We start from the raw sequence: 127158 nt of genomic DNA on the forward strand, positions 1-127158 counted from the left end.
CATAGAAATCTATACTCTTAAACACAAATAATTGTCCTGAAACATTAAAAAATGCTTGTTTTTGGCCCCTTTTGGCCCTTAATTACTAAACAGCTACGACAATAACCCCCAAAATAAATCCCATCCATACACTTATACTAAAGTTATTGTCTGTGAACCAATTTATTTTCTATGAACCAGTAAAACTGACCTTTTTTGGCCCCTAATTACAAAACCGCTAGGACAATAGCCCCAAAAACAATCCCAATGATCCTTTAGTGGTATGGAACGTTGCGCTAAAATTTCATAGAGGTCCATGCTCTTATTCTCAATTTATTCTCTGCTAACCAAAATGTCTTCAGACTCGGATGCAAACAACACCCTAACATAATACGAACGCAAATAAATTTGCGGTCGTTTTAAAACCTGTCAACTATTGTTCCATCTCAGCTTCTAGAAAGTGTTCTTTAACTAATCTTCCAATCAATGGAGTGACAAAATATTGACGGCTGTTAAATAATTAAAATCAAATTATTTTTTGTTGCTGTCCATGAAAAGTATAAAAATTGGCAGTATTTCAGAGCTCAAATTTGCATGTTAAACATCAGAAGTCTCATGTAACTAGAATATTGGTGAAACTGGTCAGATACGGAAATGTTGGGTTATTTTGAGCTCGCAAGGACAATGGAGATCAATTTAATATTCTTTGTATCTACACGTACAAAATGAAATTATATTCCATATATTTTATTCAATACAATTACTAAGGCAGTTAGAGAAACTACACAGATTTATAATTTGACAATTTTTTAATCAGGCATGTGGTAGTTATACATATTTGTACACAAAAATAGCTAAAACAACACATTTTAGTGACCAAATGAACCTCTCTACACAGTCAGATGTACTACACATTAGCTCTTTCTATCGCATTGTCTAATTTACTGTTGTCATAGTTAATAAGCAGAGTTTTCATCTAATAATTTTTAACAAATTTAAACATTGCCATTACTTCGAGAAATTCATCTCATCAATTAATCTTTAAAAAAATCTTGCAAGTTCATCACAATGACTTTGTTTTATGACTTTAATTTCTTAAAACATAAAATGTTGACAAATACAGGGCTAAAGGAAAATAAATTACCTTTGATTTTGTTAAGTAATGTTCCCCTTCATTTACATAGATTTATAAACTTATGCATAGTATAGTGTAAAACAAATTTTCGTTATACTTTCCTCAATTTTACTGAAATGGCTATGGCTCTCAATATTCTGTTAAATAATCAAAAGATTTTAAAACAATATGCCTTTTTTTCTAGAGATAAAGTTAGTTAAGGTCATGTGGTCAAAATGTTTTAATACTGATCAAAATAAACCAAGATATACATGCTGTTTGTTTTTTTTTTCTTCATATGTTGCCTTATTTGTATATCTTATCTGAAAATAAATATACAAGAACACTGGTCACTGTGTAATGTCCATTCAGAAATAAATTAATGACTAAAAAATCTTACACTAGTATAAAAACAACTTTATATACAAAGGTTATGACAGAAACAAAGGATTAATTAATTTCAAATCTTTGTAAAATTTACAAGCTCTTTTGTGATTTATATCTGTATCACAAATATATATATACAATAAAAAGAGAAGTCAAACTTTGGGGATCTCATAATAGCAAAAAAAAAATCAATTTAAATTATTCCCCATGGTTTATAAACAAATAAATCATGTTACCACCTTTATATGCAAAAGATGGCAACAGTGACTACATGTAATTTTTTGTTCAAAATGTTAGTTGTACACTTGTTAATTAAAAAAAAAAATCTTGCAATTCCAATGTTTGCATCTGTGCTAGGATTTTCATAGTTAGCTTTCATGACTTACAACCAAAATTGTACATATATTAAACCTTTTTAATTGCTCAATTGGTTGATTCAATTGATTATGCATCTAGAGCTATTTACAAAATTACCAAGTATTGAAATAAATAATACTTTGTGACAGATATTGTGATTTTTCCACTGAATGTGATCTTAGTTCTAACTTTACAAATGGGTTTTTATGAAAACCTGATATCAAATCAAAGATCTTGATAGAATTATAACAGTATTTGTCACTTTTAAGAAACTTTGGTTACCACATGTATGGTTTTGGGAGTAAGTTTAATACAGATACAGAAGGAGGTCTCATTGGGGGGTTCTGATCTCGGATCCCGCTTACTGATTTGTCAGATTCCCGTATCCCGCTTACACTATGTACGTAAGCAATTCTCATTTTTTTGTAAATTCCCGTGTTCCACTAGACTTCATTTCCCGTTTTCACGGCACAATAATTTAACTTTCACGTGTCACGCTTACAAAAAAATCGGCAATCCCCTGTCACACCTAAAGACCCCAATGAGACCCTCACAGAAGGAATAACACTACAAAGTACAACATGAAATTTGGCCCCTAAAATAAAGGTACAAAATTTTCTATCAAAAATTATTGCATTTTGTTCTATGATTGCATATACATGTAACACACTCTGTACGCTAGTATCTATAATTGGTTCAGTGTGTAGAATAATATTCTACATATCCCAAAAGGTCATTTGAAAAGAAAATAAATTTTCCTGAAAATATCCTAGTCTCGAATGGTCAATTGATAAAATATAGCAATGAAAGTACCTTAATTTAAACTTTTCAATATTATTTTGATTATGTTTGACAGAAAATAGAAACTTTCAAAATAATTCAACTAATACTTTAATTCTCTTTGCATTAGTATGATATCAATTGAATTAAAAGTCACATAAATTTTTAAAAATATTTTTTATCTTTGTATTTTTTTTAGACCTAGAGGAGTAGATTCGATGTGGCCCTAATATGGCCCCTTTTTCTAGCTAAATTTTCAAATTAGGATTTGATGATAGAATATAAGTCTATTTATGAAAATAAATGTATCAGTGATTTTTTATGAAGTCACTTAATTTCAATTTTCTACCAAATTCAATGAATACAGGCCATTTCTGTTGGTTTTCAGAAATGGGAATTTAATGGATTGCCTTGACAAAAAAAGATATTGTAACATTAAGTTGTCGTGAAACACTTTTCATAATGAAATAGTTAACCTGATATTTGGGACAAATTAAGACCTTAAATGTATGCACAGACTTTTAGCTGACATTCATTTTGAGCTTTTACTCTTTTAGTTCAAAAAGTTTTAAAAGTTTTGGCTTAATAACTCTTTTTTTTCCCCATAACATTTCAAAAATCAGTGACAAAACTTTGAGGAAATAAAAAATTCCAATATATCTCCAAGTGCACTCCACATCTATAAAAAAAATTACACACAATAAGATGCATCTATTTTTAAAAATATGTGTACATAATTCTGGCAACATTTATTCAAAGACCAGCTTTTCATCTTTTAACAATTATTTGGACATTTGGGTATATTGGACTATAAATAACATTAAAAAATGTCTCTCAACAATGTACTAAAATGGGCTCTTGTTTAGCATAAATAAACAGGTATAAAATGTGCATGGTCAATAAGTGTACTTTGCATAATAACAACAAATTATTTCTAAGTCATCTTGCATTTAATTCTGCATATCAACAATTTACATATGTAAAAAGGTGTTCCAGAACTAATTTATATGAATGGTGGAAGGCTAAAAGTGGGATTACACGATGCGATTTTCCATCTGTTTTTTTCTTACCTATAATGTTGTGTGGACAAAAATCACACCGTGTGAACATTAAATTCAGATGTCGTTTGGTTAATCGAATGGAAAATTGTATTGTGTGAACAGAACACTGTATGATTTAACTAGGCGACTGTATCAAATCGGATGGTTAATCGTACAGTGTAAAGGCATCTTTATGGATAAAGATGTCTATACTCTTTTGATATTTTTTATCGTTTAAAATGTCTATCTAACCAATCCATATAATTATTTCTGTAACAGACCTGGTCATTTGTAGCGTAGCACTATTTTACATTGTAAATTAGATAATAAGTCAACTAGACATCTATAAAATGATGCAAATTCATAACTGATTTAAAACATATTCTATTTGTTCAATATAAAAAAGAATCATATTTATTATACTTAAAGGTCCTCATACTTTTCTACATAGTAGTTATATTCATAAAGCATACTTTCAATATTTTTCAGTTATGGATATGTGCTGAATGATTTAGTTTCCTATCATGTAAAACAATTTCTGGAGTTCTGAGCAAATAGCAATATTTCTTTATGAAAACTGCCTATTAAATAATTGTTTCACAACTTTAGAGTTCTGAGCGAATAGAAAAATTTCTATATGAAAACTGCCTATTAATTAATTGTTTCACAACTTCTGGAGTTCTGAGCAAATAGAAAAATTTCTTTTTAAAAACTGGCTTATTTACAGGAACTGGCTACAGTACAATAAACATAATGTGGATAGTTTCAAAATGGGGAAAAAAGTGTATAAGTTCAAACTGCACATAGCTTTTATTTTTTTCAACTATATGAGAAACACATTGCATAATTGTAAACAAGGAGAAAGACATTGCTTTACAGTTTAATAACAGTATGAAAATACACTACCAGTACATGTACTGTAAATTCAGAAAATTATTGCTATGTTTTTGTGAATCAGTATCAGGTTCTCAATAATAAAAAAAAAACATTCATATTTTCAGTAGAGATTTTCCTTGACACAAGTTTTGCAATCACATTAATTACATCTCACATTTTTAACAGTATTGAATCAGTGATTCGAAATTAAATTTACAGTATATATCTTTGCAGTATGAAATACACAGTTATTTAAAGTTTGACAGTTCGAAAAGACACCTTAAATTTTTTCAGTATGAAAAACACATTGTAAAACTTTTATAGTATAATGATACACATTGCATGACAGAATTACAAACCACATATATTGTATAAATTTGTTTCATAGTTCCTCATATTCTTGAATGAACACAAGATCATAGTTCGATACAGTATGAGATACACGCTTGAATGAACACAATCATAGTTCACCATAAAGTATAAGATACACGTTTGAACGAACACATGATCATTGTTCGATACAGTATGAGATACACGCTTGAATGAACATAAGAAATATGTGATTTATGATAAATAAGAAATACACATTACTGGTTCTATATGTCTACTGAACACATCAAATTTACTTCTCAGACCAGCTGGAAGTTTTTGTCTTCAAATAAATATATAAAGCTATATATACATGCCTATCGTAACCTTGATCTTTCATCTCTTGGTAATGGCAAAACATGCCTGTCTGACCTCTTGACCTTACATCACTTTATAATGGCAAAATATTCTGATACATCAACATGTCTAATTTTCAAACAAAAAATGTGTTTGAAAAATTAGTACAAAATACTTTTTTGGGAGATTTCAAGGAAAGAATGACATTGTGAGTTATACAAGAACTATTTTTTTTCAATGTATCACATTATCTAGAATAATTGGTAATGAGCGAATAGTTGAATCAGTATTTCTAAAAATGTAATTTAATTTATTACCGTTGTTATCTCTTTTGTATTGTAATAAACGAATAAAACTCTATACTTTGCGTTGTGTTACTTTTATGATCAAAATCTATATTTACCATTGTTCATGGGATTATGATTTATTAATAATCTTGTTTACTGACATGTCATTATAAGTTATACAATGCCTTGTAAAAAATAATTAGTTTTTTTTTTTCAATGTATACCAGTTCATTTTATTGGTAAATAGACTTGTTAAATAAGTATATATATAGATATATAATACATTTGTTTATGGTCTTGTGGTTCATAAATGTTATAGGACATACTGTTTTTCATTGTTATTACTTTCATAACCAGTGGAGATGATTTAGACTCATATCCAGGGAGGGGATTATTTAGATACACATGTAGTGTGAATCGAACTAAAATGCAGGTCAAATTCAAATATACTGAAATGGGTTGTGTTAAAACACCAATCAAACTGCTTGGAGTTGTAAACCAAAGGACACAATTTCCACACACTCTGTTATGAGCATTATAAAAATGCAACATAGATTAGTGTCAGAACAATTTACTATTTGTTTTGACTTTTAAGTAATTTTAGTTGCCATGTCCCCTTTTAATACCCAAAACCTGAATTGTCACTACAAAAATTACATAATGATATAAATAAGCAGATATGGTATGAGTGCCAATGAGACAACTCTCCATCTAAGTCACAATGTATAAAAAGTAAACAATTATAGGTCAAAGTACAGCCTTCAACACAGAGCCTTGGCTCAAGCCGAACAGCAAGATATAAAGGGCCCCAAAATGACTAGAGTAAAACAATTCAAACCAGAAAACCAATGGTCTAATCTATATAAAAAACGAGAAACACTTATGAACCACACCAATAAACGCCAACCATTGAACAACAGGCTCCTGACTTAAGACAGGTGCATAAAAATGCAGCGGGTTTAAATGTTTTAACAGGTGCGGTCACTTTTCTTTTTACCATAAAGATGCATTTCTTTTTCTGAAAAATCATCTCGCTTTAACATGCCATAATTAACTGCTGATATACATACAATACAAAATTACTGTATAAATAAATAATACATAACAATGGTGAAAGTTAGTCCTGCATATCACAATTTACACCCAGATCACACAAATTACAGAGTCTCAATAACTCTTGTAATACATGTTATCTATAGCACCTTCTGAAAAACATTTGAGACATGGATCATTCTTCTCTTTTGCTCTTGGATTGAGCCATCATGTTTTTTTAACCCAGGATTTTTTTGTGATTCTAACATTAAGTGATCAAGATTCTGGTTTGAATTCTTTTTTCTTCCCTCTTGGTTTTATTTTTTCAGAAATTTGCCATAAACTTTCTTCCGAGAGACAGTCATCAAAGTTATTGAATACTGATAATATCCTTTCACTCTTTTTCATCTCATATTTGCTGAAAACAACAAAGAACTTATGAATAAGTATATATCAGTATTATATAAATAATAAAATCTTTATTGACTATAGACAAGAAGAGATAAAAGAAAAATCTGTAATACATGTACATTAATGTTTGTTAAATATCCAGTAACAAATATTTCATGCATTATCTGTACAAGGAACAAACTAACAATAAAATAAATAAAATAAAGATTAAAGAACTATGATTGTAATTTATACAATTTACTTTTGGTTTGCTATAACCAAGAAATGAAACACTTAAATGTCTGTTGATTTTCTCTATGAAACCACCAATAACTAACCAAAAAAAAAACCCTAAAATAGTCTTGTTTTGATTAGCTGAACACAAAGCTTGTAAAACAATTAATAACATTTCAATTCATTATCTTCTGACTTATCTGAGGTTTCAATGTAAGAAATTTAACAAACCTTAAAACAATAGTGTTCAAACTAAAAACTATATGCCCAGACATTTGACAAATGTAAGAATATCATTACAAAATAAATTTTGGATTCTGTGGGCAATTTCCATCCCCAATATTCAATTTTAAATCACATTTTATATTTTTCTTCACAATATAGAATAAATAGCAAAATACTTACTCCTTTTTAAATCTTCTCATACTATCCAGTATATGGAATTGTTGCCATCGCTTGGCAAAATTAATATTGCCATCTGGCAGGAAATCTTGATTTCCAATATTGATAAATGTTAAGTCTTGTAAAATTAAACCACTGAAAACAAAAAAGTAAAATGTTACTGACATATCTGAATACTAGTATCTGGTACCCCAAAGCTCCCAACACTTGCAAAACAAGAATGTGTCCATAGTACACAGATTCCCCACTCGCAATATCATTTTCTATATTCAGTGGACCGTGAAATTGGGGTCAAAACTCTCATTTGGCATTAAAATTAGAAAGATCATATCAAAGGGAACATGTGTACTAGTACTAAGTTTCAAGTTGATTGGACTTCAACTTCATTAAAAACAACCTTATCGAAAAACTTTAGCCTGAAGATGGACGGACGAACGAACAGACACACAGACCGAAAAACATAATGCCCATAAATGGGGCATAAAACACAACTCTGAATACCTTCAACCCAAAGCCCCCAACCTTACAAAAAATAAACTGTTGACACAGAGGTATGTCCAACCTCTATGTCATTTGATAGTACAATGTATAATGCAAGTTTTGAAATTAAAATGGTAACACTTTAACATGTCAACCATGAGTACAGTGCCTAACATTCTCCATGGAATTGAGAATTGTAAATTCTTACTAGTTATAAGTTTGTTTCTTTTTTCAAACTAGTAATAACACATGTTTATTTCTCATTGTATATTCGTGTAAATGTTTAAGCTTCAACAAATAGATTGAAATCATTACAACAATCTTTAATTAACAAATTTTAAATACAATGTGCTGTTGATTTACTTTGTACCCTCCAAATTAAAATTGAACTATGTATTTTTAAATTAATTTAAAACCACATGCTAATTTTTAATTTTCAATTCTATTGAATTCATATTTTCCCCTACCATATACTGTAAATGTGTTTTTTGTTTCCTCTGGAATTGTAATACATAAACTTTTCATGCATGAATCATATCAGTAGTGTAGCTTTCTACAAACCATGAGCCCTGGAGATATTTTCATGCATGAATCATATCAGTAGTGTAGCTTTCTACAAACCATGAGCCCTGGAGATATTTTCATGCATGGATCATATCAGTAGTGTAGCTTTCTACAAACCATGAGCCCTGGAGATATTTTCATGCATGGATCATATCAGTAGTGTAGCTTTCTACAAACCATGAGCCCTGGGGATATTTTCCTTTCATGAATCATATCAGTAGTACAGCCTTCTACAAACCATGAGCCCTGGAGATATTTTCATGCATGGATCATATCAGTAGTGTAGCTTTCTACAAACCATGAGCCCTGGAGATATTTTCATGCATGGATCATATCAGTAGTACAGCTTTCTACAAACCATGAGCCCTGGAGATATTTTCATGCATGGATCATATCAGTAGTGGAGCTTTCTACAAACCATGAGCCCTGGAGATATTTTCCTGCATGGATCATATCAGTAGTACAGCTTTCTACAAACCATGAGCCCTGGAGATATTTTCAGGCATTTTATGTAATAGTAAAATAAGTACAAATAACCCCATCATGTTTCAATGTTAACTGTATCATGTTTCGACAGACTTTCTTGTTAAATTTGCAAAACTGCTTTCCAGGGTTTCATAAATCTTAAATTTATCACCACAAGTAAAAAACAAACTTACATGTAAGGAATACAGGGTGGTTCTGTTTCTGCTAACGCATGTCTGTAGGCTCTGAATGAACCAGAACTATCAATTAACTGACAAAACTCTTTTAGAACCTGAAAAATAATCACATTATATTAATACACACTTCTTGTATGTTAGAAAGACAATACTCCTCAAAAAGAATATACATACCAATTTCAAGACAAGGTGAAACAAGGAATTTGGTTCACTGAAGATAAATTACTACAAAAAATTCAATGTATATCCTGATAAATTAGGTCAGTTCACACAGATTTCCACTTTATAGAGGGTTCAGTTTATTTTGGACAGGTTCCACTTTATTGTTTTTATTTCATGCCAAATGACAGAGCAAACAAAAAAACATAACTGTCTCAATGGTTGAGCACCTATTTTTACTTCCTTTCTAGGCAAGGATCCGGAAATTTTCCCAAGTCATTTCGGTAATTTTTTTTTGTGATGTAATAATATCGTGATGCACAATAATGCATTTTTCTGAGGGTGACAAGTCTTGCACATGGACAAGTAAAGTCCTTTTTTGTGAAGTATTGGGTCAAACAAGTGTAACTGTACCCTGATCTAACAGTAACAGTGATGTCTCTGAGTTAGAAACTACACGAGGAGACGTTTTGTTGTTGTGTATTGCATCACTGAGGTCGTATGCATAACCCTTTAAATTTGCATAAATTAAAAGAGGAATAATTACGGCATGTTTCATCATTTTGAAATAAAGTTATGTAAACCAATTAATAAACTGTATTGAGTTTCTTATTGCATGTACAAGATATCGTTTGTATTGTTCAAATTGCTGCTGTTTGGATGAGTGTAAGTGATTACCTAATACACAACAAGATAATGTGTATTCACCTGGTTTACGATAAGAGGATCAAAAAGGGGAAACTATGATTCAACTTTTCTTTGAATAAATAACTCAAGTCTGGTATAGTGATAACAATTGAATTTAATAATAAAATTCATGATTTTAAATAAATAAATAATTTATCTGAACAGAAGTTTGTACACAATTACAACAGTTCAATGAAAAACAATTGCATTGTAATACAGTCCAGAGAGAATGTATGGCTTCACTTGGGAAAAAATCGGAAGTTTAGCCAGGAAAACAAAAGAAAGGATAACGCCCATTACATTCTGTGAGTAAGATGGTTTCAAAAAATCGGAAGTGCAAAAAAAACAAAAAGAAATCGAGATTGTTCATTCGCTGAGTATATTCCCAGAGACATTGTATTATATGTCTCTGATATTTCTAAAATAGGCTGTATGGCTTCAAATCTAAATTACGTTATTTAGTTTTAATTCCTTTTTTAAACATTTTTTTTTAATTCTGCATTCCTATAAATTATACGCTTTACCACTTTTGTAAATCTATTAATATCTTTATCTGCCATTTCCTACCGAAAAGTTAACAGTAAAATCGATCTTTCAAATAAGATCATCAATTAACCCATGTTGATCCCCATTTTCCATGCGCAATCTCAGTAAACATAAATCTATATTTAACAAACGTTGACCAAATCAGCTGATCGATTATAAATGGATTATATGTTTTATTTGGATAAAAATGGACAGATTCTCGAGTCAACAGTGTTATTTGACTTCTTTAATGAATAAAATAATATCTTTTTGGGAAAATCTAGGTCAGAATGGTTAAAACGTTAAATTTGATGCACAGCAAATCGCCATATTGTTTTTATTGCTTAACAGGTGTTTACAGGTGAGATTTGTGTACATGGCCTTTATGGCTTTAATCAAGACAATAACGACACCCAAGCCGAATTCAAACTTCCTGGACATTGATTACTATCCTCAAGTGGTGATAATTACTATGTAAACAAACCTAGTGGCTTGAACCCAGACTTACCCCACGGTGTGACTCGACAGAGTCCTGTACATTGTTTTCACTTACATTATAGAATAAACAACAGACTAATGATAAATATTATTAAATCACTAACACAAATCAATAAAATTTGTATTTTGTCTCAAACAAATCTATTTTTCTTGATGACCTGAAAACAAAAATAAGTTCAAAATGGCGACCGATAAAACCCTGATCTCAATGAAATGACCGAAATTATTTCTGTAAAAAAAAAAAAAAAGACCTAAATCCCAATAAATCATTTCGGTCTTTTCAGTTTCCAAATCGGTCATGTCTGGCATATATGACCGTTTCCGGACCCTTGTTTCTAGGCATACTTTTCATGGATTGAGGAACAATTGTATTTTGTAAACATTTGCATTTACGGTTAACATATTTCCACAGACATTGATATCTCACGAATAATTATGAATCCACAATAACTGAATACAAAGATGAAAACAATTATTTTGGAGTATCAACACAGCAACTTCATGCTTCCTTATAATTTTCTTTCATCTTATGTATCCTGCAATCAGTCAACTATTGTACAAATAACAGGGTCTCCTGTTACTCCGCTTCCATATTAAGCAAAAGGTAATGTAAATATTTCTTTTCGTGTGACAGTTCATTTTAGGGCTTCTTCTCGGTCTACATCTAAACAATGTCAAAATCTTTGAAAAATCAGAGACAATGATTTGGATTTAAACAACTCAGCCTTAAAGTGCAGGGTGTAAATTGCAGAATAAAAACTTTTCGCTTTGCAATCTGTTTGTAAAGCTTGTACGAATAAATTTTATATTTTCCCACAATGTACATATATTGTATATGTATGTATTGTATATGTCTGTTACCGGACAGTCTTACCTCTAAATTTGGACTCTGCCATTTGTATATGTATGTATTGTATATGTCTGTTACCAGACAGTCTTACCTCTAAATTTGGTCTCTGCCATTCTAGTCTTCTGATTGGTGCAGAATCAACAGCAGATAAAATAGCCAGGTAGGAATTGAAATTATTTAACTTTCTGAGGTGCTGAAAAAGAAAGGTATATATATATGGTACTGGATGTAAAACCACTCGTGAAATCTGTTATAGAAGATAAGTAGGTAATCCATAAACATGATATAATTACCATAATCTTACTTAATTCACCATCAAAACAAGTAAAAATTAATTTAAAACAACTCAATATTTTATGCAAATCAGGGGAAATAACTCTGGAGAAATATATACTAAATACTGAAGTCAATATAAAAACTAATAGTTTAATTTCAAATTGAGGAATAACAGCACTGTGTTTGAGAGAGTTGGTACAGTCGATTGAATATATGATGGACAAAAATGCAGTTTTACTATTGACACAGTTATCAATGACTGTCTTTTCCCAAATTGACTGTGGCAATTCTTCAAACACTGAACTGTTATTTCTAATCTAATGCAGTTCTCTTCAAAGATTGAAAATTATTTAATTCATGTTGAATACTTACTCTCATTACTTTAATAAATTTCATGAAATATTTTTCTCTGTCCTTTGCTTCTTCCTGGGTTAAAATTCTGGTCCGTACCCTTAAATAATAATGTATATTTATATACTAATCTATTCTACATAGTTTTTAAGCATTTGATGACATGAAAAAATAAACTGCTTCGCTGAGAGCAGCTGGATAAGCCTGCAGAGGTCCAACCCTGAACAGTTGGGGCAAAAATGGACACAATATTCAAGCTTGATACAGGTCTGAATTTGGATTGTATCAAATATTTGACATATTATAGGTTTCTGAATAAATGTAGTCAAAGAACTTGAAATTGGTTATATGAATTGAATTTATATTCAATTAAAGATTTCTTGCTGTTGCGCAATACTAAGTAAATCTGTTGTCAGACTATAAACAATTAAAGTTCAATTAATTCTCAATGTCATATTAGAAATTTATGAAAATGTAAAGGGAGCTTACATCAATAGATATAAACAATTCACCAAAGTTTCATGAGAATTGCTGACAGCATTTTTGAGTTATTGTCCGAAAAACTGGAAAACCCCCCCCAACTCAGAAATGTAAAATGTAAAATTTATAAAATTCTAAACGGAGCTTACATCAATAGATATAAACAATTTAACAAAGTTCCATAAGAACTGCTGAAAGCATTTTTGATTTTTTGTCCGAAAACTGGAAAATCCTCCTTTTTTTTTGAACTCAGAAACGTAAAATCTAATATATATAAAAATATAAAGGGAGCTCATGTCAATAGATATAAACAATTCACCACAATTTCTTGCAAGTTGGTGAAAGCATTCTTGAGTTATTGTCCGAAAACTGGAAAATCCCCCTTTTTTTAATGAATAAAACCCCATAACTCGGAAACGTAAAATCTAAAATTTATAAGCTCACATCAATAGATATAAACAATTCACCAAAGTTTTATGCAAATTGGTTAAAGCGTTTTTGAGTTAATATCTGACATGTTGACGACGGACTGCCAGACGGACAACGGTAAACCATAATACGTCCGGTAAACGGGCGTATAACAATGTAAAGAAATAAATTATTGGCAACCAAATAAATTTCAATGACAAGATTCACTTTTCACAAAGGTGAAGGTATATAAGATAATTACTTTAACATGCTCAATTAATTATTAAAAAATAGTTTAAACATAAATATATCAATGGGACCCCCTCCCCCCCCCCAAAAAAAACCACACAAAACAAACAAAGATAAAACGAAAAAAACAAAAAACCAAAAATTTAAGAAGGATGTGTCCATGGGACTCAGATTTGATCTGTGTTTGGTGATTACAAGCATTGTATATATAAGTTTCATAACATTTGGTTGAGGCAAACTAAAGTTAAGAGTGCAGAAATGGCAAATTCAGCCATTTTTCCTTTAAAAAGAGACATATTGGCAAGAGGTATAGGGGGAGGGTTGAGATCTCACAAAACATGTTTAACCCTGCCACATCTTTGGTTTGGTTGGGTTGATGTCTCTTTGACAAATTCCCCCGTTTCAATTCTCAATTCTATAACTCAAGAAAGGTGAAAGTAAAATTAAAAGAAAGGAAACAAATTTCAATATGTACAGACAAGGGTAAAACTTAAAAGTCCCCATCGTCTAGCGGCAGGAGCATATAACACCAAAACCATATGATACTGATTTCTATGTGTTTGAACAATTTTTTATTAAATTTTTTTTACCACTTAAACAACAGAATTAGCAACAAATTATGTATCTGTTTTGATTAAATACCAGAATGACATTTCATTTAGGGGTTCTGAAAATAACTATACATATTGGTATGACATTTTAATGAATCATTTTGAAACAAATATATATAGAGTACATACCAGTAGGACATTTTATTGAAGTGTTCTGTAAATGTTGTAAGATTAGGACTTTGTTCTTCTGACTGTTCTTTGGCCCATAATAATACCTCTGGAATCTATATAAAGCAAAGCATTCATTTTAATCAGCAAATTCTCCATTATCATCACTATTTTTTCAAAATTATCAAAATGCTCAGCATTATTGTAATTGTTCAAATATAATTTTCTGTCACTTCAGAAAAATACAAATATAATTGTTTCATGTAATGTAATGATAAGAAAACTCTGCCTACAGTTATATAACATTGCCAATTAGAAGTGAACATTTTTATTCATAAAACATTTTAATAAAAATAACAGAATATATACATGTACATATAGTGAGCCCTCGATTGTAATTTGCTGAACATCTACTGACAAAAAAAATTCCTGCATTTTCAATACATGAATATATGAAAATTGTAAAAAAAATATAAATTAAGATCCAAATGGAGAAAAACTACTAAATATAGCTGGATAAGATTGATTGATTGGTGTTAAACGCCACTTTCAACACTATTGTGCTATTTCGTGGCGGTCAGTTTTTATTGGTGGAGGAAGCCAGATTGCCCGGAGAGAACCACAGACCTTCCGTAGGAAAACTGACAATCTTAGTCAATTAAGATTGGAGTCGAGTGCATCTGCCCCATGCGGGATTCGAACTCACAACCTCAGTGTTGACTGGCTAGTGATACAGTAGTTTGACTTCTTAGACCACTAGCTGGATAAGAACATCAAATATAACCTTTTGTAGAAGCAGCAATGAGCCTACTCTTTTTCAGCATCTACACAATGGTGGTTTATCCTGAAGATGGTCAATTATACTCCTCATCCTAGGTATGACGTAACAAATGTTGAAATTCTGTTACATAGGATGTGTAGCTCTGTTGGTTGAGTTGGGAATTATCTGAAGTACTCAAGACAACTTACCTCAATTTTTTGGAACAATTCAGCATCTAACAATGTCATTTGTTCAGCAATGTCATGTGACTTCACATGTAACATATCTGAGGGACTGTAAAAAATTAAAAGAACAGACTAAAATAAATTGAATATTTTGACAATGAAATAAAAATAAATGAGTTTCAAAATAGTTGAACTCTGCCACATCATCATCTGTCAGTCAAAATTCAGAAGCCTTCGATAGTGGTTCTTTTTATTTATAGAAGTGATACCTTAAAGGTGTTTTGTCATATGAGAAATTCAGTATTGATAGCAGATCTCTGATAGACTATTAAATTTATTTACAACTTTGCTGGATTCTTTCAGGTTAACAGCTTGGCATATTGTATAGACACTTGTCTATTTTTGAATATTGTATGTTGACTGATGTATTTTGGTTTTTTGTTTTGTTTTGTTTTGTCTCATTGTCATATGCCATTATTTCCGTTTAATCAAATTGTTTTTTTTATGAAATGATGAAAAACAGAAGAAAATACTATGTATAATAGGTCCTCCTAGCAGTAACAATTCTAGCTAATTTGACATAAAATCCAAAGAATTATCAATAACGTCAGTGACTGTAAGATAAAACCCTCTTGAAAGAAATAATAGATAAATTCCTAATTTAAAATATCTCACCTAGTTTGTAATGATATAGACGACATAATTGTCATGGAAGGAAAAATATCAGCAGTTGTCTGTTTACTTTCACACTTTTCTATTATCTTTTTACGTAGAATTTTTGCCAACATCAAGTCACCTTGACATAACAGTTCAAAAACTAAATCCATTATCTTTTTGGTTGTGTTTTCAGCTAATTCATTGGCCCTGAATAAGAAAAATCAACATTTATCAATCTTTATGTGTGAAGAAGATCTGTACTATTTCACCTGCATGGTAAGGATGGATCATTTTAATGTGTCTGATTCAAGATTTTTGTTTTTTTTATATACATTCCAATGAAAAAATTTGTGTCAAGAAAATGTTTTTTAAAGAATAAAGATAAAAATGTGCAATACATGAAGATGCATTTGCCTAAAACTTTCACAACCATATGTGGTTGGCTAACTAACTAGTGAGAAGTCTTTACTTCAGACAAAGATTTTAAGCAAGGTAAGACCATTTATGTATGTTAAGGATTTTCTCCTATAGAAAATACAGTTGGTAGGTAGAATTTCATTTCTTTTTAACTATTTTATTTACATTGACTTTAGCAGTATGGGGATTCCTGCAATTTTGTCATGATTAATACCTAAAAATTGGCAATAAAAACTTTTGGCATTTTCAGGCATGAACATTACAGCCAGAAGGAGAACTCTAGACAAGTATTTTTTGTTCATTCAGTCTGATTTTTTGCAATGGTAGCTAAGACTATGAAATACTGCTGAATGCAGAATTCACAATTTCTAGAGTAAAACCGGTGATATTTTTTAGCAATTTTCCTGACCATGAATGTAGATCAAATTTAAGTGAGGGGATATTTTCAATATCTTATCATCAGGACGATTTCAAGCTTGACTTATTACATATAGACACCTGTCTGTTGTTGAAAACTGTATGTTGACTTCTTAATGCCTTTTGGTTGCTTGTGATGTTGGGTTCCTGTCTCATTTAAGTATATCCCAATCTCCTTTTATTCAAATAAGGCATTGACAGAACATTAGGTGACTGATGAAATTATCAATTTAAAGTAGACATAAAATGAAATCATCTGCCTTATTTGGTAACAGTATATACCTGACTTCATCAATGATCCGTATCAACAAGGCAAAGCCATTACCCGCCACTTTCTTCTTTTTATCTGGAGCATGATGGAACTTCTGAAATCTGTATAGTAACTTGTCCATTAACTCGGTAGGAGTGATGAATGTTCTGTACGTTGTCAGAAACGCTTCTTGAAATAGGAAATCTGTAGAGAAAATAGTTTTTTTTAGGATAACTTATATATGCTTATGGTATATATATAAAACACTTCTTTTGATGAATATAACTATTATGTAGCAATTTAATGTATTTTCAAAAGATATACAAAATATTTTTACCAAAAAAAAAAGTAACTGAGTTAAGGAGGATTGATGAAAAAAATTGACAGTAAAGTATTTGAACAATTTCATGACATGATTTGTATCTTTTATTTTCCTCAATGTTTATGAAAATAAATGATAAGATAAAAGGAAACTCAATAGAATATCATTTCTTTATAATTGAGCTTTTGCTAAACAATACCAGCTGACTATCTACTCCATGCAAACACCTAATACCCTTCAATCAATACATATACGTATACATCTATAATGATAAATATTGCATGCAAAAAAATATTATCCCTTTATTTTAAATACTTCATTTCAAATTATGGCTGTATTTTAAGAGTTTTTCCCCTTAGACAAGAAGCAAACTAGAGCTGTTTCTCTTATAAAGAGAAAGTAGACAACCCGATGCAAATTCTATAGGTATTACATGAATTATGTATATAAGTCACAAATAATCATTTTTCTATAGATTATATGTAAATTATGTACACATGTATTCTCCACAGAGCTAGAAACAGTGTTATAAAAAGGAAAATAACTCCTAAATCATAACTAAATTATGTCACAAATGTGAAAATAGCCTATATTATTTATTGTTTAGGAAATGTATTCAATGTTTGGGGGTCATTTCATTACCTTCAGATCTTAGAACCTTTTCTCAGAAGACAACATTTTTTTTTATCAACCATACTTTTTTTTCAGCATTTCTAATTAGCAGTAACTAAAGGTAAGGAAAGACAAGAAATATCCTACTTTCGTGGGATAATGCTTTTCACTTTGTAAAATTTGACAGACTGCTAAAAACAGACATGAAAATCGTAATTTTAGAGAAATCAGACTATACTAACAAGCATTTGAGAATTTTTTTCAGTTTTATTATTAAAGCTTTAAAAAAATCAAAATATATCAATGCTTATATCAATGCAGCATCATTTAACAGTAAATGCGCTTTGTAATATCTAAATAGCATTGCTGCTTTGGCTTAATTCTGCACATCTGTGAGACTCTGTAGAAATACTACATGATATCAGCTGAGGCCAGTCAGAGAACTGATATCAACTTTTTGTATCAGTGTAAATTGAGAGATTCTAGGATGCTAGAAGAATTTATCATTCATTTAATGAAATAAATCAAAAGTTCAAGGTACAGAATTATAAATACCACAGAAATAAAAGAATGGCCTTTTGCCCATGGATCTAATAACAAAGTGGTCCTAAAATTCTGTAATCTTCAAATTGAGGATTTTTAAAGACAATAAGTGAACAAACTTGTGACTTGTTTGTCGGAAGAAAATCAGTACTTTTGTTTTAGTATGTGACAAATGATGTTTATATACATACAGGAGAACACAGTAACATTTCACTGAGGGTTTTGCTAATGCTGGTTCACAGTTAATAAATCGATATAAATGGTACAGAAAACATAAGTCTTATACTAGCATGCACTAAACATTGAAATGGCTCAGCAATACTGTTTGTTCTTAGGCAAACTTAGGAGGAAGGACTGCAGGAATAAATAGGCAAGCAATTCAGCAAAGCTTAAGCAAATTGTATTTGATAGAAAATGGAGAATTGGTTACAGGACAATTTTGGACAGCATGACAGTCATTTTATAATAAGTAATGTGAGCCATTTCAGACAACAGTCACAACAGAGACACAGTCATAGTGACTGTTTTGTTTCACAACAATAATACTCATCTGTGATTGGTCATTGAAAAAGGTCACTCTAAAGGTTAACTTACCCTCTTGATTAACAGATTCACTTTCAGACCCTTTTTAAAAATTCAAAGATGTTGTAATTGTAAGATCATAAATATATTACTTGCAGTAAAATATGGCTAGCAGAAAAATCATTAAATCAATTGATGGGTTTTTGACAATGAAAAATCAATATAACTTAGGCCTTACATACACATTAAATGTATGAGGTCTGAAAGAAGTCTTTGTATACTTTAGTGAAAATTTATGCCTTTGCATTAATCAACAGTGCAAATGTGCAAATTTTAAAACTTTCAATCATTTACATTTTTTAATGAATAGCCTTTGCAGGAATTTATGACTTATATTGTTCAAATTCACATATTTATTTTATCAATCTTTTCTGAAATATACAATACAAAAAAAAAATGAGATGTGGTATAAATACCAATAAGACAAATATTCACTTAACGCATAAGAAAGTGAATATATACCCTTCTAAAGGTCACCAAAATGCTTCTAGCAATTACAAAAAAACACAGACTTGAAAAAGGAGAATGAAAGATAAACTATAAAAGGATCTCTGTAAAGAACATGTTAAGAACTCTGAAGTGTATTCTAGCATTTAGATATTCCATTAAATTTTATATAAATTTATGGGGTCAACAGTTCAATTATTTAAGGTCAAGAAGTAAGGAAGGAAGGTAAAAACAGGGTTGATTCCATGCCGGAATCAAAATACACCAAGAAAATTAATATACACCAAAGAAAAACCTTTAAAAAAAATAGGGGTCTTTTCTAGAAATGAATGGCACTCTGCACTAAAAATGGTGACTAGCAAAGGAAGGCAAACTTATGCGTACAGAGGATGAAACACTACCCACACCACTAATATCTCCAGGTAAAATGTGGCAGGATCAACATAAACAGAAAAATATATCTGACTTTTCTAAGGTTCATTACAAAAGGACATTATATGATATCTACACATATACATTGGGTATGTAATTCATTCCAACATTATCATATATATATAATTGAAAACATTCAAAACCTCCACCAATATTTACAATTTTTCATTTTTCTACTTAATATTTACTAATATAATATGAACTTGAACATTCAAGCATTTGCAAACCTCCAAAATCACAAGCTCATAACAAGTATTCATATTATACACCTTCTTTAGAAACTGCAGAGACGTTCACATATATTTATATTTTGATTTCTCATTTTATGTCATTTCAATACATAAATTTCGAGTTTGTCCCCATTGCAGGATATAAAAAACCTTTTCCTGTTGATTTTTTTCGTCACAACAAAAAACACATTTTGAAATTAGGGTCAAAACTCAAAATTGTTTTATACATATAGAATTTTCTGAAAATCCCTGCTTGTAAGTAAACGCGGGATTATTCTCCAAAAGATAAACATACCATTTCTATTTACTGCAGAGGCATGTACGATCATAGCATCGACTGAACCACCTCTTATCTCTGGTCCGTCTTCAGACTATAATAGATAGACACATATTTGACTTTAATACGAAGGCATAGAAAAATGAACAAGAGCACAGGAGAAAAGACTTTAGGTTTTACTTCAGTTAGACATTTATTCACTACTAATCATACTAACTTTAGCTTTACATCATTACAACTGGTATCATTAAAATAGACTTGAAATTCCTTTCAATGAAATAAATTTATACAAAAACATTTTAATACGATAATGTTCTTCCCATCAATTTCATAAGACATCATTGTAAACTAGAAATTTTTGAAATATGTATATTTTTTTTTAGGAAATTCTAGCTTACATCCATAAAAAGATCTATAATTAAAGAACCTTTGTGAGCATGCTCACATACCCCACGCCCCCATATTGACACTGAGCAAACAAAATCTCACGAGATGCCTAAGTGTCACAGACTCATAATTCCTACAAAAGTCAATTGATAAAAATTTCTTGTGGATATGCACATTTATATATTAAGTCCTTATTATCTACAAAGTTTCATGAAATTCTGTTGTGTGGTTTCAGAGGAGTTGCGATGACAAGAACAGGACTGATGGACTGTAGTATATAGAGGCCAATAAGTTCAAAGGGGCATAACTCCTAGAAAAAAAATTGAATCATAATTTCCTGTCGATATGCACATCTACATAGTACGTCCTTATTATGTACAAAGTTTTTTTTCATTATTTCGTGGGTATAGAGAAACTCTGAATTTAAAAGTTCAACAAAGTATAAATTTCTATAGACTTGTAAACAAACTACTCCAAAATCCCGAAATCAAATATCCATTTAAAATACAATTTTTCCTCAATCCACAAAAATTGGTACCAACGAATATAAATTAATTCACAGTAAGTTAAATCTATTTCATTACATCTTTTTTCCTAACGAGCTGGTCAGAGACATCTATATCATCTAAAGGATTTATCTCAGCAAAGTCAGAGTCTGCATCTCTCGGCATTTCTGGTTTATGTAAACTACTTAATGTTGCCTCCATTTTGTCCTTCAAATGACCTGGTGGACATGATGACCTTTTCAACTCTCTAAAAAACAGAATTGGTCATTAAAAGACTATTAAATTTTCATATTTGTGTTCATTGCTACAGTAAAAAGTTTGGTGAAAAATTTCTATGGCAGTTTTTTATGTCTCCTTCATCTTATATATAATCCATTACTGATACTTTAAATGTAACATTAGATTATATCAATATTAACCACTCTTTCATGTATCCCTAATCAGTATTAGACACTTGTTGACGACTTAATAATGAGCTCCAAGCCTCTTTTATCAAATTATGGTTTGTGTAATATTTGGTAGCTGTTTCATTGACATCTCTCCTCTCATTAATAATATGATACCACCTCTACCCTATCACCTTGATCAATATCCTATATTTATCACCCCTGTTTTTTTTATTTCACTCCAGATTTTTGGTGGGTCTCAGTCTTTTTGTTTTTTATTTCACTCCAGATTTTTGGTGGGTCTCAGTCTTTTTGTTTTTTATTTCACTCCAGATTTTTGGTGGGTCTCAGTCTTTTTGTTTTTTATTTCACTCCAGATGTTTTGGTGGGTCTCAGTCTTTTTGTTTTTTATTTCACTCCAGATTTTTGGTGGGTCTCAGTCTTTTTGTTTTTTATTTCACTCCAGATGTTTTGGTGTTGCTCAGTCTTTTTGTTTTTTATGTAGTGTTTTGTAAACTGTTGTTTGTCTTTTCACCATTTTTCTATTTTTGTCAGGATTTTCTCTTCAATTTCTGAGTTTTGATTCTCCCTCTACCTCTGGTCTCTTTTTTTTAAAACATCAGACTGCTCGACAAAAACAAATGTACTCAATATAACACCAGAAGATCTTCATATTTGCTCTAATTCAATAAATTACCCAAATCTTGTCACTCAATTTTGTATTTTTGTCTACTTACTATATAACGTCTATTAGAACCAAATGCTGTCCTCTCCTCCCTAAACATATTCCCCCTATTTGTACCTTATACTTACATGTCACCAGTAGCTCCCTGTGTTGGTCCCTCTACCATACTTGCTGCCTTTTCTCTTGGATATTCTAAAGATGTATCAGACTGAATGGAAGACATTGAATCTCTATTTTCACTATACTGGAAAGGCAGAGAAATTAAAAAAAATATATAAAAGAATGTTTTCTTCAACATCTGGTTGATAAATTATTGAATTTTAACAAACATTAAGGTCATTTGAAGATTGTTTTCGTCAGAAAAACTTATATAAATGTTTTATATTTGTGCATATATGTGGCAGATATTTTTTATCACATAAATTCAGCAGAACAAGTTAGACATTTGAAAAATATAAAAATCTCTACCATACTTCAATACCAATAAAAAGGTTTAGGATTGTGCCTGATATTCATATGATGAAGACATAATCTTTCAATCAGTTTAATTGAAGTCTGGAGCTGGCATGTCAGTTAACTGCTAGTAGTCTGTTGTTATTTATGTATTATTGTCATTTTGTTTATTTTCTTTGGTTACATCTTCTGACATCAGACTCGGACTTCTCTTGAACTGAATTTTAATGTGCGTATTGTTATGCGTTTACTTTTCTACATTGGCTAGAGGTATAGGGGGAGGGTTGAGATCTCATAAACATGTTTAACACCGCCGCATTTTTGCGCCTGTCCCAAGTCAGGAGCCTCTAGCCTTTGTTAGTCTTGTATTATTTTTAATTTTAGTTTCTTGTGTATAATTTGGAGTTTAGTATGGCGTTCATTATCACTAGTATATATATTTGTTTAGGGGCCAGCTGAAGGACGCCTCCGGGTGCGGGAATTTCTCGCTGCATTGAAGACCTGTTGGTGACCTTCTGCTGTTGTCTGTTCTTTGGTCGGGTTGTTGTCTCTTTGACACATTCCCCATTTCCATTCTCAATTTTATTATGTATCAAAGTATCATATACATTCTACTATATGCCTTTCCCAAAACTGTTTTAGGAACTATGAATGTGACTCTTATGTAATTTCTTGGAGTTATTTCCCTTGCTATAAGAACTGCTGGTTTAATGTTGGGAATACTGCTTTGGAGCAATGAAGATCTATTAAAGCTAGAGCTGCTTTTTATCCCTGTTTATTATCATGAAGTATTGGTTCATATAAATTATAGACCCACTTCATACTACCCTTTTGTTTAAAATAAATAGGGTAAAAAAAAAATCTTCATTCTAGCAAGCAATGTATTTTGTCTTATTGATTTATTATAAACAATTTAGTCATGTTTTGGAATAATGTTTCCACCGTTAAATAAGAAATAGGGGATAAAAGTTTTTTTATCTCTCTTAATTTATGTTGATCAAATAAATGAAACATTTGAAAAATAGTTTAAATATGATACTATTCCATTACAACAGAAACACACCATATCATAATTACCTTTCTTTTAGTTGGAAGTGGAGGTATTGCTAAACCGCTACCGGAAATGGATGAATCAGAACTTAAATCGGATAACAAACTTATTGTATTTGACCGTGGGTAGGGACTTTGTATCTCTATCTGTGTTTCATGCCATTGTGACTCGTAAAAGTTCATAGAATGCCTTGAATATATACAATCTGATATTGTTGCTGACGGTTGGGAGTAAGATCCAAATGTCCTCATGTATTCTTGTACTGAAATAGACAAAGATATGATTACCATAGCAACAGCATCAGCATATCCCTTGTGTAAGATCTCCTACAGCAAAACAGTGTTGTGCAATTTAAAGATAGGTGTAAATCAATGCACTTAATTTTTGCGATTTCCTGATGTGCACAAGAATCTACACAAATTGTAGAGTTTAAATAGAAAATGTAAATGTACAGGTGTACTCTGACATGTGGATTTTGCTCAATCATGAACGAATGAACAAATCAATAAATGTTGTATTCTTATTTTTTTTCTTTAAAGGACAACACATAAAGATAAACACAAATGTCATGAATGTATGTCGTCCCAATAATAAGAGATGACTAAACAACACATTCATTAAAAAAAAAAATTTACCACAAAGGTTCAGTTTTATATTTCAACTCAGATTTTAATATTAGTTTGTCTGGTCAAATCTTTTGAAAAGTAACAAAGATGTCACTCATGTTTTCTGATGTCCTCAGCAGAATAATATAGATGAAAAGAAATATAATAAATCACAACGAATTTCTGAAAATAACTTTACAGTTTAAGCGTGTTGAAGACTGTTCATTGAGCTGAAGATGTAAAGATATTCATTATAACATTTGGGGTCTTTGGTAGATAGCTTTCTTGGTCATTCATATCATATTACTTTTATTCCTTATGCCAAACTAGGACAAATATATTAACAGAGAAGAATAAATCTATATCCCCAGCCACATTCATGTACAGCAGAAATCATTTGGAATTAAATACTGTTATAATTCTAAAGATGATAATGAGAGCTTTTCATGAAATCAATACAAAAACTAAATAACCAAAACATCTATACTGTCAGAAAACAACTTACTGTGTTTTTTCTTTGGAGGAAGAGGTGGAGGCTTTGGCAGGCTGTCTATACTTGAATGACTTGTACTAGAGAATGCCTCAGAGCTAGAACATGTCTCTTGAGAACTTGTCCTATGTGAGTATGACACAGAAGTTGTCTTTTGAGAAATAGAAAAGCCAGAAAATGACTGTGAACTGCTTGTTGATGATGATGACATCCTTGCTTCCATGCGACTCAAATTAATTCCACTATCTGTCACGTTATCGTACATAGATGCCTGTCTCTGTGGTTTCGATCGTTTCACCGGTAATGGTGGCAGATTATTTTCACCATTCTGATTGGTCAATTTAGCAATTCCTTTAGTCAATTCATCGATTTTTAACGTCAACTCGTTAACCTGACCAATTGTTCCGTCAGATTGTGAAGCACTTTTGGTCAGGGATGTGGTTAATTTCTTCATAAGACCTATTCCTGATTCTGAATGAACCCTAGAAAAACTGTCTGTTCGAACTCTTAAATTAGCACTATCTAACAAATCTTCGGAAGAGCGATTAAGCCCAGAGCTCATACTACTATTTGGCGATCGGCTTAGTGGTGATACACTTAAGGGTGAACTTGAACAATCCATAAGACTGTTAAATGAATCATTTTGTATTATCAAACTGTTATGTGGAGACTGGTTTGACGGTGTGGAATAACCTGACAAAGACAGGCTTGATTTTGCATTAGGTGTACTTGTAAAAAAGTCCTGACTATTAACAAGTGATGGACGTTTTTCTTTCTCAGGTAAAGGAGGTGGCTCATTTCCATTTTCCAAATCATCTGAGGCAGATTTAGATCTTGTTTTTACAATCCTGTAGGCAAAAAACACATGATGTCATTAGTTGAGTGTATATGTTGGGCACAAATTGTTATGGTGTACAAATTATGATTGGTGTACAAATTATGATTTGTACAGAATTTTTGAGCAAGTTATCAGAATTTTGTGAACCTCTTAACATAACTGGACAAAACAAGAACACTGTCTATGGTTTAGCCTATCACAGTCATATTTCCATGACTACATGCTGCAGTCTTGAATATAGCACTAATACAAAGTTTGTATAAGAACATTAAAAATATATTACGTGGACATAGAATCTGGTATAAGTATAAACAAGAGGCTATCAGAGAGACAGCAAACCGGATTTTCCTGCAGAAGTCGAACCCTGAACAGTTGAGCAAGTATGGACACAACATTTAAGCTTAAAACAGCTCTGAATTTGGATTGTGATTGAATATTTGATACAGCATAGGTTCGTGACACAAAATAAATGTGGTCAAAGAACATTGCAGTTTGGCATAATTAATCATTCGACAAATAGCTTCATATATTTTTTCTGTGTGCAATTATAAAAACAGAGACAACAAAAAACTGAACAAACCTATGAACTGCAGCAGTATCACTTGGAAGAGGTGGTTTAGGTGGGGGAGGTAACTCTCCTGTGGGATCTCTACTGTGGTGCATTATACTGTCAGACGACTGAGATCCATGCAGGTGGGCATTGTCATAAAGTCCCATTCCACTTGTGTCGTCTAAGATCTTTTTTTCCCGTGGAGTTAGTGGAATGTCAGGTAGTGATGCTCTTTTTTGTCTGAAATTATTTTATGAAGTTTCATCACATTTCTATTAATTATGATTTTGGATTACATCAACAATATATTTTTATCTGCAAATTCAAAATAATAAAGAAAAGGAGGTTTAACTTTCTAAAACTTGTCTTGTTACCATGTGTGAGCATTCAAATCACTGATCATGAAGACCTTCCATCAGCTGTAAAGAAGCCCTTTTTTGATTGGTTACTTAATAAGATTTCCCCTCATTGTTATCAAGCCAGTATCCAAAATGATGTCAGTCAGGTATAATTCAATGTAAACTGATTCTACAACAGAATTCTTGTTGATCTTTTGATGTCTTTAGGTTACTAGTTTTTGAATCGTTGGGTTGATGTCTCATTAATGTAAACACCAAATCTCTTTTATTTACCTACTAAAGGTCAAACTGCATTCTTTTGAGACATGTATACTAACCATTACATCATCATGAAAGTCTTTAAGATGAACAATTTTCTTAGAAAAATTCTGACGAAATTAAAATCTACATGCACTACATGAAGGAAAATCAACCTTACAATTATACATATACCTGAACATTCATGTTGACATGTTCTGCCCAATATATATCCTTACATCATTTATATGGTTTCAATTTTTTTTCAAAAATAAATATCAAGATTTCAGGTAAAACAATGTCAGTATCTGTGGTTGTTCATTCCCAATGTTGGGGAGTATATGACCTCGAACTTTTAATTTTATAATATTTACCCATCATTCCTTTGTAATGGATCAGGAGATTTGGGCGGGGACACATTATTTTTTCTATCTTCTAATTTGTCTATACTGGTCTGTTTCAGCTCCTGTAATATAAAGTTAAGGTAGTATTGAAATGAAAAATCCAACTTACAAACTGCTAAGAGTTGAAACATGTGACGGTACCAGACTTAGAGACCTTTAAAAGTTGAGATACAACCTTTCTTGTTTGTCAATGGTAATCTTTTGTTGTATTGCTAATATATGTAAAATGTTCCATGAGTTTTGATAAGAGTTCCAGAAAATACCAAAGTTAAAAAGTCCTGAATTCAAAACTAAAGGAAGATAATGTACTTTAAAAGTCAATGATTAAAAATTTTGATCGTTATACAAATGTTACATGTATATGGAAAAGATACCAGTGCATATTTTCCTAAATATAATCGTTGCTGTCATTAATACAGAAGTTTTTATTTTACATGAAAATTTGAATTTAATTTCGTAATGCCAAACGCATAAAATTTACTAAATCAATTTCTATAAATATCAATTTGCATACCTAATTTAGTTACTTCAAAGGAGCATTATTAGTGACACATCATTATAACTCAAGTGTATGATTATACTGTTCAAAGCTGTGCTGTTCACTGATTTAGATAATACATGTACATGGATGTTAAGCCCTACAGTTAATTTTATAAACCAAGAAGATATTTTACTAACAAGAGCTGAAAAAAGGTTATCTTAAACTTATATATGTTGCTGAACCATATGATTGAATGAGATAAGATCTGCACCTCAGTGAAATCAAATTAATTTCCCTAAATGTGCAAACCTTTGAGTTACAAAAAATCTGATGAAAGAAATAAAATTTGAACATTGTATCACTTCATACTCCACATTCTTATAATTCGGGATTGAAAAAAATGATAATGAGATGGCATATATGAAATAAAGAATGATAGTGATATAAATCGGAAGGAGAGAGCAAAAGAATACTGTAAGTTCAAAAATGATTGCGTGCATTTATGATAGCAATTTCGAGATGACAGACCAAAATGTGAGAATAATTATTGCCATTTCAGGAAAAGCTACATACAAATATAGGTCAGATTTCAGAATGCGAGTTTTTGTTATTGCGATGCTAACCCAGTGGAATTATTCGCAATAATAAAAACCTGGCAATAGTATCAGAATTTACAGAACCTGTACATAATAAATATGATTTTACCTCCACACCGTCAGTCAGAGCTTTGATAACTTCATGAGCTTCACCCTTATTGAGAAGCTCCCCACCATTTAACAGGATTTTGTCTGCCCATCTGATGAACAAAGCCAGACACTGACATACCTTCTTATGAATGGAAGGTAATGTGTTCCTGAGGAGAGAAAAGTAAAATATCAATAAAGACAACAATATGATTCAGACAAATTATCTATGTAAGGCAGAAAAAAAATATGCATGTGTGTTTATAAGTTTCTGTCCTAAGCATTCTGAGTTGGTAGGTATTTATTTTTCTAGTCAAAATCTGAAAAATATTGTGTTTTCACTGAGTCCTGTTTCCAGTATTATTCCTAACGGCTACCAGAACTCTGCTATTTGCAATTTATCAATGAACAAAGTAACAATGTTTACAATCTGTCACATATAATGATGCAATAAGTAAGCAGTAACCAAATTTTAAATGTTGATGAAAAGTTTTAGAAGAAATCTTCATAAAAACATTAACATTGGCGCTCAAAATAAGGGTCTGTCTGGAAATTCTAAACACCTATTTCTTAATTTTTGGCCTGAGAAAAGAATAAATATGCAATAAATGTATGCCAGTAAGTAATTTTCAGGTGTCTGCAATCAATTATATTGAATTTATGCTAACAAGGGATCGTCTGAACATTTCAAAGGGTGGATACATAATAACCTAAAATTAGAGATTGAACTACATATATTACTTATTACTATTATATTTAGTATATACAGACAATTTTTTTTATTGCCATGTCTTTTAAATATCATGTTTTTCTTTTCAAATATTATAAAAATGTAATTGTAATGCATTGTGAAATGGCATCTCTTTTAATTATATATTTCCGATTTATATTAAGCTTATGTGTCCTTTGTCATGAAGAAATGACTGTCCAATTTATATTAAGCTTACGTGTCCTTTGTCATGAAGAAATGACTGTCCAATTTATATTAAGCTTACATGTCCTTTGTCATGAAGAAATGACTGTCCAATTTATATTAAGCTTACGTGTCCTTTGTCATGAAGAAATGACTGTCCAATTTATATTAAGCTTACGTGTCCTTTGTCATGAAGAAATGACTGTCCAATTTATATTAAGCTTACGTGTCCTTTGTCATGAAGAAATGACTGTCCAATTTATATTAAGCTTACGTGTCCTTTGTCATGAAGAAATGACTGAGCAGATTGAAAACATCCATGACTGTTTCCAAGACAACAGTGGCAGTTGTAGGGATGACTTGTAACTTCTCATTGTCAACAACAGCCTTGATGTAATTCAATGATCGGTATACTTTGTTCACTTCTTCCTGGAGTTTGTCCACATCCTGGAATCAGAAAAGTATGTAAAATCAGGAAAAAGGATAAACTGTATTAACAGCTCCCATATCAAATTCTGTACTAAACAGTGCATGCAATTTCAGTTTTGTTTGAAACCTGGTAATAAACTGGGATTGTGCAAACATAATGTAAAAAGCTGAAATGATAATAAAAATTAAAAGAAAACATTATACAAATGTACATGTATGTATGTATGTATGTAAATCCAACCTAACGATAGCCGAAATCAACTTAAAAGTGGAAAAGAATCGTCACTGCATGGAGAGAATGACTAGGAATTAAACGAAGCTTTACTATGTCCAGTTTCTGGAAGGGTGGTGTATTGGATTGGTCATCAGACATCGTAAAAATCAACATTTAAGGAAGGATTTCTTTTAACAAACAAAACAGAAACCTGAAATAGACAAGTTTCCATTTTCCTTTTTTATAAATTAAACTACCCCAGTTGACCATGGGTCATTTGAGGAAAACATGTCATGGGTCATTGTGACATATAAAATATTTGCTTTGTGATATCAAATTTTCTGGGTTAAATGTACTAATCAGAAGATCTTGTATTTATACCCTTAATTCCTTCATCACTGCTCTTTTCTTTTTGATAGTGCTACTTTGAAGGTGTGATCATAAAAAAATACAATACTATGTGAAACAAAAAGACCTGTGTAACACAATGACTCAAAGTAAGACAAAACATTGGCATAAGACCAATAAAGGTCAAAGTTCACACTTGATGTCAATGAAAGTTACTTATTATTATAACTTATTGTTAGTGTCAGAGGCAAGATTAACAAAAATAATGGGAATTTTCATGTGTGGTAATTATTGGGAAATTATGAGTCTATATCCTGGTACATCTATTGACCTTTGATAATGATACAGCATATAGCTACATAAAAATCATGGCAATGTTGATTGTGATATTTACAGCTCATTTACCATAATAATAGAAAGTGAATGTTTTTAAGTTTAGCCTGTATATATGTAATCCACATAAGACAGTTAGATAAAAAAGACTCCCTCAAATCCCCGTTAGACCTTTCAGATAAAAAAGATTTCCCAGGACCCCATACGACCCTCTCCATGAAGGTGCCAGTAAACATTAATGAGGATGTTAAGATAAACATCAACACAGATGATAGGACCTTATCATCACATTACAAACATATCTTAAGTGGGTCAAATCTTCTCCATTAGATTTCTTCCTTATCATTTGAGAAAATCACACTTACAGAAAAAGACCACTCATCTTTTATTTAATTTTCTTGAAAGAAGTCAAGTTTTTAACAGATTGTAAGCTGTTGAAATAACAAATGAATTCATCTTATATTTATAAAAGTTCTATCTGAGCAGTTTTCTCTCTCTTTTTGTTTTTTTTTAGAATAAATATTTTACTAATATACCTGAAGTAAACACACAAGTGTGCCTTGCTCATTATTGAAGGCCATATGGTGACCTGAAGGTGTTTACATCCTTTTTCCTTTGGTCTTTGGTGGGTAATTGTCTGATTGGCAATTAAACCACATATTCTTATCTTTATTTTGCAATGAATCAATGTCAAAATTTCTTACAATCTAGTTTAACCTGGATTTCACCAACAATATTTAACAATGCAAGGTTCTTTTATGATGTCTTTACATCTAATCTGTTAGCTGTGTACTGGTTGAAATTTTAGTCTGGGAAAACATGGTTTATTTATGAGTTGAAAATGGCTTTGAACTAGCTATCATTGAGTTCAAAATTCTTAGATCTGTACAAAAGTGTTTTTTTGTCTATTTGTTGTGCTTAGTGCCTATCTGAAGAGTCAAGCCCTTATCAACTTAATTTTGCTGTTCACTCTTATGTTGTGTCCTTCCATCCCTGTCCCAGGTTGGGTGTTCACAATGTCTTTAAAGCCATCAATTCTTTATATACCTGTCACAAGTCAGGATCATGTTATACAATGATAGTTGTTTGTAACCATCTACTATATTTGTTTTTCGTTTATTGTATGTAGCATAAATCATGCTGTTGGTTTTCTCTTTTGAATTGTTTTATAATTTGTTTTGCCCCCTGGTGTCAGCTGCCTTTAGGAAACCATAATGCTTTCCTATTTGCTGCTGACACAGGATGAGTCATGGACATGCTTAATTTCTACTTTCTTTTTGGCTAATTATTATGTTTAATTGATCCAACTTTTTGTGTACTATACATATATGGATATCTATTTTTCTTTTTTTCTTTTTGGGCTGCTTGTTTGTTATCTATATCAACCACACTTGCAATAAAATGCATTAGTATTAAAAAAAAAAACATACTATAGATTCTTTATCTACGTATTCTTTAAGAACTTAAATAGTTCTCGTTTAACTTTTTTTTTTTTTATCTCATTGTTTGTATTGTATTATGATAAATTATTGATGTTGTAATGTTTATGCCCTTTGGGGCCCATAATTGGAAATAAAATATCTTATCTTATCTGTTCTACTAAGGCATTTTATAGGTTACTCCACTGTATGGGTTTTGCTCATTGTTGAAGACCTATAGTTGTCTACATCCTCATACCTTGGTCTATGATGGATAGTTATCTCATTGACAATCATACCAAATCACCTTTTTATATATAGTACGGAGTAGCAACTTTTGGTAAATGACTTTTCAAGAAACTATATAACTGGCTACCTATATCTAGACTGATCCTTAAAAAAATACCCAAATGACATAGAAATGAATATAGTTCACCGTATAGCCTTCAACAATAAGCAAAACCCATTCCACTTAGTAAGCTATAAAAGGCCCAGAAATGACAAACGTTGCTAAAGCAGAGTTCATTCAAGAGGTCAGATATGGTAACTGAATTGAGCTAAAAGTGTGTTATCTGTAAAAAAAAAAGTGATCCTGCCTACTTAAAGCGTTATATTTGTCAACGTACTACTGATAGTGCAGAAAAACATACTCTTGTGTGCAATTTCCACATAAAAAGTGCACAGTATTTACATTAAGAAAAACAAAAATCTTCCTGAATATGCATGAAATATTTGTAACTGGACATTAAGCAAAAAACAACAAATTAATACAGATAAGAAATAAAAAGTATTGAATAAAAAATGTAGTTGTTTTTCAAACTCTCAGTAAATCAATCCTAAAAAAAAAACGATACACAATGATTTAATTACAACAGTATAAATATATCCTTTATCATTAAGTAAACAGGAAGAACCAGTAAGGATAAAACAATTAAACAATAATACAAGTAAAAGCTAGCCAGATGGCTGGAAATGAAACTTTTTTTGTACCTTTTCACCCTCAGTAAGGAAAATGCAATGTCCTGAAGTTAAATATATTTTACTAGACGTATATAGGTAATTATACAAAATTCTACTTGTGTAGTTCTTAAGATATCTTCCTTGTTGAATGTAAATGTATATTACAGCAAATCTTGAATAAGATCTCTTAAATATAACTTAAACAATTTCATTTAAATGCTTCTGTTAGAAGTACTTAAAAAAACGGATTTTCTTATTATAATATATATATGCAAAACATACTACATGTATATGAAACAGCATGACAGTCAGAAACCCCTTATTGATCCGTTTCATGGATTAAACAATGCATAAACATGATTAAATGTTGAATACTGATGCCAGAATGGCTTTTAAAGGAAAACAAAAGAAGCTCTACCACAACAACTTGATATAAAACTCAATTCATAGAATCAATACCATGTATATTTCATATCAAAATGTCCATTTCTGACAAAGAACACAAATAAAATACTGATATTGATCTCCAAGTCATTTTACTGCCGACTAAGCAAATACGAAACATGTACTCAATTTCTCCATTTCAAACATTTATCAAGATGCCGTAACAGCGATTGTTCGTTTAACGATTTTCCCACTGAATCCAACAAAATTTGCATTTTAGTATTCTGCAAGAGAGCTATTTTGTCTGTTTTCGCTAGATCAATTCTTAATTTAACTACAGTACTTGAAATCCTTTATCACTATAAAAATGTGCACATAAAGTGATTTTGAACAAGAAAGCTTACTGGTACATTGCATAATTAAGATTATCTGTCATTTAATCTCACTATATTTCTTAAGGTACAAGTATAAAATGTTATAGCTATAATCTGAGGGTGTATCTACAGAAAGAATATACTGACTATATATAGATATTCATACATAAATACATCTAAATAGTTTGTGATATTGCCCTTTTTTTACTCGAATTTGCCTGGTAAGAAAGAGTATTATTATTTGATAGAGGGAAGGGATTATTTTCAGCATTCATACTTTTATTTAAAAGACCGGTTATATCACAATTCATACTTTCATTTCTAAATAATCTAGTCGTAACAGAACATAACAACAAAATGATATCCATGTCAATTGATACATTCAAGTCTCTTTGCAGAAGCAATTGAAACATTACATATAATCAACATAGGAATTTACCTCAAAGCAAACAGACAAAAATGCTGCATAAGGAACAGCTCTAGTGAATTTAGGTAGACACTGTAAAGTTTGCTCTCATTCAAAACAGCTTATTACTTGGACAAAAATATGTGAAGCAAAACTAAAGAAATTCTGGTAGCTCTGACAAACTATGGCTAAGAGAGGCCTGCAGTTCAGAAAAGCAAGGTTGGAGAATAGCTTTTTATTGTTGTTATTTCTTGAAACGCAGTTTTTAAACTACTGTGTGTCATTGGAAAAGGATATGAAGGTACCTTATATTCTATACATGACATAACATGAACTTGTAAATTATTGCCACCAGGTGTAGTTCAAACTCTCCTTGTATCTTCTGACAAGCAATATTTGGATAGATTTGGAATTTGACAGGTGTTACATATGCATACAGATAAGAGTTTATCTTTGCCAGATACATTATACCTGTATTATACATTAAAAATTTTGGTTGAAATTGGTAATAAATTCTTACGTTGATTTATTATATTATATGTTTACAACTCTGTGCATTCTATGCAAATATAGGGCTATTTCACACAAACATAATGTGAAAGAAGTTTCAGAAGACTTAAAAAAACCTAATGTGGATGCAGGATTTTGAAAAAAAATGGAAGGTGTGTGCCCTCCAAAGCAACGTTAGGAGTGAGATTTGTAAAAAGCCTATGCATTAACCATATATGGAGCTCTAAAAGGGCAAAGGTTGGGGTGGGGAAAGGGGAGGGGGGGGGGGGGGGGGGGGGGGGCGAGCATCTGAAATATCTAGCATAACACAAGTGTAGAAAGGTGTTGAATACACTCAAGTAGGAGGATAAGTTGTGTATATATATATATATATACATAAATGGTATAATAATAAGTCTTTCTAGATTTATATATATATATAATTAAGATATCTATGTAATTAAGTAAATCTGGAACCTGCTATTCTGGACTGAATGACAACATAATCCATCAAGTATACCATTCCTAAGCCATCACAAAATATTTCTACTGTCTAAGGACAGATATATTCTTTTTCCATTACCTTAATTCAAAAATGCCATCAAGGTAATCTAAGCTGACAAACCTTGATGAATTGTTAGCCACTAAAAGAGAGAAGCAGTATACAGCAGTTATATGTGAGTGAGTGACCTACCTTTACAAATACTGATTGTCTATCAGGTTTAATTTGCTTAAGTGGGGAGGAGAGTCGTGAAGATCCCTGAAATATAACTCCAAATATTGATACTACTTTATATTAATTATGCATTTTGAAATCTTCATACCTCGTTCTTCACATTAGTGTGGTCTTTGTTTCGGAAAATTGAAGCATCATGTGATTTGAGGAATAAATTTTTTCAGAATATTTCTGATATTCTAACATCTTTCAATAATCTTTCAGACATTGAAAAATTCTATTTCATATTTCGAAGTAATGATTATGATGTCAGTAAATGTTGCATTAAAGGTATTAATGAGATGTACACGTTCAGACGTTCACTACCTTAAGTTATTTTATGTTTATATTATATAAATTGTATTACTAGTATCTTAAACTGTACCTCCTCTGAGTCAAATAGATAGAAGGGAAAAATAAAAATACTCATTATATATATATATATATATATATATATATATATATATATATATACCTCTTTTTTCTTTTCTTTTTTTATGTTCTGTATTGTTATATAATTGATTGTAATGATTAATGTTTGTTCTTTGTTTGTGTGTTGATGACAATCCATATTTTGGATTTTATATCAATAAAATCTTTGTAACCAAGAAATTTGTTTAATATTAACAACCAATCACAACAATGTTATAAAAGCATGAAATCTATGAATGAATCCTGATTTTTTTAATCTACATATTGTAGCTATATATAGGTCATAATTCCTATACATTTCTTGGAATGAACATTTCACAGAAGTTTGAGTATGTCCTTGGCACCATATACATCCTACATTTTTGAAAACTTTTCTCATTATTCACTGGATTTGGTGTTGATGGGCTTTACAGACTTGACTACACATATCAACAGCACAAGGTCAGGGGTGGACTATTTCTTTTAAAATAAATTTTCCACAAAAAAAACTGACTTTACTGACACATTATTACATTAATTGACAACATATATATAGTTTCCTTGGGAATTACAAATCTTTTGACTGAAAACTAAATTAAATTCATATAAAGAACTAATTCTGTACTTAGTGTCTTTTTGTTGTTTGGATGTACAAGTACCCGGCCACGTCCACTTGTATTTGTAGTATTTGTATTTGTATCCATCTGATGAGTAAAGCCTTTTTCAACTGATTTTTATAGTTCGTTCTTATGTTATGTTGTACTGTTACACCGCTGTCCCAGGTTAGGGGGAGGGTTGGGATCCCGCTAACATATTTAACCCTGCCACATTCTCTATGTATGTGCCTGTCCAAAGTCAGGAGCCTGTAATTCAGTGATTGACATTTGTTTATGTGTTACATATTTGTTTTTCGTTCATTTTTTGTACATAAATTAGGTCGTTAGTTTTCTCGTTTGAATTGTTTTACATTGTCATTTCGGGGCCTTTTATAGCTGACTGTGCTGTATGGGCTTTGCTCATTGTTGAAGGCCGTACAGTGACCTATAGTTGTTAATTTCGGTGTCATTTGGTCTCTTGTGGAGAGTTGTCTCATTGGCAAACATACCACATCTTCTTTTTATAATTACTCTTTCACATTTTTTCCTGCATCATCTCTGGTCCTAGATTGTACTGACCTCAGAGGACTGTTATGGGACGGATCAAAGCAATCTGTGATTACATCCTTTTCAGAATAAATTTTATGAAATAATAATATTGTATAAAAAATGTTTCCTTCTTGTATATCGTTTAAGATATTTATACTTATAATATTTGATAGACATGCATAAACTACATATGGTCTTCAGGAAATATTGTTTATATAAAGGAAAATCACACTATGACTTGATAGCCTGAAAAAGAATTTGTAGTGAGATAGAGAGGTGAGCTTTTGTTCTATCTTGAAAGCCTCTGTGATCTTTAGCTGATGCACAACAATAAACAGCAAAGTACCTTGACCTTTTTACAGTGTCTGAACATGAATCAATAAACCATATCCCTTCTTTTCATTTAAGAGTGAATGAATATAAATTACCCCCCCCCCCCCCACCCACCCTTGCAAAGTTAAGAATATGTGACTCCGTCATACATGGATTTTTTGGGGCATCTGTTAAATTCTGTACAATTCCCCTATGCACTCAAAGTTTTCTTGAATAATAGAGAGAAAGAAGAAAAATGTAAATAAAAGCTTTCTAGAATTTTACTCATAGTTTTCTTGAATAATAGAGAGAATGAAGAAAAATGTAAATAAAAGCTTTCTAGAATTTTACTCATAGTTTTCTTGAATAATAGAGAGAAAGAAGAAGAATGTAAACAAAAGCTTTCTATATAATCATATAATTGTTTTCTTCACAAACACAGAACTACAGAAACTGGCAAAGAATGTTTGAAACCAAAATTTTACGGCAATTTGATGGATTGAACAGGATACATGTAACATGCAAAATACATGTAGTATCAGACAAATTAAGATATTCTGAGGAAAGAATTATTCACTTCACTCAGTTTTCTCCTATATTTTGGATAATGACCAGATGAAGCAGAGTTTATACATTTTGGCCTACCTTTATAAAGATTGAATGTCTAGTATATTTTACTGGGGAGGAATGTCGTGAAGTAACCTGAAACATATATATATTGTAGCAGTGATGACAACTTTTTCTTTCATATCACAATTTTAATCAAAAATTTTCATCAAATTGATACATTCCTGCATCTACATTGCAGTGAGTCAACAATTATTCAGACTGCAATTTTTCAACTGCTTTATTAACAATGATTAAGGAAATATGAATTGACAATGACAGCTTAAATTACAATGGAGTATTAAACAGCCACACACTAAAGGTCCTGAATCACCAGTTGATTACAATTAGTTTACGTCAGGAGGAAGTCAATTGATGTTTTAATCTTGATATGTGTCCATGAACAAGGATTTAGTTGTTAATTTTATACAGAAAAAGTTAGGGGAAAATTTTTCATATGTTTTATTATACTTGTAATTCAGGACTTGTGTGGCTGTTAATATCCGCGTATTTATACGAAATACGTTCGGTTATCAGTCAAAAGCGCAAGAAATTTCTGCAGCAACATAACACCAGTATGACCTATCAAGGTCACATCCGATGTAAAAATTAACAGAATTTTTTCAATGATGTAACCTTAAGCAGACATTTTCTTTGGGCCTAGTACAAACTGCCTGAAAAATGAAATATTGGAAAAGAAAAAGAGTTTTGTTGTCAGACTTCATCTTTATTGCCAAAACCCATAACTCATGTACATTTAAGACCAATCTTTGTTTTAACTAAAGTGTAAAACAAAATTACATCAGATTTGAAGTCACATCTTATTCACAACTGACCTCAATAAATTCAAAAAAAAAATCAATTCATCTAAAAAGAGAAAACTATTCTGAATATTCAAAACAGTATGGTAACTGTGAAGACAAAAACATTGTACAATATTTCTCATGAAAAAAATGACCTAAATTAAAAAATTTCATTTTATATATTACAGAATTAAAACTAAAAAAAGATTTCATTTTTTAATATCTGTCATTATTTTGAACGTTTATCAATCATGTAGCTTTTTCTCAATTATAACATGTTTATATGTTCAAGTTTTCAAGATCCTTATGTGGAAGTGCTTCATTCTAAAAATGTGTGCACTATCAACACTTTTACAACCCTATAAAATTACTAAAAGAAACATTCATTTCTTATAATTACATTTTTATGCTAAGACCGTGTAAAAAAGTTTTATCAAGTTTTTTCTTTTATTTACTTGTGCATTTTTTTGTGGAAGCACGTGTCATCACGAATGTAACATTTCATTTTGAAGGTTAATTTTTTAATGATGCGCGATTGTTGTAAGCGAATCAAACTAATGGACTCTGGATTCTCATGAAACATACATGCAATGTAATTATTAAGGTTCAAAATGAATAGTGCATAAAAATGAATGCCATGAATCCAACCTAACTGCCAAAAAAAAAAAAAGTGAAACCATCTAAATGTAAGCTAATTGTATAAATTGCTAAGAAAGAGCAAGCTTTTTTGAAAAGCTATTACTCATATTCAATTTTCCTTCTGAATCCCCTGAAACATCATTAAACAAAATCAGTCCCCTTTGTGAGCCTCTGAGACATAAAACAATTTGACATGCTAATCAAATTCTTGTCAGATCTGACTCAGCATTTCCATTGTTTACAGCTGCTAGTGACATAATGATAATCTCCTGCAGATGAACAAATTTCCATCTTTATAGATAATAATTTAAGGTTGATCAAACTTTATTATTAATACTTTTTTTTTAATTTTTTTTACACTGCTGGACATAAGGAAGGAAGGAAAAAAAAATATACTCAAGAGTACTTTTAATGTATTTTTGTTATTAATACTATTTTCATTGTCTATTATAATATCTGTCACGTTATATACTGTACAATGTCTCATGTTTGTTGCTTCTACTATCATAATTGTTAATTGTAAATGCCCCCTGTGGGACCATGATTGGAATAATAAATATTTGATTTGATTTGATTTGATTTTGATAATCTGTGGTATCTACAAGCATAATATCCCTTTCTTAATGTGATCAGCAACATCATTATAACACTTAAAACATCTCTGATAACAAATTAGACCTCCCCTTAACCTTACCAACACATGAAATTTATTTAATTTTCTTATTTAAAACAATGAAATAAATTCATATTAAGCTTTACTTAAAATGAGGCAAGAGGTAATAGAAATAAGGAGAGGGATCCGTAATACTTTCACCTTTTAAAATTTAAAAGGATAATTGGTAATCTCATTATTTATACACCAAAATTGATTGAAAATCCATTGTTTACATCATTTTTCAACCATTCATGTTTTGAAGAATGCATTACCCAGAATGCATTTAGATTCTGAAATATCAAATTCCTTAATGCAAATCTTCAAGACAGATAAAAATAATTAAGTTCCGAAATTCCTTTTTTTTTATACTCTTTTCCATACAAATTAAAAACCAACATAACATTGCATTCCTCCTGATAAAAATCTTTGGTTAACCAAAACCATGCTGGGATACATTTGAGACAAAACTACTATCAATATGACCATGATGACTGAATTACTTAGTACCAGGCATACCATGGTACAACTTTTACAAGTGGTCCATTAACCAGTAATTTTTTACTATGACATGTATATTGCTGGACAGAATTTGTCATACTTTTTCTCTCTTCCCAATGGCAAAATATTTAGAATTATTTATGCAAGTTAACCAGGATCTTAAAAAGTAAACATCTTCCCAACTTTGATTAATCATTCTTTCAATGCTATAGTTTTGGTCAAGCTTCAGCTATATGAAACAAATTAGTTCGGTGTTGTCAAAGTATAGATGAAACACAATTTCTAGTGATTAACAGTATACAAGTTAACTTTAGGCTTGTATGACAAAACAACAAAACCAAATATCCAAAACTACATGCCACAAAAAATAAAATGAATCCACCAAGTTTTATCATAATGGACCATTACCAGATTGACATGAAATTCTATCATAACAAGGATCAAATTCACAACTAGTTTGGTCCCTCTTATTCTTTTCACAAAATAATCCTACGAAAAAATAACTTTCATTCATTAACATTCAGTATAATTAATACCATCAATTTTAATCGTGAGATTTTTGTAAAAAGAGTCTCTGGTCTGTTATTTACCTTGACAAAAAACACTTTTATCTCCCTATTTGTTTATTTATATATCTTAAACTGCTAAAAATAGCATATCTTAACTTCATGCTCCCTTGTTTTGTTTATCTTTATTGATATGCACTAAATCACTCAACAAAGATCTTCATCCTCTTAAGAGATGAAACTGTTAATTCATTCAAAGTGAAAAACTCTATTTCATCTTTACAAACCACACCCCCTTTTAGACTTACTACCATAGCCTCAGGATTCTCCAAACTGTTTCACTGATAAGATCAAGAGAGTTATCAAAATCCTACCTTTATTTCTTTTTTCTTCTTTCTATCTAAGGTATTAAATTTCCCTTTTTTAGTGAAAGTATGCATATTTCAGTGGTTGATATTCCAGTCACAAAAATTCATCCATCCCAAGAAGGATCCAATTATTGATCAAGACTATTTGGATATCCATTTGCACAGAAAAATCTAAATCATTATGCCATATCACTTAATAAGTTGGATGATTCACTTCCAATACTCGTTCTGCTAACATACATTTCAAACAAACCAAAAATAATAAAATTATATAGAATCTTCAGTACTTCAAAGTGTCTCTGACCGAAATAAAGAATAAACTCATCGATACTTGATAGTGGTTTGTAATAACTGACAACTATTAGTCATAATTAGTTATTTGCAATATTCCCTAGAAAATATTGGTAAACACTGCTACATTAGTCATACAATTATTCCTAAGGTCTCAATTTTCTGAGGTTTCTTTTTCTCAAGTCATCTGTCAGATATTTTCAATAGGTCTCGAATTTCTAAGATTTAAGAGTTCCTTTGTCAGAAGAAAAATTGACAGCTCTTTTATTCTTTTGTTTGTCAAATTTAAAATCAATTCATCAATAGCAAGGATGAAATTTCCATCAATTTCCCTGGTTATTTATTCAGATAAGTTTTTATTTAGAACATTAGAACAGACGAATGATGCTGGCTATATTCATCTTTGAATCACTATTTTTTTCTTAATTTTACACACACGACATCAAAAATTTTATATTTATATCCAACAAGACAGTGCACATTCACAGCCTGTACAAATTCTTTTTTAAAGTTTTTCAATGTTGAAGAACAGTTACTAATCCTACATCCAAAGTCTTCAGGGTCGTTGACCCAAATGACCAAAGTAATTTCTAAAGATACTCCTAAAAAAATACACAGAAAAACCTTCAGGATCGTACCCAAGTGATCATAGTAATATCTAAAGTTGCTCCAAAAGAAATACACAGAAAAACCTTCAGGATCGTACCCAAGTGACCATAGTAATATCTTAAGTTGCTCCAAAACAAATACACAGAAAAACTTTATCAGTGATAATTACTTCTAAGCAGAGATTATTATCTCTTGCTCATTTCTGCAAAGTTTTGCTTTCAGTTATCATCTAGAAATGATCACTATAAATAGTTCAATACACAGACTACTCTGATTCACCTCCTCTTCTTGTCCCATTTCCTACATGTAACAATGTTACTTTTCTATGTTATATACACTAATGCACTTCCTTTGTCAACTGTTTCAAGTGGCAATAGTAAAGGCCATAACTATTGTTTGTTGGGGAGAGACAAAAAAAGTCTTTCAGAAAATTTAAAGAACTTATATACAATCATTCTTTGACTAATGGCCATTAACTCTCATCTTAGCAACATCTAATCGTAGACATACAACAGCTACATTTGTACTATCTGAATAAGTGTTAAAACTATACAAGTAGGTGTACTTAAAAATGTATAAAAATTTCAATACCAATTCAAAAGAATTTTGATTATATAAAGCCAAATGAAATTGACAAATAAATTTTCCAATCTTCACAGGTCAACTCAAGATTTTTTTATTTGAAAAAATAACAGTTTTAGACACATCCAAGATACACAATTTAATTATCACCTTTTTACGTTAGGAGGTATTTTGTGTGGCCTAAAAATGTATATTTCACATACACAATTTATCTCGACATCTACATAATGTTTGCAATGAATTTTTACATCAAATTGGTATGAAATATATCTATAATTTCTTGTTATATGGTGAATGATACATGTATCTGTCACTTGGCTGTCAATAAGAGTGATTAGCCTGTCTGACCCACAAAATAACACATATTACTTTTAGTACTGGGAATGGCAACATAGCAATCTGGTGTGCTGGATGATTTGTTTTCATAAAAAGATTCTTCATCATAAACAATCTTTTCTCTTTCCTGTCTTGTCTATAAACAAAAGAGGGAGGGGCAGGATACAGAGCTCAGTTCAAGGCCAAAAAAGTTATTTGTTTTTTAGGTGTTGGATACTTTAAAAAATATCTGTAATGATGGATCAGTATTATCTAAAAGTTACTTAAACGGGTACAATGGATGGGAGATACAAAAATGTATCGGTCAGTTTCATTGGGAATTTTTAAAAAGCTAAACTGCTTTGAAGTTGTCTAGATTTTGTGGAATGATTTCATTTGAGCTTGACATGTGACTTAACCCTGTATCAATTGCTGAATGCAGCATGTAAAGTTCCTATATTTTATTTTAAACTTTGTCATTTAATGCTATTGTTGTTAGAGACAACATATTTACTAATACATGTGGTTGAAGGGTTTTGTACATTCCATTTCTCTCTGATAGTAGTTTGAGCAATAAGCAAAACAAAAACTAGAGGTGTCTTTATATGAGGATGACAACAGCAAAAGGAATCTGAAATATTGTATTTAGGGGTAGAATATTATTTTCGAAAATTTTAAAGTACCCCAAAATTTTATCTGCAGAAAAAAAAGTCCAAACTTAGAATTAGTAAGTACAACTTAGAAATAGAAAGCGGGAGAAATTATTTATATCCCCAATGCCACAATTCATTAGTGAATGATTTTTTTTTTTATATTAAATTGTAAAATTAAAAGATACTTGTTCTAAATAAATACAATACTATATAACCTCAATTTTATTAGTCTATCAAAAATGAAAAAAAAAAACACTTTATTTATAATAAAACCCCTCAGTTCTGAGAGTGGGGCTTCAATGCCTACAATCAATCATGGTAAAGATGTGCTACTAAGAAGCAATGATCTTTAATATTAGTTTACCAAACTTTAAAATCTATATTTAAACATTGTATCATAGCTCTGAAATTCACAAGAAATTTCCATTTGACAATGAGGCGGGCATTTAATTAAAAATAATTCTGAGAAATGTTTACATTTGAATGTGAACTACTGTTTACATGCATATCTATTTCCTTCTTCCTTTATTAATGCAACTACTTGTTCCTAATGATCACTTCAGATTGTAGGAGGAATGTAGTAGCATATATAAATATAATCTTCTTCCTGTTTGTTTATCGTAAAAAAATCGGTGAAAAACAAACACCCTTCCTACAAACTCATTTTTCAGTACATGTGACAAAATTTTCAAAATTTTCATCAGGAAAAAAATGATTAAGAAAACAAACTGACAACAATTAGAGCTTTAAATATTGTTTAGGCTCCCGTCTTTTTTTAAAAGCCATTTTGCCCTTTAGATTTCTTTTAGTTATTGGGTTGCTGTCTCATTTTATTCATTTCTTTATTCTTTTGTATTACCTCTGGATAATTAATTTACAAAGACCCCAGAGAAAATTAACCTCCCACTTTTTTTTTCAATTTCTGCATGTTAATCAACAGATATTTAACTATATCCATTTGTGTTTCACCAAAACTTCAGCTGCAAGGCAGACTGGGCTGGCAAATGCTCAAATGTTGTAAGTGGTTGATTGAAAAAATTTACATTAGATGCCAAAGTCTAAGTCTGATTAATCTAAGGCCACAAAAATAATTTAAGTGTTAAAAATCTGTGTTTTAAAACTTAAAGTAAAAGGAATTTAAATCAATTCCCTTGGCTCAGGTAATTTCACATTCAAAGGGAGATAACTCTATCTAAGATTGATGTCTGTTATTGCTACACATCCCATAAAGTTGAAGAAGTAGACCAACATTGATAAAGATTGATTTAGTAACCAAAAACTGTAATGTATGGGAGCTCAGTACATCATCATAAAGTATGTTAACTATTTGCAGTCAGGAGATTTTTTTATTTAATGGTATGGTGCATTGACCTTACACCTTTAAGCAGAGAGTATCAAATTACAGATGCAATTTTTTTTCTGAGTTATACCTGATTGTGACCTTTAAAAGTCAGAAATCCAATACATCTATAATTTTCAGGTGTTAATAGATGACATGCTCAAACTTTACCCATAACTTCTTGCAACTTGCTAGGTGTATTTCATTTCAAAACAGTGTTTTCAGAAATTGATACTTGATGTATATCATATTTAGCATTTTTCTTTTAGCAGCTATCATTTTAATTTACTTTTATCAAAGTTTATGATCTTTTTATCCAGCACCAAAAAAAATACACGTAAGTTTAGATATCTTTAAAAAAATAATAAATGGAGAATGTGTCCCCATGGACACAGATGATACCCCTGCTTGCATACAACATTATAAAGGGACATAACTCAAGAACAATAAAAGTGACGATACCCAAATTTGTACTTGATCTGAGTTTTGTGGTAATAAGTATTGTGTAAAGGTTTCATAACATTTGGTTGAGGCAACTTAAGTTAGAGAACGAAAACTAAAAATTTTGCATTTTTTTCCATTTATAAAGGGGCATAACTCGAGAATGGTTAAAGTGACCCCACCAAAATTCAAACTTAATCTTTATTTTGTGGTAATAAGCATTGTGTATAAGTTTCATAACATTTGGTTGAGGCAAACTAAAATAAGTAAGAAAACGGAAACTAAAAATTTTGCAATTTTTCCATTTATAAAGGGTCATAACTCTAGAACGGTTAAAGTGACACCACTAAAATTCAAACTTGATCTGTATTTTGTGGTAATAAGCATTGTGTACAAGTTTCATAATATTTGGTTGAGACAAACTTAAGTAAAAGAACGGAAACTAAAAATTTAGCAATGTTTCCATTTATAAAGGGGCATAACACTAGAACAGTTAGAGTGATGCCACTAAAATTCAAACTTGATCTGTATTTTGTGGTAATAAGCATTGTGTATAAGTTTCATAACATTTGGTTGAGGCAAACTTAAGTTAGAGAACGGAAACTAAAATTTTTGCAATTTTTCATTTATAAAGGGGCATCACTCTAGAACGGTTAAGGTGAAGCCACCAAAATTCAAACTTGATCTGTGTTTTGTGGTAATTAGCATTGTGTATAAGTTTCATAACATTTGGTTGAGGCAAACTCAAGTTAGAGAACGAAAACCAATTTTGGGACGTACATACAGACGGACAAGGGTAAAACTTAACCGTAGCGGTGGTTGCATAAAAATGCAACTGTACATATAATACAGCAATGAGCATTATTAAGAGTGTAAAATGTTCCTACTTAGACCAGTAACTTTTCAAATTCTCTGGTCCATAAAAAGAAAATGTAACAAGTGCAGTAGACCTGGTACTAAAATGAGAACAAAACATTATGGTATTCGTCCCAAATAAGGCAACACAAACTGGGTCAAGCATGTATTTTACAGATACTAAACACCCCTTTTTTTTAGGATAAAAATCACTGTCAATGTCACATATACTGAAAAGGGATCATGGTTTAATAGTAGTTTTAAGTAGTGATGTTGTAAGTCTCATAAATTTTAACTGAAGTTCACACTTTGTCCTGATTCTTAAAAATTTGTTATTCTATTAAAAATACCAGTAAGTTAAAAAAAAATTCTTTCATTTTTACAAGTTTGATTGCCAAATTTAAGACCCATCAAATGAAGTATTTTTAAAACATGTCCACAAGCCATAGATTAAAAATTATCTATAATGAATTGTTAATAAATGAAAGGTACCCCTCCTCGGAAAATTACATTTAATTATACACATTCATATACATGTATTTTTACATCCTCTCAGGTTGAACTTATGTTAACCTCCTCAGTAACAGTCTCTCTATCTCATGGTACCATTCTTAACCTTCAAGTACAGGGGTTCATGAGTTCAATCCTTTTCAAACTTTTTGATATAGCTATTTGCTGCTTCTCCGCCAAGCACAAAGCTTTTATACCTTAGAGCAAAGACTTATAAGCAAGGAGTCAGAATAATGTGTCAGGGTAAGGACATGTCTTCTTGCAGACTGTTACCTAATGAGCTAGCAAGTTATAAATCTGACGATTAAGTCTAGTATAAAGCATGTAATTAGATATTACCCCAAATATCTATGTAATATTTGCCACTGGATGTTCTGGTGCAGGTATCACTCAAACTAACAATTCCTATATAAGGTTTTCCAAGGGTCTAATATAAGACCTAATGAATGAAAAATGCAATGCACCAGGACCAATATATTAAGGCTGACTGGATTCACAAGGTCCTAAAAAAAAACTTGGTCTGGCATACACTATACTAAATATATTTTACTAGTGCGACATAATCACGTTGCCAGCTCATTTGTGTATATTCTAATCATAAGATACATGTATCATAAGAACATAAAATAGTGTAAATTCAGTTACAAATTGAAGACTGACACAGATATTAATCATTCTATGACATTGTAGTTTTGACATTTAACATCAGTTTGTAAGTACATTTTAATTCATCATATTAATCTGCTATAAAACCATTGTAAAATCTTTTATTAAACAGTTCATTTCCCCCTTTTGAATAGATTTTAGATTAGGAATTCCAAGGACAATTTCCACAACAAATTTATTTGAGAGTATTTCTAATCTGTAGACAGTCATTTACAACTTTACAAAAAAGTATTCAAAGCACATAGGACAAACAGCATGCATTTTTCGTCATGTTTAAAAGCAAAAAAACAGAAACAAAGAAATGTTACCTTATCATCCATTATCAGTTATTCTATTTAAAAATTTGTTGTTGATGTTTCCTTTTATTGTGTATAACCCATTATAACTACTTCCTTAAGCCTCAGAATCAATATCCTATCTAAGTTAGGTAACATATGTGCATCCATTAACATTTTTTAATACTAAATTTTTATTACTTTTTCACGATTGAGTAAGTTCTTGAAAGTGTGTATATTTACACTTTTGTAGGTAACAATAGTAATCATTTTCAATCAGGTATACATATTGTATTAGAGTGTAAATCTAAAAATAAACATTTAGTGATTTTTTAACTTATTTACAAGTTCATGGAGTTAAAGAGTATGAAAGTTCTGAAGGTGAACATGTCATAGGGCCGTTAGTAATTTCTTAAATTTAACTTTGGATTGAATTTTGAGGAATATGTAAAAGGACTTGAGTGACAATTTTTTATACTTCATTATGCCTTAATTATTTCAACTATTACTAGTAAGAATTTTCCACAAATGCCACAATCATTCATTTACTTGTTTTGGTCTGATACGGTATTTAATCTATCTTAAATTCTGCATCAACATCATTCTTTTTTGGACATCTACACGACTGGACATCTACACGACAAGTGATAAGCAGTACACATAACATAGACAGAAACCAATATATAATTTGATGATGTTTCCTAGGAAACTTAACTTATTTTTACTTTATTTTTTTTTACATTTTAAACACATGTAGCATGTTGTCATGACAATTCAATCTTTTATCTAGATAATAATTCTGTATATTTTTCAGAACTTAATCGTTTCTATGGTAACTTACCCCATCTTCTTTTGAAACACTATTGTTTCGGCTATTTTGTCGACTACTTTGTCGACTATTTTGTCGACTATTGCTGCGACTGTATTCCCGGATTTCTGTCATGGAATGGTCTGCTGCTGAAGAGGATGGCCTTCTCTTTAATTTGTTCTTTACATCATCTCTAAAAGATTTGGCCTTCTTCAGCATCTTAGACCCAGAGGTCTTCTCTGAAATTAAAACAGAACTTTTAAATTTCATCATTGATCATTCATAATATAAACTAATAGGTGACCGTTTTAAAATATACTTTGTACCATATAAAACTATACTTTGTTCCCTATATATAGTTTATGAGACTTGATACACCAAACTGGTATCTAACCAGAATGTCAATAATGACCTGATTCTCAAATCAACAAAGCATATTCAAGGAGCAAATGGGACCTGAACATTTTTTTCCCATTTTCTCTATCAGTTTTCAATTTTTATTAGCATTGGTTTTGCATATAATTTGTTTGTTGACGTATATATGAATCATCAATGAAGACAATATATTTTACTGTTTTCATTTCAACTGTCCTTTTTTTTTAATTTCCAAACAGTTGAGTTTGTTTTTAAAATAAAATCAACAGGACTTAAACGCAAGCAGCAATGAGGATCCCAAATAATTAATTGAACTGTGACATAACAGTAATTTTTAATATACTGTAAATTCAGAAATTATTGCGTGCATTTATTATTGGGATTTTGTCATTTTTAACTGAAATGCGGTTTTAATTTTTGCGATATTGAGAAAAATTCTGTTTAATTCATATAAAAATTTCAAAATGCGAGTTTAAATTATTGCGATTATAACCCTGACGCATTTTTCGCAATAATTTCTGAATTTACAGTAACTGTTCGCTCACAACAGAAGAAAGAGAGCAGGAGACTATATGCTTATCCATTCATTTTATCTGTACACCTACATATGTATGGTAGTAAGGCTGATAGCAGGATAAAAAAAATCACCTACCAACCCCATCAACCAATTCACAACATGTTACTCTAAACACACAATATTTACACTAGGCCTTTTTAACCAATACAATGTACCCCAAATCTAAAAGGATAGGACAAAATCTCCTACCTGGAATAGCTGTATGTGTGGTATCCATATTAACCTACTACATCCTAACTAATGTTAAACTTGTCATCAACCACTTCATATATTACATAATTAATCATGGAAGCCCCAAGTACTTTTTAGGATCAGTTTCATCACTCAATCAATTTCTTCATCTTCATTGGGTACATATTTGGATTAGAAAATAAATCTTCAATCAAAACATCGTAGGATTTGTATGACCACAGGATTTGAGTCACTAAACCACTTGATTTTATAAATAAGTACTTACTTTATGTGTCAATTTCATGACGGAATTTGTTAAAATTATTTATTGTTACGATACAATGTACAATCATTAAGGGTACATCTCAAAATCATATCTATATATCAGGACTAGCTGAGTTGCGCAAACATCATTTCATGTTAACATTAAATGTCACTTGAAGCATTAATTAAGTGTTTATAACTATAAATGCAATAAAGAGAATTAACACTTAAAAATTTAACAACATTTTATCTAATTGATGTTATAGTAAAGTGCAGCAAACTCATATTCAACTCATGAAATATATACCAACTCATGACATATAGAACAAAAAAAAAAGAGGTAGATTATATGAAATCAAGATGATTCCATTTATTGAAAATTCTGCTTCCAATAAACTTTCATGAAATCTGATAAGAAATTATTTCACAAATTTTTTCTGAATTTTAAAATTTGGTATTTCTTATGAAATATATGGACAATTTTAGGAGCCTAAACATAGTCACAAACACATTTATCCTTGGAAAGCACCAATACGTAAAATTTCCACTAAAAAAAATCATCATTCTAACACAAGAAAGATAACTCTATCCACTATCATAGTCACTTGTCTTTATTTTACAAAATACATATACTATGCAATTTGATACAGTGAAAGAAGTATTGCCTTTATGGTTAATAATTTCTCTATCTCTAATCAGGCTTGCACAAAAAGAAGTTCATAAAATTGGAACATACAAATGCATTGTTTTCATAATCAGAAACCAACAGAAAAACAGCTGTATCAAATTTATTTAAGGGACATAATTCCTATAAAAAGGACTATTGCTATTTCTTTCTTTCGTGCATTTGAGCCATAAATACTTTTTGTTTTTTATTTCAGTTTAAGGTTAAGAGGTCAAATTCAATTCAAAATCCCAAAATGAATAGAATTTATCTAAAGTAGAACTATAAGATTTTCTTATTTTTTTAGTTATTACCACATATTGATTCCAGCGAAAAATTCAAACAAGTCTCACCATCAACTTGCTTGAAATATTATTGATCCTACACTAGTGTGCATACCTTTCATTTAAGTAATTCTTAAGATGAAATAAAATGGGAGCAGCTGTGAGTGAGTTACAAGGATTTATTTTAATTCATTAATCAGCATTAACTCCTACAGTATTAACAGCTCAGTGCCATACATGTAAGATTGAGAAAAATGTATACAGTTTAAAAAAAAATCATTAAATGGCATTGACTCCTGCAATATAACCAGCTTGTGCCCAACATGTTAGATTGAGAAAAAAATGATTTACAAAAAGTAATACTTTCTCCAATAGATTAAGGTAATCCTAGTTTTTATTGCAGCAAATAAGTTACATTATTGGTTTTTACTTCTTTTTCTCAATCCCTCTTTCTACATTCCTTAGATCTTTCTTTTTCTTCCACTTTCACTTTCGAATTCTCACACCTTCTTTTTCCAGCCAAACCTTCAGCTCCCTATTTTCCATTACCTAATCAATTTCTTCCTCCTCATATTAAAACTTTCTACTATAGGTAAACCTGGTTTTATTACAGCAAATAAGTTGCATTAGTGGTTTTTACTTCTTTTTCTCAACCCCCCCTTTCTAATTTCATATTCTCTTCCTTCTTCCATTTTCCCTTTCTCACACATTCTTCCTCCAACCCCAACCTTCATCTCCCTGTCTTCCATTAGTCTATAGTTCTTTTCCTTCTAAATTCCCACTTCTACTTTCCAATTCTCTTCCTTCCATTTTCCCTTTCTCGCACCTTCTTGCTCAAACCCAAACCTTCATCTCCCTGTCTCTTCAACTTTCTCCTTTAAATAATTTCACTACATTTAAAATAACAAGATTTAACTGTATAATTTACAATGATTTTGTCTTCACCTTGTGATGAACTTTTGCAAAGAACCAATTATAGGAGAAGGTGTTACTGCACTGTTCTAACTTGATAAAATATTCATATCAATACAGTATGTCCTGTAACTACATATTCACATCTTTCTCAAATCAATCTTTTCTTAATCAACTATGATAAGTTACTTGATTTGTACAGATCTGATAGCTAATCTATATTTCATGGCAATTTTCTTATAAATCAATTTGTGCAGAAAAAAAACTGCCCATGTATTTGTGAACCATAAATATATGTACTGTAAACTATTGTTGAGGAAAAAATAGCACTCACCATTATCTAAAAGTACTCGCAATGGGCACTTAAGTGTTGGAAATTGGCTGGAGGGTTATAATCAACTAACCAGAAGAAACAAACAGCATGTTTCCAATTCATTTTTTTTATATTATGATGGTTTTTTTATTCATATGCAAATAATGTAGGAATCCAGTAACACACTTTTCTTTATCATATCTATGTGACATGTCATATAGTATTGCTTATAAACTAATACAAAATATATGGCTATATATATATATACATGTATGATGATTGTATTTCTTATTCTTAATATATTACAGGACAACAGATTGCATTGTATTTGATAAAATTAGATTTCATACTTTTTGTCACAGCTGTAGAGTTACATTGTACAGTTAAATGTTAAACAGTTCAAGGGCAATAGGTATTTTGACAACTGTCACCTGAAGCCAGACTAAAACCATTTACAAAAGATCATAGAAAACAGCTGTCGATTATATTAAACTGGTTATAATCAATGTATTCTAAACATATTGGATACATGCACTAACTTATTGCTGCAAGAAATATCCTCATTCTAGAATCTAATAATTTAATGCTGTAATTTAGAAATCTGTAAGGAAAACAACTGAAAAATATAAAAAAAAGACTTTATGTTAAGAGTTATTCCCCTTTAAGCTGACAATTTTTTCATTTGAAACAACTTTAGACAATTTCAAATATAATGTCATTTATTTACTAAGCCTTATCTAAAAATTTCTATCATTATAAACTAAATCATCCCCCTTCTTTATTTTAAAAAAGCAACAAGAGACTAACTTCAAGAAAAACTCATTAAAGGGAGACAATTTAATATAAAATGAAAATCAGGTCTAGTTTTAATTTGTAATCCTGTGTTTCGTTAATAAAAATAATCATATATCCTTTTGTACCTTACCCCCTTCTTTTTCATATATATGTGCAAATTTAGCAAAGCATAATTTTAATGGCTTACCTGTTCAAAGAATTAAAACTAATTTTCATTAAATTAAAAATTTTAAACTTTTTAAAATGTCAATTTTCACAATATTCTTTTGCGAAGCATTGAGAATGAGCTATCACTAAATGAATTTCATAACTTTTAAAAGATCCAAATGCATTTTTTTGTAAGCATGGTTTATGCAAAGCTTGAATGTGCAATAAGCCAAATATAGGTTTAGTATGACAGCCAAATTAATCAATAAATCTTGAGACTACTCTTGACAGAGTTAAGTAAATTTAGTTGAAATGCTTCTGTCAGAGGCAACAGTATACAGTATAATATACAAAACAGATGTTAATACACATCTGATGCTCCTACAAGGTTTGTCTTATCAACCAAGACAAGATAACCATAGCATCTGTGGAAACTATAGTAAAACCTTACTTCATCAAAACTATATCAAGTAGTAATACTGTAAAACCTGCTCTAATCAAACAGTTTTAAGAATTTTACAAAATAAGAGTGATAATAAACAGAACCTAATCTTAAAAGATTCAAACTTTAAAGATAAGACACTGACCAATTCAATAAGGGTTTCTGTTTCTATCATATAATAGCTTCCTTCAACAAGTTGATCATTCTTCTATACAGAGATACCGGTAAATGTTTTCTTACATGTTACATTTGCAGGAGAAGACATCACGTGAAAAACATTTGTGCTGAGATCCAAAGAAAAAACTAACGGTATATATATACAAGTGAAATTTAAACTTTAAAAAACTGGCTAAAAAAAGTAGGAGCCTCCAAGACTCTAGAAGTTTGACAGCGCATAGTGTCTTTGCCTGGGGGATGGGTTAAATAACGAAACAGTAAAAGAGTCTCATGAATACAATACTCAGAGAGTTAAAATTGAGAATGGAAATGGGGAATGTGTCAAAAAGACAACAACCCGACCAAAGAGCAGAAAACAATACACAATCCACCACACAGCCTCTTATCTCTTGCTATTCTGAAGCACTGTACAGTATTAAACATGCAATTTAGACTCAGGATTCCAATTAAAACAATGTTGTTATCTTATCTAAAGTAGCATCAGTGTGATAGGGATCACCACATGTCTCTGTATTAACTTCTATCAAGAATGCTTGAGACCATGATATCGGAAAAAGTCAAAAGTACATTACAATTGAGAGCATAAAAACATAAACAATTCTTATCTTTGAAAGACAAAATAACCACAGTATCTATAAAAAAAACAATTTCACACTAGCTGGGTGGTTACTTGCATCTGCAGAGAAAAAATGGTAAAACTTTTATTTGCCTACTTCGAATTCTCATTTTGAGTTTACTAGTGAAAATCTTCTCCTTTATATGGCATGTAGGTACATATACATGCTACCCTAAATGCAAAAGTTCTGTTTTCTGACACACCCATTTGGGTATTTATCACCATGTGTTGTTTTCTGACACACCCATTTGGGTATTTATCACCACATGTTGTTTTCTGACACACCCATTTGGGTATTTATCACCATGTGTTGTTTTCGGACACACCCATTTGGGTATTTATCACCACGTGTTGTTTTCTGACACACCCATTTGGGTATTTATCACCATGTGTTGTTTTCTGACACACCCATTTGGGTATTTATCACCACATGTTGTTTTCTGACACACCCATTTGGGTATTTATCACCACATGTTGTTTTCTGACACACCCATTTGGGTATTTATCACCACATGTTGTTTTCTGACACAACCATTTGGGTATTTATCCAATACAGGAATAACATAATACATGTAACAATACATTATGATGCTAACATTTTCTGATAAATTCAGCATGTTTTAGATGGTGATTAGACTTGCTACATGTCCCTTCCTTATTATTATTTTCAATTTTGCCCCTTTAACAATTTTACTGCTATAACTAAGAGATTACCATTATACTGACATCTGCATTCTCCAAGGGCAATCGGTATACTGACATCTGCATTCTCCAAGGGCAATCGGTATACTGACATCTGCATTCTCCAAGGGCAATCAGTATACTGACATCTGCATTCTCCAAGGGCAATCAGTATACTGACATCTGCATTCTCCAAGGACAATCAGTAAACTGACATCTACATTCTCCAAGGGCAATCAGTATACTGACATCTGCATTCTCCAAGGGCAATCAGTATACTGACATCTGCATTCTCCAAGGGAAATCAGTATACTGACATCTGCATTCTCCAAGGGAAATCAGTATACTGACATCTGCATTCTCCAAAGGCAATCAGTATACTGACATCTGCATTCTCCAAAGGCAATCAGTATACTGACATCTGCATTCTCCAAGGGCAATCAGTATACTGACATCTGCATTCTCCAAGGGCAATCAGTATACTGACATTCAGTATACTGACATCTGCATACTCCAAGGGCAATCAGTATACTGACATCTGCATTCTCCAAGGGCAATCAGTATACTGACATCTGCATTCTCCAAGGGCAATCAGTATACTGACATCTGCATTCAGTATACTGGCATCTGCATTCTCCAAGGACAATCAGTATACTGACATCTGCATTCTCCAAGGACAATCAGTATACTGACATCTGCATTCTCCAAGGACAATCAGTATACTGACAGTTTTCAGTAAACATGGTAAACATATAAATTAGTAAGAAAGAAATAAAAGAAAGGGAATTGTAGCAAGTCTAGATGGTGATCAAAGCTTTAGTTATGGAGGAAGGAAGATAGCTAGCGCAACCTGAGGGAATCTGAAAAAGGCCAGAGAGAGAATGGCTAGGTACCCCTCTATATTGTTTCATTGTCTTTAAGGTGTGGGGATTGCTAAAATGGATAAATACTCTCCCCAGGGCCTTTCAGCATTGATTGCTTGAATGTGATGCCATCCAGGATGATTTTCATCTAGATTGTGTTAATGATGAGATGTTATAATTTCTATAAACAAGATTGAGCATGGTACATGTATTTCATAATTCATAATGTTTATTGTGAAGATCCTAAAAAGCCTGAATTTTGTGAGAACACTGGATATTATTACCAAAACTGTCAAAACTTGTGAAAATTCAAGAAATAATAGATCTTTAGGACAGGTCTGATTATTCATGAGAATAACTTATATAAACAAATATCTTTTGAAAGAACTAGGTAATACCCAATGCTATTTTTAATACCTGATAATCTACATATTGTTATGCCAAAACCACAGGATCACCGGATGAGAAATAGACAGATGATACAAGAATATTTATCACTGAGACAAGATAACCACATATATCATTTTGAAAACCCTTGTGAAAAAAAACCACAATAAATTGAAAAATATTCAAAATCAAATACAAGCCGGAACCATCAAATAGGATTAAATGTCCAGTAACAAACTCAAAGACTTGAAAAATCATTGTAATATGCTTGATCTTTGATTAAGAGCAATTTTGATTTCCTTTGTGGCATTAAGTCAAGTTCTGGAAGCAGAGCAAACCAGTTCTATGCAAAATCATGGGAAAAATATACATTAGAAAAGTGTTACCTCTAGACCAGCTACATGAGTAAACTTAATACTACTAGCTATAGTCATTAGGTGGAATAATCTCAACACACCTGAAAAGCTCCAATAATTGTGTCAAATATCAATAAGTCACATATGCATACATTCATATCATAAAGATTTGATTTTTTATTTTTGGTGATTTAATGCCACTTTTAAGCACCGCTTTTGGGTTATTTCGTGGCTGCCAGTTTTTATTGGTAGAGGAAGCAAGTATTGAGTTCTATATGGCATGTATAATTGACAATGACTTTTTATCATCAAGGGGTATTAGCTATGGTCTGAGCTTTACTACATACTTACAGTGTCACTGTCTCAAAAATAATTTGTCTGTTTATAGTTCAGGTTTCATATGAATTCCTGAATGCATTATGCTTAGAATAGAGAATGGATATCCATGTATATGTTCTTTTTATATCTTTTATCTAAAACTGCATTGCACAATACCATCTCCAATAGGGACAAACCGAGGACAACTTATTAAAAATGTTACTTTTAATTAGGCTGTTTTCTGCTCTTTGGTTGGGTTGTTGTCTCTTTGACATGTTCACGCATGTTTATGCTCATTCCATCAATAGATAAAAGCTTCAAAAGGAGGTTTCCCAAAAATTGCTTTGCCCTATAAAATCCACCATTTTCTATACATGTATATAAGGAAATACCGGAACCAAGTCAGGATTTGACAGTTGTTTTCCATTTGTTTGATGTTAGAATTTGTCATTTGATAAAGGACTTTCTGTTTTGAATTTTCCTTGGACTTTGGTATTTTTGTTATTTTACTTTTTATTGGATTAAACATCCAGTATCAATCTGAGAAACTTTAAAATCATTGCAAAATTATTGTCCTTTCCACAAGTTATATTCATTTCCTTGTGTCATTTAATCAATGTAACTTTGGAGTTAAATAATGGAGCTCACAAATTCATACGCAAGCTCCCTCATTTGAATAGATATAGCAAAGCCCACATCTTATAACAAGAAAAACAAACAATCCTTTGCATTAAACTGATTAAATAATATAAAAGTGGTATAAATTAACTTGATCCTCAAGTGTCAAATGCCCTTGGCTACCCTTGCTTAGGATCAAATGAGCCTAAAATTGTTATCTTCATTTGTCATTTGCAGTTTTCATTTATCATTAGTGTCAAATGGAGTAAAATGTTTCTCATTAACATTATTTTCAGCAAATTTTATTGTGAATGACATATGGGGTACCCCATTTTAACCCTTATCAAAGAAGATACTCGAAGATTTTCATAAAGTTTCTTTGAAATACAGTCAATAAATAGTTTAGGGATGGATTCTGGATAAAAATTGACTGATTGTTGGTATTCAATGCCACTTTCAGCACTATTGGCCATATCTCGGCGTCCAGTCTTTATTGGTCACTATGTATATGTATCCTTGCATTGTTAAGTAGGGGAATAGACGGATTGTCTTATAAACCATATGATCACTCTGGGGGTCTCTCAGTTTGTTAAACAGTCATGTGAATGTACAATCAGCTGACCGAAAATGATACCACTGCTAAAATATAACTGGTGCACTTTAAAACATTTTCAAACCTATTACATTATTCAAAATCCAAATACTGAAATGAGATACTTTCACTTAAAAGATTTAAATAGTTTTGTAAGTAAACAGGAAATATTCAATTGTTGTGTTGAAGAATTTGTGAATTAAATCCAATTTAAAACTTAAATCATTTCCTGTTTAAATATTCAATTTTTCATTTTTATTCTTTTTAAAATTGATTTTTTCAAAAAATGCTTATTTCATGCAAACAATGACCTTCAGATTTCAGCGAGTGTTGTGAGATTTTGTTAAACCCTCATCCAACACTGTAAGCAATTGGTACTTCACTATATAATTCTTTCCTGTCATGAATAATATTAAACTTTCTCCACCCTTCCAGTTGTTGTCAAATTTATACCAATATTGCAAAGAGCATTTGTTCATTTCATATTTGTACTTTGCACAAAGTACATGTATTTATAGTTTTAGTTGGATGTTCAAATAGTAGACTATGTTCTAACTATTATGTGTTATAAAACAATACATGTATATCAATTGACCCAGTTTAAAGTTTTTTTAAATAGATTTATGACTGATGCAATGAAAGAAATCTAGCTGAGAATCATAGATACCAGGATTAAAACAAGTCCATCACTTCAGTAAATTCTGGCAAAAAGATAAAAATATGACTGTGATACACATTTTCAAAAACATTCTACCAGTAATAGGTAGGGAAAATTTGTAGAACTTTAATTTCCAAATTAAGATAAATTTACAGGGCATGTATAATACATGAATATATGTTCAAGTCGTTAGTGTAAAACATTAAAGGTCAATTTATAATTTTTCTACATATAAATTTGATTCTTTAAATATTCTCAGCTGTGGACAGTGGCTGTAGTTCAATATAGGTAGGGCATAAAACAAAGTTTGCTTACAAATGATCTAAAAAATCTTTAAAGAAACAAATTCTTCTATTGCATCTTCTGTGATATGACATTTCTAAGATTTCTTCACTCTCATCAGTTAGAAATGTGGTATCTTACCATCTCATCAGGTGCAATGACAAAATCTATAGCTATCTGAGACTTTCAAATAAAAAAATTTAAAAGCAGGACACAGAAAGTGTTCATCTGCCTAAACAAATAAGATATTTGATCTTTGTCCAGGATTATTAATCTTTGCTCCAGGATTTTTATCAATGTGTATATAAAAGAAACAGTTTTTGTGCCGAAGCTTATTGATCTAACAGACGATTATAATGGAATTATTATCAAAATCAACAAACATTTGTTCTGTGAGTCATAATCATTGATTGTAAGTCTGTAACCTGGATTCTGTAACAGTAATCATTACTCCCCCAAGTCTGTGAGGGTCAACAGGGGATGATGTAATGAGCAAACCAAAAAAATACAATATCTGTTCCCTCACAAAGATGTGAGGGCCAATAGGGTATTATATAATAGTTCACTTGAAAGTATATATCCTATTAACTGGTTTGATAGCCAATAAGTCAACTATCCACCAGAGACTAAAGAACGAGGTTGTATCAGAAACTAGGGTCACTTTATTGCCTTAAACAATGAGCAAAACCCAAACCGTATTCTAAGCTATTTTTTTCAATTCAATGCTTTATTCAAAGTCAATTTTCAGTTAACATGCTACATAAATACAACCTCAAGTGAGCTTTTCAAATCAACTAAATAACAATATATACACATATACAAAATTCATGAAAACAACGCAGTCTTAAATTTATAAATAATGCATGGTAAGATAATATACACTCTGGCATGACAAAATATGAAACAATTAAAAGGAGAAAACCAACAGTCTGATAAATGCTATAAAGCAATATATATGACAGAAAACAACTGACTACAGCCACTGAATTTCAGGCTCCTGACTTGAGACAGGTACATAAAGAATGTGAGCGTTTAACCCTCCCCTAACCTGGGAATTTGGGATAGTTGTATAACAGCACAACATAAGAACAAACTGTAAAATCAACAGATCTGCATGAAGCACAAAAAAAACACAGAAAACACAAAGTACAAATTACAAATCTAAAAGGACTTTTAATTATAGTCATGAAAAGATATAATGGGTCAACTGAAAATTATTTTATTCAATCAAACTCACTTTGGTTTTTTTAAATCAACAAGTGTATATGGTCAACTGAAAAGAACATGTATCAACAAAATTAATATTATTTCTGTGAGGGTTCATAGGCAACTATGTTACTGTAACGATCAAGTGTAAATCAAAGTGAATTGTCAACATTCTCGTAGAGAAAATATTGGAAGTGCAAAAGCAATGAACAAAATTTACTCATTTCTATGAAGATTTTCTTAATACATGCTGAACATTTTTCATTTAAATATTTTTTTCTTTTATGTGAACACATTTATTACAGGAATCATGTTGTACATTTCTTTTAACTAAGCTACACAGCTAGACCCTGCTTGTGGCAAGGTGGGTTTGTGGTTAACTCTAGAATTGACATTTTTCCTGCCAAAAGGTTGTGGTTCTCTCCAGCCTTTTCAACCAATATAAGAGGGGCGTAAAGGGGGGTATCTGCACGGAAGAACGCGAAATAAAATTGCCATTACACTATGAACGAACAATTTTAAAAAAATATGCACGTTGATCTTTTTACCGATTTCACGAAACACAGTGAATAAGGAACCTTTTTCACGGCTGCACGTGAAATAAAATTGCCAAAACACGTTGCAAGAAAATAACCCTTTACCACCCTCATATAAACTAGCAGCCACATTATAGGCAAGTAATTTAGTACGCTGAAAGTGGTGTTAAACAACAACAATCAATCAATCATTAATACCAAGAACTCTGCTAAGTACTGCATTTACATAAAACATAACTTACATGTAAGTATATGCATATATATAGCCTACAATCCTCGTGGGCAAAGTGATTTGTTTTTGGTGGGAGGCACTTGAATCATTACATCACATACATGTATTAACAAAATGATATAACATTTTATATAAATGCTTGTTGCTTACAAAAAGAGGAGATAAAAGATCATTTAGTATCTGAACAATGAACTTAGATGTAAATAAAATGCTTCGCTGGGCGCAGCTTGATACGACCGCAGAGGTCGAACCCTGAACAGTTGGGGCAAGTATGGACACAACATTCAAGCTTGATACAGCTCTGAATTTGGATTGTGATTAAATATTTGACACAGCATAGGTTTCTGACACAGAAAGAATGTGGTCTAAGAACTTCAATTTTTTTAATTTACCTATTATGGTCCAATGTCCAAAATCAAAATACATGGTTAGATTCAGCATATCAAAGAACCCCATATATTCAATTTTTGTTGAAATCAAACAAAGTTTAATTTTGGACCCCAACTTGGACAAACTTGAAAACTGGTCCCATAATCAAAAATCTAAACACATGTTTAGATTCAGCATATCAAAGTACCCGAAGAATTCAATTTTTGTTAAAATCAAACTAAGTTTAATTTTGGACCCTTTGGACCTTAATGTAGACAAATTTAAAAAACGGGACCCTAAATTAAAAATCTAAAAACACAGTTAGATTTGGCATATCAAAGAACCCCAATAATTCAATTTTTGATGAAATCAAACAAAGTTTAATTTTGGACCCTTTTGACCTCAATATGAACCAATTTGATAGCGGGCCCACAAATAAAAAATCTAAATACATGGTAAGATTCAGCATATCAAAGAACCCCATATATTCAATTTTTGTTGAAATCAAACAAAGTTTAATTTTGGACCCCAATTTGGACCAACTTGAAAACTGGGCCAAAAATCTAAAATCTAAATACATGTTTAGATTCAGCATATCAAAGAACCCCATATATTCAATTTTTGTTGAAATCAAACAAAGTTTAATTTTGGACCCCAACTTGGACCAACTTGAAAACTGGGCCCATAATCAAAAATCTAAACACATGTTTAGATTCAGCATATCAAAGAACCCTAAGAATTCAATTTTTGTTAAAATCAAACTATGTTTAATTTTGGACCCTTTGGACCTTAATGTAGACAAATTTAAAAAACGGGACCCAAAATTAAAAATCTAATCACACGGTTAGATTCGGCATATCAAAGAACCCCAATAATTCAATTTTTGATGAAATCAAACAAAGTTTAATTTTGGACCCTTTGGACCTCAATGTGGACCAATTTAAAAACGGGGCCCAAAATCCAAAAACTTAATACACGGTTAGATTCAGCATATTAAAGAACCCCAAGAATTCAAGAATAAAACCCCATTGAAATTGATCAAGAAATAAGCAATTTATACGAAGTATCTTCTTTTGCACAATACTGTGCAATTGAATATTTCTTGCTATTGCGCAATACTGTACAATTGACAATTTCTTGCTATTGCGCAATATTGTGCTATTGGATATTTCTTGCTATTGCGCAATACTGTTAAATTGAAGATTTCTTGCTATTGCGCAATACTGTGCAATTGAAGATTTCTTGCTATTGTGCAATACTGTGCAATTGAAAATTTCTTGCTATTGCACAATACTTATTATATAATAATTTACACATCCTGTTTGATGTGTATCTCCTACCATATCATTATTATTTGCTTTTAAATATAAATCAGAAATAACCAACTTAAAATGGAAAATTTTAAAAGAAAAAAAAAAGGAAAAAAAGAAAAAAAAAAAAAAAAAAAAATCCCCCTCCCCCAATTTTTTGAACCCCCTTATGATTCATCACCCCCAAACTCAATCCCAGCCTTCCCTTTGTGGTATGGTACCTTGCAGTACAATTTCAGAGAGATCCATACACTTGAACACAAGTTATTGTCTGGAAACTAGAAAAATGCTTATTTTTGGCCCCTTTTTGGCCCCCAATTCCTACACGTTTCGGGCAATTACCCCCAAACTCAATTCCAGCTTTCCCTTTGTGATATGGAACCTTGTAGTACAATTTCAGAAATATCCAAACACTTACACACAAGTTATTGTCATGAAACTAGAAAAATGCTTGTTTTTTGCCCCTTTTTTGGCCCCTAATTCCTAAAATTTTGAGGCAATTACCCCCAAAATCAATTACAGCCTTCCCTTTGTGATATGGAACCTTGTGGTACAATGTCAGAGAGATCCATACACTTACACACAAGTTATTGTCTGAAAGTTACAAAAATGCTTATTTTTGGCCCCTTTTTGGCCCCTAATTCCTTAACTGTTGGTACCATAACCCCCAAAATCAATCCCAACCTTCCTTTTGTGGTATTGAACCTTATGGTGAAATTTCATGGAGATCCATTCACTTAAACTAAAGTTAGAGTGCGAAAACCAATGTGTCTTCGGACGACGCCGGACGACGACGACGACGACGACGACGACAACGACGACGACGACGACGACGACGACGACGACGCCAAACTCATACCAATATACGACCAAAAAATTTTTAATTTTTGCGGTCGTATAAAAATAAACTTTATCAAGATTACTGAAGCATGAAATGAGGGTCAGGGGGCCTACTTTTGTTGTGAAGCTGTTGTATTCAATTAGGTGCATCCATATACAGAGTAATATGAGTACATGTATATGGAAATTTAATCTAAGGGAAGGGTGCATGAATACAGCCCAGTGACTTTCTTGGTGGAAAATGAATAAAATATTTAGATGTATCCTTACAAAATGTTTGATTTTATACAATTATTAACTTAGAACAGTCATACATCTACCTTGTGCAGGGGGATGTTCTATATATTCCCTTAGAAGACTAGAAGGAATACTCATTTAATTGATAAAGTGGGCAAAAAAGTACCCCTCTTTGCTCTGTATATACTCTATAAGCAAAACAAAAGTTGCCTTGCCTTGCCTTATTGTTCACCTGGTAAAAAATACTATCAATCAGCAGATCATCATTATCAAATCAACCTCGGTGGTCTCTTGGTAGCGTGTTCGCCTCGAGTGTGGGAGGTCGTGGGTTTGAACCAGGCCGATCAAACCAAAGACTTTAAAATTGGTATTTGCTGCTTCTCCGCTAAGCATGCGGAATTAAGGTGTAAGAACAATGACTGGTCAGCTCGAAGTCAGAATAATGTGTCCGGGTAAGGTGACATGTCTCCCTGCGGACTGTTACCTTGTGAACTAGCACGTTAAAAATCTGGCTCAGTGTGTCGGTCTAGTACAAAGCAGGGTTAATATTCATATTACAATGTATTTATTGGTGTGTAGTGTCCAATGGCAAATATAACATGCACATCAGGTCAAGTACATGATGTGATATGAAAATGAACCTTGATTTAAAAATTAATAATAAAATTTGCACTGAGCTTGATTTTAAATATGCTAGTTCATGAGGTAATAGTTCACTTCCTCTTCCTCTTTCTTTTTATTTCAAACTTCTTCATATCAATAATAAGCATGAATCCTTTAGCAGTTCACAATTGTTTTAAATCATCATTTGTTTACACAAAGACATGGAAGATGGAAAGTAACATGCTTAATGCAAAAATGAAACAAGGGACCGTCATGACCTTAGATGCAACAATGCATCTCTGGAAACCTAATTATAAGCAGTAATGATAAAGGATTGTGTTTATAAACCTTGAGCATGATAAGATTCATGCATCTGTCCTTCCTATCTTGAAAATCCATGCATGTACATGTACAAATGTATATTGAAACATTAAAATCATAAAAATTAGCAATTTTCTGTATCAGCATTTTGTATCGTAAGTAGTAACATTATGTATATGAATTTGACCTTTGGATGCCTATAATTGTTTTGTTTTTGTTTTGTTGTTGATGTCAATCCCACATCTCCATTAATTCATATGAATAATAATAAATCTCAATTATATTCAGTTTTTCATCAGATCTCAGTTGCTTCATTTATTAAACTTCCTGCTGAGGAATTCTCATGTTTTCTTATTGAATAATGGCAATTTTAGCTATTAGTATGAATATTTCCTTACACATTTTCACTTTTTAAGACAAAAATGTCAAATAATTCAAATATTATTAGAATAGAATATTAAATATCATTTTGGTAGATTTTTATAAATGTATTGAACAAATGTCTTAAAGGGGTAAAGGACATAAAAAAAAATTACAACTGATTGTTCTGTCATGTCTGTATTTGCTGGAACATAAAAATAGGATATGTAATTTGTTCTCAACGCATATAAAAACACACATATATATAAATGTACTTCTCTTAGTATATTAGCAAAACAACCAACTTCAACATTTAGTTTCAATGTACAGGACCACTTCTTAGCTTTGAAAGTGGATGAACATTATTACAACTTTAAATTTCTATAAACACTTAATTTCTCACTATCATACATGTATAATGCTGTTGAACAATTTTGTAGAAACTGTTTATATTTTTTCGTTTGGGCTTGTATTAAATTTTCTTTCAGGTTTATATGATCCGTTCATCCTATTTCGACTCTTTAAAATGCAAAAGTCTATCCTAAATTGGGGTAAATTATATGGCCTTCCAAATACAGTTTCAGTTCCTAACATCACTGAAGACACATTAATTGTCGAAATACGGATATGGTGTACAAATTTTTGCACCTCATGTTTGCGGTATACCATCTTTTCCGAAAGTTTATTGTTTTCTGTTTAGTAGTAAATTAATATGTAAGATCCATTTTTTACATCTGGTGATCAATTTATTTGGCAATCGCCAATGGCAGTCAGCAGGGTTTAAGAACATCAGTTGTTCGACCTGTTAGTCAAATGCGTTTTGTTAAAATATACTTTTTCACTTTTTGGTCTTTTGGAAAATGTTGTTTGTGCTGTATTTAGACCCCTCTACCAAGCAATTTGTTTTACATGCACACATATAAAAATTGCGGTTTTTATATCCAACGCAATCATAGGTTTGAACGTTGTTTTCAATTTAGACTTGTTTATATATATATATATATATATATATATACATTGTAATAACTGTATATATATATATATACAAAAAAGGTCATAGATATAAGATGTGGTATGAGTGCCAATGAGACAACTCTCCATCCAAGTCAAAATTTATAAAATTAAAATAAAAATAGCATGCGTGGATGAGTATTTATACATCCATGTATACATGTACATTATATACAATATGTGGCTTATTCAAAACGATACATACCAATACTTTAAAATTATTTGTTTTCATTTAACAGACACAGGTAAATTATGTTCAAGTTCACAATAAAGAAAACTGAGCACGTTTATAGATATAAGAAGATGTGGTATGAGTGCCAATGAGACAACTCTCCATCCAAGTCAAAAAGTTTACCTATATATTGAGAACAAACCTTCAAAAACGGTTATGAATAATCTTAGTGTTGTTGGCAAGGTCGATAACCCTATTTTGGAAGATTGTTTAGTACCTATCCAATCCTACTGTCATAGAACTTAGAAGACACTTTTGGTCTGTAGTAACGGAGATGTTTTTTTATTTTATGAAAAACAAACAACCTACCTCTGCATGTTGCTTCTGTACAAAAATTAAGGAAAACGCCTGAAGGTAAAAATCATATGAGGTGCTAAATTGATTCGAATAACCAAATGCTAAAATAGCTTGAGTGACAATTTGAGCAGCTGCTAATTTGACTAGATGCAGATGACTTTTTCTATAGGTGCCAAATTGATTAGGTGCTGATATACAACTTTCTAATTACAGTTTTATGAATAATTTAAATTGCTTGACCTGTTTTCATTTGGGGACAAATGGGTCATAGGCTATTGTGATATGAAGATATTGGCTATGTGACATACAGTAACTTCCGAGAAAAATGCATTTATTGGAAGATCAGGCATTTCACTTGTACCAGCCACATCATTATTATTGGCTCTCAAAACCGTTCGGTGTCATCAGAATTCAGGTATTTGATAAGGATTGGTCTTCACAATAAACTTTTGAATCTACAGGCCCGAAGCTGAATTTTATGAAAAATTTTAGTTCAGATTCTATTGCTAGTATACACCTTATCGCTATTTGTCCGCCATTACTGGACATCACAAAGGTTCCTGTCAAAATTTGACGTCATAATAAAAAACATCTGACGCCACAATGGAAAAGTGATTGTTGTATGACGTCAATAGTTCAAGAGGTGCAGATTCTTGGGTCAAGCGGTGCAGATTTCCAAATAACGATAAGGTCTATTGGTCTGCAGAGATGATTTTTACAGGCCAAACAGCATTTTGGTGGCTGGTGGGTCTGTGCCTGAGGCTGTGGTTGAGGGACTTAAGGATCAAGATTTTTTTCATTTAACTGACATTATGATAATGATTAATGGATACAAAAGCTCATATATACTTTCATGACATAAGAGTAAAGACGTACATGCAAAACCAAGGGTGGTGTACATGTAAAACACACGAAGGCAAATGATTATAAGGGGAGGAAGTCCCCTATAACGGTAGAAAAATCAATAAAAAAAAAAAATCAAAATCAAAATAATCATTCTAGTCTACTGGCCCCAGACCACAATTATTGATTCCGCTTTTCGCTTTTCGTTGTCCACAAATATAGTTCCCTTTAATTAAAGTGTATTTTTTCTTTATTTTTTTCTTTCCCTTTCTCAAACATTTCTTACTTTTTATGGAGTGGAAATGAAAGAAGAGAGCTGAAATAAATTTTTGGATGTTTTATATTAACTGATTTTGATATGGAAAGAGTGATTAGGCCAGGTGCAAAAAGGTAATATTTACAGTTTTCAGAACATCTCTTGACTTGTCTATAGGGGTATGAATGTGTATTGGCTAAATTTGTAAGATGTAAACATGCAATTTTTCTGAAAGTTGGATATATTTTTGGGCTTGTACTGTACATTACACACACAAAAGATTTGACAAAAAAAGCAGGTAAATATTTTTTAATGCGACATAATGTTATAAAGAACTAAGAGGGGAATTAATTGTGGTCTGTAGCCTACTAATGAACTCAAAATCGTTAACTTTTTTTCAGACTTTTATTTTCCCGCATCTGCACAGAAATCTTTTCCAGTATCGTTTAGGCTCAAGATTTGAGTAAAATGTTATGGGGACGTACCTTATAATAGTAAGCAAATATATAAAACTACTAAAAATCAAAATAAAAAATCAATATACTAATAAAATCATAATGGTAAACGTTTTTTCAAACTTTTTCAAACAGTTGTATTTGCCCCTGGCGGATGCTGCAATGCAAGTCATACGATTTCCTGAAAATTCATATGTATGATTACCGAAACTAATATGGACAACAACACAATAACAATAAAATTTGTATTCTTATGATGTCCTTTTTATAATTTATGGTTGACTTTGATTTAATGTTGTTTTCCCTTCCGTTAGACTTTAAACAAAAAGACATTACACTATTGTTAAAGATAAGGGTGAAGGTTTGGTACCATTAAAACTTTTAAACCAGCTGCAATTGTTTGCACCTGTCCCAAGTCAGGAATCTGATGTTCAGTAGTTGTCGTTTGTTGATGTGGTTCATAAGTGTTTCTCGTTTTTTATATAGATTAGACCGTTGGTTTTCCTGTTTGAATGGTTTTACACTAGTAATTTTTGGAGCCCTTTCTAGCTTGCTGTTCGGTGTGAGCCAAGGCTCCATGTTGAAGACCGTCCTTTGACCTATAATGGTTTTTCTTTTACAAATTGTGACTTGGATGGAGAGTTGTCTCATTGGCACTCATACCACATCTTCTTATATCTATATATATATATACAAGTCTAAATTGAAAACAACGTTCAAACCTATGATTGCGTTGGATAAAAACCACAATTTTTATACGTGTGCATGCAAAACAAATTTCTTGTTAGAGGGGTCTAAATACAGCACAAACAACATTTTCCAGAAGACCAAAAAAAGTGAAAAAGTATATTTTAACAAAACGCATTTGACTAACAGGTCGAACAACAAATGTTCTTAAACCCTGCTGACTGCCATTGGCGATTGCCAAATAAACGGACCACAGATGTAATCAATGGATCTTTATTAAATTTTTAATACTAACAGAAAACAATAAACTTGCGGAAAAGATGATATACCGCAAACAAAAGGTGCAAAGGTTTATGTACACCATATCCAGATTTCGACAATTAATGTCTCTTCAGTGATGTTAGGAATCGAAACGGTATTTGGAAAGTCATACAATTTACCTCAATTTAGGATAGACTCTTGAATTTTTCGGACTCAAAATAGGATGAACGGATCATATAAACCCGAAGGCAAATATAATACAAGCCCAAACGAAAAAATATAAACAAGTCTAAATTGAAAACAACGTTCAAACCTATGATTGCGTTGGATAAAAACCGCAATTTTTATACGTGTGCATGCAAAACAAATTTCTTGTTAGAGGGGTCTAAATACAGCACAAACAACATTTTCCAAAAGACCAAAATATATACTGCAGTATATCTGCTGTTAACAGGATCAGGAACATAGATATACTGTTCCCAGACGGGATATATAGTAATTATAAAGACTACTAAAGTACTCTAAAGACTAAAGGTTTTCTTATTCGTCCCCTTTCACAGGAAACACCTGCCTCATATTATTTCATTTTTACCTGGTTTATCCATCCTACTAATTCGATTCAAAAAGGGTTAATCTCTCATCTTCATTGATCCTCCTTTCTAAAATAGTATCTTCCATTTGAACGCTAATCAACATTGAAGTAGACTAAGAGTACATTTCCTTTAGCATCATTCATCACTTCCCGTTTCATCCCTCGGAACGAGGCTATCAAAACACAACTGATATACGACTATTGTGCATTTATCACACATTTGTTTGATATCATACGTATGAACTTGTGGAATTTATTCACAAGAGATATTTTTTTACACGAATATATCAACAATTTCGTTATTTTTATAGGTTAATTATTCAGTGCGGGACATTAGAAATTCAAGATGGCGCTGAAAATAGCAGTGCACGAAAGTAAACAGATTTTATTTCCTATATAATGTTTACATCTGCATTATGTATATGACGAAAGAATTCTGTCAAATTTATATCAAGGCGCTTTTCAGTTTTTTTTAATATACAATTATAGAAAGAAAACATTGTTGTCGAAGAACACTCACATTATTTTGAAAGTTATGATCGATAATTTTTCCGTCTCGACTTGGATCACACCCCTAAGAAAATCTTTTAGAGATTTCTAAGTTTATTGTCATAGTTAAACTGCGTGTATCAACTTTTACATTTTAACTTCATGCAGCTTAACAGTGTGGTTGCATGTTTACCGATTATGAAATGTCAGGTTTACAGGGTCTGCCAAATTTTATGCAAGATTTTGTGACAATTGTGTGAAGTAAGACAGCCAGGATGGGTAGGCAACATTGCTCTCATTAATATTTGTAGATCAAATGTGTTAAATGATCCCTCTTTACAACCTTTTACATGTTGTTGCTCCTCTAAAAGATACGATATACATGTACACGTATACATACATTTAACATGTATGACGATTAATCATCACCAAATAATACACATTAATAATTTTAATGGGAAACAAGACATTTCAGCCATATGCATTGAACAAGCTCGGATTTAGTCATTTTGGCCATATGTAATAAATGTCATTTTAGTTCTTGTTATATATTCTTTATTTGATTTGATAGAAACCACCCCTGCAGCCTTTTGATAACTAGCTCACCTTAACTTAAGTGCAAGTGGTTGTGGAACCTGCGTCCGTTCGCCCAAAATCGTGGGGTCATTCAGTTTTACCCTTGTCCGTCTGTACGTCCCAAAATTGGTTTCCGTTCTCTAACTTTAGTTTGCCTCAACTAAATGTTATGAAACATACACAATGCTTATTACCACAAAACACAGATCAAGTTGGAATTTTGGTGTCGTCACTTTTACCGTTCTAGAGTTATGCCCTTTACAAATGGAAAAATTGCTGAATTTTTCGTTTCCGTTCTCTAATTTAAGTTTGCCTCAAATAAATGTTATGAAACTTATGAACAATGCTTACTACCACAAAACTCAGATCAAGTACAAATTTGGGTAGCGTCACTTTTACAGTTCTTGAGTTATGTCCCTTTATAATGTTATATGCAAGCGGTGGCATCATCTGTGTCCCATGGACACATTTCCCATTTATTTTTTTTTGTGGGGGGAGGGGGGGTCAATTCGCAACAGCAAAGTGTATTGCACAAAAGCTAAAAATTGAATATAAATTCAAATTATATAACCAATTCTAAGTTCTTTGACTACAGTTATTCTGTGTCAAATATTTAATAACAATCCAAATTCAGACCGGTATCAAGCGCGAATATTGTGTCCATTTTTGCCCCAACTGTTCAGGGTTAGACCTCTGCGGTCATATCCAGCTGCGCTAGGCGAAGCAATTTATCAAAATAGTTATGCCCCTTGGAAATACTAATTATATGGAAAATTGCCTTATGAGCACTCTAATGAGTACAATTCTTGTAAGATTTTTATGAAATTTATATTGTAGGTTTATATCATCAATGTTTTTGATGAGTTCGAAAATCAGTGCCGATCAATTATTTTTAAAAGAGTTATGCCCCTTGGAAGTATTAATGATATGGAAAATTGCATTGTTAGCACCCTCATGTGTACAATTCTAACCAGATTTTTTATGAAATTTATATTATAGGTTTATATCAGCAATGTACTGGAAGAGTTCAAAAATAATTGCTGATCAATTATTTTTAAAAGAGTTATGCCCCTTGAAAATATTGATTATATGGAAAATTGCAATGATATCACTCTCATGTGTTCAATTCTTGCCAGAATTTTATGAAACTTTTATCATAGGTTTATACCAGCAATGTCTTTGACACTTTCGAAAATAAGTTCTGATCAAATATTTTTAACGAGTTTTGCCCCTTGGAAATATAAATTATAATGGAAATCACATTGCATTTGCTCTGAAGCCTTCATTTTTCTTAAGATATTAATAAAAAAGTTTTAAAGAACAAAAAAAAGTGCTATTTTTAGTTATTGTCCTTGTACCTTGGATAGAAAAATATATGTGCAATGAGGGGGACATTGGAACTCTGTTCTTTTATTGGATTAAATACATTGCTCAGTAATTATGACATACATTTTGTAAATTTTGATTTTTTTTCTTTAGAGATCACAAATGATGTTATTCTGGCAGTTAAGAAACCAAATGAGTGGAAGGTTTTGGTGGTGGACCAGCTTAGTAAACGGATGATCTCTAGCTGTTGTAGAATGTGTGAGATTATGTCTGAGGGAATCACATGTAAGTTTACATTCATACAATGTATTTTCTATTGATACTGTAGAAGATGTGAGATTATGTCTGAGGGAATCACATGTAAGTTTACTGTTGTAGAATGTGTGAGATTATGTCTGAGGGAATCACATGTAAGTTTACATTCATACAATGTATTTTCTATTCTTACATGTAGGACAGGTGCAAACAATTGCAGCGGGTTTAAATGTTTTAATGGTACATATATGAATAAAATTAAATATGTTTATGAGGTACATCTAAAGGTCAACACGTACAGTCTTCTACAATCTTACACTCTTAAGAGAAGAGTCTTCACCATATGTGAAGCTTGATATAAAATATTTTGTAAACTATAAAAACAACAAAGAATCTAGCTAGAGGCATTGAATGTATTTACAATATACAGTAAATTATTGATATGTATGGTTGTAGTCGTATACTGTTAGTACATATCAGTACTAATGCTCTGTTATTTTATCCTAAGTTGTTAAGCTTAAGGCAGAGTACTAGTTCAAAACAAAAAGTGATGGTGTAAAGGTTTTGACCACCAAAATTTTGCAAAGGACTGACACAATTTTCGTATTTTCCACAGGGCTCGACAATAACGCTTGTCCGATTGTCCGGTACCAGAGGGAAAAAGGGTCGGACAAGTAAAAACTATATCAAGCTTGTCCGACGGGACAAGTAAAATTATTCTGCATAAAATAAATTTAATCCAACTTTGATGAAAACAAGACATGTTTACTTGCAATCGATAATTTAAAACTGGTTCTTTGTCAGGTACTTTTTATACGACCGCAAAAAAATTTTGTGGTCGTATATTGGTATGACGTTGGCGTCGTCGTCGTCGTCGTCGTCCGGCGTCGTCGTCGTCCAGCGTCGTCGTCCGAATACACATTGGTTTTCGCACTCTAACTTTAGTTTAAGTGAATGTATCTTTTTGAAATTTTACCATAAGGTTAAATACCACAAAAGGAAGGTTGGGATTGATTTTGGGGGTTATGGTACCAACAGTTAAGGAATTAAGGGCCAAAAAGGGGCCAAAAATAAGCATTTTCTAGTTTCCAGACAATAACTGTGGAACGGTGTATGGATCTCTCTGAAATTATACTACAAGTTTCCATACCACAAAGGGATGGTTAGGATTTGCTTTGGGGGGTTATGGCTCAAACCGTTTAGGAATTAGGGGCAAAAAAGGGGGAAAAACAAGGTTGTCCTGGTTAATGGACAAATACTTTAGTACAAAACATAATTTAAAGCAGTGTAAGGGAGATAAATCAAATTCATCATTGAAATTATCTCCCTTACACTGCTTTTAAATTATGCATAAAGTAATGGTTAATGAACAATAAAGATAATTTAAAACAGTGTAAGGGAGGTAATCCAAATACAACGTTTTGGTTACTTCCCTTACACTGCTTTTAAGTTATGTTTAAAGAAATGCATATTTATAAAGGAAGACTAGTAAAAATATCTGCAAATGTTGCATCATTTTTTTTTACAAAAAAATCCATATGAAAGATTTGACACTATATTTTTAATTCTATTATAAAATAGATTAAGTTAGCACTATGGTAAATTTAAATGGGTAAATATGGTTGCCAACTCCATTGGAAATTTGAATTGAGATTATGACCATATCTTGAGGGAAAGAATTTTTTGGGGGAAAAAAGGGGGGGGGGGGATAAAAAGAAATTGTGGGGTGTCAATTTTTTCTCATTTCAGATTTCAGAAATTAAAAAGAATTATTCTTCAAATATTATTTTTTTTTCAAATTTCAAATATTGAAAAATTTCAAGAAGTAATCTTTAATTGCACAGTATGGCGCATTAGATTTGTAAAATCTTTGATCACATTTATTTATTTGTTATGCCGAATCTAACAGTGTATTTAGATTTTTAATTTTGGGTCCAGTTTTCAAAATAGTCTACATTAAGGTCCAAAGGGTCCAAAATTAAACTTTGTTTGATTTTAGCAAAAATTGAATATATGAGGTTCTTAGATATGCTGAATCTAAACATGTATTTAGGTTTTTGATTTTTGGCCCATTTTTCAAGTTGGTCCAAATTGGGGTCCAAAATTAAACTTTGTTTGATTTCAACAAAAATTGAATATATGGGGTTCTTTGATATGCTGAATCTAACCATGTATTTAGATTTTTTATTAATGGACCCCGTTATCAAATTGGTTCATATTGAGGTCAAAAGGGTCCAAAATTAAACTTTGTTTGATTTCATCTAAAATTGAATTATTGGGGCTCTTTGATATTCCAAATCTAACCGTGTATTTAGATTTTTAATTTTCGTCCTGTTTTTTAAATTGGTCTACATTAAGGTCCAAAGGGTCCAAAATTAAACTTAGTTTGATTTTAACAAAAATTGAATTCTTGGGGTTCTTTGATTTGCTGAATCTAAACATGTGTTTAGATTTTTGATTATGGGCCCAGTTTTCAAGTTGGTCCAAGATAGGGTCCAGTATTTAAACTTTGTTTGATTTCAACAAAAATTGAATATATGGGGTTCTTTGATATGCTGAATCTAAACATGTATTTAGATTTTTGATTATAGGCCCAGTTTTCAAGTTGGTCCAAATTGGGGTCCAAAATTAAACTTTGTTTGATTTCAACAAAAATTGAATATATGAGGTTCTTTGATATGCTGAATCTAACCATGTATTTAGATTTTTTATTTGTAGGCCCCGCTATCAAATTGGTTCATATTGAGGTCAAAAGGGTCCAAAATTAAACTTTGTTTGATTTCATCAAAAATTGAATTATTGGGGTTCTTTGATATGCCAAATCTAACTGTGTTTTTAGATGTTTAATTTGGGTCCTGTTTTTTAAATTGGTCTTCATTGAGGTCCAAAGGGTCCAAAATTGAACTTAGTTTGATTTTAACAAAAATTGAATTCTTGGGGTTCTTTGATTTGCTGAATCTAAACATGTGTTTAGATTTTTGATTATGGGCCCAGTTTTCAAGTTGGTCCAAGTTGGGGTCCAAAATTAAACTTTTTTTGATTTCAACAAAAATTGAATATATGGGGTTCTTTGATATGCTGAATCTAACCATGAATTTAGATTTTTTATTTGTGGGCCCCGCTATCAAATTGGTTCATATTGAGGTCAAAAGGGTCCAAAATTAAACTTTGTTTGATTTCATCAAAAATTGAATTATTGGGGTTCTTTGATATTCCAAATCTAACCGTGTATTTAGATTTTTAATTTTAAGTCCCGTTTTTTAAATTTGTCTACATTAAGGTCCAAAGGGTCCAAAATTAAACTTAGTTTAATTTTAGCAAAAATTGAATTCTTGGGGTTCTTTGATATGCTGAATCTAAACATGTGTTTAGATTTTTGATTATGGGCCCAGTTTTCAAGTTTGTCCAAGTTGGGGTCCAAAATTAAACTTTGTTTGATTTTAACAAAAATTGAATATATGGGGTTCTTTTATATGCTGAATCTAACCATGTATTTTGATTTTGGACATTGGACCATAATAGGTAAATTAAAAAAATTCAAGTTCTTAGACCACATTCTTTCTGTGTCAGAAACCTATGCTGTGTCAAATATTTAATAACAATCCAAATTCAGAGCTGTATCAAGCTTGAATGTTGTGTCCATACTTGCCCCAACTGTTCAGGGTTCGACCTCTGCGGTCGTATCAAGCTGCGCCCCAGCGAAGCATTTTATTAACAGGTAAAATGCATACTATTCTCGGAAACCAGTCTTACTGATCCGAATCAGCGATGCGCTTTGTAGATAAGGTAACTTTACAAGACAGTTCGTCACAAGCTCAGAAACGATTCGGCTCCAAGTTTAACATGTTTAATAGACAGTTTGGCACCATAGGAGACATATTTAATAGACATGATTAATAGACAGTTTGGCAACGCAGGAGACATTTCGGGACCAAGACAAATCAGTACCTCGTTTTCCTACCTTATTCTGTTGCTTTATAATAAATAACATACCGGTAATTTTTTTAACAAAAAAAAAATATTTTTTAGATAAAAATGAAAAATTATTTACCATTAAATTCACAAAATCATATTTGATCATATGTAGAAAAAAAAAACAATACTTGCAATACGGTGACCTATAGTTGTTAATTTCTGTGTCATTTGGTCTTTGCAGAGAGTTGTCTCATTGGCAATCATACCTCATCTTTTTTTTATTTATTGCATTTGAATAAACTTTTTTCAACTTTAAAAAACCAGGATACAAATCCAATGAGTGTACATTAACAGCCCTATCAGATGGTGCCTCATGTGCAGAATCTGATGAGACTTTGGCATTGATGAACTACATGTAGAACCTAAGTTCTGTGACATGACTAGATTCAGTTAATTGTATTCGACTCATATTTTTGAATAGTATTTCAAAAGATATAAATCAAATTCTGTTCTATTGTTTTAATTCTTTTTGTTCCTTGAATCAACTTAAAATGCAAAAAAGGTTATTATTAAGATTTTTTTGGACAAGTTACAATTTCATTCGGACAAGTAAGTTTTGGTATGTACTTGTCCTACTGGACAAGTTGAAAAAAAAGTTATTGTAGAGGCCTGTTTCCAATAGAAAAAATTAGTGAGAACCAGTAGATTTTCTTCAAGAACCACCAGGGGAATACAAATTTTGAGAACTCTGTCAAGGAGGTTTGAAACAATCTTCTTATTGTTTGATAAATTTTGATTTTCATCATGGTTATTGCAACAATTTGGTAATAAAGATTTGGTAAGCAGATAATGCATATCATCAGGGTTTCTAACAACTTGATAATCTTATGTTTCATTAATTACTTAACATGATTGACCAGACGAATTGATTTTACTTTGGTTTAAAATTAAAGCATCAGTTGGAGAAAGCGATGACACTAAACACTAAATTCATCCATTGAAATCTCTGAATTGACCATAGGTGTAAGCCAAATTTATTTTCAGGTAGAAAAATTAAAGTGAAAAATCAGCAAATTTATATATAATTACAGTTGCTCTGTTTGAAGTGCTTGAATTTATAATAATTTACTCTCAAAGCTTAACATTTAAAAGAGGGATGAAAGATACCAGAGGGACAGTCAAACTCATAGATCGAAAACAAACTGACAACGGCATGGCCAAAAATAAAAAGACAAACAGACAAATAATAGTACAGATGACACAACATAGAAAACTAAAGACTAAGCAACACGAACCCCACCAAACACTGGGGGTGATCTCAGGTGCTCCGGAAGGGTAAGCAGATCCTGCTCCACATGTGGCACCCATCGTGTTGCCTCTGTTATTACAAATCCGGTAAATAGTCTAATTCGGTAGGTCACATTCGTGAAAAGGGAAGGGTATTGTAATTACGACTTAAGGAACATATCTGATATCATCTGTAAAACGGTTATTCCATAATGGTCAACCAACTCGTGATGGCGTCCGTAAAATTTACGAAGGGATGATTTCAACTTCACCATTTGGAACTCTTGGTTTAATAGCTTCCTTGTGAGCAGCAATCCTCTATCAAGGAAATCATGATAGGAAATTCAAGCCCGGGAATATTGTATCAATTGGGAGATATATACTCCGTATGCAGGCGCTGCTATCAGCATTTAATATTTTGAGCTTCATTGAATATTAAAAAGATGTACATCTGAATTTCAAAATTACCCAAAGAAAAAAAAGTTGGAGAAGATACTTAAAGGGCAATCAAATACCATACCATGGCTCCCCGAAAAAAAGACAAACAAGTTTACAAAACACTACATTGAGTACTTAAGATTCAGGAGTGCAAACCATAACAAAACCTTGACACATTCCCTGTTTCTATTCTCAATTTTATATTCGTGGTTATCTATCAAACAGTCAAGCAAATCGTGATGACATCTGTAATAAAATCGAGGGGATGTCTTCAACTTTACCATTTGAAACCCTTGGTTCAGTGTCTGCCTTGTAAACAGCAGTGATTTATTTAAGTAATCATGGTAGGAATTGCAAGCCCTGGAAAGTCTTACCTGCTGGAAGTTGTAAATTTCATATGCAGGCCTAGCTTGAATGTTGCAACAGAGAAATGGAAAGTTCACAATGGGAAAATTGAAATCATCTCTTTTGTTGTGAAATTAGATCAGAATTTTTTGCCATATGTGATATTTTTGAAATTACGTATAATATTTATATTTCAGTGGTAGAAGACATTAATAAACGGAGAGAACCACTTCCTCTTCTTGAAGCAGTTTATCTTCTGACTCCAATAGAAAAGGTAACTCTAACATACTTACATCTTGAAACAGTTTATCTTCTGACTCCAATAGAAAAGGTAACTCTGACATACTTACATCTTGAAACAGTTTATCTTCTGACTCCAATAGAAAAGGTAACTCTGACATACTTACATCTTGAAACAGTTTATCTTCTGACTCCAATAGAAAGGGTAACTCTAACATACTTACATCTTGAAACAGTTTATCTTCTGACTCCAATAGAAAAGGTAACTCTAACATACTTACATCTTGAAACAGTTTATCTTCTGACTCCAATAGAAAAGGTAACTGTAACATACTTACATCTTGAAACAGTTTATCTTCTGACTCCAATAGAAAAGGTAACTCTAACATACTTACATCTTGAAGCAGTTTATCTTCTGATTCCAATAGAAAAGGTAACTCTAACATACTTACATCTTGAAACAGTTTATCTTCTGACTCCTATAGAAAAGGTAACTCTAACATACTTACATCTTGAAACAGTTTATCTTCTGACTCCAATAGAAAGGGTAACTCTAACATACATCTTGAAACAGTTTATCTTCTGACTCCAATAGAAAAGGTAACTCTACCATACTTACATCTTGAAACAGTTTATCTTCTGACTCCAATAGAAAAGGTAACTGTAACATACTTACATCTTGAAGCAGTTTATCTTCTGACTCCAATAGAAAAGGTAACTCTAACATACTTACATCTTGAAACAGTTTATCTTCTGACTCCAATAGAAAAGGTAACTCTACCATACTTACATCTTGAAGCAGTTTATCTTCTGACTCCTATAGAAAAGGTAACTCTAACATACTTACATCTTGAAACAGTTTATCTTCTGACTCCTATAGAAAAGGTAACTCTAACATACTTACATCTTGAAACAGTTTATCTTCTGACTCCTATAGAAAAGGTAACTCTAACATACTTACATCTTGAAACAGTTTATCTTCTGACTCCAATAGAAAAGGTAACTCTAACATACTTACATCTTGAAACAGTTTATCTTCTGACTCCAATAGAAAAGGTAACTCTAACATACTTACATCTTGAAGCAGTTTATCTTCTGACTCCAATAGAAAAGGTAACTCTAACATACTTACATCTTGAAGCAGTTTATCTTCTGACTCCAATAGAAAAGGTAACTGTGACATACTTACATCTTGAAACAGTTTATCTTCTGACTCCAATAGAAAAGGTAACTCTAACATACTTACATCTTGAAACAGTTTATCTTCTGACTCCAATAGAAAAGGTAACTCTAACATACTTACATCTTGAAACAGTTTATCTTCTGACTCCAATAGAAAAGGTAACTCTAACATACTTACATCTTGAAACAGTTTATCTTCTGACTCCAATAGAAAAGGTAACTCTAACATACTTACATCTTGAAACAGTTTATCTTCTGACTCAATAGAAAAGGTAACTCTACCATACTTACATCTTGAAACAGTTTATCTTCTGACTCCAATAGAAAAGGTAACTCTAACATACTTACATCTTGAAGCAGTTTATCTTCTGACTCCAATAGAAAAGGTAACTCTACCATACTTACATCTTGAAGCAGTTTATCTTCTGACTCCAATAGAAAGGTAACTCTAACATACTTACATCTTGAAACAGTTTATCTTCTGACTCCAATAGAAAAGGTAACTGTAATACTTACATCTTGAAGCAGTTTATCTTCTGACTCAATAGAAAAGGTAACTCTACCATACTTACATCTTGAAGCAGTTTATCTTCTGACTCCAATAGAAAAGGTAACTCTACCATACTTACATCTTGAAGCAGTTTATCTTCTGACTCCAATAGAAAGGTAACTCTAACATACTTACATCTTGAAACAGTTTATCTTCTGACTCCAATAGAAAAGGTAACTGTAACATACTTACATCTTGAAACAGTTTATCTTCTGACTCCAATAGAAAAGGTAACTGTAACATACTTACATCTTGAAACAGTTTATCTTCTGACTCCAATAGAAAAGGTAACTGTAACATACTTACATCTTGAAACAGTTTATCTTCTGACTCCAATAGAAAAGGTAACTGTAACATACTTACATCTTGAAACAGTTTATCTTCTGACTCCAATAGAAAAGGTAACTGTAACATACTTACATCTTGAAACAGTTTATCTTCTGACTCCAATAGAAAAGGTAACTTTAACATACTTACATCTTGAAACAGTTTATCTTCTGACTCCAATAGAAAAGGTAACTCTGACATACTTACATCTTGAAGCAGTTTATCTTCTGACTCCTATAGAAAAGGTAACTCTAACATACTTACATCTTGAAGCAGTTTATCTTCTGACTCCAATAGAAAGGGTAACTCTAACATACTTACATCTTGAAGCAGTTTATCTTCTGACTCCAATAGAAAAGGTAACTGTAACATACTTACATCTTGAAGCAGTTTATCTTCTGACTCCAATAGAAAGGGTAACTCTAACATACTTACATCTTGAAACAGTTTATCTTCTGACTCCAATAGAAAAGGTAACTCTAACATACTTACATCTTGAAACAGTTTATCTTCTGACTCTAATAGAAAAGGTAACTCTAACATACTTACATCTTGAAACAGTTTATCTTCTGACTCCAATAGAAAAGGTAACTCTAACATACTTACATCTTGAAACAGTTTATCTTCTGACTCCAATAGAAAAGGTAACTCTAACATACTTACATCTTGAAACAGTTTATCTTCTGACTCCAATAGAAAAGGTAACTCTAACATACTTACATCTTGAAACAGTTTATCTTCTGACTCCTATAGAAAAGGTAACTGTAACATACTTACATCTTGAAGCAGTTTATCTTCTGACTCCTATAGAAAAGGTAACTGTAACATACTTACATCTTGAAACAGTTTATCTTCTGACTCCAATAGAAAAGGTAACTCTAACATACTTACATCTTGAAACAGTTTATCTTCTGACTCCTATAGAAAAGGTAACTGTAACATACTTACATCTTGAAACAGTTTATCTTCTGACTCCAATAGAAAAGGTAACTCTAACATACTTACATCTTGAAGCAGTTTATCTTCTGACTCCAGTAGAAAAGGTAACTCTGACATACTTACATCTTGAAGCAGTTTATCTTCTGACCCCAATAGAAAAGGTAACTCTAACATACTTACATCTTGAAGCAGTTTATCTTCTGACTCCAGTAGAAAAGGTAACTCTGACATACTTACATCTTGAAACAGTTTATCTTCTGACTCCAATAGAAAAGGTAACTCTGACATACTTACATCTTGAAGCAGTTTATCTTCTGACTCCAATAGAAAAGGTAACTCTAACATACTTACATCTTGAAGCAGTTTATCTTCTGACTCCAATAGAAAAGGTAACTCTACCATACTTACATCTTGAAACAGTTTATCTTCTGACTCCAATAGAAAAGGTAACTCTGACATACTTACATCTTGAAACAGTTTATCTTCTGACTCCAATAGAAAAGGTAACTCTAACATACTTACATCTTGAAACAGTTTATCTTCTGACTCCAATAGAAAAGGTAACTCTAACATACTTACATCTTGAAACAGTTTATCTTCTGACTCCAATAGAAAAGGTAACTCTAACATACTTACATCTTGAAACAGTTTATCTTCTGACTCCAATAGAAAAGGTAACTCTAACATACTTACATCTTGAAACAGTTTATCTTCTGACTCCAATAGAAAAGGTAACTCTACCATACTTACATCTTGAAACAGTTTATCTTCTGACTCCAATAGAAAAGGTAACTCTGACATACTTACATCTTGAAACAGTTTATCTTCTGACTCCAATAGAAAAGGTAACTCTGACATACTTACATCTTGAAACAGTTTATCTTCTGACTCCAATAGAAAAGGTAACTCTGACATACTTACATCTTGAAACAGTTTATCTTCTGACTCCAATAGAAAAGGTACATAACTCTAACATACTTACATCTTGAAGCAGTTTATCTTCTGACTCCAATAGAAAAGGTAACTGTAACATACTTACATCTTGAAACAGTTTATCTTCTGACTCCAATAGAAAAGGTAACTCTAACATACTTACATCTTGAAGCAGTTTATCTTCTGACTCCAATAGAAAAGGTAACTCTAACATACTTACATCTTGAAACAGTTTATCTTCTGACTCCAATAGAAAAGGTAACTCTAACATACTTACATCTTGAAACAGTTTATCTTCTGACTCCAATAGAAAAGGTAACTCTAACATACTTACATCTTGAAGCAGTTTATCTTCTGACTCCAATAGAAAAGGTAACTCTAACATACTTACATCTTGAAACAGTTTATCTTCTGACTCCAATAGAAAAGGTAACTCTAACATACTTACATCTTGAAACAGTTTATCTTCTGACTCCAGTAGAAAAGGTAACTCTAACATACTTACATCTTGAAACAGTTTATCTTCTGACTCCAATAGAAAAGGTAACTCTAACATACTTACATCTTGAAACAGTTTATCTTCTGACTCCAATAGAAAAGTTAACTCTAACATATTTACATCTTGAAGCAGTTTATCTTCTGACTCCAATAGAAAAGTTAACTCTAACATACTTACATCTTGAAACAGTTTATCTTCGGACTCCAATAGAAAAGGTAACTCTAACATACTTACATCTTGAAACAGTTTATCTTCGGACTCCAATAGAAAAGGTAACTCTTACATACTTACATCTTGAAACAGTTTATCTTCGGACTCCAATAGAAAAGGTAACTCTAACATACTTACATCTTGAAGCAGTTTATCTTCTGACTCCAATAGAAAAGGTAACTCTAACATACTTACATCTTGAAACAGTTTATCTTCTGACTCCAATAGAAAAGGTAACTCAAACATACTTACATCTTGAAACAGTTTATCTTCTGACTCCAATAGAAAAGGTAACTCTAACATACTTACATCTTGAAACAGTTTATCTTCTGACTCCAATAGAAAAGGTAACTCTAACATACTTACATCTTGAAACAGTTTATCTCTTGACTCCAATAGAAAAGGTACATAACTCTAACATACTTACATCTTGAAACAGTTTATCTTCTGACTCCAATAGAAAAGATAACTCTAACATACTTACATCTTGAAACAGTTTATCTTCTGACTCCAATAGAAAAGGTACATAACTCTAACATACTTACATCTTGAAACAGTTTATCTTCTGACTCCAATAGAAAAGGTAACTCTAACATACTTACATCTTGAAACAGTTCATCTTCTGACTCCAATAGAAAAGGTACATAACTCTAACATACTTACATCTTGAAACAGTTTATCTTCTGACTCCAATAGAAAAGGTAACTCTAACATACTTACATCTTGAAACAGTTTATCTTCTGACTCCAATAGAAAAGTTAACTCTGACATACTTACATCTTGAAACAGTTTATCTTCTGACTCCAATAGAAAAGGTACATAACTCTAACATACTTACATCTTGAAACAGTTTATCTTCTGACTCCAATAGAAAAGGTAACTCTAACATACTTACATCTTGAAACAGTTTATCTTCTGACTCCAATAGAAAAGTTAACTCTAACATATTTACATCTTGAAGCAGTTTATCTTCTGACTCCAATAGAAAAGTTAACTCTAACATACTTACATCTTGAAACAGTTTATCTTCGGACTCCAATAGAAAAGGTAACTCTTACATACTTACATCTTGAAACAGTTTATCTTCTGACTCCAATAGAAAAGGTAACTCTTACATACTTACATCTTGAAACAGTTTATCTTCTGACTCCAATAGAAAAGGTAACTCTAACATACTTACATCTTGAAGCAGTTTATCTTCTGACTCCAATAGAAAAGGTAACTCTAACATACTTACATCTTGAAGCAGTTTATCTTCTGACTCCAATAGAAAAGGTAACTCTAACATACTTACATCTTGAAACAGTTTATCTTCTGACTCCAATAGAAAAGGTAACTCAAACATACTTACATCTTGAAACAGTTTATCTTCTGACTCCAATAGAAAAGGTACATAACTCTAACATACTTACATCTTGAAGCAGTTTATCTTCTGACTCCAATAGAAAAGGTAACTCTAACATACTTACATCTTGAAACAGTTTATCTTCTGACTCCAATAGAAAAGGTAACTCTAACATACTTACATCTTGAAGCAGTTTATCTTCTGACTCCAATAGAAAAGGTAACTCTAACATACTTACATCTTGAAACAGTTTATCTTCGGACTCCAATAGAAAAGTTAACTCTAACATACTTACATCTTGAAGCAGTTTATCTTCTGACTCCAATAGAAAAGGTAACTCTAACATACTTACATCTTGAAACAGTTTATCTTCTGACTCCAATAGAAAAGGTAACTCTAACATACTTACATCTTGAAACAGTTTATCTTCTGACTCCAATAGAAAAGGTAACTCTAACATACTTACATCTTGAAACAGTTTATCTTCTGACTCCAATAGAAAAGGTACGTAACTCTAACATACTTACATCTTGAAGCAGTTTATCTTCTGACTCCAATAGAAAAGCTAACTCTAACATACTTACATCTTGAAACAGTTTATTATCTTACTCTAATAATATAACGAACTATTCCGTCTTTATCTACTCAAGCTTATTAATATTAACCATGTTAAATAACATATTTTCTTGTTTATTCTTGCCCTTTTGAAAATTCACATTCTTTGAATGAAGCAATTTTAATATTTTTAAAAGATTAAGTTATGGACAAAATAGTCTGTAAAATTAAACAAAGATACCAGGCTTATGAAAGAATCCCTTTAACAAAAAATATTGAAATAAATTTTCACATTATAGAATAAAAGTTTGTTTTTGGTTTTAGTCTGTTCGTGCTCTGATGGTAGATTTCCAGAATCCCAACAACACACAGTATAAAAGTGCTCATGTGTTTTTCACTGAAGGTATTTATAGATATAAAAAGGTCCATTTAGAAGAAAAAGTTTTATGATAAATATGTTTTGTCCTTGGTATGAAATTACTTCTATTCACAATGTTGTTGAAGAAATATTTCAGTTTAGTTTAAGCCATTTATTTTTAATAAGAATGAGAGAAAATAATAATCAGTTTCAATTCATGCAACTGTCTTTTATTTATGAATGATTTTAATGATTTCAAAATTCTCCTGGAAGTCTTTATAAGTATACAAAAATAAACTAAACCAGTTAATTGTTAGATATTGATTCATTCAGAAGAAATGCATTTCATTAACATAGTTGTAAAAACAAATGCTTGAAAAGAATCAAAGTTAGTATTCTTGTAATGTTATACTGTGGATTCAGTATTATTTGTTGGATACCAATTGTAATTTTCGAGGATTTTGTGGATACAAGGGAACAATGAATTTAGATGTTCAATGAATTTAAAATTTTCTATAGAAAGGCATGCAGATTTTAACAAAACCATAAAATTAGATATCCATGAAAATGTAATTTTTCCTCAATCCATGAAAATGATTGAATCCACAGTAAGTGGTACCAATAATTTTTACACTCTCTATTTTTTTTTAGCATGTCCAGATGAGCTGTTTAATGAGTTATGCAAATCTTCATCAGCCAAGTTTATCAAGACATTAAAAGAAATAAACATAGCATTCCTCCCGTCAGAATCACAGACTTACTCCTTAGATTCTAGAGAAACTTTTCAGTTTTATTATAACCCATTACGTACCGCCGGACGTACCATCAACTTGGAAAGATGTGCTGAACAAATAGCCACACTGTGTGCCACATTAGGGGAATATCCTGCTGTCAGATACAGAAGGTAGGAAATATGGTAAAGCTTCACACTGTACTCAGTTGAGGGTCTGGATGGGGTTTACAGAATAGAGAATAATGGGAAAATAAAGATTAAAGAAATAATGGGGTGTTGAAATATAAGGATAGAGAATAATGCACAAAACATATAAAGAAATAGAGAAAAATTGCCTAAAAAATGAAGAATACACCTCCAACAGATCCTCAAATAATCAAATCTACAATACAAGCAAAGTGATTTGAGTTATAAAAAATGCCCTTACTGGTGATAACACAGTAAAACAAGGTGATAGTTTGTTATAACACTCTGATTTACGACCCAGTCGTAAAATTTAAAGAGATTTCAGAGAGAATCACATAGAATCTTCAGCATTTATTGTGAAATATCACCCAAGGTGGAGAAGTCCAAATCTGACAGTAACACCAACATCATTGGCAACTCAAATACAATTAAAACAGTGATATTAATGAATAAGCCGTGGCAGTTTGAATTATGAATAAGAGACAGATTAAATTTCTTACTCTAAAAACACCTTCAGTCTGCTAAGAAATTTTAATGATATTAGTGTTAATTTAATTTTTCAGTGAATTTGACAAGAATGCTGAGTTTGCTCAAATGGTACAACAAAAATTAGATGCCTATAGAGCAGATGACCATACTATGGGAGAGGTAATATACTGTATTTATTTAAATTATTCAGTGCTGTAAATTGACTGTATAGCCAGTCAAGGTCGTTTAAAACTTCCATACATAGTGCTGTAAATATCATGAAGTCTGTCAGGGCAAGTAGACAAGGAAATATAAAATATGAAATACTGATAAATCAAATGTATTATTTTGATCAACTAATGTGAAAAAAATAATAAAAGTTTATGAGTTGACATTATGAAAATGTGACGATAAATTACATACTTGTTTAAAAAGCATATGACACAGAAGTCCAGCTTTCTTAAAACTTTCCCTCATTGTAGTGTTGGAAACTTTTAAGTTTTAAGTACAAAACATATTTTTTCATCTACCAATGTAATAAATATTATGACACAAGACTTCATTTGACAAATGTTTTAACTTCATTTATCAGCCCTTGATTGACTTTGTTTTATTTTTAGGGCCCACAGAAAGATCGATCCCAGTTGTTAATTTTAGATCGTGGATTTGATCCAATAACACCATTATTACACGACCTACATTTCCAAGCCATGGCTTATGATCTACTGCCCATTGAAAATGATGTTTACAAGTAAGTGCAGGTGCAGATGAATAAAGATATTATTTTCATAGGTGATCATAGTTGTTTATTAACCTCTGATTGAAAATAGATGCGAGGTATGAGCCAACAAACCAATAACACAAAAAAAATCAAAAGACAAATTTTTTAATCTTTTCTGTAACTTATGTTTGTTACACATATATGTTTACATGTTTAAGTGGATGTTTCTTCCTACTGATGGGAGAAAATTTTGTAAAACAATATTTTAAACAAAATTATTACATTTGTGAATTTTGTCCATAAAGCTTCAGGAGGAAATAATATTGTTTTGTAAGCATGGATATACACTTACGCAAAGAAAGATATATTTCTGACTAAAAATTTTCTTTCACTTTCTAATGATTAGACTAACACTGATTTTCACAGATATGAAAATAATGTTGGAAATGATGTAGTTGAAAAAGAGGCACTGCTAGATGAGACAGATGAATTATGGGTAGAACTTAGACATCAACACATTGCCATAGTATCACAGTAAGTTTTTCTCAAGACTCCATTGGAAACGTGAAGAAAACAAAGAAAACAAAGATCTGTAGAGCATTATTAATTTTTTTTAAAAAGACTCAGACCTTTTCTTTTTAGATGTGCTCTTATATTTTATAAAACTTAAAACATTTAATTTTAACTTCGAACAATCATCCAAAAATACATACAAAGACAATGAACAACATATGGTATATGTATTTATATTGTAACATATGGTATATGTATTTCTATTGTAATCATTGTGATTATTTGATTTTAAACTCTTTTAAAATCATGCTGTATAATAATTGTTGACTTGAGGCTGTACCAAAATTCATAATAATAGGAATAGTTCTTATGTCTTTGTTTGCCCAGAAGCTTCTTTAGCAAAAAACTCTATAAACACATTTTTTTTTCGCCTTTAATGAAAAAGCTATTCTTTTGTTTTGCCAACTTATGTTAGTCAGTTGATATGCTAATTAATGATGATAGTTTTTCTTTTTATTAAAAAATGTCTTTAGACTATCAAATGATTTCAGAGGATGCTCACAAATAAAAAAAATACTAGCATCAGTTGTTAATAATTTTTTTAACAATAAATGAAAAATATAGTATTGGATTTGTCTTACTTGATTCCTTGTCACTTGTTAGATTATGGTTTAAAAATATATCAGAAAAAATGCTGTTATTAGACACAATGAGCTTAAACATTTTTACACCTCTTACTGTATTTCAGACAAGTAACAAAACAGTTAAAACAATTTGCTAAGGATAAAAAAATGACAGATGGAGAAAAAGCCAATATTAGGGATCTATCTCAGATGTTAAAGAAAATGCCTCAATATCAGAAAGAATTAAGTAAATACTCAACACATTTACATCTAGCTGAAGACTGCATGAAAATCTACCAGAAACATGTTGACAGATTGTGTAAAGTAGAACAGGTAAGTAGAGTTATCTCCCTTTGAAAGTAGAGTTATCTTCCTTTGAATATAATTTATGACCTATGATTAGATTATGTTGCATCTATCTTCAGTCATGTATAAGGTGTAAACACCATAGTTATATGTCATATAAAAGGCCTGACAAAGGAATAATGTATTACATGTCCTATAAAAGGCCTGACATAGGAATAATTTATTACATGTCCTTTAAAAGGCCTGACATAGGAATAATTTATTTGGAAGAGGTAATTTGTATTTCTGGAAACTTTTTATGTTGAGAGAGAACATTGAAATTGACTTATTAATAGCTGTATTGAAATATTGATTGATTGGTTGATGTTTGTCCAGTGGCAAATATTACATGCTTGTTCAAGATGATGGACTCAAATACAAAGCAGTGTTAATATGTTGTTCAATAGAGTTGTCTTTCATCTTCATGTAGAATGATTATATTTCTATATTTTTAGTATTGAAAATGGCAAAGCTAAGGCAAATTGCTTTATAAAAATGTATTCATTCCCAAAATTTGTCGAAAAAATGTTAAGACCAATCAAAATCCTACTCTGGCTTCAGTTATTTAAGCTTTTTTATGAAAAGTTATACCTGGGTATCAGATAGTAAATGATCCCATATTGAAAGTACATAGCAATCCAGGTACACTTGGATTCAAAAAATATGAATCTGGAACTCATCACTGAAAAGGTTAAAAAATAAAGTAAGTTTGATTATTAAGTTTTTCCTAGTGATCGTGATATGAGATAAAAGAATAAAATGAAAGAATGAAAAAAAAAATTGTATGAAGATATTTATTAAAATGTATACTTATATTTTCCAGGATTTAGCAATGGGAACAGATGCTGAGGGAGAGAAAATAAAAGACCATATGAGAAATATTGTACCTATATTATTAGACCAACATATAACGGCATACGATAAAATAAGAATAATATTATTATATATAATACATAAAGGAGGTAAGCTTTCAGATAATATGCAGAAGTACAAGTGCAAGTTTTGTTTCTGATTTAAATGAATTAATCTCACGAAAAATATTAATCAACTATCATCAGAAATAGATGAGAATAATCCTATTTGAATATATTATGTTATAGTAATAGTTTTCATGTATTTTTAAAAACAATTAAATATAAAAAGTTGTATTTTGTATACTATCGTTAGAGATGTCTTTTATAGATTAGAACATATAGAATATAAGCAAGAAGTTCGAATGCTTATCCTGAACTTAAAACCTAAATTTTCAATCTTAATTTTTGAAAACCATAACAGATTATTAGCATCATTTAGCTTAGTATACAACACTACTGGAAAGTGCCAGTTTTATTGCTTAAAAAAATTGATTTAATAAAACCTTGCAACAACATTTATTTTCATTTGTTCAGTTCTAAACTTATTAAAGATTTCAGCAAATTTTAGTGATTTGAGTCATTTTTTGTAATTTTGTCATTTCAAAAATTATTGATTCTGAAAACTTTGCAAAATGAAAATAATTTATAAAGGCAAAGTTTTAGTATTTAAATGGCATTGGCAGGGAATTTTTTTTTAATATGTAAATTAATTTTAACGTTGAAATATAAAATTACTATTATTGTAGAAATTTCAGAAATCCACCTAATTTTACCTCATTTTAAATCATTATTTTATTTGGTATGTTGAATATTCATTAAATTATACATGTAACAACAATCAGTTTACTTAGGATTGGGTCAAAGTCTTCCCCAAAAGAACCAGTAAATTTCCTGATAAGTCTTTAATACAATAACTTTAGAAAAAAAAAACTAAAAGCTATTGGACTTGTTTAACCAATGAATGACATTTATATATAATTACAGATGATAAAGAGGAAGGTATAACAGTTAATTGCACACCTGTTAAACTAGATATTTTAAACATGTACTTTTTGCAGTGCAGTTTACCTGGAAATTTCTTCCAGTTTATATATGCTTATTATTTGCAATGAATTAAATCTCGTTAATTGTTCTAGTTATTTTTTTGGCTGTATGATATTTGCATGAGGAGGATGTTTAGCATCTGCTCAGTTGTCATGGTGTAAAACAGGGAGATTATTTTAGGCATTATACTTCATTGGCATTTTTGAAAAAAAATACCATTACTTTTTAAATTGTAAATAGTTTATGGGTGAGTTGTTTTTTTTAATTTTAGAACTGTCATTTTGGGAGGAAATCATGGGTGATCAAAATTGTTTTAATTCAAGAGCAAAATTAGGGATATTACTGTAGTAATTTTTTTATTAGGAAATCAGTAGATCTTTTTGATCTGTCAGTTGCATGGCCTACTTAAGCTCAATTACAGCTATTTTCAGGCACAATCATTTAAAGATCCTGAAATGTTTGGAATGGACTGGCTGCATAAAACCTGCAGAATGGACAAATTTCATCTAACTCCAATCAAATATAAACACAAATCATTATATATGGCTGACTATTACAGTTTTGTAGCTTAGGAATTAACAATCCACAAATTACATTATAATAAACAGAATTAGGGGTGTAACATATTTTACTATTTTTACCACCGTACTGATTGTTATATGAAAGCACCAACCAATTAGAGAAACCTGTCTATATTTTTATATTTATTTGTCTAAAAAATTGGGATAAGAAAATAATGTATATTATAAAGGCGCTTACTTCAGCTTATGGCACCCTTTAATTTTTTACCCCTACAAAAAAGGTGGGTGGAGTTAAATAAGAATCACTGTCTGCCGATGTGCCTTATAAGGGCAACTGGACAGATATTGATGCAACTTGACCATTGCAGAACACTACATAAGGATGTGCATACATACAGGAATATAGTCCTGATCAAAGATGCCAAAGGGGAGAAAATCATATTCACGTACTCAAAAATTTAGTAGTAATTTAAAGCAGGCCTTATCATTAGTGAGATCACTCTCATTTCTAGTTTTAATTTACAGATTTTTCCATCAGAGACAAATAAGCAAAATTCTGCCATTTGGCAGTCTTCAAAATATTGTTACACACCTAATGAAGAGAACATCTGTTGACATTTCATACATTATTATGCTTTATTCAGTTTTCTTCTTGTACATTCACAAACTACTAAAAAAAAATACTTTAAATTACCTGTAATTGTCATTATCCTATTAAAACTATTTCTTTGAAAAAGCATGGTAACCTTTGATGGAGAACCTTCTTGTTTTCTAGCACTGAAATTCATCATGAAATGTTGAATGATAAATGAAAAGACATTTAATGGGTCTTAGAATTGGTGAAAAATAATTTATTGTTTATTTTGTTGTTTATTTTTTATTTTATTGTTTATTTTAATTTTGTTGTTGAATTATCAAAGTGTAGCAGATTTACTTTAAAAAAAGACAGGTGCAAATCTGGGAGGCTGGTTAGAATGTTGTGCAAAACATGTAATTAATTCTGAGTTGAAGCAATATTTTAAAGAACTTATACTCTACACATGTATATGAATTATTTTGTGACCTATTTATTTTCCCCTTGATTTTGAAATCAATATATGGTAGCTATTATAGATTTGGTTTCTAAAAAATATAAACTCCCAATTTAACATTTGATTACAGGTATCTCAGATGAAAATTTATCCAAATTGGTTCAGCATGCGCAGATTCCGCAGGAAGAGAAGTGTATTATAACTAACATGCAAAACTTAGGAGTACCGATCGTACAAGATGTAAGTTACCTGTGTTGTTTATCCAGAGCTTGATTTTGTTAAATTGTAATTAGCGTAACAGGTAAATTGTTAAATTTCAAACATACTAGTTGCACTGTTTATGACATAGATCCTAGAAATTAGATGTAAGAGTCACACATAAATCTTCTTTACTTGTTAATTTTGAAATGAAAAGAGCAAGGTCAAATATATTACATGCAAGTTTTTTTTTAAAAACCAGTTTCATTCTCTTAATGCTAAAAGTAGTAATTGAAATACTCAATTAAAATGACACTATATTATGTTTACTGATGCCTTTTTTTGCATCTAAGAATGATGAAAACTAAGTTTTTGATTTCAAAGAAAACTCGAAAAGATATGGATTTCTATCAAATTTTGAAATGTTTATGCTTGAAGCACATCATATCCTGTTTGTTTAGTTCCTATACCTTCAACTTTCTATGTTTTATTTTGTTTTTGTGTGTCTTCTCCATGATGTTTATTTATTATAAAATCAGCTTTACTTTGTGATGTCATTCCTAAGGAGGATGCCCTGAAGAAGCTAAGGAAGGGCGGGAAAACAAAATGAGAGGAATGTAAGGGTAAAATTTTGGGTGGGTTCCGGACATATCATGTTTGATTAAATATTTACTTTCATAATGTTTGAGTTTCTATTGAAGCAGTTATTAAGATCAATATTATTTATCATAAGGTCAAATAAAACAAAACTACAACAAAATCAACAAATATATGAAATTTTTTTTTATGCTATTTTGTCAGCAGAAAAAAAAACTGATTGCAAAACTAATTATTTGTATACAATTTTGCATGCTACAACACAGGGCCAAGGTAAAAACTTGAGTGGAATTTTAGATGATTGTTCTAGTTACGGGACATTTCAGTCAATAGCCCAGGTGAGAAAATCACTAATAATAGGCAAGGGCTGAAAATTCCTTTTCTGAATGCACTATTTGTCTTGGTGGTCGGATATTTTTTGCTTTACAATTTTTATTTTGTCAAAACGAAGCAGAGATGAAGAGTTTTTTGGTTAAATATTTTACCTTTCCTACCTATTTTTTAACTTGTGTCCTCATGCAATCATTATTTTAAAGATGACAGAGACTTTAAAGTTTTCCCAGCTTTGCAAATGTTGAGAAAAGCTTTACTATGATGAAACACATGACTATGGGAGTATTATGTAAAATTTAGGATATGGAAATATTAGGTTAACAAGTTTAATGGGATAAGGAATGAAAAAGTTTTAAACTTTGACCTAAGATATATATCTTAGAAAGGGGTCTATTGTGGATTCATTATCATAATTTTTGTTGACTTTTTGGTTAAATGTGAGCAACAAATATAAATGATCAATGAAATTGAATATGTAAAAACCACAAAATCAAATAACCATGAAACTACAATTATTTCTCAATTCAAGAAAATCAGCAAACTATGAAAATATATGAATCTGCCAGTATCTCATTGAAAAGTAAGTTGGACATATTTCTATGAAATTATTTTTCGACACATGGTAAGGGAGAAAAGAGACGGGGTCCTTTCAGTACTGGAACTTGATATTCATATGAGGAAACGCAGGATATTGATAATATGCAAAATGAGGGTTGTTGAAATACTTATAACATGTATAAAGTGAATTGAAATAAAAGTATCAAAAAATTGACTGTGTATATAAATCTTAGAAAAAAGATGTTGCATGAATCATTAGTGGGATTTTCCCCTTTCCTGTGAAATTAAACTCTTTGTTAATATTATAGCTACTCTTTTCTGTATTATTTGACAAGAAAAAGAAAAATATGACATAAGAAAAGGAGTTGTGGTGGATATGGACTATTAAATTTGTATCTGAAAGTTTAAAAAAAAATTGTTTGGTAATTAAGTATTGTGATTATCAAAATTGTAATTTGTTATGCCTTGTTTGTGATGGTATATTTTTGGGTTTAAAGTAATAATTCTACTGATGCAAAGAAATTTTACTGAATTTTTTCAAAAAAATTTGCTTTTTTTTTTAAATTCTGAACCCCTTTTAACCTTTTCTCTCACTTACAAGCTTTTAAAGTGTTTTCATACCAAGTAAATTATTTGAATAAGCTGTATTTTAACCGATCATCAAGTGAATTCTAACTTATTCACATTCTGCTATAAAATGGCGATATTCACTTTTTGCTTCAATAATATAGGTCAGACTTTTAACAGTTTTAGTTAGAATAAAAAGATCTATATATGAATGACTAATCATTTACTATCTATAATATTTCTGAACAGTCCAAAAACAATTTCACTCTTGAACTTTTGACTAATATCATGTCAGATGTATTTTCTGTATATACCTCTAGAAAACTATAAAAGGCAATAGTAAAATAAAAAATAATGAAGTCCTTCACAAAAAAATTTAACTGATTTCAGGATGATGAAGCAGAAAAATCCAGTATATTTAAATCGGTATGGAGCGTGGCATCTTTTGTAGTGAAATCAAATTTACAATGTATGCAGTAATTTTTGTTGAGAACACAACAATTTTAATACACTAACATTCAACATGTTCAATTATTCCTTTTCTTTGTGTGTGTGTTTTAGATTTGGAACTTTTATGTCTGATTATATGTAGTTTTCTCTATTGATAATTGCACGCCTTAAGACATACTACCAAGATCTTTTAGTCTGATTCTTTCCCCTTGTTGTGCAGATAACTGTGCTATTGGTTATACCAAATTTTGGGTTTTAAGTATGTTTTTCATGTTGATTGAAAATATGAAGGAAGAAGTTTGTTGCTAAATATTTGATCCTTATATCTGTTAAATCTGGACAGGCGGAACCTCTACAAGTTATTCAAAATTACTCAAGTTTCTCTTGTCCATACTTTAAGCATCAGAAACTTTGGTTCAAATAATCAATTTGATATTTTATTAAGTGTTTCTCTATTTCATCAAGACATTAAGAACTCCTTATATTGCTCATTGCACTTAGGACCATTGAGATCTTCATTTAATGCATATACAGCTCCTGTGTGTGTGACCATTTTTAAATTCAAAATTAGATCATTTCTGCTTTTTACTATGATTTGATGATAATGAAATGGTCTGATTTTTGTGAAAAAATAAACTAAAACAAGTTTGTAATTATAAGAGTTTGTTTATGCTTGAACTAATCTATTAACAGTCAAAGCATTGTAGAGTAGCATAAAACACCTTGTTTTCCAATGGTAGAAACACTGAATTGAAGAAGATGTAACTTAATAGAAGTATAATATGAATGATAGATATTGCTTCTTGAAATATACTTATATAATGATTTGCTTTATGGACTTTTTTAAATCAAATTCCAATTTAACTCTTCCATGAAGTTGAGACCCTATTTACAACTGTATTGTGAGCTTATTCATATTGTCTATATATGATATCTATGATACGTTAACAATTCTTGTGGGTCAAGTGTTGTTCCAGCAAGAGATTTAGTGGCTTAAATTTTATTTTTCAATTAGATTGTTTTGGTTAAATATATGATAAGTGCTGTATGATTAAGACTATTTCTTCTCTTTACTCATCTGTACTTTATAAATGAGACAAGTCTATGAACAAAACAAGTTCATGGTGACCTACATTTTACACTTTTTGTCGACCCTGCAACATTTATGTTAAGAAAGTGAGACATAGTGATACTAGATGCGGGCAGCATCGTCAACATTTAGTTTCAGTCAGTTGTTAAAGTTTTTATGGACATCAAGAACTTTGTTAAACCTTCATGGAATTTTATGAAATTTGGACAGGAGCTTGTTTATTACCAACTTAAAGTATCCAGAGCAAAATTTTTTAAAATATTTATTTTCATTTTTCCGCATTTTACTGATAAATGGAGTTATTTTTTTGACATAAAAAAATTCAGATTCAGTCTGAGGTTAAAGTTTTTCAGTCATCAATAACTTTGTCAAACCTTCATGGAATTTTATAAAACTTGGACAGAAGCTTGTTTATGACCTAAAGACACTATCCAGAGCGAAATTTTGAAAATACTTATTTTCATTTTTCTGTATTTTACTGATAAATGGACTTAGTTTTTTATACAGTTAACATTCAGTTTCAGTCTGAGGTTAAAGTTTTTCAGTCATCAATAACTTTGTCAACATGGTCAAACCTTCATGGAATTTTATGAAATTTGGACAGAAGCTTGAGAATGACCAAAATTCTGTATCCAGAGTGAAATTTGAAATATTTATTTTCATTTTTCTGTACAAAATGTATTTTACTGATAAATGGACTTGCTTTTTAAGTCAACATTACACTTTTACACTGACAGCAGCAATCGCAGGCGAGACACAGGGTTCCGCGGGACCCCTTACAAATTTTTTAAAGAATCTGTACACAAACATTTGATTTGAAGGCAAATGACTTGAGATTAAATCTTTTATCTTAAAAATACAAAACTAGTTAAGTCATGGTGACCTACATTTTATATTTGCTTGAAAGTTAATTTTTTACCTACAAAGTTAAAAAAAACAAAAAAACAACAACCTTGAATTTAAAATCTGGGACCAAATAAGACTCCCCTTTTTAGTTTTACACCATTGCTATCAATGTTACAGGAAGTATATTGAGACATAATTGCCAACACTTTGACCTTCAACCTCTTTATTTTTACACCATTGTTATCAATCTTACAGGAAGTTAATCCAGACATAATTGCCAACACATTGGGATTAAGTGTATGTAAATTTTGAATTGTCTGGCATGATTGTGTTAAGGGAATTTTTTTATTATTTTATGTATGTGTGGTATAAGTGGTATGGTTTCCTGCTTCTTTTGTTATTGGTTTATGGACAGGTTCTTAGTATAATAATGAAGAATGAAAGTACTTATATCATTATTTGTTGTATTTATTTTTTGTACAATTTGTTTGGCCGATGCAATCTTAACAAAAGCTCTTTGTTAGATAATATGCTAACATAAGGAATGTCTATTAAATATTCATGAATGTTTGTATAAAAAGTTCTATATTTGAAGTATTTTAAAGCAAGGAAAAACATGTGTACATTTACTGTATAACTTTCAGTTAGCAAATGTGTCATGCTTGTTCTGGACAAATAGTTTGTTTAAAACTTCTGCAGTTTCAAAGAAATCATAAACCATTCAGATGTATGAAAGATATAGAGAGAGTGAGAGAGAATTCCCAGCATTACTATGCCATATAAAATAAGTTCAATATCTACTTTGAATAAAAAGATAAGTAGGAATGTTTACTATGTTTAAGGCTGAGAGAAAAAAAAAGGCAATGCTTGTCATATGTTTTCCTAGAAGTAAAAACAAATTCTTATACAGCACTGTTTGTAAAAAGTAAAATAACAAAAATACCAAACTCCAAGAAAAATTCAAAACGGAAAATCCTTTTTCAAATGGCAAAATCAAAAGCTCAAACACATCAAAAGGATGGAAAACAACTGTCATATTCCTGCCTTGGTACATACATTGTGATTGGTCAACACCACATATTTCAGGGTATCAAGTGCTTGAATGATGGTTGGAAATTAAGTGCAAGTGCAGATTTCATGTAAATGAGTTAAAAATGTATCATTTAGCAGTGTTTTCTCTCAATTGTATAAGAATCCAGATAACAGGTACTGTATCTGAAGATTTACAGGGATCAATTTTGATTTGATGATTTACTGTCTTTACTGAACGGTAGCCAGTAAACTGAATTTGCAACTCATTTAGCAAAAAAATGCTAGAGAATCTTCGAATAAGACAACTGTTATCTAATTGGTCTCTTTCTACTTAATTAATCCTACATTAATTTCAAATATTTCTTATATTCCAAGATTTGTTCCTAAATGCTTAAAAAACTAAAGATAATTTACTAGTCAAAGATTAATCTTACAAGATATAAAGGGAAAACATGAAAAGATTGTTCCAGTAGACAAAAAGCTGCCTTACTGTGAAATTTTTTATATAGTTCTGTTATCTAACAGCCTCCAACTGACACTAGCGAGACAGGGACCACTTCTGTTTTTCAGGTTTAGTCATTGTCTGCCTCACACTTTACTTTAATCTACAACTTCTTGAAAACAGCTAGACAAAATTCAACCAATTCTTGCACAGATTCTGCCTCAGTATAGGAAGTAAATAATGCACATTCTATTTTAATGCCTCTGCCATTATGGCAAAGGGGGCATTAAGTGTTACCCTTGTCCTTCTGTCCATCCGTTGTCCTGTCCTGCCTGTCCCAAAAGTATTTTCACATATTATAAGCAAGCTTGAGCAGGGGCATTCATGTCCTCAGATACATTCTTCTTTTATTTCTTTATATCTGAGTAAATTTGGGGATTTCCCATATATACAAGTATACCAAAACACGAACCTTGCTATTTCTACTTAATGTATCAGTTTGTTAATCTGTAAATCTTCTTAAATGCTTAGACAGAATTTATCCAGACTTCCAAAGATTCTTTTACAGGACACGAAGTTGTACACCTGCTATATGAATGTTTTATATGAGTAATTTTTGTGGTTTCCCAATATAAAATAGAAAAGAAAGGATATTGGATATCCATCCATGGATATGGTGTATCCATCCAAAACACTGACTAAGCCATTTCTGCTTATATTATATTTCTGCTTATATTATATTGAGATGGCAGGTGACGCACAATTTTCTTGGAAGACTTTCACATTTTTGCAGAATAAATTTGAACAGGAGTTGATTGGTTTTAATATATAACTCTTTTAGGCTTTGTTGTATGTTAGATTAGAATATTGAATAAACCATGAATAACATACAATGACCATGTAACCATATGTTTTATCCTCAAAAATGAAACAATTTGTTCTTAGACTTCTGAAGCAACAAATATTATGATGATATTCTAAACATTTTCCATTGAAATGGATATAATTTATGGCAGTTCACATTTAATGATGTTCAGGGTTATTTTTTGAAAATCAGATTTGTCTCCCTTCCTTAAACTTCCTGTGTCCTCCTCTCTGCTTTGTCTCTTTTCTGTCACGTTATTTATGTTTTCTGTGTTGTGTTGTAATAAAGTGAAATCTGTCAAAGCATTCTATATAATTTAATTTTGAAACTCTAGAAGTTGAAATTATTTTTGATAGGATAACAAATATCCTTCATCAATATGAATAGTCTGATGTAGAATGGTGTCATTAATGATCCAATACCTGCGTAAGGATGATTGTTGACTAATATACAACTTTCTATATACCTGTTAAATTTTTTTCACATGGTATTTATCTCACATTTCTGTGTTTTTTTGTTGCAAAATATTTTTGTTTTTGCTTTTTTGTATGCAGCCTTTTTATATATTTTGCTGATATATAGGGATACAGCAGGATATAGCATGGCAAATAGTTGATATTAACCTGTTGTGAACATTTTGTCTGTTTACAGTAAACAAAGTTCACTGTGAATACTACTAACTGTTAATTGGGACTTTTGATAAAAAAAATATATATGAACATTACATTTGTGCAACATTTAATTTAGAAACTCAAAAATTTTAACAAACCATCAAAATTTCAAGCAAAGTTCTTACTGTTTTGTATCAATGTCTTCAGTATTTTTGTCAAAGTACATGTATGTGTAACTTGTACAAACTTACTTTCTAACATTGTTCTAAGTGGACAAGAAGCCCTGATTTCAAGGAGATCCTTTAATTTCATTTAAAATTCCAGAATATACAGAACACAAGCACATGCTAATAATTTTGGCACAAAATCACTTGACCTGAGTCTGAATGACTGTTTTGAATGCTTTACAGCAGTTTGTACAGTTAAGAAAGGTGTAAAACAGGATAGAAGAAATGTCTAGCTGTCCCAAATATGTTTTGGACCCCTTTAAAGGAGGCAATTAATTTAGGTTATTCAAAATTAAGAATAGAAGATATTTACAAGTTAACTGACCTGTTGATCATGTTTATTTAAATTTTTTTAAAAGATACATTTTAACCAAGTCACATGTATACATGCCTTTCAATATTTAAAAAGGGAGCTTCAATCAACTCCTTTGAATTAAAAAAAATTGTAAAGGAACATTGTACCGGTAATGTAATAATTCACCTATGATGGGTATGTTTATTTTTGTGATCAGGTCTTCCTGGGAGTCATATTATACCCACTGAGTAAGGAATGTATTGTCAATGTTTGATATAGACTGCAACTCCTTGTTCTTCAGAGCTTAGTTTTTAAATCTGGAAGATACTCTTGTACCAGCATTTTGTTTTTAAATGTATTTTTTTGAGAGCATCTAAATATTAAATATTCTGAAATAATTTAAAACTTACTGTTCACCTTACCCTTAAAAAAAATCTTGATCAGGAAATGTTTGTTGTAAGTTTCTTTTTGTGATTCATGATATTTTAACTTTTACATTCTGGAAATAAAATGCATGATACTTTACAGAGGGATAGTAATGATCACCTTTCTTGTTCTATTTGTCTTTACCTTTTCTTTGATGTGGATTTAATAAGTTTATCCTTTTTTACATTTGAGAATATTTACTGGGTTGCAGTTATGTATTAGTTGTAACTTTTTTTTAGCTATGCAATCTAAATTACTATCTTTCATACAAACTGAATATAATTCACAGTCCTGTCATTTTACTGTTCTAAAACAGGGTTGTCCCCTCTTACCAACAAGTTGCAGGTAAAACTAGATATATGTTTATATCTATTTTATATAAATTGTTATATTTGTACAGGGTGGCAGAAAGAAGGCATCACAACCGTATCAGCCATTTAACAGGAAAAAGCAAATAGAAGGGACATACCAAATGTCTCGGTGGACACCATACATCAAAGATATTATGGAGGTAACTATTGTCTTAATGTTCATTCATATAAGGAGGGGCCTCATTGGCTGACTGGTATAAGTAGTTCAACTACTGTATCACTAGCCTGTCATCACTGAGGTGGTGAGTTCCAACCCTCGGCATGAAAGCTGGACGCCAATCTTAATTGACTAAGATTATCAGTTTTCCTGTCATAAGGTCAGTGGTTCTCTCTGGGCACTCTGACTTCCTCCACCAATAAAAACTGACCACCACGAAATAGCAAATAGTGCTGAAAGTGGTGTTAAACACCAATGGATCAATCATTCATAGAAGGTTTAAAATTTGAGGAAAAATTAAGAATAGAAATTTTGGTATTTACTGTACAGAATATAAAGCAGATCTCCTGGACAGAACACTTGAGTGTGAATTAAAAAAAAATGCTAAGGAGTCTAGATGTATATCAGTGATAGATTCAACTTCAAAATTTAGATTTTTATTACACATTCTCATAGTCCTCACTTTGACTAATCAAATATTGTCATCTCATTTAAATTTAAAATAAAAGTGTTATGTGACCTATAACTATACTTTTATCTTCGTCATTTGAACTCCTGTGGATAGTTGTCTCGTTGGCAATCATACCACAGTTCCAAAATTTTATACTGATATTGATTTTTAAGTTAGATGATTTTGATAGATTTATTGTTGACACATGGGAAATAAAAGAAGAATGTGTCTAAGGATACGAATGCCCCCTCTCAAGCTTTGCAATTTTCTAAGTTAAAAAGGGACATAACTCTTCATAATGTCTGTGTGTTGTGGTTCTTAGCATTGTGTATGAGTTTCATAAAATTTGCATGAGACAAACTTAAGTTAGAGTGCGGAAACGAAAATGGGAAGGACAAAAGGATGGACAGACAGTCAAGGGTAACACTTAATGCCCCCGTTGCCTACAGTGGGGTCTTAAAAAATGTGGTTTGTACATAAATAGACAGCACTAACATATTTATGACTTTTTATCAGTTTGACACTATTGCAACCAACTATATTTGGTAAACTTGTAGGCAGTATATAAACATAAGATTTTGCAGAACTGCATAATAGGGTTAACTTTAATTATGTGTTTCATGGAAGATAACATTAAAGAATTTCAAAATGTAAAAATTGAAGTCTGAAATGCACTCACCATCCAAAATGGTAAGATTTTTATTATATTTTTTAAGTCATTTAGTTTCATATTACTAAAATGTAATTCCCAAAGTAACATGTGGACCAGACCTCTGATAATATATTGTACTCTAAACTTTGAATGAGGATGTAAGTTTTGTTCTAAATGTTTTTGTCAGAGAAAGTTTAGATAGTTCAACTTTTATTTGTAGGATGCTGTTGAAGAAAAGTTGGATAACAGACAGTTTCCATTCCTCTCTGGTGGTGCTCCAAGATCAGGAGGATTTAATAAACCTACCATAAGGTAAATATGTTTTCATATACAAATACCTGTCCAGAAAATCATAAAATAATCTTGGCAGTAGGTTAGTAAGAGGGGTATATAGGTATATATTTAATCCTATAAATCATTCTTTCCTGTTGATATGCCATTTAAATGGCATACAAAAAGGTCATTGACAAAATTATCTTTTGCTTCTGATCAGTTTGATAGTTTGAATGGTACATATTAAAGATACTATAAAAAAAAACCTTTCATTAGCTTCAGTTACATTAAAATACATTGGCAAGACATGGTTCACTGACCATGGAAATGTGATAGTGTGTACCAGGTTTAAGTTTTTGTTTAAGGTAGTTTGTGGTCACATCAAAATATAAAAGTTTTTATATATACATTTTTACTATGAAGTGAAATGTTTAATATATATATATATATATATATGTATGCAAAATTAGGATCGTGACCCAGATTTTGCAATTCACTAAACATGGAAATGTGATAGTGTGAGCAGGGAATGATATCCTATATATGGACACATATTTTGGTTTAACATACCGGTAATTGATGGCAGTGTTCTCCCCAGAAATTTTGGATAGCATCACATTTGGCGTAAAAAAAAATAAACTGTATTTTTCAATGTCATTTGTCACGTTGCGGCGATGCTCTATTTCCTTTAAGTTATGTTTATATTATTGTTCAATTCATAACTGAGAATACAATTAAAGTATATATAACAGTTATTTCAGTTTATGTCTTCTATATTCATTTATAGTTACAAAAAAATTGTTTTCCTCTTGTCAGAAACTACCAACTAAATATCTAATACAAAAAAGAACAGGTTTTTATATAAAAAAGGAAGAGAAAGTACCATATAGCAATAAAATTTCAATTAAAAAACTACTGTGGATTCATTTATTTTCATGGGTACCAATTTTCGTGGATTGAGAAAAACTTTCATATTAGTGGATATATAATTTCGTGGTTTTGGCAAAGTCTGCATACATTCCTTTAGAAAACTTGTAATTCGTTGAACATTTAAATTAGTGGTTCCTCTGTACCAACGAAATCCACGAAAATTGGTATCCAACGAATATTAATGAATCCACAGTATTCATTTTATTATGTTTATGAAATTCATTGTTTCATGGGACTTAATGTATTAGTCACAGTTATTTCTTATCAAAATGATATATATTTTTAACAAAGTTAAGCTACTGTAATCAGTATATTGAAACAATGCATTTACAAAATGAATACATTTAGCAAGGAGATCTAACAAATAGTCTGTTAATGCGTGTGGAATGCGTAGTTTTCTCTCTTGGGATCATTATTATTCTGTCTACTGTGCCATTTGTGCATCTGTAGTTGTTATCGTAAAAATGCTGATTTTGGTCATAGCTGGTCCGCTTTCGATGAATCCCGCATCCAATCCGAAGTTTTCCCAAATATTTCAATGGCGGTCGAAGAAAAATTAACGAAAATAAACAATGTTTGATAAGGGATTAGGAATGAATATGACGCTTTTAATGCATTAATAGCATGAAACATTAACTAAGGCAATTATGATCACTTTCTAATGAAGTATCAAAGTTATTTTGCTGAAAATCAAAATATTTAATATACGCTATCTAGTAACAAGTACCGGGAGGGAAAGAAAATAATTCTTTAAAAGTTGTAATAACATACGACAAAACCTCTTTTCTAAAGAAATAAATAGTTTATATCTTTGAATTTCCATGATGCAAACGTAGATTTTGAATTGTTTATGATTTTCTGATTACACTTTCTCGATGTCAAAATTTGCGATTGGACCATGTGTTATTAGTCATGTCATAAGTGTCAGCTTGAAGTATTCGTATCCAAACAGTTATCACCCAAAAGGCAATTAACACCTATTTAATCACTCTAAATTGCCTCTATTGTCCGACTTTAAGGGATTACAATTAAAGGTGATATAATTTTTATGATCACAAGCGGTAATTAGATTAAAGTTCAAAAATGAGGACTTGGTTTTGCGGTATAGAGACAAGAAAAAATAGCATCCTCAAAATAATTATAGCGTCGCTAAAACGGGCTGGGGAGATCACTGGATGGCAATTATATAAATAATCGCCAATTTTTAGCTGCACGACCAGAGCTTCATGAGTGGTCAATATCCGATTCCAGTTAACAAACCCAAGTGTTCATAATCTTAATTGTTTAAAGTTATATAAGAAATGATTGAAACAGAAATATATGCTTATTAATGATTTCTGTATTCATGGTATTGATTTCCTGAAAAGAAACATGATTTTTATGCGGTCGTATATTGGTATGACGTTGGCGTCGTTGTCGTCGTCGTCGTCCGAAGACACATTGGTTTTCGCACTCTAACTTTAGTTTAAGTGAATGGATCTCTTTGAAATTTTACCATAAGGTTCAATACCACAAAAGGAAGGTGGGGATTGATTTTGGGGGTTATGGTACCAACAGTTAAGAAATTAGGGGCCAAAAAGGGGCCAAAAATAAGCATTTTTTAGTTTCCAGACAATAACTGTGGAACGGTGTAAGGATCTCTCTGAAATTATACTACAAGTTTCCATACCACAAAGGGATGGATCTTTCTGAAATTGTACTACAAGGTTCCATATCACAAAGGGAAAGCTGGGTTTGAGTTTGGGGGTAATTGCCCTAAACGTTAAGGAATTGGTGCCAAAAAGGGGCCTTAAAACAAGCATTTTTCTAGTTTCCAGACAATAACTTGTGTTCAATTGTATGGATCTCTCTGAAATTGTACTGCAAGGTACCATACCACAAAGGGAAGGCTGGGATTGAGTTTGGGGGTGATGAATCATAAGGGGGTTCAAAAATTTGGGGGAGGGATTTTTTTTCCCTTTTTTTTTCTTTAAAATTTCCCATTTTAAATTGGTTATTTCTGATTTATATATAAAAGCAAATAGGTAAATTGAAAAATTTTTAAGTTCTTAGACCACATTCATTCTGTGTCAAAAACCTATGCTGTGTCAAATATTTAATCACAATCCAAATTCAGTGCTGTATCAAGCTTGAATGTTGTGTCCATACTAGCCCCAATTCATCAGGGTTCGACCTCTGCGGTCGTATCAAGCTGCGCCCAGAGGAGCATTTTATTGATTTTTGGCCCAGTTTTCAAGTTGGTCCAAATTGGGGTCCAAAATTAAACTTTGTTTGATTTCAACAAAAATTGAATATATGGGGTTCTTTGATATGCTGAATCTAACCATGTATTTAAATTTTTTATTTGTGGACCCCACTATCAAATTGGTTCATATTGAGGTCAAAAGGGTCCAAAATTAAACTTCGTTTGATTTCATCAAAAATTGAATTATTGGGGTTCTTTGATATGCCAAATCTAACCGTGTATTTAGATTTTTAATTTTGGGTCCTGTTTTTTAAATTGGTCTACATTAAGGTTCAAAGGGTCCAAAATTAAACTTAGTTTGATTTTAACAAAAATTGAATTCTTGGGGGTTCTTTAATATGCAGAATCTAAACCTGTGTTTAGATTTTTGATTATGGGCCCAGTTTTCAAGTTGGTCAAAGTTGGGGTCCAAAATTAAACTTTGTTTGATTTCAACAAAAATTGAATATATGGGGTTCTTTTATATGCTGAATCTATACATGTATTTAGATTTTAGATTTTTGGCCCAGTTTTCAAGTTGGTCCAAATTGGGGTACAAAATTAAACTTTGTTTGATTTCAACAAAAATTGAATATATGGGTTTCTTTGATATGCTGAATCTAACCATGTATTTAGATTCTTTATTTGTGGGCCTGCTATCAAATTGGTTCATATTGAGGTCAAAAGGGTCCAAAATTAAACTTTGTTTGATTTCATCAAAAATTGAATTATTGGGGTTCTTTGATATGCCAAATCTAACCATGTTTTTAGATTTTTAATTTGGGGTCCCGTTTTTTAAATTGGTCTAAATTAAGGTCCAAAGGGTCCAAAATTAAACTTAGTTTGATTTTAACAAAAATTGAATTCTTGGGGTTCTTTGATATGCTGAATCTAAACATGTGTTTAGATTTTTGTTTATGGGCCCAGTTTTCAAGTTTGTCCAAGTTGGGGTCCAAAATTAAACTTTGTTTGATTTCAACAAAAATTGAATATATTGGTTTCTTTGATATGCTGAATCTAACCATGTATTTTGATTTTGGACATTGGACCATAATAGGTAAATTAAAAAAATTCAAGTTCTAAGACCACATTCTTTCTGTGTCAGAAACCTATGCTGTGTCAAATATTTAATCACAATCCAAATTCAGAGCTGTATCAAGCTTGAATGTTGTGTCCATACTTGCCCCAACTGTTCAGGGTTCGACCTCTGCGGTCGTATCAAGCTGCGCCCAGCGAAGCATTTTATTTTCAAATAGGAAACCAATAGAACTGATCAGATAAATTAAAAAAAAAGTACATGATATTATCATTATTGTGTACGTTACTGAAAATCTGTAATTATTACAAAATTAGCCAATTGTCTTTGGAGGAAACAGGTTTTCAGAATTACAGGAAGAGTACAAGTGTACTTAATTTGAATTTGAAAGTGATTGTCCAATGAGACAGTGACATTTCAAGGGAAACCTCATATAATGAATCTCCTGTCTGTTGTTTAGATTAAAGATCTACCCTTTGGCTAAATAGGGCAAAGTTTAGTGATCTATCTTGGAAGGACTTTCTGCCCACTATAAATGTGATATTGTTTAGTCTTCTGGATGATATAATACCATGCAATGGGAATTTTACCTTGGAGCAAGTTTTGATATTATTTTCATTTAAGAGTACAAAAAATTTCCTCTATTTATTTGTGTATTTACTTTAGAATTGTTTGTAGCACAAGCAATTATAAAATTTTCTAAGATGAATTTCGAATTTGTCTTCCTTTACAGGAAATAAACTTTAACTCCTAGATTATTTTTGTAACAATGTATATATTTGCAGACCTACTGTTTTTCTTCAGAATGTCTGCTACTAAAGCTTACCAATGCAAAAACATCTACAGCTTAAATAGGAATGGAAAGTTACTTGACAGAAGTCCTTTGTATCATATGTTGATGTGCACCTTTAAAAATTATGGGAATTTTTTTTTTTTGCGTTTCCTATGGCAAAACATGGACATTGCCATTACTATAGAGGCAGGAGTTTATCAATACTTATTCATATGATTTACATAGATATATGAAATTAATAAATAAAAATCAGATTGTTGATAATTTTGTAGCGATTTTTATACGACCGCAAAAATTAAAAATTTTTGGTCGTATATTGGTATTACGTTGTCGTCGTCATCAGCGTAGTCCGAAGACAGATGGTTTCCGGATAATAACTTTAGTATAAGTTAATAGAAATCAATAAAATTTTAACACAAGGTTTATAACCACTTAAGGAAGGATTGGATTGATTTTGGGGGTTTTTAGGGGCCAAAAAAGGGGCCCAAATAAGCATTTTTGTAGTTTCCAGACAATAACTTGTGTTAAAGTGTATGAATCTCTCTGAAATTATACCACAAGTTTCCATACTACAAAGGGATGGTTAGGATTGACTTTGGGGGGGTTATGGCTCAAACCATTTAGGAATTAGGGGCAAAAAAAGGGAAAAACAAGGGTTTTTCTGGTGAAAGGACAATTGAGACAATTTAAAAGCAGTGTAAGGGAGGTAATCCAAATCAATTTAAATAACAATGTTTGATTACCTCCCTTACACTGCTTGTAAATTATGTATTAAGAAATGATGATTGTCTGAAATACTGACCATAACTTGAGGGAAAGAATTATATTTTTGAATAAGGGAAAGAGGGGAGGTGAAAAAAATTGGAGGGGGACAATTTTTCTCATTTCAGATTTCAGAAATTAAAAGAAAATTTCTTCAAATATTTTTTTTGGGGGGTTAATATTCAACAGCATAGTGTTTTGCACAAATGCAAAAAAACGGGGTAAAATGTATTTTTTTTTGGGGGGGGGGGGGGGTGTCAATTCGCATAGTGTATTGCACAAAAGCAAAAAATTGAATATAAATTCAAATCATATAACCAATTTGAAGTTCTTTGACTACAGTTATTCTGTGTCAGAAACCTATTATGTGTCAAAAATTTAATTACTTTTCAGGGTTGGACATCTGCGGTCATATCCAGCTGCGCTCAGCGAGGCAATTTATTTTCAACATGAACTAACAATTTGTTCAAGTAATTTAAAAGAAAGTTATCCATTAGGTCTAATGATAGAAATCTTTTAATAGATTTAAAAAAAAAAGATAAAAGAGTAATTAAATATCATGTGACAGTTACTGTTGTGCTTTATTCAAGATTCTAGAAAATATAATTTAAAAATCAAAAATCAAAAATCAGTCAAATGTCCATTACATGTGTTAGTGACAATACGATGGATGTCAATCCATATTGCAATGAATGTTGATATCTAATACTTGATTTGTTTTGTTATTACAGTAGTGCTAGATATGGGGTTTGGCACAAAGAAAAAGTCCCCCCAAGCTACAAGAGTGGACCAAGACTGATCATCTTTATTATGGGAGGTTGTTCCTATGCTGAAATGAGAACAGCATACCAGGTGACACAGTCATGTAAAAATTGGGAAGTTTTAATAGGTTAGTAGTGTTTAATGTCATACAAGGTGACACAGTCATGTAAAAATTGGGAAGTATTAATAGGTTAGTAGTGTTTAATGTCATACAAGGTGACACAGTCATTTAAAAATTGGGACGTATTAATAGGTTAGTAGTGTTTAAATTAATGTTATACCAGGTGACACAGTCATGTAAAAATTGGGAAGTTTTAATATGTTAGTAGTGTTTAATGTCATACAAGTTGACACAGTCATGTAAAAATCAGGAAGTATTAATAGGTTAGTAGTGTTTAATGTCATACAAGGTGCCATCATTCTGTTAATATAAAAGGAAGTGTCAAAACTCTAGTATTGTTTTTAAAAAGATATAAGATGTATGAAGAAAGGTTTCTCCTAGTTTTTCATATGAAATTCAGAATACTTTAAGCAGGTGTATCATTAGTAAGGAACCACTTGTTGATCCTCAATAATTTTAAGCTAGATATGGTGTTTGGCACAAAGAAAAACCCCCGACGTTACACAATCATAACTTCTGTTAATAGGGTTGTGAGACCATGACCTTAAAAGCTTTCAACATAAAATTTGATGATAAGTAAAGCAGGCAATACATTTTAATATGTGCACTCTAGTTGAATATTTGAATATATATATGTTTGTGTTCTTTTTATGCATGGTTTAAGTAGTCCAACTACTGTATCAATAGCCTGTCAACTCTGAGGAAGTGAGTTTGAATCTCCTTGCACTCCGGCTTCCTCCACCAATAAATACTGATCTCCACAAAATAGCCAATATTGCTGAAAGCGGTGTTAAACACCAGTCAATCAATCTTTATGCATCAATTTTTTTATATATTTTTTAGGTGCTACTCATTTATTAACACCTGAAGGTTTCCTGGAAGATTTGAAAACTGTAAGCAACTGATGAAATGGCATAGTAAACCAGATGGACGAGAACTGATGCAACCAAAAACATAACATATATAGATGTTGTATAACTGTGTTGTTAAAGATTGTTATACATTTCTATAAGACGGTGTTGTCGTTTATCCTAGTGATATGTATTCAAGCTGCTTATAGATGTGATACGGATGGACACATAGAATTATTAAAAAAAAAAATTTTCATTTTATGTGTGTAAAATAAGCTGATAATTAGCTTTTTTTCATGCATACCTTAGAATTATTTAACATTGATAGTTCAAACACCAAAGTGGCTGTCTACAAAGTTTATAGTTATAATAAGTGTTAGGTCGTAGCTTGTGTACTTTCATAAAACAGGAAATTCTTGAAATCCTCTGGTCTTATTGTTACATTTGGGAGACTTGTTTAACAGATCTTTTGTTGCCTCTCAGCAGAAGACTTGGTGATACATCAATGGTTTATTTTATGATAGGTATACATTTTAAATTTATAAAATGAATATCCTGGAAAACAGGAATTTCCTGTTGAATTAGTATCCATGGAATCATTTAAATTGACAGTATTTAATTTCCATTTTAATGGTATCTATCATGTCTTTTCTTCTCCATCATGCTAAGATGATATTTTTTATATACATTGGAATTCATCCTCATTTTTGTTATAGATTTTGCAAAACCTAATTCAGTTCAATGTTTAAACTCTTAATCTATTTCATATTGATTCAAGTGATTTTACCTAAGTTCTCCTTGAGCAATTTTGATTTTAATAACAATCCATTTTTGATAGCTCTTGATAGAATTAGATTAATCTTACTTAAGTGGACTAGGTTGAGATGTTTTCATGGTGAGAAGCGAGAATTTTTAATCATTTCAATTATTCTGTGATATTAAACATTCCTGTTGTAAAGTTACATACAGTTTTAATCAGTATGAAAAGTATATTTCATTTTTTACTGACATATATAAAGTAATGATGTTCTTGGCATTGTCAAAAATAAAGGTTCTTGGCAGTATTAAGTATAAATGTTCTTGGCAGTGTCATGTACTAATGTTATTGGTAGTGTCAAGTATAAATGTTCTTGGTAGTGTCAAGTACTAATGTTATTGGTAGTGTCAAGTATAAATGTTCTTGACAGTGTCAAGTTCTAATGTGCTTGGCAGTATCAAGTTCTAATGTGCTTGGCAGTGTCAACTTCTAATGTGTTTGGCAGTGTCAAGTTCTAATTTGCTTGGCAATGTCACATACAAATGTTCTTGGCAGCGTCGAGTATAAATGTTCTTGTCAGTGTCATGTCTTATTATGCTTGGCAATGTCAAGTACTAATGTTATTGGCAGCATCAAGTGAAAACATTCTTTACAGTGTCAAGTATAAATTTCTTGGCAGTGTAAAAAATACAGTAATGATCTTGGCAGTGTCACAAATAAATGTTCTTGGCAGTTTCAAATATTAGTGTTCTTCACAGTGTAAAAAATTAATACAATGTTCTTGGCAGTGTCAAGTACATTTTTGCTAGTGGTTTGTAGGTATAAATTTCCATGGCAGTGTCAAAAAAAATGTTCTTGGCAATGTCAAATATTGGTGTCATCTACTGTGTCAAATATTTATTAATGTTCTTGGCAATTATAAAATATCAGAGTTCTTGGCTAATGAGCAGATGGAAGGAAATTGTAATTGCATTATTATTAAATCATTTATTATGTTTAAGACAGAAAATTGTAATAAGGATTAGGTCCAATATGTTAATGTTTTACACTAAATAGGCAGTCCAGCTAAAGCTAGCAACAACAATAGTTCATTGCAACCACAAGTCCTATTTGATCCTGACAATCTTGGCCTAAATTTACTCTGGATAGATTAAAGAATTTTTAAATCCTCAAACTCCCATCTGTTGTACATGATTTACAACGTTTTCAACAACTGTCAATTTATTAGTCATATTTTAATATTTGTTAAATTTAGTAATAATAGTATTGTAAATATTTATATATAAGTATTGAATATTTTTTCACATTTTCTGGATGATAAATAAACGTCACAGTATATAAAAGGACAAGGATTTATAACCGTGAAAATAAATAAAACCAATAACACTATTTGATAACATTTATCGCAGTTAAAAAAAGAATCGTAATTATGATTATCTTTTTTTAAAGATAATTAATAAAAATGATAAAAATCTTAATAGCTTTATAGAATGCCAAAAATAAACTTCATTGTTGCATCATCAACGTTATTTAATGGTCTATATTCAAAGCTTGTGGACAGAAAGAAGATATTTGCCAATCAATCAATTACATGTTACTTGTAACCAGTCTGTAAAATGAAGTAAAAAATAGGACAATTTAAAGAGATACCTTGGTTCAGAAAGATAATTCTTTAATCAGTGCTCTGCTTCATCCCATATGGATTTTACTAATCCTCTATGGATACGTGGGGGTCAGTAGCACTATGGATCCGTGGGGGGTCAGTAGCAAACCATATAACTTATGATCAGTTTTTATGTTGGTTTCATCTATGCTTTTTAAGCATTTTTTGAAAAACAGAATTAAAACAATCTCGGGAAAACAACATTTGTGTTGTGTATTTATCATCCAGACAATCTATTGGCTTTGGCATTATATGTGTGTATATACAATTCTGTGTGGAGTTCTAGTGCAATATTTTCTATGTTATTCTTTTCTACACAGCATTGTACACGTTTTTAGTGTTAATTATGTATATTTAGTCTTTGTTATTCTTGTATATTAATCTGTTTAATTTGTCTACAATCACATTGTCTTGTTCTGTGTGTTTATAGGATGATTATATATCTTGTCATTAAGGATTTACCCGTACTACATTATGGTCAATTTTCATGAATAGGGAGCTGCCATTTGATTTTTATGGGTGGCTAGGATGAAAAATTTTGTCCTGCATTTTTTTTTAGTTGTAATCTCTGTCCAACTTTTTTATTTTTCACTCTATTCGGTCCTGCATTTTTTTTTCAGTTTATCCTGACTTTTTTTACATAAATTGTCATACTGCCTTTTTTTTTTCAAAGTGTCTCATCCTACCTTTTTTTTTACTCAAAACTCCTGTCCTGCCTATTTTTTTCAAATTTCATCCTAGCCCCCCATACAAATCAAATGGTAGCTCCCTTATGCTAGATTTTCAGATTTTGAAACATGTAGCCATTTTCAGGTATTTCAGACATAAACTGACCATGTAATTATTTTAAAAAGACCTGGAAATTCTTTGCAAAGGGAATGTCATTACTTTGGAAAATTTGTTAATTCTCTTCTAGTTAATTTTTATAGAGGATTGAAACAGTTTCTATGGGGTTTAATTTTTGTTTTTATTTATGTTTGTTTGAAATAAAGTAACAAACTTATGATCAGTTTTATTTTTTTCAAAATTTATTAATATGTGATGGCTATAGTGGCCTATATACATTAAAACAAAGATGTTTCATAATTTTGAAATTTTATATCACTCTCTGTTAAAATGATATTAAAGTACAAATCCATCTTAAATCATGCTAAAGGTGATTCAAGGCTGGAAAGTCTACAAATATTTATTTCAATATGCCAAGTTAAAAGGATAGCTGCATACTACTAATTTTAACCTAAATTAAAGGAATATAAATTATAGAGAATGCACTAGGAAATCAGTGATGGAAGACAACTTCTTTTTCTGCAGTTCATTTCTTTGTAACTTTTGATTCGATTTTGGAACTTTTAAAAACAGGCAAAATAGAAAAACCAATGTTCATTCCATGATGTGTACACAACAGTAAGTAAAACATCAAATTTAAATATTTGTAGGCTTTATTCATGTGAATCACTTAGTTTGATTATGATATGGACTGATACTTTTAAAAACACTTACGAGAAGAAGTAAAAAATAGCTAAATATTACTATATAGTATGGAAATATAAAGAAATAGAGTATTGATCATTATATTATTTGTTATTTAATGCATTTATCCTTGTCTCAGCATTTACCGTGTTATACTGCAGTTTTACTGTTAAATTTGAGCTAGTTGTCAGTTGTAAGACAAAATCCATTTGACTTCTGATATCTCAAGCATAGAATTGTATAAATTTAGGACAAGCGGAACCTCATGAAAAATTATTTTTGAAATTTAGTGCAAAAATGAATTGGTCCCATCAAGATTAAAAATTTAAAGTCTTTTTTCCAAATGAAAACAATTTTATAGGATTACAGGTTTCTTTTATTTTATTAAATGTTTGGTTACCATTATCAAGACTTCGAAAAAAAACAAGAAAGGATAAGTTATGCTTATTTATAATTTTTATGAAAGAGAATAATTTTTTTATGATCTATAATCACTGTCTATAAGAATATTAAAGTAAGTATTCTTAAGATCTGAAAAAAGTAAGACATAATAATGAATACTTTAATTGGAGAGTAAGGTTACAGCTTTACGTAAACAAGTTGATGTAGTAATTATGGTTATGATATCTTATTATAGCTTTATAAACATCTGTATCTGATTTCCTTTCGTAAGTTATAGATGAATATGGTCATTCTTTAGAAGTCATATACTTAGGTTGTAACCAATGTAACGGGAAGAAAATGTCTAAATTGATCTTAATGTGAAACTTCTTAGTGCCAGCGAGAGAAACTTATCTCAGTTATTAATAATTTTAAACAAAGTGCAATGTATAAAATATGTTTTTCTCTTTTTGAAATACATGTAGTTAAGTTATAATGCTATTGAAATAGCTATAATTATCTGTATAACCTTACAGCATTATAATACAAATAGCTGTAATTTTCTTCCTTACCTTATGGCCTTTTGTCCCACCTTGGACGAAGAGGATAGGTAGGTAGGTAGGTGTCTTTATAACCGGTTAAAACCATTAGATAATTAGAGATTAGAAGTCATTTTCAACTTTCCTTCCTGCGGTAGTTTAAAAGAGAAGTAACAGTACATTTCCATCTGAATTTTGCTTTAAACTTGGCTATGTAGTATGTAATTGAAATCCAAAGATAACAGACATCCCTCCTGATGTGAGGAACTTATTTTCTGATTTATTTTGTTGACATTGCAATAGCGCGAATGCTTTCTCTTTCTGGGAGAAAATGTTCATTCCAGAGGACGAGAAAATAATGTTAACAAAGAAAAATAGTTGATTGTGTAGAGTGATATGTTATATCTCTTAAAGTTATTTAATGTTTTATTATAAAGAATTGCTTTAACTTTTTTTTAACTTACTCTACTGTAATAGGAGAAATAAATGACATAACTAATGTGTTTTTATTTTTTTATGTATTGATATTTGTTATAAATTAATGATGATGTGAGGTAAAGTTCAATGAGAAGGTAATCCCAAGGTCTTATGATAGATCATTGATCTGTTATATTCGACTGCATAAATTTCCATGCATCTGAATTGCATGAAAAAGGAGGTGAAAGATACCAAAAGGGACAATTAAGATTCATAAGTCGAAAAGAAAAATTGTCAAAACCATGGCAAAAACACAAAAAGACAAACCGTCTATAAAACACAACAAACGAAATTAAAGACACGACAACAGGAACCCCACAGAAAAAACACAAGGGTGATCACCGAAAAGTAAAGTAGATCCTGCTCCACATGTGGCAACAACTTGTGGTAAGAACAATTTTGTTGAAGAAAAGAGGATGGGATTGTGGGTACGACAATTGGAACATCTTCATGGTCATCTGTGACACAGATAGTCCATAATGAGCAACCAAATGGCAATGGCGTCCATGAAACGTCCATGAAATTTCGAAGGAATTTCTTCAACCTTACCGCTAGGGACCCTTGGTTTAATATCTTACTTATAAGCAGCAAACATCTTTCAAATAAAAAAATGTAGGAAAAGCAATCTCTGAATTGTCTTCTCTATAGGGAGATATATACTCAATATGCAGACGTGTCGAATGTTGCTACATTTAGAAATTACGGGCTTTGGACTTTGATAAATTGTTGAAAATCACAGTTATACAGACTTTTTTTGTAAACGACTTCAGGTATTGGGCTGATTTTTGGTATGTGAGTCTACCATAATGAGTTACAGATCAAGTTTATGTTTCGTGCTGATATGCTGATTTTCATGTCGTTTCAACAGAACTTCAGTACATCCACTTCCTGTTTGCTGATAGTTTGAAATTTAACTACTCATTGATTAAGGAAATTTTTCATCAAACTAGTTTTGGTCTTGAGAGCTGGATACTATCCATGCTTCTTTGTTTCCACATGTGTTGTTGAAATTGCAAATATTCAACTTTTTGAGACGGGGCCATTCGTGCCGTTCCGACACATCTAGTTTTTAATTGGTTGTAATTGGCTTTGAACTAGCTTTCAGTACCTGCGAGTACTCTCAGATTGGTACTTTGTGTTATATTTTTTGTGTGTGCTTTGTATCGATCTAATGAGTCACGCCATTTTCAATTTTTTTTTATAGTTCTTGGGTTGTGATGTTACAAACAGTGTCACTGGTTAGGGATTCACCAACATGTCTAACCCCTCCACATTCTGTATGTGTCTATCAGGCCCTGTAATGCGGTGGTTGCTGTTTGTTGCAGTATATCATAATTATTTTGTTTTATTGTCTGGTCCATACATCAGGCTGTTGGTTTTTTTTTTTCGTTTGAATTGTTTTACGTTTTTTTTTAATAGCTTGCTATGAGGTTTTGGTTTGGTTCATCGAAGGCCGTAAGGTGACCTATAACTGCTAACATCAACGTCATTTGTGTCAAGATGCGGAATTCATTTCATGTAGGCGGTAATGGTAGCCTTTTCATCAATTCATCTGCCCATATCGAAAATTAAATATGCATCATGGCTCGTTTCGAAGCTGACATTTTCATATATGTGGTGAATTTTCGGGGTTCGAAGTAAGATTCATTTTCCCGTAATTTAGTATACCCCGAAAAACCCTTTGTGATGCGGCTTCTCGAGGTAAAAAAAAAACCCATTTTCACACAATAATTTCTTTGAAAATTTAGTCCTTTGCATACATTTAAGAACTTGATAGTTTTTACACCTTTATTCTATGGTCCTCTGCTTTTCAAATCAGCGCAAATAGTTTAGTTCAGTCACTTGTTAAAAATTATAATATGTCCATTATCACTGCAAAGAGATTTTTTGTTTACACACTATTTTTGAGTTCCTAAGTCTGAGGCGCGTTAGGCATACTGACCCATTTGGTCACTGGTGGATAGTTGACTCATTTGGTGATGCTAGATGCTAGATGTTAGTCAAGATACGAGGTAGACTTAACTGCACCTGTGGTTTTCTTTATTTCAAGTTACATAAAAATAAGCAAATTGTTAAAACCCCTTAGACTTTGTAATTTATATATTGATCAAATATTAATAAGGTGTATTTATGAAAAAGAATTTACAGTAGATTATTGATATTTGCTATGCTGTTGCTTTATCTTCCATGCATTTTCATCTCAAGCAAAATATGAGGATTCGTCCCATTAGATATACCTCAATAACTTGAAAGTCAACATGTTGTAATGTTGCATGATATGCAATGAAAACCCTATTGTCACTGGCTCGCTACTTTGTTCTTCAGACATCATCTCTACTATTGAGAACACAAACAACATTGTACGGTAAGGTTAATACTCTAAAAATATTAATGATACTCAAGTATTCAAGTTACAAAATTATATGTATGTTTATAACCATACTTCTCAAGAATTTTTTTTTAATGGAAAACAAAATTGTGTATGGTGTATGAACCTATCTGTTTTACAATAGGTTCAACAACAACAATTATGGACAAAAAAAAAGATAACTCCGACTCAAAATATTGCATTCTACTGCTTACTTCAATGTAATGTTTAAATTAAAGTTCACATCGAAAATGAAAGCAATCTTTACCATTTAGTTCCCACTAAAATCTTGATTATTAAATAGGTTTATAATGATTACACAAACTAGACCATTACTTTGTGTGCTGTTTTCTTTTTTCATGAAGAAGTACTCACAATATACACCTGATATTAAGCTCGATATTGGATTAGCATTCATACATCTTTGTGTCTATCTCCATCCTTTAGTCAAGCTATTGTGAGTTGAACTTTCAGATTTTTCATATTTTTTTTATAAATATGTGCTTTGAAGAATGATTTATGATAGACCATCGATATTATGAATCCTATCGTGTTAGCATCAATGTCTTATTGTCTATGCTCCAATGAAATAGAAACCATTTAATTATTCAAATAACAGTTTTTACATCAATCGACTAAAACAAATCCGTAAACATGCTGTAATGTGTTAGTCCATCAAATTTCTTGAAATTCAATGCAACTTACAGGATACTTCCTTATTTCATGGCGGCCAGTTTTAATTCATGAGGTAAGGGCACCATGACCCTCTGCAAGAAAACATTGCAATCTTAGCCAATTAAGATTGGAGTTCGAATTCGTAAACGGCTAGTTAGCATTGAAGATGAACTACTTAGACCACTCGGTCACCGACTGCAAACGAGTCTATTCAGCATTGTACATGAACTACTTAAACCACTCGGTCACCGACTGCAAACGAGTCTATTCAGCATTGTACATGAACTACTTAGACCACTCGGTCACCGACTGCAAACGAGTCTATTCAGCATTGTACATGAACTACTAAGACCACTCGGTCACCGACTGCAAACGATTCTTCGTTTATCTGTGAGTTGACAATTTAATTCTAAGTATTGTTTATGTCTCGCATGCATTTGACGAGTGTGGTGGTGTCAACACCTGATTCGTATTTTTGTTATTAAGTGTTAATAGGAATTAGTCTTTTCAACAGCCATGCATTCAAGTTACATGCAGCGTATTACGTCATGCTTACAGAGAAATCGTCGTGTCAGATGCAAATATCAAGGAAATATAATATAAGTCAAAAGTCTAAGGACGCACAACACCATGACCAAAAGATAAATAGGTTAAATAAACAATATTTCAAAACAATGTAGGTTCAGGTTGATAAAATGTCATATACCATCAGGTTAAGTATACATGTGTAAGTGTACACTGGGTAAGCCAGAGTAAGCCTATATTTGTAATAAAAAAGGTTCATTACCAGTTTCATACTGGATCCAAAATGCGACATTCTGACTGAGTGTGGATTCGCACAGGGGAGTGTTGCATGCATAGGAGGAGACGCTTACTCTGTCGATGCACCCAGTCTCGCTCCTTTTGGAGTCCATGCGATTCCCTTTGGTTTTGATTGTTTCATTTGTTTATATAAAAAAGAAGATGTGGTATGATTGCCAATGAGACAACTCTCCACAAGAGACCAAATGACACAGAAATTAACAACTATAGGTCACCGTACGGCCTTCAACAATGAGAAAGCCCATACCGCACAGTCAGCTATAAAAGGCCCCGAAATGACAATGTAAAACAATTCAAACGAGAAAACTAACGGCCTAATTTATGTACAAAAAATGAAGAAAAAACAAATATGTAGCACATAAACAAACGACAACCACTGAATTACAGGCTCCTGACTTGGGACAGGCACATACATAAAGAATGTGGCGGGGTTAAACATGTTAGCGGGATCCCAACCCTCCCCCTAATCTGGGACAGTGGTGTAACAGTACAACATAAGAACGAACTATAAAAATCAGTTGAAAGAGGCTTAACTCATCAGATGGATAAAAATACAAATACTACAAATACAAGTGGACGTGGTGTTTGCCTTCATAATCGATTTATGAGATTCAAACATCGATAAAATACTGTTGCCTTACTCTATCTATAATCTACTGTTGCCTTTCTCTATCTATAATCTACTGTTGCCTTACTCTATCTATAATCTACTGTTGCCTTACTCTATCTATAATCTACTGTTGCCTTACTCTATCTATAATCTACTGTTGCCTTACTCTATCTATAATCTACTGTTGCCTTACTCTATCTTTAATCTACTGTTGCCTTACTCTATCTATAATCTACTGTTACCTTACTGTTGCCTTACTCTATCTATAATCTACTGTTGCCTTACTCTATCTATAAACTACTGTTGCCTTACTCTATCTATAATCTACTGTTGCCTTACTCTATCTATAATCTACTGTTGCCTTACTCTATCTATAAACTACTGTTGCCTTACTCTATCTATAAACTACTGTTGCCTTACTCTATCTATAATCTACTGTTGCCTTACTCTATCTATAAAATACTGTTGCCTTAATCTATCTATAATCTACTGTTGCCTTACTCTATCTATAATCTACTAGTATATGAGTTATTCAACATGTAAACTTATATAAATAATAACATCAAAGCACTTATTATTATGTACAACCATTTCTGCTTTAACAATTAAATATATCTACATCTATTCTACTTGAAAAATATATACACTTTGTCTTATTCTGTACAACTACCAATTTGTCCCTGGTGAGGGACAAAGTTGTCTTATTGTACAATATACTATTTTTATACGGTACCATTTGTACTCGACACGCAACAACTTGTACATGTCTATCAAGCGATAACCTGTCCTTTGTTGCTCTACGATGCAAATCCATATTAGATACTACAATCTCTTATAATCACGTACCGTATCATCTCATCTTTTTTTTTTATTAATACCATCTTCGTAGACATAAGATTAATGACGACGAGCAAGAAATTGCGGCTGTAGCTTTAATGATGCTTTTATTATAAACGACTAAGAGTTAAACCATTCTTGAAGGAAGGTAATACAATTCTTCAAAACTCGTATTAGGTTTCCTTACGAACATGCCTCATATCTTGACTTACATCTAGAAATTGACAATGAGGGTCGGTTGAAAACAAAACTTTAGGACAAAAGAGATAATTTCAACTTCCCAATTGTGAACTTTCCATTTCTATGTAGCAACATTCCAGCAGCGCCTGCATACGGAGTATATATCTCCCAATTGATACGATATTTCCGGGCTTGTATTTCAGATCATGATTTCCTTGATAGAGGATTGCTGCTCACAAGGAAGCTACTAAACCAAGAGTTCCAAATGGTGAAGTTGAAACCATCCCTTCGTAAATTTTACGGACGCCATCACGAGTTGGTTGACCGTTATGGAATAACCGTTTCGCAGATGATATCGGATATGTTCCTTATGTCGTAACTACAATACCCTTCCCTTTTCACGAATGTGACCTACCGAATTAGACTATTTACCGGATTTGTTTATAACATAAGCAACACGACGGGTGCCACATTTGGAGCAGGATCTGCTTACCCTTCCGGAGCACCTGATATCACTCCCAGTTGTTGGTGGGGTTCGTGTTGCTTAGTCTTTAGTTTTCTTTGTTGTGTCATCTGTACTATTATTTGTCTGTTTGTCTTTTTATTTTTGGCCATGGCGTTGTCAGTTTGTTTTCGATCTATGAGTTTGACTGTGACAGTCAAACTCATAGATCGAAAACAAACTGACAGTGTCCCTCTGGTATCTTTCGTCCCTCTTCCATTAACTTTGACCTGACCTGACTTATGAGTATGAGTTATTTTCCTTTGGTATCTTTCGCCTTTCTTTTAATTCTTTATCGAAATGTAACAATTATAAACTGTCTCAACTATTATTCAGATTTTTACCTATTATGTCTGATTGTTTTGCTCACACATTCTTGTCAATATAATGGAATTCTATGCGACTGTTATACACATGAGATGTATAGCTAGCTATACAACCAGGTTTAATCCACCATTTTCTACATAAGGAAATGACAGTCAGTGATATAACAGATGTTTTCCATTCGTTTGATGAATTTTGAGCTTTTAATTTTGCCATTTGATAAGGGACTTTCCGTTTTGAATTTCCCTTGGAGTACGGTATTTTTGTTATTTTACTTTGTTCAGTAATTATCACACTTGAAGTAATGTAACAATGTTTTGTTAATCGAATGGTGATAGTAATAATATGGCGTAAATTTTCATTGCGACAATCGGAAAATTAATCTTGATCATCTTCTTTTAGGATATTTCACAGCTATTTTCAAATTTTATTGGACTGATGATTCTGAGACTATCTTAAACAGTTTCTCATTTCGCCCTGATTATATCAGTCAATCGACAATAATGATTATTGAAGTTTTTTGATTCGAGCATCACTAATGAGTCTTTTAAAGGCGTCCTGGTATCTATGACGAGTTTATATACGTGATAGCAGAGTTTTTAAACATCAACTGTATGATTATACGAGATTCCGAAAAATACCATGATAACTTTGGGCTTCTATATGCGCCTCTGCTTTGTGTTTTTGTGTTCTTGTACTTTTTAATTGCTTGCAGTTGGTATTTATGCGATTTCCCGACCAGAGAATATAACATAATATGTTAAATAGTCTTTGATTATGCCAAGCCTTGCTATACAATCTATCGTATTAATTGCGACCCGGATGTTCCTAGCTATTTGTTGAACCGATGTTATGTTGTGTCATCTGTTCTATTATTTGTCTGTTTGTCTTTTTATTTTTGGCCATGACGTTGTCAGTTTGTTTTCGATCTATGAGTTTGACTGTCCCTCTGGTATCTTTCGTCCCTCTTTTATAAGTTATTACTAGTATTTGTTATCTATGTCATGTTTATTCTTGTTTGTAATCGTAACTTTAACTGTTGATTTTTATATAAGACCCGTTATGTAGATGGAAAATTATCTCGACTATCCTATAAATATACATAAGACATAACGTATTAGTAGTAATACGAAAATGTGAGATCAGAAAATCTTTTTTTTTCGTTTTGTGTATCTAAACATGGTTATCTCCGAAAACATGTTCAATATCAAGAATATTTGTTTGATTAATAGATAAACACGAACACAGGCTACGAGTAAATATCACTCTTTAAAATAATAAAGATTAAATACATTATCAATTATAGGAATTGATACAAAAGCTGTTCTGTAGTTCTTATTTTTGCAGCAGTGCTACTGTACCAATATGTTTAAATATAAGTATCGAGTCAATAGACAACAAGCTATTCCGGTGTTCTTACTTTTACAGACCGTACTACTGTACCAATATGTTTAAATATAGGAATCAAGGCAATAGGCAACAAGCTATTCCAATGTTCTTACTTTTACAGACCGTACTACTGTACCAATATGTTTAAATACCAATATAAGAATTGACGTAAAAGGCTAGGCTTTTCCGATGTTTTTATTTTACCAGTGTAATTTGAATAAGAAACTTTAAATATAAGTTTTCATTATATATATGGAATTGTACTAAAACTAGGTTAGCATATCAGAAAAATTGTCCTTTGTCAAACTTTGAGGGTTCAGTTTCGACCATGTGATTTTGATGCATATATGTTTATGGAGAGTGTACATTCATACCTTTCAGTTCATGCGATATTCTATAATTTTGTTTCCTATCAGGATCTTTTTGATTGAAGGTTGGAATTAGGAAAAATGCTTTTAAATCAACAGTTTTTAGTGGTAAGGTTGAGTTCATTTCTTTAAGGTTTTGCAGGAATCATGCATAGGTTGATCATTATAGATTATCTGACTGTGTAACATGATCCTGTTGTCATAACCCGCACTTCGTTCTCGTTTATATGACAGTTGTTTTCCATTCGTTTCGTTGGTTGATACAGTTTGATTTTGTCAGGTTTAATGGACTTTTTTAAATTTACCTTGGAGTACGGAATTTTTCTTGGTGCTTTTTGTCGTTATTCATGATTTTTCTACCGCATACGCGATTTTACGACATGAGCAACGCCACTAGTGCCACTAGTTCTGTGGCCGCGATGTCCTTTGGACTTTGTATCTTAAGGCCATGATGTTTTTTGGACTTTGTTTCTTAAGGCCATGATGTCTTTCGGAAGTTGATTATTAAGGCCATGATGTCTTTCGGACTTGTTTCTTAATGCCATAATGTCTTCCGGACTTTGTTTCTTTATGCCATGATTACTTTCGGACTTTGATTCTTAAGGCCATGATGTCTTTCGGACTTTGATTCTTATGGCCATGATGTCATTCGGACTCTGTTTCTTAAGGCCATGATGTCTTTTGGACTTTGTTTCTTAAGACCATGATGTTGTCTGTTCTATTTATGGTATTGGATTGCCAATAGCTTGATATCTTCTTTTTCTTTCAGTAATAATAATAATAATAATAATGTTTATTCAGGTAATGGCAATATATACAAATACTTGCTAGAAACAACCTTAAAGTACAAAAGTAATGGTTGTGACTTTAGGTACATCTAATAAAAATAAAATTGAGAATGGAAATGGGGAATGTGTCAAAGAGACAACAACCCGACCATAGAACAGACAACAGCAGAAGGTCACTAACAGGTCTTCAATGCAGCGAGAAATTCCCGCACCCGGAGGCGTCCTTCAGCTGGCCCCTAAACAAATATATATACTAGTTCAGTGATAATGAACGCCATACTAAACTCCAAATTGTACACAAGAAACTAAAATTAAAAATAATACAAGACTAACAAAGGCTAGAGGCTCCTGACTTGGGACAGGCGCAAAAATGCGGCGGGGTTAAACATGTTTATGAGATCTCAACCCTCCCCCTATACCTCTAGCCAATGTAAAAAAGTAAACGCATAACAATACGCACATTAAAATTCAGTTCAAGAGAAGTCCGAGTCTGATGTCAGAAGATGTAACCAAAGAAAATAAACAAAATGACAATAATACATAAATAACAACAGACTACTAGCAGTTAACTGACATGCCAGCTCCAGACTTCAATTAAACTGATTGAAAGATTATGTCTTCATCATATGAATATCAGGCACAATCCTTCCCGTTAGGGGTTTAGTATCATACCATCATAACATATATGAGAAGAACATAACCCGTGTCATGCCAACAACTGGTTTTTAAATAAATGTGTTTAGTGCCGATGCAAAGATGCCTGAATCCACGGATGACCCATGAAAGCAAACAAACTTATTTCAAATGGGGTCCTGAAATTCTTGATAATAAAATAAATAATTTGTCATTCAATTTTATAGCAGTAAACAGTATCTATAAATAATAGCTTAACACATTCGTATAAAAAAAAGCAATCTAATGAGGTATAAAATCTGCATCTGTCATTGACCTGCGTTTACTAATTAGATGGTTTTTTAACTTCATACTTAAATTTAAATTTTTGAAATCTCATGAATACCTTTTACATGATCTGGCAAAGCATTCCAGTTTTTACATCACTAAAAAAGAAAGAAGAGGATTCTACACCTTTACATTTGGAACATAAAAATTGTAAACAGTTGATCTAGTATTTTTATTCGTGGAAGTTCTTGAAAAACCATTTTAAGACATTTGTCGTGAAAAAACATTAAATACATGATTCAGACGAAGTTGTGTCACTGTCGAACAAACATTCAATAATCCCAATTTTGCAAATTCATTTACAGTGATTCTTCTTGTGTCTGAGGAAGATATAGTATAAATCTTAGAACTTTATTTTTAATAACCTGAAGCTCATCTTTTAGTTTCTTGGATAATCTTCATTCCAACAATCACATGCATAACCAGGATGGCATTGTATTAATGAAGTAAACACTGTTTTTCTATATTGTTGAGACGATCATGATTTATATCTATATAAAAATTTAAGTCGCTGATTAGCCTTCTTAATATTACCAACAACTTGTAAACATGATAAAAATTTGTCCAATATGATACGATACCTAAATATTTCATATTTAATTAACTCTCAATTTTAATATTATCACATTCAATAGAAAAATTATTTTCATTATCATTTTGATATTTTCTCTTTGGTCCAAATAAATGCTCTATGTCTTTCCTAAATGTACAGACAATTTATTATCAATAAGCCAATCTTTACATGATTTTAACATAAGTGATAGCTTTCTAGAAATGATTTTTGGATCTTAATGTGAAAAAAGAATAGTCGTATCATCAGCACAGTTTCGATTAATTTCTATCTCGTCAGTCTAAATAATGCTTGTCGTACTTCTTTCTTTTTCTTAATACGCTGATCCCTATCATGTCTATCAAGAACATCCATGAAAGTCGACCAGTTCTCATTAAAGTGTCTTATGCGATTTAAAAAGAAACATACGGATTGCGCACAATAGTTGATATACACATATAAATTTGATACAAAAAAAGTTAACCGCTAGTATACACCTAAAACTTTAAGATTTGTAATAGGGCAAAACAAAATAATTTGCAGGTAAAAGAGGTTTTAGGTGGATAACAAAAAAGATAACCAAAAAAAGATAACACGATTATTACTTAGTGCGCCAGTTTCTTCATTTCTTCTTCACAATAATCACCAGTTTTTCTCGAAAC

General features: G+C 31.4%; 2 protein-coding genes across 14 annotated transcripts; one reads left to right on the forward strand and one right to left on the reverse strand.

Moving 5' to 3' along the window:
* Nucleotides 1–769: 769 nt before the first annotated feature.
* On the reverse strand, nt 770–70269 carry LOC127729032 (rap guanine nucleotide exchange factor 1-like). 13 transcript variants are annotated; one of them, XM_052236640.1, is made up of 22 exons: nt 70109–70269; nt 49002–49207; nt 35661–35726; nt 29886–30058; nt 28721–28868; nt 27505–27596; nt 26565–26774; nt 25162–25994; nt 24078–24313; nt 22676–22791; nt 21555–21723; nt 20602–20677; nt 19210–19239; nt 17171–17342; nt 16073–16261; nt 15422–15506; nt 14474–14568; nt 12618–12696; nt 12061–12162; nt 9248–9345; nt 7548–7679; nt 770–6936 (listed from the first exon to the last, which is right to left on the reverse strand). In XM_052236640.1, exons 1-22 carry the CDS (start codon nt 70119–70121, stop codon nt 6795–6797), a joined length of 3462 nt encoding a protein of 1153 aa, XP_052092600.1. In that variant the 5' UTR covers nt 70122–70269; the 3' UTR covers nt 770–6794. The 13 variants fall into 13 exon arrangements, with proteins under 13 accessions (XP_052092600.1, XP_052092599.1, XP_052092603.1 ...); XM_052236639.1 differs by lacking the exon at nt 70109–70269 and adding an exon at nt 50110–50254; XM_052236643.1 differs by lacking the exons at nt 49002–49207; nt 70109–70269 and adding exons at nt 38195–38251; nt 41631–42865.
* Nucleotides 70270–70345: 76 nt separating this feature from the next.
* On the forward strand, nt 70346–116147 carry LOC127729035 (syntaxin-binding protein 1-like). The gene is made up of 16 exons (XM_052236656.1): nt 70346–70482; nt 72653–72784; nt 78937–79013; nt 85844–85922; nt 86529–86781; nt 87360–87444; nt 87885–88015; nt 88412–88519; nt 89247–89454; nt 90290–90428; nt 93047–93156; nt 93978–94049; nt 101854–101964; nt 103305–103396; nt 109834–109991; nt 110829–116147. The coding sequence occupies exons 1-16, from the start codon at nt 70455–70457 to the stop codon at nt 110888–110890; spliced, it is 1845 nt and encodes a 614-aa protein (XP_052092616.1). The 5' UTR covers nt 70346–70454; the 3' UTR covers nt 110891–116147.
* The last annotated feature ends 11011 nt before the right edge of the window (nt 116148–127158 follow it).

Source organism: Mytilus californianus, unplaced genomic scaffold, assembly GCF_021869535.1.
Source record: "Mytilus californianus isolate M0D057914Y unplaced genomic scaffold, xbMytCali1.0.p SCAF_2, whole genome shotgun sequence".
In the NCBI taxonomy this organism is placed as follows: Eukaryota; Metazoa; Mollusca; class Bivalvia; order Mytilida; family Mytilidae; genus Mytilus; species Mytilus californianus.

Coding starts and splice junctions, on each gene's coding strand:
- LOC127729032 (XM_052236639.1), bottom strand. CDS start 50,137: ATGGATACCACACATACAGCTATTCCAG. Junction 30,059..35,660: donor GACAATCAGTATTTGTAAAG/GTAGGTCACTCA, acceptor TTCTGATTCCAG/GATGTGGACAAACTCCAGGA. Junction 28,869..29,885: donor TTCTTCATGACAAAGGACAC/GTAAGCTTAATA, acceptor TTCTCTCCTCAG/GAACACATTACCTTCCATTC.
- LOC127729035 (XM_052236656.1), top strand. CDS start 70,455: ATGGCGCTGAAAATAGCAGTGCACGAAA. Junction 70,483..72,652: donor GAAAATAGCAGTGCACGAAA/GTAAACAGATTT, acceptor TTTTTTCTTTAG/AGATCACAAATGATGTTATT. Junction 88,520..89,246: donor CACATTGCCATAGTATCACA/GTAAGTTTTTCT, acceptor ACTGTATTTCAG/ACAAGTAACAAAACAGTTAA.